General features: G+C 47.5%; 3 protein-coding genes across 3 annotated transcripts; all 3 read right to left on the bottom strand.

The window, feature by feature from the left end:
• Positions 1–39,943: 39,943 nt before the first annotated feature.
• On the bottom strand, positions 39,944–40,876 carry LOC131590686 (olfactory receptor 14J1-like). The gene has a single exon (XM_058860950.1). The coding sequence runs from the start codon at positions 40,874–40,876 to the stop codon at positions 39,944–39,946; it is 933 nt and encodes a 310-aa protein (XP_058716933.1).
• A 6,120-nt stretch (positions 40,877–46,996) lies between these two features.
• On the bottom strand, positions 46,997–55,618 carry LOC131590685 (olfactory receptor 14J1-like). Its single transcript, XM_058860949.1, has 2 exons — positions 55,099–55,618; positions 46,997–47,040 (listed from the first exon to the last, which is right to left on the bottom strand). The coding sequence occupies exons 1-2, from the start codon at positions 55,616–55,618 to the stop codon at positions 46,997–46,999; spliced, it is 564 nt and encodes a 187-aa protein (XP_058716932.1).
• A 24,963-nt stretch (positions 55,619–80,581) lies between these two features.
• LOC131590719 (olfactory receptor 14J1-like) lies at positions 80,582–81,514 on the bottom strand. Its single transcript, XM_058860990.1, has one exon. The coding sequence runs from the start codon at positions 81,512–81,514 to the stop codon at positions 80,582–80,584; it is 933 nt and encodes a 310-aa protein (XP_058716973.1).
• Between the last annotated feature and the right edge of the window lie 61,616 nt (positions 81,515–143,130).

Here is a 143,130-nt window from a genome sequence, read left to right as displayed (position 1 = left end):
GTGGGGTTGATCCCCAAGAGGGATTTGTACAGAGTGTTACAATTTTGAAAGAAATTTGACTGAGATTGCATTACAGGAAGGTGTGCAAACAGGACAATTTGAAAAAGGATCTGATAGATGGTGGGAGATTTTTGCTTTTGGAATAAATCCAGAAAACTATTGTTATCATCCTAATACCCCTTTGCCGTATATTATTGAAATAACCACAATACGCTGTCATAAGACACAGGTCAGGTGTGATATTCCAGGGGTAAAAAATAAAAATTGGGAGCAATTCTTAAAACGGCAGTCTCGAGAGAAAGGGCCCTTCCCTGAAAGTTATCCCTGCTGCCGAGAAGATGGAACACCCCGTGGTTCGAAGCAACTGAATCGACGGGCGAGGCAGAGGGGTAAAAGAAAAGGGAAGCAAGATCTCACATGGGATCCAGCCAAGATGCTGGCTGAACTGCCACAATCCTTTTAAAGTCCTTAAAGGACTACCTCTGATCAGGTTGTTATGGTGGTTTACCATGATAAAGGGAAATGAAGGGTTTTTGATTGACATGGATGAGAGACAAAATATGTGGGTAATGTGGGCTAATCAAACTGGACAGGATAATTTTTGCCTTTCAATGGCCACCCCTTCAGATCCTTTTCGAACTTGTTTAGTGGGCGCACCTTTAGGCGATTCACTCAATGCCACAATGTTTAAAAAATGGACAAAGAATTGGAAAACGCCCGAAGAAGCAAACAAAACATTATGTGAAATCCCATCAGGTAGATTCATGATCAATATCTGTTTGACATATGTTTAATCCCAGCAAATCCCATTGGTGCTCAAAATTAGTACATTGCTACAGGTTTAAATGTTACTGGGTCAGAACCACAAGAGTTAAGACTGTTAGGTTCAGCCCCTAGCAATTACTGTTTAAATTTTGTCAATTGGGCTAGGAACAATCATGCAAAAAAGTCTCATGGACCAAATGGTACAAATATTTCTCCACAAAATTTGCTATATTTGCAAAATAATGATGCATACTGTGGCAATTGGTCTCACAAAGTAAATTCTAGCAGTTCACCTCTACAATTACCACCTGGTATTTTTCTAATTTGTGGAGATCGTGCATGGCAAGGACTGCCAGCAAACATTTATGGAGGGCCTTGCTATTTTGGGAAATTGACATTGTTTGCACCCACTATACAGCAACTATTAGGAGCCAATAGAACCAGGTTACAAACAAAGAGAAGTGTGTTCCAACTGGGGCCAGAATGCAAAGATCAGGTTGAACTTTGGGAACGTCCTACAGTGATTGTGTCATCTATTTTTACACCTGGAGTATCTAGTGCTCAAGCTTTAACACAGTTACAACTGTAGGAGTCTAGAAATGCAGGGACATTTCTCTGTCTATGTAATCCTTTAAAAAATATATCAATTATATATAATACTGATAAAAAGGCTTCCAAATATCCCTGAGTAAGCCAGAGTTTGTAAGAAATTAAATAGAAGGTAGAAAAATGTTTCTTTTGATACAGAGGTGAAAGTATAAGTTTTAAGAGGGTTCTACACGTGGAGTAAAGATGGAAGATAAAGGGTGTAGTTTTTAATCCTTCTTCTTCCTTCTTCTCCATGCTTCTGCAGTTTATAAAAGCACAAAATATAATTGGTTTAGAGTTAGTCGCACTTTTAATTACGTGAGTAGATATAGAAAACTTATTTGTTGAGATATAATAACAATATACGTGTCTGTAGCTAATAGGATAAAAGTTAGTATAAAGGTAAAAAGACCGCGTGGTTTGGGGCCATTTTGTATCATTAGAACAAGATGAGCCAGGCTGTAGGGATTTAAGCTTGTGCAGTTAGTCTGGATAGACCTGCCAAGTTTTGTAAGGATCCTTCAATAAACACGAGAAATCAGAGTCTAATGAGCCCAGGAGTTTTCTTCGAATAATAAGGACTGAGATAAGTAGAACTCCCCACGAGGGAGGATCCCAGAAAAATTCAGCCCAAAGAAGGAAGAGAGACTAGAGAAAAGTTGTATCCACAGAGAATTGAGCCCAAAGGAGGCAAAGGGAGAGAGGTAACAACAACGACTGGCGTCCTGGACAGGAAAACAGTTTAATATTACATCAAAGGTTTTGTCTGATTTGCTTTTGGATATGAACAGTGTTAGGCATGCTGTATTAAAGAATAGACCTGCTATTGATTTTTTGCTATTAGCACAGGGCCATGGCTGTGAAGACTTTGATGGAATGTACTGCATGAATCTTTCTGACCATTCAGTGTCTATTCATGCTCGTCTTCAACAACTACAGAAAAATATGAAAAAATTAACCATGGAAACAAATCCATTAGAGGAATGGTTTCAATCCCTAGGTCTCACAGGATGGTTAAAACATTTGGCACAGATAGCAATTGTTGTTATATTGATCATTGTGATTGTGTTACTGTTTATTCCTTGCATACTGCAATGCTTGCAAAACATGGTAAAGAAGGCTACTTCTACAGTTTTGTTAGTACAAAAAGAACACAGGGGAATTATAGAGGAATGGCTAGCTAGCAAAGGTCATGTTCCCATGCAGCAGTTAGCTGAGAAAGAATTAGACAATGGAGTACAGTTGGTGTGAGATGTTGCAAAGTCAGGAAGACCTTGATGATAACTGTTAACTGAGAACAGGACGCTGTGATCAGAAGAATGTGAATTCAGCATAGATGAGCGATCACAGGAATGTGGAATTAGGTGGAGTTGACCTTAAATAAAAATATCCAATAATGAGCTTGCTTTTGCACTATGTATGAGTCTAATTATTGATGCTATATAAGTGGTTTCAGAGTTACCAATAAATGAGACTTGCTGATCGTTCATATTGAGTGCTGCATTTCTCCCGCCAAACTCATCATTTAGGTCCAAGTTTCAAACTGCAAAATTTTTACACTCAAGTCACAGTCATGAAGAACATGTATTTCAATTTCCTATTCCTTTAACTGCAGTGTAAAATATCTTAATATTGGAAAACATCGATAAAATCTCTAAAGGAAGGCAGCTAATGGATCCTTTTCACTAGCACATGTACAAACTTAGGAACTAAAATCAAAGCTGAGTTCTCTTTTTCAAAAGATCAGTTACCTCTTTCTTACTCCAGTGTTATAGAAGATTTTTCACTACACATTTGGGGGTAATTTTTATCTTTCATATTTTTTTCGTATTTTTTTGTTTGCATTTGTTGTTTTTGTTGTTTTTTTTTACAGAAAACATGTCCTAGAAAAGGCATGTCCTTTGCTCCTGGTTCCCGTGTGGAGCAGCTCCCTTCCCGCTGGCTGAGCTGCTCAGGCAGAGCCCGGCAGCTCCTGGCCCTGCAGGGCTGAGGCTTTTCCCCGTTGCTGGGCACAGACTGATGGAGCAGCACTGCTGAACACGGGGACACGCAGAGGGACCAGAGCAGCTGCCTTTGCCCACCTGAAGCACCAAGGCCAAACTCTGAGCAGGCACGGCTGGAAGAGACTCGCAGGCTCCCTGTTGGCTCTGCTGCCCCACTTGTGCCCGGCCCAGCTCTGTGTGAGGCAGAGGGAGAACAAGGGGCAGCTCCCTCCCAGCCCCAGCCCAGGGACCCCTCCAGCCCCGGGCCTTGGGGCACTGTCAGCACCCGCTGCTCCAGCCACGGCTTCTGCTGGCACTGACAGCAACAACCAAACTGGGGCTGGTCCCGAGGGAGCAGCAGCAGTGCCTGGATCTGATCCCTCAGTCTGGGGCAGCCCCCTGGGGGAACAGAGGGCACAGCAAGAGGGACAAAACCAGTCAAGGTCAGAGACTGGGAAGAACCAGAGCTGGGAGCAGGAACAGCTGCTTCACTGAATCCTGGAGAAAGCTCTTGGCTGGTTCAAAGCACTGAAAGGTGTGAAGGGCAGAGAGGAGGCCACACCAAACAATGCTCCTGTTTTCACATTTCCCCTCTCCGTGTCCCAGAAGGAATTGAATGAACTTATTCTTCTCTCCCAGTTGTCTCCTTCAGCTTGAGCAGCTCAGCACCAGGAGCTGAAGGAGCTGAAGCCTCAGGCCACAAGAGCTGAGCAAGAGGGGGCTTTTGGACTAAAGTAATGCTGCTAAGTAATGGAACCAGCTGAATGCAGCAGATAGAATCCTGGTATTATAGAATCCATTCTGCTGGAAAACACCTCTGAGCTCATCCAGTCCAGCCAGTCACCCAGCAGTGTCAAGCCCCGCACTAAACCTCGTTTCTCAAGTGCCAAGGTCTGCACAACAGGCTCTGAGTGAGGCCTGAACAACAGGCCCTGAGCCAAAGGTGATCTCTGGATGAACCTTCCAGCCAAAGGTTATCTGTCCATCTGCTCATTACTGAAATATGCATGGTCATGAACACTGTGATAGATGCATTCACTCATCAATGAAACATGGATTGACCTTTCTGTGATCAGAAGCCAGACAAGGCTATGAAATCCGACATCTGGCCTTGTTTGGGGTGTATGATCAGAGTCAACTCCCTTGGTTCCTCCTTGAGCCCTGGCCAGGCTTTGGTAGGGACCCAAGAGGAGGATGAAACCAGATGTTCCCACACCAGAAGTGCTGTCAGTTTGTTTATTCAGCACTATCAAAGCTGGGCCCTCTCTCACAGCAGGGGTTGAGCCTCACCTGTGGCTGGAGGCCCCTGCAGGAATTCCCAGGTCTGGAGTGGCTCTCCAGCCCTTGGCTGTGACAGCTTCCCCAGCTGATGTGTGGATCTGGGGATGGCAAAGTCTGAGGGGAACTGGTGCTGGATCTTTGTTAATCCCTGCAGGCAATCTTTGGCAGTGATGATTGGATTCATTGCTGAGCTACTCCTTTTGTGATCCTTAGCTGCTTGGAGCTGCAGTAAGTGACACTGATTCCTTCAGGTGGTGTTTGTGCCTTTGGTGCTGACTCTGCCCGCTGGTGAAACAAAATTGGCAAAGTCTAGCCAGATCACAACAAAATGTCACTTTTAAAAGGTAAATGTAAGGAATCAGTCCCATCTGTAATTCCCGGAAGGGAAGCCCTCCCCAGAGTTCGCTGGCTCTGGAGTGGGGCTGAGGTCGGAGCACCGTGCAAGCAGTAGGGCAGTCGGTTAAAAGAGGCTGAACCGCTGGATGTCTTAAAATGCATCCAAACATTGCATATGGAAAAAGGAAAAGAACTTATGGGTTTGGGAAGACGAGGATGGATTTTGTTAACGGCACCAACAGAAGGAACAATTGTTTTCGGAATGCTCCCACGTGGAGTGACAGAAGAAGGTTTTAGTCTTTAGCTCAGGTTTGTTTGTCCAAGTAAAATAATAATAACAATATAACAATAACAATAACAAAAACAATAACAATAACAATATCAATAACAATAACAACAACAACAATAACAATACAATAATATATATTTATATATATATATATATAAAACTAAAAATTGATCATGTGAAATAATGCTGACAATTCCAATTTGTTAACTTTGGCTGTTCACTGTAACACTAAAATACCCTACAAAAAAGGAGTAGCAAAGACCCAAATGTCAATGGTAAACTTTGTGAATTCTATACAAGGAATAAAGGAGGAAGGGATAAAACTGGCTATTTTTATAGGGTTTGGCAATGCTGTGATGTGGAATGCTTTGTCTGTTCCTGGGAAAAACACAGTGATTAAGACTGCTGGGTTTTTCATGTACCAGACTATCTACAAGCTGCAGGATTGGTTGAACAATTGGTAAAAGAGCAGTTGATAAAATGAGGAGATGGGAACCTGTCCCGGTGGAGAACCCATCTCCCAGATGGGCTCCATGCCCTTAACAATGGGCCCACTGGGAAATGGAAACCCCTGGGTGTGCACGGCTGCACCCAATTTGCAAACACAACCATGCACAGTGAGACTTGGACTGCCTGGGAAATTGTTCTGGGTGTGATGGCCCCCGCCAGGGCCACCCCAGAGGCTGCAGGGCTGGACCTTCATGCACTGGAATTCATTAGGATCAATCAGAAGCAAATGAGAGTTTACAATACAGGAATAAGAATTCAGATTCCTCCAGGACACTTTGGTTTGGTAACTGCTCACTGGAGCTTGGCCTTACAAAGTGTTCATGTCATGGGAGGAGGAATTGATGCAGATTATCAAGGAGAAATTGAAGTCAGTCTGTTAAACAACAGTGAACAAGATTTGATTGTTCAACCCCATGACAATGTAGAAGAAATATTGATATCGCAATTTTAAAAATAATTGTGAAGAAAGGACATCCACCTCAAATCACCTCCATTCGTGGAGATAAAAGGTTTGGATCCAGCAGTCCTAATAAAGGACCATGAGTGTGGGTCCAGAGGCCAAATGGCCCTCCCGAGCCAGCTAAAGGAACAGCTCTGAGCAAAGACAACACTGTTTGAATCCTGAGACCTGGGCAGGAACAATGGCAATATGTCCCTGCAGCCAAGTGTTCTCTGCCAGAACAAGTCGATGGGATGGGATATTGTTTTACAGATGCTGCCAGACCAAATCTCCCTGTTTGCCCCAACGGCCCCTTTGGAAACTGCTCAGATCCACGGGGCTCCATGTGAAGGCTGATGGGACCCTGAGGGACTTCCACACCAATTCCAGCCAGGAGCCTGGCTGTCCCTCAGGGACTGGGACCCGGCACCTCTCCAGCTGAAGGGGAAAGGACCCCAGCAAGCCTTGTTAGCCACAGACAGCGCGGTAAAGCTGAACAGCAAAGGACCTTGGGGACATTATTCTGGAATTCAAAAGGTGCCAGCTCCATGGACAACAGAATTATTGTTCCTAACGTGAATGAGGGTGAGGAAAAAGAATGAGTAAGCTTGTGATGGTAAAGCACAGAAATCCTTTCACATTGTGGCCTCCAACTAGAACAGGGCTTGGTTTCTCCTGAAGGGAAATCTCAGTCAATCCTGTAAAACTGATAATTGCATTCCTGTGTTCCACAGCACAGTTTTCTGTGAGTGTCCCTGCACTGGATTTGTTACGAATCAGAGCCCATTGACAGAGTTCTGGCCACCCCACAGGGTGAGCCCTCCGAGGGAACCCCATTCCTCCCAACCTGAGCTGAGAACATACCCAGCAATTAGTTACATTGAGTATTTTGGCTACTTTGATCTTTAAATTTACAAAATAATTTTGATGACTAATGCCTTGATTAAACTTCAGAGGTGTTTCTGGCAAACAAAGATCCTGGCTGACTCTCAAGATACAACTTACAGGTGTTGGGGGTTAAGTGTCCTTTATTTTTTATTTAGTTCTGGCTTGCCTGTGGAATTTTTACTCATGACTGGCAGGGAAAACTCAACTGCGGGTACTTGGCGGGTGCTTGAGGAAAGACAAAGAGTTTGGCTGGGCCCAGGGGTGAAGGGGGCAGGAAAAGGGGAGGGTGGGGACAGTTTGGTGGCTTCTTCAGCTTCGGAGAAGAACACTTTGGGTGCAGAGCTGTTGTGGTGAGGAGAAGGGAATTTCGCCATCACCCAGATGGAGCTGCTGCTTCTTTTCCTCCTTCCCTCTTCATTGGTGGCCTCACACCCCCTGTCCTGCCGGGACGTGTGGCAGTGCCAGCCACCACCGTGGAGCTGCTGATCCACCTCAGCCACTGGCCCGGGCTCTCAGCTCATCCCTGCTGTTCCAGCTGAGTGTTCCTCAGAGCCCTGCAGGAGCACTGGCACTGACTGCCAACCCGAGGGGGTTTGTGAAACAAAGCCTCTCCTCCATCCTTTCCCGTCTCAGCCCAGAAAGCTGTCACGGGGTCCCTGGTTCTGCTTCCTTGCTAACGCTGTAGTTATTGTTGTTTGTTTGCCTGGTTATAAATATTAGTAAAGAACTGTTATTCCTATCCCCAGATCTCTGCCTGAGACCCCCTTGATTTCAGGATTATCATAATTCAGAGGGAAGGGGTCTACATTTTTCATTCCAAGGGAGGCTCCTGCCCTCCCTGGCAGACACCTGTCTCTCAACACCGAGACATTTCCATGAGTAAATTTTACAAAGTTTCCAATTAAATTCTTACTGATAAATTTGGCCCCATTTCATTTCTAACAAGCTGTTCCTAAAGATCCCATCAGGCTGTCTTAGACACTTTGGGCAAGGGATTCCTTCCAAGCTGGGCCACTTGGGGGGGGATGGGGGCGGCCCCAGGGCGGAGGGCAGGGTGTGCAAGGGCCCTTTGTGACACGCTGCAGCACGGTCACCGTGGGATGGGGACAACGGGAGCAGATGTCAAAGGGCCCTTTGTGACACGTGCTGACATAGGAGCTGGCGGTGACAGGGCCACGCCACAGTGCTCGGTGCACGCGACGGGACAGGACGCGCCAGAGCGGTGCTGTGAGGAGCCCCCGCACAGCGCACTCCTTTGTGTCTGACCCGGAGCCTTTCTGAGCGCTTATTCCTGCAGCTGACCTCAGGACCACACCACAGCACTTGGGGACTTGGAGCTTGTCCCAGGCATCTCCAATCCCTGCAGTCACTGCCCCTGAGGCCACACCACAACCAGGAGACTCCTCTCCTTGTGGTAGGAGCCCTCAAGAGCCGAGTGCAGGACTTGCTGTCCTGTAGTCTTGGCAGGACACCCTTGAGTCTTGCAGGTGCCTTCCAGGCACAACTGCAGGACTTGCTGCCTCGGAACTTCTCCCAGGCATCTCTCCTGCAGGTAGCCAGAAATCCAGGCACTGCCATGGAGCGGCGACCCCCGAGAGTGCCCAAGTTGGCCTGGGTTGAAGAGGAGGAGGAGGAGGAAGAAATCCCTCAAACTGCCCCAGCAGTGGAAACTGAAGAGGTGCAGCCGTTCCAGCCACTGGAGGAGGGTGAGTGGCAGAGCTGGCCAACAGGGTTCTGACTGTGGCCGACTTGGCCCCATCCCAACCCCTCCCATCCCGTCCCCTGGAAAAGGCCACAGAAAGGATGGAAGAGAGGCCAGGGCTGCCTCTCCCCACAGTGACCGTGCTGCATCCCCTGGGGCATCCCGGGACTGTCCCTGCCTGGGGAAAGCAGGGCTGGGCTGTGTTCTCCGGCCTCTCCCGCAGCCCCTCAGCTCTGGCTGCTCTTTGCCAGATGCAGCCATGGACGGGACACAAGAGCAGGACACCGCCCATGGCCGCTTCCGCAGAGCAGCGCAGGTACCTGCAGCCATCCCCACCTGGGCTGGGCCTGCTGGCACTGCTCAGCCCAGCACCGCACTTGGAGCACTCCGTGCAACTTCCCTGCCTTCCTGCCCTTCTCCTACAGCTTCTTTACCAATTCGTCACGAGAATTGGCAAGGAAGAGCCCAGACCCATGGACACTGAGGTCAAAGCATCCTCAGAGGTCCTGGAAGAACAGAGCAGCGCTGCCCAGCTGGATTCGCTTGTAGAGACGGCTCTTTTCAGTCCAGAGCAAGTAAGCAGCCTGTGGCCAGCCTTTGATCCTCCAGCAATTGCTTGGCTTTCCCAAGCCACGCCTGCTGCTCACTTGAAGCTTTTGAGGCCATGGCAGCGTGGTGGAAGAGAAGCACTTGTCTGGGGAAGAAGCTGGGCACATTGCTGACTCCCTCTGCTAGCATTCCAAGGCTCCCTGTGCCTTCTCCAGGTGCCCGCCGTGGTGAGGTACATCCACCAGTGGCTCATGGCCAATGAGTCTGCTGAGCACAGGATGGACTGGGCCCTGATGCAAGTGGCCGAGGCAGAGCCCGATGATGTGGCCATCACTCTCCTGCGGGTGGCCCCAACGTGTGACAGGTATGGGGCCCACCTGCCCCGAGGCCTCAGGGCTCCCCAGCCCATCACCCTGGACAGCCCGGCCCAGGGCTGTGAGCAACACAGAGTTCCAGGGCCCTCTGGCTGCTCCCTTTGCCAGCCCTGCTACAAAGTCGGCCCCCGAGCCTGCTGCCGTGCTGCCAGCCTGCCCCTCAGGGGCCTGTCCCCACAGGGCTGGGCTGCCTGGCTGCTGCTGCCGCTGAGGGGCACTGGGCACAGGCAGAGCTGGCGGCCAGCTCAGCTCCCCGCTGCTGCCCAGCCCACGGTGCTGTGTCTGACCCCGCAGAGCTGCTATGGCCATGTGGACGACCATCTTGCTCTCGCCCTGGATTTCTGAGGAAGTGACACCGCTCCTCATCAATGTGGTGGGGAGCTGGCCGCAGAAAAACCTGGGCACCTCTGATGGGGACAAGACGGCTGTCTTTTCCCTGGCTGTGAGTTTCTGCAGCTGGCCTTTGCTCACCGCAAGGCCGGCCGCCTCTCCAGCAGCTCTCTTGCCTCCTTCCCCCACTGCATCTCCCTGCTTCAGGCACTGGGCACAAACCTGGCCTAGGGGCAGCTTCAGGGCCACCAGGCCCGCTGCTCCCCCTGCATCTCCCCCGGCCTCTCCCTGCCCCGCTCAGGCCCTGCCACACGGACGCCCCAGCACTGAGCGCTGTCTCGGGCTGCTTTGTCCTCTGCAGGCAACTCTGGTGATGTGGAAGATCCTCCAGGGGCCCTGTTGCCCACAGATCCTGACAGTCTATTTCCCCCGCCTCTTTGTGCATCTCCTCTTCCAAATGCACTTCAGTACTTTGTATATGACAGAGGACGTCCGGACCTTCTGGAAGGAATGCCAGGAGCAACACGGCCTCTCCACCAGCCCCAACAGGTGCTCCATGCCAGCCCTCCTGTCCCTGCCACTTCTCCAGCCTCGGAGCCAGTGCTCCCAGCGTCACCTGGGCTTTGCTGTGCACACAGGTTTGCAGTGCGGACCCTGAAGGCCCTGCTCTGCAGTCTCCACTTTGAGCATGTGGTGGTGGCAATGGAACGCAAGCGTGGCTGGGACACGCTGCTCTGTGCGGACACCCACCGCTATGCCGTGGGTCTGCTGGCCAGGTGAGCCCCCTTTCTCCCCACTGCCTCTGACATTTGTGCCCCCTGCCCGGGATGCCCCCCACAGTCCCCATGGCCATGGGCCTGAGGGCCTCGTCACCGAGGGATGGGCAAGGAGACTGGAAAAGGCTGTGAGAGGAGGGTGTCCAAGAGCAGCCACATCTCAAGGGCCCACATCCCCTCACAGGGTGCTGGGGCAATATGACAACCGTGTCAGTCAGTCCTGGGAGAGGTTTTTCTCCCCCTTGCTGAGGCTCTTTGTGCCGTTTTCTGCCTTCCAGGGAAATGCGCCGTGCAGCTGTCCACTTGTGTAAAGGCATCTCAAGCTACCTGCTTGAGCTGCTCAGCAAACCGATGCCACACTGGGATGTCCCTGCCATGGCATTCCTTGTGGAGGTGAGCTTGATGGCCAGCACTACCTCGCTCAGCTCCCTGCCAGCCCTGTCCCCTTGCATAGCCACAGCTGCCTGGCACGGCACCCGCGCCCTGTGCTGCTGCCTGGGCCCAGCCCTGCGCACTTCCAGGCTCCTGCCGGCCGGCTCCCCTCTCACTGCCCTGTGCCTTTCAGCTCCTAGATTGCCTGGACTTGAGTGAATGCGGTGACAGCCTAATGGAGATCTTGTACAAGTACCTGTGGTTCAATAGCAGGAAGATGCATCACCAGGTTCTCAGGGCTCTCCTCCTGCTAAGGGACCATCCCTCCATGGTGAGAAGGGGGCAGCAGCTGAAGCCGTGTGGGCAGCATGAGGCTGGGCAATGCTGTCACTTGGCCTTGGCTGGCCTTTGCCTTGGGCGCTGAGGCAGCTCCTCCCAGCTCTCCTGCCTCCTGCTTCAGCTGCCCGAGTGCTTTGGGACAGGCCTTTGGCCTCTGGGCCCTGCCCCAGCTGCCCGGGCTTTCACACCCTTGTGTTCTGCACAGGCCGAAAGAATTCAGACCCTGACAGGAAGACTAGTGCACCTCCTGTGGGACATTGATAATGACGTGGTCAGGATGAGCATTGTTCTCCTCGGCTACATTTTCTTGGATATAGACACCCCAATATCCTGGCGCAGGGCCCTGCAGCTGGCTGAGCCGCTCCTGAAACTCCTGGACAATGTAAGGCTCTGTGCCCCAGCCACGGCCACTGGCCACTGCCCGGACACTTTGTGCCCTCTGCATTTGAAGGGCTGTGCCAATGTGGGCCAGAAGAAGCCAATGATGAGGTCATTTTTCCTTCCTTTCCTTCATACAGCCTGATAGCCAGGTGCAGCTGCTCTCCATGTCTCTCCTTCAAAGAATAACGTCTTTGGCAGAAGAAGAAGGAAGAAAGCCCCTAAAGAAAAAAGTGTATCAGAGCCTGCTCCCACTCTTTTTCCACTGCCAAGATGAGAATCGGCATGTGGCAGAGGTGAGGACTCCTGGGCTGCTGCTGCACCTTGGCAGGGGGCTCAGCTGCCTCCTGCCCTGACGCAGGCTTGCAGGCTGCAGCCTCCTCCAGGCCTTGGCACTGGGACACTCCTGTGCCCTGGCTTGTGGGGCCATTTGCGGCTCTCTGCTGCTCCCCAGGCCTCTCGGACAACGCTCCTTTGCGCGGCTGAATTCCTGAAGAGGCCAGACCTGGAAAAAGCTGTGAGGAAGGAGAAACTGTGGAAGTTTGCCAAGCTCCTGGTAAGGACGGCCTGGAAGTGCCAGCCTCAGGCTAGAGAAGCCCCCTGGCCCCGGTGCTCAGTGTGTGGGGCTGGCAGCTGTGCCCCTGCCCACTGCTGCACCCGGGGGCCGCACGGCTTCTTCTCCAGCCCCCTGTGGCCCCGAGCCGGGTGCCGATGGAGCCCCGGCCCAGCGGGGCTGCGGGCCGGGCCGGCACCGCGGCTCCCCGGGCAGCAGCCGGCCCTCTGCCCCCTCCAGAGCCCGGCGCCCTGGAGCGGCTGCTGGCCGGGCCTCAGGGCTGGCCGGACACGGGAGGCCGGGGCTGGCCGCGGGCAGCAGCGCCCGGCCGAGGGGCAGAGCCCGCGCCAACCCTTCCCTCCTGCCGCTCTCTCCAGCTGGCAGACAACAGGATCCCCTTGGCCGAGCACCTGCGCCGGGCCCTGCAGTACCTGCAGGACCCACAGGAGACCCTGCGAGCGGTGGCCATCAGGGTCATCGGTGAGTCACGAGCCCCGGCTCCCTCCCCGCCCCGCCGCAGCTCGGCCCCAGCCCCGGCTGCTGCCCCGGCAGCGGCACCCGGGCCCGGCGCCCTGGAGCCCCAGCTGCCCTCGGGGCTGCTGATACCGGCCTCTGGCAGCCGTGCCCTTGGGCTGGCTCAAGATGCAGCAAGGGCCCGGGCTGAGCCCTGCCGGGGCAGGAGGCCGTGTGGCCACAGGGCTGGCAGTGCCGCTGGCAGGGAGCTGTGCTGCTGGGACCCTGACAGGCTCTGTGTTCTCAGGGATGGCCGGGGAGCAGCTGAGGGGGCAGCAGGCAGAGCTCCAGGATTTGTGCAGAGGTGAGGCAGGGCAGCGGGCTGACAGCGGTGGCTGTCGGGGGCAGCTGCAAGGCCTGGCCTGGCTGTGGAGGGCTCTGCTCCCTGTGCCGATGAGGGACGGCGTGGGCAGAGCACAGCGAGATTTCAGGGCCACGTGGGGCATTTGTGGCCAGCAGCTTCGGGCTGATCCCCTTTGTCCCTGCCCCCTCCTGGCCAAGGCAAGAGCCGGCTGGCATGGCCCTGGCAGGGGGCTCTCACTGGGCCCCCACAGCTCTGGGGTCTGACCATGGCTCTGTTCGTCTCTCTTCCAGCCCTCGAACACCTGACGGAGGACAGAAGTAGTGCCGTGTCAGACCTGGCACTTGAAACGTTGTATGTCCTCCGGGCCATCCAGAGTGCCCGATATTCCATCTTCCAGAGGATGCAAAACCAAATCGTCACTGCATGGAGGGCACGGCCACGTCTGTCGGGCTTGGGCTGGCTGCGCTGCTGGAGATGTGCTCAGAGCTGACCTGAGACGCTCTGTCTTCTGGGGCTACCTGGGCCACCTGGAATTTTTTTGTGTCATATGGATTGTTCTTTTCTTTTTTCATCTTCTTTTTAGTCTGTAAATAATATAGGATATTATGGGATAATAAATAATATAGGATATGTTGTAATACACAAGAATCTCAAGGCCTTTCTTTTGCTGCCCAGGGTGTGTTGGGCACAGGGGAAGAGAGGGAAAAGGGTGCTTGTGTTCAGCAACCTGCCGGGGCGTGCAGTGGTGCAGGTGAAATGGCCAGAAGCCCCTTGGCCTTTGGTGGCTGTGCTGAAGCCACAAGCCCTGTGCCAGGCAGGAAGCGCCATGTGTGTCCTGCTGCCCGTGTGTTGCTGCCGTGATGGCTGAGGAGCTGCTGGAGCTGCTGTGGGGCTGCGGCGCTGCTGCCGGGCCAGGCTGGGGGAGCCCCTGAGGGCACGGGGTGCTGGGAGGCCGTGAAGGGATGAGGGGCTGCGGAGGCCCAGATGGGACAAGGCAGTGGGAAGGCACGAGGGGCATGTGTGAGGGAGTGGGTGGCAGGAGGCTCCAAAGGGACAGAAGGCCCTGGAGGAGCTGGGGTGGTGGGAAGCCCTGAGGAATTGGGTGTCAGAGGCCATAAGCAGCCCCCGGGCAGCCGCCTGGTTCCTGACACCCGGCTGCTCCGGTGCTTCCCCAAAATGTCCCCCAGGCCTGCAGCAGAAGGCCTGGAGGCTGGGACACCACCGCAGCGGGAGGGTGGGGACAGCCCGAGGTGGCCAGGCTGGGCTGGCTGGGGACATGGAGGGCAGGGGGGTGCTGCCTAGCCACGGCCACTGGGTGCCTCCAGGAAGGGGCAGTGGGCAGAGGCAGGGCTGGCGGCCAGCCCGGGCCCTCGCGGCTGCCCAGGCCACGCTGCTGTGATTGAGACCCCCCTGACACAGAGCTCAGGGCCCACAGAGCTGCTGCCACCATGGGGAGGGTGGCGATGTCTCCTCCAGCAGGGCTGCCCAGTGGCTGCTGCCCAAGCGGCTCTGGAGCCCACAGAAACAGCAGCAGAGTGTGCACAGGAACAGCAGCAGCCCCAACGTCGGCACCTGCGCACTGAGGCGTCCGCAGCAGCCGGGTGCCAAAGAGGGGGAGGCTGTGGGCACAATTGCCTTTGCTTTGGCAAAAGGCTTCAGCAGAGTTGGCCACAATGGCTTTCTCTTCACTTGCAGCCTCACAGCAACGCTTGCCAGCTTCAGCTGCAGCCTGTGCCCGTGACTGACTTGGATGGCCGTGCTTGAGGGCGAGCTCGCCTTCCACACTCAGGGGTCCCAAGGCAGCAGCATTGGCACCATCGTGAAAGAGAGACAGATAGAGAGAGAGAGAGACAGAGACAGAGAGAGAGAGAGAAAGAGAGAGAGAGTCGGATGGGGCAGGAGCCCTGTGCTGCAGCTGCCCTCCCTCTCTTCTGTTCAGGCACCTTAAAGACACATGAAACAAATCATGCACTTGCTTGGAACAAAGGAAGAAGCAGCATGCGCTGAAAAAAAGCAGGGACTTACATGGATCAGTTTTGCTCTCCACTTGGGCAATCCCAGAATCCCTGAGTACTTTGTGTTGCAAAGTACCATCAACATCATCCAGTCTCCAACCACCCTGCCATGGGCACAGGTGGTGTGCAGGCACAGCCGTCACTAGAATTGGAAGAACACTTTTCCATGTTGACCTTTTCCTCTCCTGGATTTCAAGCAAAGATGAAAAAATCATCTGGTGAATGACAGGTGAATAGTGTAGCTCCCAGAACTAGGAGTAGGAGTCTCCAGTGGCCCATGGTGTGTCCATTCAACCATTGTTAGATGGTCCAGTTGGAGCTCAGCCCGGTGCAGCGCGGGCACAGGCACCAGGCTGGTCCATTTCAGCATCCCAAAGTCTTTGTGGCTCCCTGTGCACCCATTGTCTCCTGAATCCATTCTTGAATTCCCAGTTACTGCTGTGCAGGACATGAGAACACAGGAACAGCTTGTTTGGCTCATTCTTGCCTTTGCTGCTCCTGCCTAAAGGAATCATCAGGACTATATGCTGATGGAATGGTATCGTCAAACAGCAGGGACTTGGTCTGTAGTGTCTAAAACTAAAACCTTGTCTGACTGTTCAGACACTCTAAAATTTAGGGTGAGAACGACAGTATGGAAGAATCTTAGAAACTTGACTTGTGATTTAATGTCAATGTGGAAACTACAAAAATATTCAAACTTGTTTTCACTGGCAACCCCTTTGAAATGGCATCAGCAGACCTCCAGGGAACAGGGTATGACAGTGGGGACAGTACTTGGCGGTTCATGGCTTCAGGTGTGGGAGATAAATATTTTTCCTGGGTACAGCCTGAAGTTCAAGTTTTCCCAGGGTTTGGATTGACTGGTCATTGCAGGTAACTTTAATCAGTGCAGAAGGATGTATAAGCACAATTTCTGGAGAATGTGCACTAGGGAGGAAATAGGGAGAAAACCTTGAACACAGCCAGCAGAGTCTGAAAAAATTATAAAAGTTAAAATTAGAAATAGATGTAGCTCTGTGACTGTTCAGGCAGGACTCTTTTATCTGGAGGTGATTGTAAAACATTTTTAAATTTTAAAAAATTCAGGAACTCCGAAAGAAAGGCTTGGCAAGCCTGGGAAAAGTTGGTCCTGGAAATGTTAGGCCTTGTGCTTGCTAAAGATCATGTGAAATTGCACCTGTGTAATCAATATATGATAAATGATAGAATTGTTAGATGTGATTAGATGTAATTATTGTTTAAAGAACATGAGGAACAATGTTAGGGGGTTTGAGGGGGGAACACGAGAAATTCATGCTTGGGTAAAAACAATGCATACAATAGAACAGTGTAAGTTTAATAATTAATATGTAAGTTGTATAACGATAGAGTATAAAACATGTTCAGCTCAAAAGCAAGATGGGTCAGATTTGGGTCTGTGTACCCCTGACACCCAGAGCTCTTCAATAAAGCACCTTCATATAATCATTCTGTGATGATGTGTGTTCCTGAACTCTAACATTTTGGTGACCCAGATGGGACCTTGTGAGTGCTGCTGAGCGAGCTCGCGACCCGATCCTGCTCCAGCCGGCACCGAGGGATTCTCGGGGAGCCCATCAGCCGCGACCGTCTGCGCTGCTCACAGCGTCCCCAGGAGAAGAGGTAAGGTGCTTTTACTTTGGTTTGGGTGTTTGCCAATAAGAGGCAGCAAAAGCTGCCCTTGGCTGGGCTAAAGGAATTCCTGTTGGTATTGCCTAGGCGCCGTCCGTCAGACGACTGCGAAAGTGCTGCAGGTTCGGCACTTGTGGTGTATTGTAGTTGTGACATGGAGAAGCTTAAAGGGGTTTTGGGCAGCAATGCTCTCATAGCAGGTACTTCTCCTTTGGGGTGCTTATTAGCACATTGGAAACAAGGTCACTTTGGGGAAGAATTACATAAGGCTAAGTTGATCGATTATTGTAATACATGGTGGCCAGGATATGTCCTGGATAGTGGAGAAAAGTGGCCAAAGAATGGATCTTTGCAATATAATACTATTTTATAGTTGATGTTGTTTTGTAAGTGAGAGGGAAAATGGGATGAAAGTTCTGTATGTTGACTTGTTTTTCTATCTGCCAGGATAAGCCAGAATGTCAGGCTGAGTGTGGATTGATGGTGGTTAAAGCATTTGCAAATGATAAGTGTGAGGTTTGTGTAAAAGGGAAATGTTTAAAACACCTGGCACTAAAAGAAAGTTTGTGTCAGGGGAATGATATGGATGTTGATTTACAGGTGGCTTTAACAGAACCAAAAGAACCTGACTCTGTTTTGTCTGCCCCCACTTCACCCAATCTTATTCCACCTAACCCTGTTACCTAATCTATAACCTTATTCTAGCCCACTTAACCCTACCTCACCCTTCCCTCTTTACCCTCCTCTCCCGCCTACACCAGATCCTTCTTCCCCAGGAGATGATCAAAATTTAACCGTAATACAAGGAAATGTGAAAAATGCTGGGGGGGAAAATAGCAGTAGTGGGTGGAATGATAATAAATCATTATTATATAGTAACAGTGGTATCTCACCGGACACGATCCAAGCTTGCCTCGGTCCTGTATAAAACGGAAAAGGACTTGGACAGACAAAAGCAGACTGTGATTGCCCTCTTGAGACAAGGAGTAGGAGTAGAGGGGCCGGTGTTTGTAAAGGTACCTTTGTCTCCTGCGGATTTGGTAATTTGGAAACAATCAGCTGGAACTTATAGAGAGAATCCTGACCAAGTGGCAAGGGTGGTAAAAATGGTTATGAAAACTCAGAATCCGGGTTGGGATGATATACAAGTAATATTAGATACTTTAATGGATTCTACTGAAAAAGAGATGGTGCTTAGAGCAGCCAAGGAGAGAGCGAGAGAAGATCTCAGAACTGGGGTGGTGACGGGGACTTTAGATGAGAACTTTCCGACTGAGGATCCAGGGTGGGACCCTAATGTATTTAGGGATATGCAGAGGCTGAAGAGATATCAAGAATGGGTTCAGATAGGGGTTCAGAATGCTGTGCCTAAGACTATGAATTGGTGTAAATTGTGTGAGATAAGGCAGGAAAAGAAAGAATCCCCCACTGCGCTTTTGGAAAGGCTCAAAGAATCAGCGAGAAAATATACAGATCTGCAAATAGAAACAGAACCAACAAAAGTTCAGCTTGCTCTTCTTTTCCTTGGGCAGTGGCAAGATGATATCAGGAGAAAATGACAGAAGTTAGAAGGAGAGGAATAAAGGAGTTTGGATAAATTACTTGAAGTGGCCTGGAAGGTATACAATAGCAGGGAAAGGGAAGCTAGTAAGAAGCAGCAGCAAAATCTCTTGGCAGTGATACAAGGAAGAGAGAATCCAGGACGCAGCAGGGGTGGTCGTGGATTGGGGAGGGGCGGACTCGGCAGAGGACGAGGGGGATCGGTTTTGCCAAGATCAGGGTTAAACCAATGTGCATATTGCAAGCAGGAGGGGCATTGGAAAAAAGAATGGCCAAACAACCCGAAGAACCGGTTTAGCCAGGGCAATCAGTTCCAGCAGGAAGATGTTGCCAAGGCTCTGGTACTGGGAGAGTACAGCAGCTGACTAGAATCGGAACAAAAGTCAGTACAGGAACCTTTAGTAACTCTACAATTGGGAGATAAAGAAGTAAAATTCCTGGTGGATATAGGAGCTAAAATATTCTGTATTAAATTACCTGAAACAGCAAACTGGGGACAAAACAACAATAGTTGGGGCCACAGGGAAGGAGGAGAATCGGCCATTCCTGCAACCCCTGGATTTGTGTTTTGGAAACAAAGTTTTGACACATGAATTTTGATATATGCCTGAGTGTCCAATTCCACTTTTAGGATGAGATTTATTAGCAAAACTTGATGCAGTGATAACTTTTGAGAATGAAAAACTTTTAATGAAAATACCCAAATCAAAGACAGGACAAATTTTAATGAGAAAAGAAAAACCAGTCCCTGCTGTCCCTCGGGAAGTAGAGGACGCAGTGATTCCCTCAGTATGGGAAAGAGACATACCAGGAAAATCTAAATTGGCACAACCAGTACATGTAGAATTAAAAGAAGGAGCAAAAGCTGTACAGGTTAAACAGTATCCTATAAAGGCAGAAGCATGGCAAGGAATAGTAAAGATTATTTAAAAGTTTCTGAAGCACCAAATTTTAGAAGAATGTGAATCAGAATTTAATGCACCAATATATCCAGTGAAGAAACCAAATGGTGAGTACAGACTAGTACTTTGAGAGCGATAAATGGAATAACTAAAGATATTTACCCAGAGGTAGCTAATCCTTGCACATTGATAACATCTATAAAAGAGAAATAGAAATGGTTTACTGTACTTGGTTTAAAAGACGCATTTTTCGGCATACCCCTTTGACAAAAAAAGTAGGTGTTGTGGTTTTGAACCAGTAATTAACAAACAAGGGGGAAAAAAGAATTATTATTTTTTTGCTGTGAGATATGGATTAAAATAAGAGCAAACCAGGCATAAAACTTAAAAGGAATAAAGAGAAGTTTATTGACAAACTACAAGAACAAGAACACCAGAATAAACTTTTAGAAAAACTTTTTCATTTTTTACTGCTTACTATTCTTTTGTTCACATGACAACAGAGACAAAAACTTTATAATCTTGATGGTTTAAACAGTTCTAATTTTTTCTATAGTCTTTTTCTCAGTTTCTGTAGAGAAACAGAAGTTCCTTTCTGTTAATTTATGGAGTTTTTCACAAGAAAACTATTTTGTTATAGTTTCTCGTTTCTCTGATATCAGCTGTTCAGAGCTGCTATTATCAGAGCCCACCCCTCCTATTCCACATCACTCTGAAATGTGTTATAGGTCATTAGTTTGGGGATAGCATTTTAAGGATAAGTTATTTAAAGGCAAAAGGTATTCTTTATCTGTTTTTGTGAGCTTCACTAGAAAACAGTTTTTTCATTGCCTCACAAGGCTTCAAATCTCTCAGCACTTCACTATACCATAATTACTCTACTTTTTCTCAAATTTACACTTTGAACACTCTATTCTTCCCCATACTTTATCATGAATTAAAGGAGTTCTTTTTAGGACTTCATTGTCCATCCTCATAGTTTTAACAGAAAGATATTTCAGCTTAATTAAAGCGTCTTCTTAATTCTCTACTTTTCTTGAAGTTTCTTTTCTTTCTTGCCACTAGTAGTTTATGAAGTCTCTTTTCATGTTGATCACTCTCCTTTTCTCTTTCTGGATGAAAAGATTAATCCGCAAGTCTCATCTGGATAAGAAAAAGTTAAAATCTTGCCTAAGCTTTTGTAAATGGTTCGGTGATCTCTGCTGAACAGGAGCTGGAGCCGTTTATGATGAAAAGTTCCTCATAGCTGCTTTTGAAGAGTGTGGTCTCTGTCTCTGCTTGCAGCAGGCTCAGAGCTCTTCTCCTTCTTTACTCGGCAGTTTTCTAGTGAATGTAGTTACAGCAAAACCTGCAGCTGAGCCAGAGATCGGGCCGGGCCCGGCCCAGCCCGACCTGGCTCGGGGCAAGCCTCATCTCCCGGCTGGGAGACGAGAGACGCGGCGGGCCCGGCCCGGCCCCCGCCCGGCCGCATGGCCTGGGCAGGGAACCGGAGGCCAGCCGGAGCTCCGCCACCTTTCACCGTCAAGAAACAAAAGACCCACCACAGACTTCTGAGTGTACACTTTAAGGTGGGGTTCACAAGTTGATTCTACTTTTCAATGGCTAAAACTGCTGTCAGTTCTCAGCAATGACCGATAATTGGTCAAGAGAAAAGACTCCCAAGAGCCCCCAGCAACTTTAACTTCCTTAAAGGTAAACTAACCTCATGACAGTAGGAAACTGTTTGCCTTTGAATGGGAATATCCAGAAATGGAAGGAAAACTCAGCTCACCTGAACACGACTCCCACAAGGATACAAGAACAGTCCAACCCTATTTGGAAGCCAGCTGGGGAAGGAGCTGGAGATTTGGACTTAGAACGGGCAAGTACTGAGAAAACAATACCTGCTGTTACAGTATGTTGATGATATACTGATAGCTACAGAAGAGAAAACAACCTGCATAAAGGTAACAATTGAAATTTTAAATCAACTGGGAATGGGAGGATATAAGGAGTCTAAAGAAAAGGCACAAATTGCCTGGCAGACTGTGATTTACCTGGGATGTGAAATCTCACAAGGGCAGTGTAAGCTGGGTACTAATTGTATTCAAGCTATTTGTGCTATTGCAGAACCCCAGAACCTGCATGAGCTGCGAGTCTTCCTTGGGATGACAGGGTGGTGCTGCCTGTGGATCATGGACTATGGACTAATTGCAAAAGCCCTGGATGAGGCCCAGAAGACGCAGCCGTTTACCTGGGGCAGAGCACAGAAGGAGGCCTTCCTCAAACTGAAGGAGGCATTGACAACTGCTCCGGCGTTAGGATTGCCAGATTTGTCCAAAGATTTCCAGCTGTTGGTGCATGAAAGACTCCACCTAGCACTGGGAGTGCTGACCCAAGGTTTGGGAAGCTGGGAAAGGCCGGTAGGCTGCTTTTCCAAACAGCTTGACAAGGTGAGTGCTGGATGGCCTTCATGCCTGCGGGCAGTTGCAGCCAGCGTGATGCTGACACAAGAAGCCAGGAAACTCACGATGGGGAGACACACAGATGTCTATGTGCCACACATGGTGAGCACTGTTTTAGAACAAAAGAGGGGCCATTGGCTATCTGCAAGCAGGATGATGAAATTCCAGGTAATCCTGACTGGGCAGGATGATGTCACACTAAAGACAACTGACCTCTTGAATCCAGCTCTGTTCCTAGGTACCACAACTGAAGAAGGCCCATTAGAGCATGACTGTGTAGAAGGAATAGAGGACACCTATTTGGCAAGAGAACACCTGAAAGACATCCCACTGGAGCAAGCAGAGTGAGAGCTATTCACAGATGGAAGCAGCTTGGTGGAGAACGGGACCAGATACGCTGGATATGCGGTAACAACAGTCAGTACAATGGTGGAGGCAAAAGCATTATCAGCAAATCCATCTGCCCAGAGGCCAGAACTGGTTGCCTTAAGCAGAGCACTAGAATTGAGTAAAGGGAAAAGGGTAAACATCTGGACTGGCTCAAAGTATGCTTTGGAGTAGTGCATGTCCACAGAGTACTGTGGAAAGAAAGAAGACTACTGTCTTCTCAAGGTACGCCCATTAAACATCAAGATGCAGTCCTGCAATTGAGAAAAGTAATACAAAAACCTGAACAAGTAGCAATTATGCACTGCAAATGACACCAATCAGGAAACTCCAAAATTTGTGAAGAAAATCGAAAAGCAGACTGGACAGCTCGACAGATTGCTGGAAAAGTGCAAAGAACAATGGCATTGATATCTTTAAAAGTTAATGTATCTCAATTTAATTTGCCTCCAAACCCAAAATATTCCATAGAAGATGAGAAATTGGGACATTTGCTAAATGCACAAAAGAATTCAGAAGAGTGGTATGTAACTCCACAAAGACAAATAGTGTTAACCCCCTTGATAATGAGAGAAGTTCTATAAATTAAAAATAAGAAATGTCATTGGGGTGCAGAGGCATTGGTAAAATGGATGAAACAAAAATTAATCTGGGTATGGGTGCTAACAATGGCAAAATCAGTAATGTCAGAATGTGAAATCTTCTTAAAAACAACTCAGTGGCAAGACAGAGGCATAGCTAGGGAAGATTAGGATAGGAACAGGATCAGGATGACACTTGGCATGAACCCTCTAGTAGAGTGAAATTTAGGTGGGCCCTGGAGTCTTTGCTCGGTCCTATAGCAAACTATCAGAATAAAGAAATGTTGTACAAACTTACAGGTCAGGTAGATAAATTAGCAAGAGTGACCTGGGTAAGATTTAAAGAACAAAACATACAATTACAATTTACTACTCCTGAAAGAGCATGGAGTGTGTGGGTTTTTAAAGGGATGGATTGATCATTGCTGTGTCCACATCCCAAATGTAACTGCAGATGTAGAATATGACATCAATCAGTTGCAACAAATAGAGCACAAAGCACAGGAAGAGCAAAAGGATTTGACTACAAGTTGGTTTGGCAAAATCTTCAAAGGGTTAGGGTGGAATGTGAGTTCATGGATTAAATCTATCATTGAGAGTGTGATAATCTTACTAATTGTATTCTTAGCAATTTGGTTAGTTTACAACATCTTCAAGGGAGAAATACTGAAGAAAAAGTCCTGGAACCAGAAAATAATAAAGGCACTGACACGAGATCCACCCCCACCATCTTCTGGTTCTCCAGTTCCTGACAGCATCCAGGACAGCGTTTACATCAATCAAGGATTCGAAGAACATCGAGTGTAAACTCAGAAACAAAGGACTGTATCCAGTGAAAACATTTGCACTTATAGTGAAGTGAAAATGCTTTCAAAGGGGGGAATGATAGTAAAAGGTTTTAAAACCAGAAAATTTGGGGACTTAGAAAGAAAGTTGGGTTTGGAAATCCCAGGAAAAGTAGGCCCTGGAAATGTTAGGCCTTGTGCTTGCTAAAGATCATGTGAAACTACACCTGTGTAATCAATGTATGAGAAATGATAGAATTGTTAGATGTGATTAGATATAATTATTGTTTAAAGAACATGAGGAACAATGTTAGGGGGTTGAGGGGGGATCACGAGAAATCCATGCTTGGGTAAAAACAATGCCTACAATAGAACAATGTAAGTTTAATAATTAATATGTAAGTTGTATAATGATAGAGTATAAAACATGTTCAGCTCAAAAGCAAGATGGGTCAGATTTGGGTCTGTGTACCCCTGACACCCAGAGCTCTTCCATAAAGCACCTTCATATAATCATTCTGTGATGATGTGTGTTCCTGAACGCTAACAATTTCATCAGATTTTACTGGAATTTTGTGGGATTTTGAGGTGACTTGAAGAATTTTGAGGAATTTTTCTTAGATTTTTTGGGAATTGTTGGAGATTTTGTTGGATTTTTCTTGAATTTGGGTTTTGAGAAGATTTAGAGAATTTTGTGGGCTCTTTTTGGGATTCTGTCGGGCTTTTCAAGAATTTTGTGGGATTTTTCTTGAGTTTTGTAAGATTTTTTTTGGATTTTATGAGATTTTGAACAGACTTGAAGAATTTTGAGGATGATTTTTCTTAGATTTTGTGGAAATTGGCGGAGATTTTCTGGGATTTTTCAGGAATTTGGTAGGGTTTTGAGAAGATTTAGGAAATTTTCTGAAATTTTTCTGGAATTTTGTGGGCCTTTTCAATAATTTTGTGGGATTTTTCTTGAATTTTGTAGACATTTGTGGAGATTTTGTGAGATGGTACTGGAATTTGGTAGGGTTTTAAAAAAATTTTGTGAATTTTGAGGGATTATTCTGGAATTTTGTGGGATTTGTGGACATTTTGTGAGATGTTGCTGTTATTTGGCAGAATTTTGAGAAGATTTAGGGAATTTTGTGTGGCTTTTCAAGAATTTTGTGGGATTTAAAGGAGACTTGAAGAATTTTGAGGGATTTTTCTTAGATTTTGTGGAAATTGGTGGAGATTTCTTTAGATGTCTCTGGAAATTTTTAATGTTTTGAGATTATTTAGGGAATTTTGTGGCATTTTTCTGGAATTTTGTGGGGCTTTTCCAGAATTCTGTGGGATATTGACAAGATTTTGTGGGATGTTTCTGGAGTTTTGTGAGATTTTTATGGGATTTTGAAAGGAGTTTAAGAATTTTGAGGATGATTTTGTTAGATTTTGTGGGAATTGGTGGAGATTTTGTGAGATGTTGCCAGAATTTGGTTGGGTTTTGAGAAGATTTAGGGAATTTTTTGGCATTTTTCTGGAATTTTTTGGAATTTCTCTAGAATTTTCTGGTATATTGAGGAGATTTTGTGGGATTTTTGTGGGATTTTGTGGGATTTGGAGGAGACTTGAAGAATTTTGAGGGATTTTTCTTGAATTTTGTGGCCATTTGTGGAGATTTTGTGGGATGTTTTTGGAATTTCGTTGAGTTTTGTGAAAATTTAGGGAATTTTGTGCGATTTTCCTGGAATTTTGGGAGGCTTTTCCAGAATTTTGTGGGATTTGAAGGAGACTTGAAGAATTTTGAGGGATTTTTCTTAGATGTTATAGTAGTGAGGTCTGGCGTTCTGAAGATCTCGGGATGTAACGGAAAGTTAGTGAACGCCCTCTCCGTAATATGGTAATGACCCCTGCAATTAGCCAATAGCACCTGGCTGTGATGAAAGCAGATGGGAGTAACACAGTGACCCCAGGTTATAAAATGTCAAATTCTCCTGCAATAAACGCCATTTCTTCGCCCTCCATCCCATTGATGTCTTGTGGGTAAAATGGTCCGAGTGGCCTGGGTGTGGTCACCTTGCTGGCTCCTGAACCAGGGTGTCTGCCTTGCTTGAAAGGCTACATGATTTTGTGGAAATTGGTGGAGATTTTGTGAGTTGTTGAAGGAATTTGGTAGAATTTTGAGAAGATTTAGGGAAGTTTGTGGCATTTTTCTGGAATTCTGTGGGGCTTTTCCAGAATTTTCTGGGATATTGAGGAGATGTTGTGGAATTATTCTGGAATTTTGTAGGATTTTGTGGGATTTGGAGGAGACTTGAAGAATTTTGAGGGACTTTTCTGGAATTTTGTGGAAACTGGTGGAGATTTTGTGGCATGTTGCAGGAATTTGGTTGGGTTTGAGAATATTTAGGGAATTTTGTGGGATTTTTCTGGAATTTTTTGGAAATTTGTGGAGATTTTGTGAGATCATTCTGGAATTTTGTGGGATATTGAAAAGATTTATGGAAATATGTGGGATTTTTCTGAAATTTTGAGGAAATTTCTGGACATTTTGTGGGATGTTTCTGGAATTTGGTAGGGCTTTGACAAGATTTAAGGAATTCTGTGGGATTTTTCTGGAATTTTGTGGAATTTCTCTACAATTTTGTGGGATATTGAGGAGATTTTGTGAGATGTTTCTTGAATTTTGTGGGATTTTTGTGGCATTTGGAGGAGACTTGAAGAATTTTTAAGATGATTTTTCTTAGATTTTGTGGGAATTGGTGGAGATTTTCTGAGATGTTACAGGAATTTGGTTGGTTTTTGAGAAGATTTAGGGAATTTTGTGGCATTTTTCTGGAATTTTGTGCGGCTTTTCCAGAATTTTGTGGAATATTGAGGAGATTTTGTGGGATGTTTGTGGATTTTTTGTGGGATTTTTGTGGGATTTTGAGGCGACTTGAAGAATTTTGAGGGATTTTTCTTAGATTTTGTGGTAATTGGTAGAAATTCTGTCGGATGTTTCTGGAATTTGGTAGGGTTATGAAAGGATTTAGGGAATTTGGTGGCATTTTCCTGGAATATTGAGGATTTCTCCTGAATTTTGTGGGATTTTGAGGCGACTTGAAGAATTTTGAGAAATTTCTCTTAGATTTCGTGGAAATTGGTGGAGATTTTGTGAGATGTTGCAGGAATTTCGTAGGGTTTTCTGAAGATTTATGAAATTTTGTGGGATTTTTTTTGAATTTTGTGGAATTGCTATAGAATTTGGTTGGGATTTGGAGGAGATTTTGTGGGATTTTTGTGGGATTTTGAGGAGACTTGGAGAATTTTGTGGGATTTTTCTTAGAGTTTGTGGGAATTAGATATTTTGTCAGTGTTATGGGGTGACTTTACCTTTAAGCTTTGGGAGCTGGGAGGAAGTTGAAGCTGCTGGTGACTGATGGGAGTCTTTTCTCCTGACCAATTCTCGGTCATTTCTAAGAATTGACAGCAGTTTTGACCATTGAAAAGTGAGATCAGCTTGTGAACACCACCTTGAGATGTAAAGCCAGGGCTCTCTTGTTCTCTTTGGTTTCTGGCTTCTGACGAGGTAACAGGCTCTGTCTCGGCCTCCTCCCCCCCTCCAGGCCGGACAAGGCCGCAGAGGGCGGGGGGGGAGAAACGGAGCCGGCCGGCCTGGCTTGGTTTGCAGTTTCTGCTGCTGGACTGAAACCTGACACCATGAACATCTGCAGCTTTCCCAGACTTTAACTCTTTTACTACCTGGATAAAACATACAGATTACTCCTTTTTCCCAGAGAGACAGAGAGACAGAGACAATCAACATGAAGGAGACATCATAAAACCATCAGAGACAGTGAAGAAAAGAGTTAAGTTTTAGATGGGGAAGAGAGAATAAGGAGATGCTTTATAAGCTGAAAAATTTTTCTGTTAAAGCTATGGAGATGGACAATAGTGTTCTGAAAAAACTCCTTTAATTCATGACAGAGTATATTGGGAGGAATGGAGTGTTCAAAGTGTGGATTTTGAGCAAAAGGTGGAGTAATTGTGATACATTGAGGTGCTGGGACAGAAGCGAGGGAGAATAATAGTTGAAGATTTGGGGCCGTTGTAGAGGCAAAGAGAAAACTTCTGTTTCCAGGGAGGCTCACAGAGACAGATGAAGAAGAGAACTTTTGCCTTTAAATAACTCATCCTTTAAAAATGACATTATGGAGGCTAGCTTTGGAGCAAGCTGTAGGCCCATAGCCTGCCAGCCCTGCCTGAGAAGCTAGCCTGGGAAATTCATGGGAGGATTCAAAACAATCCTCAAAGACAGAAAACAGCCTGCAGGTGCTGTTTTCTGATTCCTGTGTTTTCCTTGCAGGAGAAGGTCAGGGGGTGGTAAACCCCACTGACCAATGATGGTAATGTAGTACTTTACTAACCAATAAGAGTTTCCTTTCTGTACTTTCGACGAACTAGTCTATATAACATGACTGTAACAATAAACTAGAGATTCTCTTCTGTTCTGACTCCTTTGAGAGTCCGTGTCATTCTTCCTGCCGTTCCCAATTAGAATGACATGACACCCCTAGACTCATTGACCCATACACACCTCAGAGTGATGTGAAATGGGAGGAGTGGACTGATGACAGATTTCTGGTCAGCTGGCATCAGAGAAATAGAAAACTATAACAGAAATAGTTTTCTCGTGAAAAACTCCATAGATTAGCAGAAGAAGACTTCTGTTTCTCTACAAAGACTGATGAAAAGACTCCAGCAGGAATTGGGACTGCTTTAAACACCAATTTTCCAAAGTTTTTTGTCTCTATGTTGTCATGTGAACAAGAGAATGGTTGGGTAGTGGGAGATAAAAGGGTTATATCTCACAGCAAGAAATAAGTGAGTTTTCTAGTAATTTTTTAGTTACTGCTTTAAAACCACGACATAACTTTGGTGCGCCGCCCGGGAAAATGAAATTAGCAAATCTAAACCACTACACTTACTCCTGTGTGCCCGTGAGTAACCTTCCACGTGGATGGAGGAGATTGTGTACAGGACAATTGATTCCTGGATTGCCATTTGGCTTCACTGTCACTCAGCTGAACATGGTCCTTATCTAAGAAGGACTTCCAAGAAGTGGGTAGGAATTTTGGCTGTGAGAGGAGCAGAAAGCACATTTTCTACACCAAATTGCCAGCTGATGCAGTCTCCCTGCCAAAATAGTGATTGCCATTCATCTTCCTGGGAAGAATGTGAAGACCCATTCAAAGATGCCAGGTTCAGCTGGCCTTTGGCTTTGTGTGCCTCATTTCACATCTCCAATTTCAAGGGCCACTAAAAGAGGCTCATATTTGCCTTGCTACCCAGAAGTGCTGTAGGTATTTCCAGGAGAAAAAGAAAAAAATCGCTGTCCTGTGGTGTGGTAGAAATCGCAGCACAATTGTGACTCTGTGAGCAAAGCCAGCCAGTGCTTTTTGGCACTGTAAGAGCTGAGAGTGTGGCAGAGCGGTTTTGAGATTCTTTTTAGAGTCCTGAAAACATTGTTCCCAAAACAATCTTTCTTTCTTGTCGTCTGTCCTAAACCGTGGAACAGAGAAAATGGAAAGGAGCAGCCGTTTGTTTAAATTGGCTTTTTTATTTTGAAGTCTTCAAATAGTGTCAGCTTGATGCATGATACTTTAGAAATTGGATGAGTAGCACCTATTTCATCCCAGCAGAGAGGTGGGATTGAAGACTCCCAACAAGAGAAGTACTGGATGTGTAAGAGCCCAGTTTTCCACCCCTCACCCCCTGGTATCTCGCTGGACTATTTGAAGCAGCCTCAGCCAGATACATTAAAATACTGCTCCCAACAACAACAGAATGCAAATGTTCCACCAAATGGGGAAAAATAAGCAAAGTGGGTGGGCGGCAGCCCTTTCTGAAGAGCTCGTGTTGATTTTGCAAAGTCAGATGCAAACAAGTTTTGCCATATTTCTTTCCTAGAAAAATGTAGATATTTGATAGAAATCTATCTCTGAGGCTGCTAAGTTTGGTATGATTTTCGATGTGGGAGGAATAGACCAGGTTGCAGAGAAGCTGTGATTGTCTGACCCTTGGAAGGGTTCAAGGCCAGGTTGGATGGGGCTTGGAGCAAGCTGGTCTAGGGGAAGGTGTCCTGAGGGTGCTGAGAGTTGGAACAAGAGGAGCTTTAAGGTCCCTTCCAAGGCAACACATCCTGGGAGTCCATGAAGAGAAACTTGGACTTTTCCTGAGATGCTGCCTTTGCAAGGGCAAGTCCCAAACACCCCAGGTAGTTTGAAATGCCCTGAGCAGAACCCAGCTGTGCTTTCTCATAGGTTGCCGCGGCGGTGGAGGTGGCAGGGGTGCCGCGACTCCCGGAAAAGCGGTCCGCGGTTGGGCTGCCCGGGGCACAGACACGTTCTCTGCCCGGCGAGTGATTTCAGCTCAGCTCAGCTCAGCGGCAGCGTGCAGGCGACACGGAGGGAGAGAGCAGAGCGCTGTGTGGCGTTCCGCAGAGAACTGGCCTTTATTACAGCCGGGCCCTCGGCGAAGGGAGCCAGTGACAGCAGCTCTCTGGAACAGGGGATAAACTGGGGTATTTATAGGGGAGGAGAGGGGCTGGGGGAACCTGGGATACAGGTATTGGGGTGGGATGGCAGGGGAGAACAGCAATGGAGTGTAACAGTTTAACATAACTAACTCAAAGATTGCTGGGAGTGATACTTTTCTCTCTCTTAGAAAAATGTATCTTGACTCCAAGGGAGGGCCAGGATCTCTGAATTAGCCGGTTTCCTGGCCCCCACAACTCCCCCTTCTTTACTTCTTAAAAAGGCATCTCCCAGAGATTTGGCTAATAACTTCTTAAAACATGAAAACATACATAGGAAAATAATAATAATTAGGAAAACCCAAAAAATGTTTTTGAGGAGGGAGGCAACCCATCCTTTGAGTCCCCAGCTCCCAAAAAGGTCTTCAAACCACTGGGGCTCCTGTTCAGTCTGGAGTTCCTGGACCGCGTGCTGGGGTCTCTGGATGCGGGCGTGGATGCCTTCACTGGGGCAGGCAGGATGACAGAGGGTTGGTGGCGCTGCCCATGGACAAGCACACGTGGTCTTGTTTGAGCGTCTTTGCCAGGGTGATCCACACGTTCTCCTGGGGCTGTGCTACTGGCCAGGCATCCACAGCTGATGTTTTCAGGAGCATCCAGATGGTCAGGAACGTCAGGAACTCAAGGATGGTTTTGCTCTCCATTTTCTATAACAAAGTATAAAAGATTAGCTCTGACATTTTGGGGGGGGGACTATTTTCTTTTTCCCCTTCCTCTCCTGTCTCCCCCCTCTTTCTAAAATAAATAACTATAAGCGAGGTACGGGTATTGGGGATGAGGTGGTTGGTTGCTGGTGGGGTTATTTTGTGCATAGGGGACACATGAGCAGACACCAGCAGCAGCACTGAGGTGCATTTTGGTGTAAAATGGCAATTTGGGTTAGGTAATGAGGGTAAGAAGGGGAAGTTTAATAATTAATATGTAAATTATACAACAAGAGAGAATAAAAAGATGTTCAGCTGAAAACCAAGATGGGTCAGATTTGGGTCTGTGGACCCCTGACACCCAGATCCCTTAATAAAGCACCTGCAAATAATCATTCTGTGGTTATGAGTGTTCCTGAACGCCAACAATTTCATCAGATTTTAGGGAATTTTGAGGGATTTTTCTGGAATTTTGTAGATTTTTGTAGAATTTTGTGGGATTTTGTGGGATTTGGAGGAGTCTTGAAGAATTTTGTGGGATATTTCTGGAATTTGGTGGAAATTGCAGGAGATTTTGTGAGATGTTTCTGGAATTTGGTAGGGTTTTGAGGAGATTTATCAAATTTTGTGGATTTCTCTGGAATTTTGTGGGATTTTTCTGCAATTTTGTGGGATGTTTCTTGAATGTTGTGGGATTTTTTTGGAATGTTGTAGAATTTTCTGCATTTTTGTGAGATTTTGAATAGACTTAAAGAATTTTGAGGGATGTTTCTTATATTTTGTGGAATTTTGTGGAGATTTTGTGAGATGTTTCTAGAATTTGGTAGGGTTTTGAGAAGATTTAGGGAATTTTGTGGGATTTTTCTGGAATTTTGTGGGGCTTTACCAGAACTTTGTGGGTTTTTTTGAAATGTGTGGGATATTTAAGAGATTTGGGAAATTTTGTGGGATTTTTCTTGAATTTTGTGGACAATTGTTGAGATTTTGTGGGATGTTTCTGGGATTTGGTTGGATTTTGAAAAGATTTAAGGAATTTTGTGGGATTCTTCTGGAATGTTGTGAAATGATTTTCGTGAATTTTGTGGATTTTGCTGGAATTTCATGGGATTTTGCTGGAATTTTGTGGGATTTTGAGGAGATTTGAAGGATTTTGAGGGATTTTTCTTAGATTTTGTGGAAATATGTGGCAATTTTGTGGGATCTTTCTGGAATTTGGTTGGTTTTTGAGAAGATTTAGGGAATTTTGTGGAATTTTTCTGCAAATTTGTGGGATTTTTTTAGGGATGTTGTGGAGTTTTCTGAAATTCTGAAGAGACTTGAAGAATTTTGAGGAATTTTTCTTAGATTTTATGGAAATTTGTGGGGATTTTTTGAGATTTTTCTTTCAATTTGTGGGGCATTTAAAGACTTTTGTGGGATGTTTCTGGAATTTTTGTGGCTTTTCAAGAATTTTGTGGGATTTTTCTGGAATTTTGTGGAGATTGGAGGAGAATTTGTGGAATGTTTCCAGAATTTGGTACGGTTTTGAGAATATTTCAGGAATTTTGAGGGATTTTTTAGAATTTTGTGGATTTTTTTAATAATTTTGTGGGATTTTGAGGAGATTTAAGGAATTTTGAGGGATTTTTGTGGGATTTTGTGGGATTTTGAAGAGATTTTATCGGATTTTTTTGAGGTTTATGGGATTTTGTGTATGTTTTGTGGGATTTTGTGGGATTCCCCTGGAATTTAGTAGGAATTTGAGAAAATTTAAAGAATTTTGAGGAATTTTTGTGGAATTTTTTGGGATTCATCTGGAATTTTGTAGGAATTTGAGGAGATGTAAATAATTTTGTGGGATTTTTATTGGATTTTGTGGGATTTTGAGGGATTTTTATGAAAATTCAATAACTTCATGCGATTTTTGTGGAATTTTGTGGGAATTTTGTGGATTTTTTTTAATGGATTTTTTTTAATTTTGTGGGATTATTAAAAATTTAAATAGTTTTGTGGTATTTTTGTGGCATTTTGTTGGTTTTTTCAAGAGATTTAGGGTATTTTTTGGAATTTTTGTAAAATTTTATGGGATTTTGAGGAAATTCTGGGAATTTTGAGGGATTTCTTTAGAATTTTGTGGGATTTTGAGGATTTTTTGTGGGATTTTTGTAAAATTTTGTGCGATTTGTGTGGAATTTGTTGGGATTTTAAGGAGATTTTAAACTTTTTTGAAGCATTGTGGAATTTTGTGGGATTTTGAGGAGGTTTATGCAATTCCATGGAATTTCGTGGGATGTTTCTGGAAATTTGTGGGATGTTTCTTGAATTTTATGGGGTTTTGAGGAGATTTAAATAATTTTGTGGGATTCTTGTGGAATTTTGTAGGATCTTGTGGAGGATTATGGAAGTTTGTAGAAATTTTGTCGACTTCCATGGAAATTTTGTGGAATTTTGTGAGATTCATCTGGAATGTTTCAGGAATTTGAGAAAATTTAAATAATTTTGTGGGATTTTTGTGGGATTTTGTTGGATTTTGAAGAGATTTGGGGAAATACGTGGAATTTTTGTGGGACGTTTCTGGAATTTTGTGGGATGTTTCTGGGATTTTGTGGATTTTGAGGAGATTTACATAGTTTCGTGAGTCTTTGTGGAGATCTATGGAATTTTGTGGAAATTTTGTTTGATTTTTGTCGAATTTTGTGGGATGTTTCTGGAATTTTGTGGATTTTTACTGGAATTTTTTGGGGATTTTTAGGAGATTTAAATAAATTTGTGGGATTTTGTGGAGATTTATGTTGCTATATTGTTGTGGTATTAAAGCAGTAACTAAAAAAATTACTAGATAACTTACTTATTTCTTGCTGTGAGATATGGATAAGAACAAGAGCAAAACAGGCTTAAAACTTAAAAGAAATAAAGTTTATTAAGAAAACTACAAAAATAAGAACACCAGAATAAACCTCCAGAAAACCACTTTATCCCCCACTACCCAACCATTCTCTTGTTCACATGACAATATAGAGACAAAAAAACTTGGAACTTTGGTGCATAAACAGTCCCCAGTTCCTGAAAGAATCTTTTCATCAGTCTTTGTAGAGAAACAGAAGTCTTCTTCTGCTAATCTATGGAGTTTTTCACAAGAAAACTATTTCTGTTATAGTTTTCTATTTCTCTGATGCCAGCTGTCCAGAAATCTGTCATCAGTTCACTTCTCCCATTTCAATCACTCTGAGGTGTGTATGGGCCATGAGTCTAGAGATGTCATTTTTTAAGGATGAGTTATTCAAAGGCAAAAGTTCTCTTCTTCATCTCTGTGAGCTTCCCTGGAAACCGAAGTTTTCTCTTTGCCTCTCCAACGGCCTCAAATCTTCAACTATTACTTCTCCTCTCTGTTCCAGCAACTCGCTGTATCACAATTACTCCACCTCTTGCTCAACATCCACCCTTTGAACAGTCCATTCATCCCAATATACTCTGTCATGAATTAAAGGAGTTTTTTCAGAAAACTATTGTCCATCTCCATAACTTTAACAGAAAAATATTTCAGCTTAATTAAAGCATCTCCTTATTCTCTACCTCTTCTGAAACTTAATTCTTTTCTTTACTGTCTCTGATAGTTTATAAAGTCTCTTTACATGTTGATTACTCCCTTTTTCTCTCTCTGGGTAAAAGGATTGATCTGCAAGTCTCATCTGGGTAATGAAAAGGTTAAAATCTTGCCCAGGCTTTGTAGATGGTTCTGTGATCTCTGCCGGAGCAGCGGCTGGAGTTGTCTGCGATGGAAGATTCTTCATGGCTGCTCTGGAGAGTGTGGTCACTGTCTCAGCCCGCCGCAGGTCAAGAGCTTTTTCTTTCTTTCCTCGGCAGTCTCTGGGGTGAATTCAGTCCCAGCAAAAACTGCAGCCGAGGCAGGGACCGGCCTGGCCCGGCCAGAGCCCGGGGCAAGCCCCGCAGGCCCCATCTCCCGGCCGGGAGCCGCGGCAGGCCCAGCCCAGCCCCTGCCCGGGCCGCATGGGCTGGGCAGGGGACGGGAAGCCAGCTAAAGCTCAGTTACCTTTCACAGCCAGGACACCAAGAGACAAAGAAATTCCCAGCCTTAGGGCTTAAGGTGCTGTTCACAGGTTGATCTCACTTTTCACTGGTTAAAACTGCTGTCAATTCTTAGAAATGGCCAGCTGTTGGCTAGGAGACAAACTCCCATCAGCCTCCAGCAGTTTTAACTTCCTTAGGTGTTTCTCTTTGTTTTCTTCAATGCCAATCTATCACAACACCATAGGGCAGCCTGGGCTGGAGAGGGCACAGGGATGGGCAGCAGCTGAAAGGCCCTGCCAGAGGCAACTTTTGCAGCCCTTTGGCCATGGCTGCTGGACCTGGGCCTGAGGCCAGCAGGGGACAAGTGACCCTGGCAGCCCTGGGGCCTCATTGCCTCCTTGTCCCTGCTCAGCAGCCTGGCAGGGGCCGCCCCATGGTGCTGCCCTTGGCATTGCACATCCCCACATGCCAGTGGCCCGGGAAGAGCCCTGAGCAATGAGGGAGGGACAGCATCTGCCTTGCCAGGGGCTGGGGCTCAGCCCTTGGCCCTTGGCATTCCTGAAACACATCCAGCTTTGCTCAGCACCACAGACACCTTTCCCCTGCTTGTCCCCAGCTGCCATCAGGGCCTCCAGTGTTCTGCTCTGCCTGCAACCTGGGGACGCTTTCTCACTCGTGTCTCTCATTTCAACTACAAGAAACTTCAGTGTTTCCATCTGACTTGGAGCTCTTGAGAAGTTTCTGGAGCACACTCGGAGGGACTGAGTGTGATGCAAAGAGCCCCAAAGGCCCGAGAGGGTGATGAAAGTGCTGGTGCTGTGTCTGTGCTGCTGAGCTGGGCCGGGCTCCTGGCCCAGAGGCAGCTCCTGGCAAGGGCAGCGCTGCAGAGAGACAGCTCTGGCCAGGAGCAGCTCCTGAGCACAGCCCAGCAGGGCTGGGGCCCTGCCAGGGCAGCTCAGGGACACGAGCAGGCCCAGACAGAGCTCCCAGGGGCTCAGCACTGGCAGGGGCTGTGCGATGTCCCAGAGGGGGCTGTGTCACAGCGGCACCTCTGGGGCTGTGTCCCGGAGCCCCAGAGCAGCTGGGATGTCAGAAAGGGGCTGTGTGACAGCTCAGAGTGGGTTGTGTGAGGTCACAGATGGGGCTGGGACATCCCAGAGTTTGTTGTGTGAGGTCACTGAGCAGCTACAGCATCATAGAGGGGATTCTGTGACATCACAGAGCAGTCTGGGACATCACAGAGAGGACTGGGACATTAGACATTAGATATATGACATCACAGAGCAGGCTGTGACACCATGGCATGGCTGTATGACATCACAGACCTGGCTGTGAGATCAAAGTGTGTTCTGTGACATCACAGGGTGTCTGTATGACATCACAAAGAGGGCTGAGTGACATCACTGATGGGGTTGTGACAGCACAGAGCTGGCTGTGACATCCCAGAGGAGGGTGTCAGGCCATAGAGCACACTCTGCCATCATACAGGGTGGCTCTGTGACATCAGAGAGTGGTTTGTGACATCAGATTATGGCTGTGTAACATCATAGAGCAGGCTGTAACATCACAGTAGACTGTGACAATATCTGCTGTCTTTGTGACATCACAGTCTTCTGTGACATCACAGCACAGCTGTATGACATCACAGGATGACATACCAGAGTTGGCTCTGTGACATCACAAGGGCTGCCCAGAGTGGGCTGTGACATCACAGGTTGCTGTGTGACATCACAGGTATCTGAGTGACATCACAGGAGCAGTGTGACATCACAGGTGTCTGTGTGACATCACAGGTGTCTGTGTGACATCCCAGGGGACAATGTGAGGTCACTGGGGAGGTCACACCACCCCAGCCCCCCTCACAGTTCCCCCCAGAGAAGTCCAACGCTGCTCCTGCACAGCGGGGTCCCCTGTCCCCCCGGGTTCCCCCACCCCCGGTGCCGCAGCCTCCCCCAGAGGATGTTCCATCAGATCGACCCCAGAGCCTGACACAGGGACGGGGCTGGGGCTGTGGGGGTGGGACAGGGGGACAGGGACCCCCCGGCAGCATCCCTGTGTCCCCCAGGGCCAGAGCCTGGGCCAGGGCTCCTTCACCCTGTCACCAACGAGGGCTTGAGAGCAATTGAAAAATCCCCAGCAAGGGAGCAGCAAAAACCAGATTTAATATTAAGTGACAGCAGCACAAAGTTCCTTGGCAAGAGTCACTCTGCTCCTGACTGGACACTTCAGGCACAGCAAGGAAACAAAGGAACAACAAAACCAAACAAAATTCAGGCAATCCAACCAGAAATGAACCCAGAACTGTCCCTGTGTGTGTGTGTGTGTGTGTGTGTGTGTGTGGGTGACAAGAGGACAGTGAGGGCAAGGATAAAAGGAATACGGCCTAAAAGCTTAACAGAGCTCAAACTTAACAGGACTTAACCTATACCTTAACCTTAATTGATACCTTCAACTTCACAATTTAACAAAAGATCAGCACTTTACAGTATTTATACTAACTTATAACCTATGACTTCACGATTTAGCACCGGAAAAACACTTAACGTTATTAAACATAACTTATAACTTCTATTAAATGTAACAACAGAACAAGAGGACCATTCTTAGCAGCATTTAACTTAGTTTATACCTCGTGACTTACCCTCACTCACAGGCCTGACTGACTCAGATCTCCAGGGCACTCCAGCCCCTCTGAGAGCTGCATTTCTGCCACATTTGCCAGGGCACAGCGCTGGTGTGTGCACACAGACACAAAGAGGCAGTGCAAGGCAGCTGTGAGAAATTCCCCTGCAGGGCAGGGAAATGCTCCCTGTGGATGCTTTGGCATCTCCCCAGCGGGCGAGGGGCTGAGCCTGGAGGAGTGCGGGGATCGGCCCAGGCTCCGTCGTTGTTCGGGGATGCCCTGAGTGCAGCAAACGGGAGAGTTCCCGGCTCGCAGAGGCCCCACTCCGAGGGAGGTGGCTGGGCCAGGAGAGCTGCAAGGGGCTCCTTTTGGAGCGCTGTTTGTAGGGCCCCAAGAGAGGGGCTTCAGGCACAGCAATGTTTCATCCTGGCCGCACTTGGCATCAACAGCTTTCTTTGCAAGGCTGAGAACAGGGATGTTGTGCCACGGAGGGAACAGAAACAGTTCCCAGGGCTGCTCCTGAAGCAAGCAGGAGCTGGTTGGCAGCAGCAGTGCCTGGGAGCAGACAGTGTTTCTGATGAGCTGCACAGGAGCTGAGCCCAGGGGCTGTTGGCCAAGGCCCAGGCCCAGGCCCAAGGAGCATTTCTCAGCTGGCAGGGCGGCCTGAGAAGGGGAGGGGGGAATGCACCAGCACAGGGCCCATGGAACCAAGGGACCATTGTGACACTGTGGGGCACCATGGAATCATGGAGACCACTGTGACATTGCTGGGACTCATGGAACCATGGAGAGACCATTAATTCACTTCACAGCCTCAAGGAACCAAGGGGCCATTGTGACACTGTGAGGCCACATGGAACCAGTGAGTCCTGCACGCTCACCCAGGCTGAGATGGACACTGCTGGTTTCTCTGGCAGGCTCTCTGAGCCCAGCCCAGCTCCCTCCAAGCTGTCCCAGCTGCCCTGAGCTCTCGGCAGCAGCCAGGGCCTCTCCCCAGCACAGCCCAGCCGGCTCTGGCCCCACAGCTCTGCTCAGGGCAGGCTGCTCTGGGCACTGCCCCACGGCCTCAGCCCCTCTGCAGGGCACAGCAGCAGCTGCAGCTCAGAGAGGCCTCAGCCCCAGCCATGGGGGAAGGTGCTTGGCCAAGGGAAAAGGAGGCTCCCTGGGTGCCCTGCTCTCCTCTCCCTGAGGTGCTGAGAGCTCTTCAGCCCCTCTTGCCATCCCATCTGCCCAGGCCAGCACCACAGCCCCGGCCTTGGGGCCCTCAAGAGCTGCTCCTGCTCCAGGCCCAGGGCCCATCCCAAAGCTGGGATAGCCAGAAATCTGTGCCCAATTCTGTTCATTCCTGTTGTGATGATGAGGGATCCTCAGCCACTTGGAGGTTGTTGATCAATTTTACTATTCCAGAGGCCACCTCTTTCTTGGGCTCATGGAATCAAGAGGCCCCTGTGACACTGCAGGGCCTTGTGGAACCATGCAGAGCATTGCAACAGAGCAGGACCTCGTGTCATGGTGGGGCCATTGGGACACTGCAGGGCTCCATGGAACCAAGGGGCCAGTGTTACACCTCAGGGACTCATGGAATGAAGGAAACATGTTTGACACCATGGTGCCCTTGGGACCAAGAGGCCCAGTGGTGACAGTGTGGAACCAAGGAGAGCATTGCTGCACTGTGAGACCTCATGGAACCAAGGATCCACTGGGACACTGCGGGGCCTTGGGGGACCAAGGCACCATTGTGACACTGCGGGGCCCAAGGATCCAAGGGATTTTGTGACACCAAAGGGTCCCATGGAACCAAAGGGACATTGTGACCCTGGGAGGCCTCATGGAATCATGGAGACCATTGTGACACTCCAGGGCCCCATGGAACCGTGGTGACACCAAGTTGGCTGGGAGTGTTGATGTGCTGCAGGGTAGGAGGGCTCTGCACAGGGACCTGGACAGGCTGGATCCAGCGCCCAAACCCAACAAGGTGAGGTTTAACAAGTCCAAGTGCCAGGTCCTGCACTTTGGCCACAACAACCCCTGCAGTGCTCCAGGCTGGGGACAGAGTGGCTGGACAGCAGCCAGGCAGAAAGGGACCTGGGGTACTGATGGACAGCACGCTGGACATAAGCCAGCAGTGTGCCCAGGTGGCCAAGGAGGTCAATGGCCCCTGGCCTGGATCAGGAATGGTGTAGCCAGCAGGAGCAGAGCTTCAGTGCCACCCCTGACTTGTCCCCAGCTCTGCACACAGACACTGCTGCTGCAGCTCCAGAGAAGGGAACAAAAGGGAGATCTCTGGAGAAAACTTTGCTGGGAGACCCTTTAGTTCCTTTAAAGCCACCAAGAGCGCAGCCCCTCATTGACACAGTGTGTGGGCACAGGGAAGGTGGAGAGAAACAAAATGAGAAATGGCACAAACAATGACATTTCTTTGTGGACAAGATTAAAAAGGGAAAAGAAAGAAAACCTCCAAAATGAACCGAACAAGAACTATCAAAGATGACTTTTATTACAAGTGATTTGCAGAAACTGGCCAGCAGTTTAATGTTTTTGAAATTTTCTGGTCATCAGGGTCCACACTGCAGCCTTGAGCTCCTGGTTCCTCAGGCTGTAGATGAGGGGGTTCAGGGCTGGGGCCACCACTGAGTACAGAACTGACAGTGCCAGATCCAGGGATGGGGAGGAGATGGAGGGGGGCTTCAGGTAGGCAAATGTGCCAGTGCTGAGGAACAGAGACACCACAGCCAGGTGAGGGAGGCAGGTGGAAAAGGCTTTGTGCCATCCCTGCTCAGAGGGGATCCTCAGCACAGCCCTGAAGATCTGCACATAGGAGAAAACAATGAACACAAAACAGCCAAGTGCTAAACAGACACTAACTGCAAGAAGCCAAATTTCCCTGAGGTTTGAGTGTGAACAGGAGAGCTTGAGGATGTGTGGGATTTCACAGAAGAACTGGCCCAGGGCATTGCCCTGGCACAGGGGCAGGGAAAATGTATTGGCTGTGTGCAGCAGTGAATAGAGAAAGCCACTGGCCCAGGCAGCTGCTGCCATGTGGGCACAAGCTCTGCTGCCCAGGAGGGTCTCGTAGTGCAGGGGTTTGCAGATGGACACGTAGCGGTCATAACACATGATGGTCAGGAGGAAATATTCTGATCCAAAGAAGAACATAAAGAAAAAGAGCTGTGCAGCACATCCTGCATAGGAGATGTCTCTGGTGTCCCAGAGGGAATTGTGCATGGCTTTGGGCACAGTGGTGCAGATGGAGCCCAGGTCACTGAGGGCCAGGTTGAGCAGGAAGAAGAACATGGGGCTGTGCAGGTGGTGGCTGCAGGCTATGGCACTGATGATGAGGATGTTGCCCAGGAGGGCAGCCAGGGAGATGCCCAGGAAGAGGCAGAAGTGCAGGAGCTGCAGCTGCCGCGTGTCTGCCAATGCCAGCAGCAGGAAGTGGCTGATGGAGCTGCTGTTGGACATTTGCTGTGGCTGCACATGGGAACCTGTTCATGAAGAAAAAGAACAGTGACAAGTCAGGAGAGGCTGGGACTCACCTTTGTTCCTGCTCTGGGAAAACCTTCACCCAGGTCCCTGCCTGAGCTCCAGCTGTGCTGGGTGTGCCAGGAGCAGCCAGGCCTGTGCCTGGGGGCTCTCCAGGAGCCACCCCTGCCCTGCTGCCCTGGGTTTGTGGCCATGTGGCAGAGGGACAAGGCTGGAAATTCAGGATATGTCAGGGGAATCACTCCTAATGCAGAAGGGCTTGGTAGCATCTGCACACACAATTCTAAAGTAAGGCAGGAGATGGTTTTAGGAATTTTTCTCCTGCCCACACATCATTCCTGGTTCTCTGAGGTCAGAAATCCCCAGCTTTTCTGCTGCACTCAGAGTTTGCCATTGAGAGATGTGAGAGGCAAAGGATTCCCTGTGGCTTAGGGAAGGGGAGGGGCTGGATGGGCTTGTTCCCAACTGCCCTGGGTTTGTACCTTTGGCTGGAATCAGAGCACAATCACACTCCTGTGTCACCCTGGTATAAACCAGACCCTGCCCAGAGCAGAGGGATCCCTGAATGTCTCACCCTCTCTAAAGGTCTCTGGGCAAGGTCTCAGCACCCTCCTCTGCCAAGGACACTCACGGCTCCCTTGGCAAAGCCAACAGCATTTCCTCAGCTGTGGCATCTCTGCCCTTCCCCGTGGGACATTCAGGGAACTCCAAGAGGCTCTGGCACAGATTTGCAGCCAGGAGGGCAGCTCAGAGCTTGGAAGGACACAGCAAGGAGATCCCCAGGTGTGCCCATGATGGGATCTCAGGGAGGGGGCTCAGCTCATTCCCCTTTCCCATGGACTGCTTTGCCCACAGCCCCACAGGTCACAGGGAAGCTGGGACACCCCATTCCCATGGACACACCTGCCTGGCAGCAATCCCAAGGGCAGGGCCTGACTCAGCTGCTGCAGATGCCAGAGGCTCCCTGAGAGCCCCAGGTAACAATGACAATAGCAGAGCAGTGCATTCAGGCCATTTAGGAGGCTCCCAGCAGAGAGACTGAGCACCCAAAGTTACAATTCTGGCATCTCTGTAAATGTTCCAACATTACTTTGCTGATCCTGGTGTGTCCCTTTCAACTCAGAATGTTCTGTGATTCTGGGATTACAATTCCTCTTCTGCTTCTCTCATCACTCTGTTGTCTATAATCAAAAGAGAAAAAAAAAAAAAAACCAAAAACCTTTTGCAACAGTGATAGAACAGTAAAGTAAAGTAAAAACCAGCTTTATTGGAAGCTTCCAGGTGTCCCAGTGGGGATGTGGCACACCCAGCCCCTTATTTCAACAATTTATGAAGGTTGATTAATTAGGGTATTTAACAGAAACATTCAATAGGAGATTCATTGCCCCAGTTACACACCCCTGATTCAACCCACTGGAGTAGGTCCAAGGGTTTCTTTGCCCCACTTTTTGTTATGACTGCTCACATTCTGGTTAAAAACCAAAATGTTCTTCTTGTAGCTCCTCTTTCTGATTATAAGACTATATAGTATTTCAGAAATCTATTTAGAGGGTCAGTTTATTGTTCTAAAATCTAAGAGAAAGGTTAGGAAATGTACTAGAGCTAAATCAGGATAATAGTTATAGAAGTATATAATAGTAGTTCAACAGAGTTACTTAAGGATCATGATTTTATAACTATATAATAATAGTTGACAGATCTAAAATATATTAAAAATATATAAAAAGTAAAAATCCTTTTGTCATCATTGCAACTTTCCCACCCTGCTTAAAGAAAGAAATTGAAAACAGTCTCAGGAAATCTCCTGATCTTTACAGCAATCCCAGTCTCACCTTCCTTTGGGAAGTGTCCTCCGGAGCTGTGTCCAGGCAGGTCTGGAGCTGGGAGCAGCCCTGCCCCACACAGCCCCTCTCAGCAGCAGCCCCTGCCCTGCTCAGGGTGGCTCCTTCCCCCCACAGCTTCTCCCCAGCGCTGGGAGCAGCTCCCCGGGCCGGCTGAGAGCTGTCCCTGGCAGGCAGCAGAGTCCCTGCCCCAGCACAGCGCCCTGGGCTGCAGGACCCTGCTCTGCAGGACAGCCCTGGGCACCCCTGGCTGCTCTACACAAGGGACAGGCAGAGAATGTACTCACAGAGTCTGTAGGCACTGGCATGTTCCAGCTTTAGGAGATACCTGCAGGAGCTGCAGCTGCATTGTCCTGCAGCCAGAGGCTTCCTGTGTCAGGGGCTGGCAGTGATTCTGCCCCAGGCACTTCTCAGCACCTTCCCAGCCCTGACTGATTGAAGCTCTCTGTGCCTCTGGGCTGTGCCCAGGGTGGCTGCAGGCAGTGCCCCAGCCCTGCTGGGCTGGCAGAAGAGCTGCTCAGCAAGAGAAATGTGCTTTTGAAGCTCTTCTTGGTTTCCAGGAGCTGCCTCTGTGCCAGGAGCCTGGCCCAGCTGAGCAGCACAGACACAGCAGCAGGACTTTAATGAGCCTCTTGGGGCTTTGTGCTGAGGCCCTGAACATCAGTCCCTGAGAGGGAGGGGAAGAAACCTCTCAAGAACTCCAAGTCAGAATGGAAATCCAAAGTTTCTTTTACTTTTAATGGGTCCCACTGAGAGACATGACTGAGAAAGTGTCCCCAGGCCCCAGGCAGAGCAGAGAACTGCAGGCACTGATGACAGGTGGGGACAAAGAGAAGCCAAGTCTTGGTGCCCTGGGCCACAGCAGCCTCTGTGCCACCAAGGGCTGTGAGGAGACACCTTGTCCTGAGGCCCTGGGGCCTCCTGGCACAGCCCCAGCAAGGCTGGCCACTGTCACCCCCTTGGCCTGCCCTCAGCATCCCCCCTAGCCCACATGCCAGTGGCCTCAGGGATCTGCTGGAAGGAGTCCCTGGGGAGCCTTGCTCAGGAATGGCCCTGGGGGCCTCCTTCATGCTCCCAGCAACTGCAGCTTCTTCAAAGGACTTTGGCTTTTGTCTTGGAGTCTTTGAGAGTTTGTGCAATCCTGGCCTCCAATGATCTGCTGTAATTAGTCCCTTGAGAGGCTTTGTCAGTAACAACACTCAGTGGGGCTCATTAATGCTTCAAGGCACTTCAGGTTCTTAAGTACTTTCCTTTTTCCTTCCCACACTGAGTCTCTGAGAAGTTTGTGCCATCATGGCCCCAATTATCTGCTTTAATGAGTCCCTTGGGAGCTTTGCATTGACACTCAGTGGGGCTCATCAATACTTTGAGCTACTCAGGGCTTTTTCAGCTACTTTGGATTTTCCTTTCCACACTGAGTCTCTGAGAGGTTTCTGTGCAATCCTGGCCTCCAGTTCTCTCCTCCAAGGAGTCCATGAGGAGCCTGTGTTGGGGATGGACCTCAGTGGCACCCATTAATGCTTGGTGAAACTTTGGGTGTTTCCTCTGACTTTGGCTCCTGGAAAGGTTTGTGCAATAATCTCCTCTCAGGCCCTGAGGTTCCAGGGCTCATCTCCAAATGCACCACGGGGCTCATTAGGATCAAGCAAGTCCCAACAAACCATGGCTGTGCCTTGATTTCCCTCTGGTCTGGTGCAATTCTTAGGAAAATTCCCTGCAGTAGTTATGGAGAAATACTTCAAAGAGCTTCTAAGAAATATGTATTCCTATTTTAAAGGGTGTCTTTTATTCCTGTTCTCTTTAGAGCACAGGTGATTGCAGCATTCAGTGATCAATATTGATCCAGGGTCTCTCCTAAGGAGGTCTGGCCAGGTCAGAGAAGCTGTGCTTTGAGGTCTGACCCAGTGTGGACAACCTTGCTCCACCTTCCCCAGCCCCATCCTGTCTCTCCTCACTCCCCTGGGACCTGCTTTGCTCAGAGAACTGGCTGCACTCAGGCAAAGAGGGGTTTTCTTCTTTTATTTTAGCCATCTAAAACTGCTGAGTTTCCCCATGGCAAACAGACACCCTCCTCAGGTGTGTGCCAGCCCAAGGTGCCACCAAGGAGGTTCCCCTTCTCCAAGGCAGAACCAGGCAAGGAATGTTTCAGACACACAGGGAGTTCTGCAATAAACACAAACCCAGAGTTGGCTGAAGGCAGAATTCGAGCAGCTGCTGAAGGACAGACAAGCTTTGAACTCCTTGCAGCTGAAAGCACCAAGTGGGTGGTTGGGAGGTGTGTGAGTGAGCCAAGAGTGAGGGAAGGGAAATGCAGAGAGCCCTGGAAGTGCTTCTGTGCAGCCAGGCTGTGGGGAAGGGCACTGCAGAGCTGCCCTGGGCCAGCTGTGAGGGTGGATTATCATCCCAACCTGCCCTGGGCCATTGCAAGGGGCTGTTGCCATGGACACTGCACTGACCCCACTGTGCCAGCCCTTTGCTCAGGGCTGCTGTCACTGCCCAGAGCCAGAGGGGATCCCTTGCTGGGGGCTTGTGCCACGGCCACCTGCCCTGTGCCGCGCTGGCTGCTCAGGCGTCGTGGAACCAGCAGCAAACGCCACTGCCAGGGCCAAAGGTCAGCTCAGCCAGACACAAAGGGTCAGTGCTGCCACCTGTTTCCATGGCAACCCTCCCTGGGACACCACACCTGGGTCACCTGTCCTGGCAATTGCCATGGAAACCCGGCTCATTGGAAATGCAACGGTGGACAAAGGTTTTAGTGGGGCCTGACACAACAGGACAAAGGGTGGTTGTTGCAGTGTGTTTCTTGTTCATGGTCTGTTCTGTTATTGCCCAAGTTGAAGGTTTGGTCCAAATGAGACCCTCACACATCACTTGGTCAATTTACCCTGAGTCGCCTGTAAATTCTACCTTAGACCCACTGCATGCTTGGAATTCCACTTCAGAAATCCCCTCAATTTCGAAGTTTGATTAATCCATGTGACCCAGTTTCACCCCATACCTCCCTCATTGGATGATGATTTTGTGAACCCTGCCTTTTACCCTCCCCAGGATATCTCTGATTAGCTGATGCTTTGTACCCTCCCTTTGAACCGCCTCCCTATTTCAGCATTTTCTGTCTTTGGCCCCCAAGATTCCCCAAAGCAATAAATCCTCTGTTATCCCATGCAAAAGACCTCCCTCTTGTCCTTGTCTCCTCAGAGCACAGACTGACAGCCAAAAGCCACAGAGCGAGTGCTCCAGTCACACCTGGGGTCATCCTGCTCCTGGGCTGTGACCCACTCCTGGTGCGGCCCAGAGTGACAGAGCCAGATCAGCTCCAGCCCAATGTGTTACAGAGTGACTCTTGCCAAGGAACTTTGTGCTGCTGTCACTTCATATTAAATCTGGTTTTTGCTGCTCCCTTGCTGGGGATTTTTCAAGCGCTCTCAAGCCCTCGTTGGTGACAGGGTGAAGGAGCCCTGGCCCAGGCTCTGGCCCTGGGGGACACAGGGATGCTGCCGGGGGGTCCCTGTCCCCCTGTCCCACCCCCACGGCCCCAGCCCCGTCCCTGTGTCAGGCTCTGGGGTCGATCTGATGGAACATCCTCTGGGGGAGGCTGCGGCACCGGGGGTGGGGGAACCTGGGGGGACAGGGGACCCCGCTGTGCAGGAGCAGCGTTGGACTTCTCTGGGGGGAACTGTGAGGGGGGCTGGGGTGGAGTGACCTCCCCAGTGACCTCACATTGTCCCCTGTGATGTCACACAGACACCTGGGATGTCACACAGACACCTGGGATGTCATACAGACACCTGTGATGTCACACAGACACCTGGGATGTCACACAGACACCTGTGGTGTCACACAGACACCTGTGGTGTCACACAGACACCTGGGATGTCACACAGACACCTGTGATGTCACAGCCTACTCTGGGCAGCCCTTGTGATGTCACAGAGCCAACTCTGGTATGTCATCCTGTGATGTCATACAGCTGTGCTGTGATGCCCCAGTGAAGGCATCCACGCCCGCATCCAGAGACCCCAACACGCGGTCCAGGAACTCCAGACTGAAAAGGAGCCCCAGTGGTTTGAAGACCTTTTTGGGAGCTGGGGACTCAAAGGATGGGTTGCCTCCCTCCTCAAAAACATTTTTTGAGTTTTCCTAATTATTATTATTTTCCTATGTATGTTTTTATGCTTTAAGAAGTTATTAGCCAAATCTCTGGGAGATGCCTTTTTAAGAAGTAAAGAAGGGGGAGTTGTGGGGGCCAGGAAACCGGCTAATTCAGAGATCCTGGCCCTCCCTTGGAGGCAAGGCACTTTGCTGTAAGGGAGAGAAAAGTATCAGTCCCAGCAATCTTTGAGTTAGTTATGTTAAACTGTTACACTCCATTGCTGTTCTCCCCTGCCACCCCACCCCAATACCTGTATCCCAGTTTCCCCCAGCCCCTCTCCTCCCCTATAAATACCCCAGTTTCTCCCCTGTTCCAGAGAGCTGCTGTCACTGGCTCCCTTGGCCGAGGGCCCGGCTGTAATAAAGGCCAGTTCTCTGCGGAACGCCACACAGCGCTCTGCTCTCTCCCTCCGTGTCGCCTGCACGCTGCCGCTGAGCTGAGCTGAGCTGAAATCACTCGCCGGGCAGAGGACGTGTCTGTGCCCCGGGCAGCCCAACCGCGGACCGCTTTTCCGGGAGTCGCGGCACCCCTGCCACCTCCACCGCCGCGGCAACCTATGAGAAAGCACAGCTGGGTTCTGCTCAGGGCATTTCAAACTACCTGGGGTGTTTGGGACTTGCCCTTGCAAAGGCAGCATCTCAGGAAAAGTCCAAGTTTCTCTTCATGGACTCCCAGGATGTGTTGCCTTGGAAAGGACCTTAAAGCTCCTCTTGTTCCAACTCTCAGCACCCTCAGGACACCTTCCCCTAGACCAGCTTGCTCCAAGCCCCATCCAACCTGGCCTTCAACCCTTCCAAGGGTCAGACAATCACAGCTTCTCTGCAACCTGGTCTATTCCTCCCAGATGTAAAATCATACCAAACTTAGCAGCCTCAGAGATAGATTTCTATCAAATATCTACATTTTTCTAGGAAAGAAATATGGCAAAACTTGTCAGCATCTGACTTTGCAAAATCAACACGAGCTCTTCAGAAAGGGCTGCCGCCCACTTTTCTTATTTTTGCCCATTTGGTGGAACATTTGCTTTCTGTTGTTCTTCGGAGCAGTATTTTAATGTATCTGACTGAGGCTGCTTAAACTAGTCCAGGGAGATACCAGGGTATGAGGAGTGGAAAACTGGGCTCTTACACATCCAGTACTTCTGCTGTTGGAAGTCTTCAATCCCACCTCTCTGCTGGGATGAAATAGGTGCAACGCATCCAATTTCTAAAGTATCGCGCATCAAGCTGACACTATTTGAAGACTTCAAAATAAAAAAGCCAATTGAAACAAACCTCTGCTCCTTTCCATTTTCTTTGTTCCACAGTTTAGGGCAGAAGACAGGAGAGAAATATTGTTTTGGGAACAATGTTTTCAGGACTCTAATAAGAATATCAAAACCGCTCTGCCACACTCTCAGCTGCTGCAGCCCCAAAAAGCACTGGCTGTCTTTGCTCACAGAGTCACAATTGTGCTGCGATTTCTACCACACCACAGGACAGCGATGTTTTCCTTTTTCTCCTGGAAATAGCAACAGCACTTCTGAGTAGCAAGGCAAACGTGAGCCTCTTTCAGTGGCCCTTAAAATTGGACATGTGAAATGAGGTACACAAAGCCACAGGCCAGCTGAACCTGGGATCTCTGAATGGGTCTTCACATTCTTCCCGGGAAGATGAATGGCAATCACTATTTTGGCAGGGAAAGTGCATCAGCTGGCAATTTGGTGCAGAAAATGTGCTTTCTGCTCCTCTCACAGCCAAAACTCCTACCCATTTCTTGTAGGTCCTTCTTTGATAAGGACCATGTTCAACTGAGCGACAGTGAAGCCAAATGGCAATCCAGGAATCAATTGTCCTGTACACAATCTCCTCCATCCACGTGGAAGGTTTCTCAGGGGCACACAGGAGTAAGAAAGAAAGCCAAATGCATCATTGGACATAAAGTCAGACATGTTGAGGGATGAACAAATCTTGCAGAGCTATGGAAACCTGCCCTGAAAACCCAGTTCAGGGAGAGCCTGAGCTGTTTTGTGCTTCTAGGCCTGAAGATGCTCAGGATCTTTCCCAGATGCTCAGCAGGCAGCAGGATTGTGCCTGAATCTGGCTCTGGAAATGCCAGTGCCTCAACTGAGAGCTGTGGCAATGATTTCCATTGCATGGAGAGGGGCCACAGTCCTGCAAGAGTCTTTCAGCAGAGCAAACAGCAGCCTGGAGGGTGGACAGTGCTGGATCTGTACCACTGCATGCTCATCCTTCACCGTAATGCAGAGCTGCCCCCAAAGCTGCCATGGATCACTTCTTAGATTTCTCTCGTTGGATATATTTTGGAGAAGTTGTTCTAGGTGGCTTTGGATGGAGATCCTGTAGGAAGCAGCCATTCGCCTGCTGTGATATCCTTACAACTAATCCTAACTTCTCATTGCCTTTGGTTTTATTTGGGGTTTTTTATCCATTTGTTTGATTGGTTTCTTTGGGTTTGCTTGTTTGTGTTTTTGCCTGTTTTGGTTTGAGTTTTTTTCCTTTTTTATAAATGACTGGTGAAATTGGCACACCCAAACTCCAGAAAATGTAAACCAGGCTTGACTTTCCAGAAATTGCTTTTGGCTGGCTTTAGCTGCATTCCCCAGGATCAAGATCACCAGTAGATATTTGCAGGTCTTTCTCTGCATCATCAGCTTGCCCTGACTTTGCTCAGTGTTTCAAAAATGGAGAAGACAATGGATATTTTGCCAAACCTGCTTTCAAACAACAAAACTTGTGGCAGCATGACAGAAAAGAAGAAAAAGAAAATCTTCGCCAGTTAGAACAGAGCCAGAGTCCCACCATTTTCCCCTCCACTTTTATTGATTTTCTACATTTAGAGGCAAACCTTCCATCTCCAAAAGCTTCCATCTCTCACTTCCTGATGCTCTTTGCTACCCTTTAGCCTTGACCCCCACGGATCTGAGTGCTGTCCATGTGGGGCTGGGGATGCTCAGCCTGGAAAGAGAAGGTGCTGGGGAGGCCTCCCTGCAGCTCTAGGAAAGATGGGCACAGAGAGGAGAAGCCTTTCAACTGCAGGAGTGAGATTGAAGTTGGATCTAATGAAGCTGCTCTTTTCCACTCAGGCTGCTGGGGCACTGGCCCAGGCTGTGCACAGAGGCTGGGGATGCTCCATCCTTGGCAACATCCAAGGCCAGCTGGGAGCAGGGCTCTGAGCAACCTGTTCTGGGGGAAGATTGCTCAGCTTGGAACAAGATGGTCTTTAGGGTCCCTTCCAAGCCCAAGCAGCCAGGGATTCCATCATTCTAGGATCTCCATTGTCCACTTCAGCCTGGGCCTGGACTCCTGGCAGTGATGTCACAGTGCACGCTCCAGCTAGAACTTCCAGCATCCAGCAACGGCCACAACACAACCCTTGGCTCCTTGTGTCAGCACGCTCTTCACCCTGCTCCAAGCCTACCCCTGTCACCTTGTTGTCACCTGCTCCCTCATACCCCCAGCAGTCCCTAAAGCTCCCCATTGTGTGCATTTTGCTCTCCATCCCTGCAGGATGTCTGCATTTGCTCCAAAGAAGGTATGGTACTATTCCACGGAGGTGGAAACCCCACAGCTGCCTGGGTGGGCTGGAGCTGTGTGGGATAGTGTGGGAAAGGGACCCCACTCGGAGATTTTGCTACCTCTGCAGGCTGTCACAGACACAGAGGAGGAGATGGAGGTTGATACACAAATTAATAGTGAAGAGGACATGGATGTGGATGGAGAGAACAACGGAGAGGAAGAGATGGAAGTGGATGTGGATGTGACAGAGGAAGAAATGGAGGTGGATATGGAAGACCACATTGAGGAGATGGATATAGACATGGAGGACGAGGAGGAGGACATGGTGTTGGGATGAAGACCGATGCCAGCAGCAGAACAGGCAGGTGCTCCCCACAGGCAGAGTGGGTCCCCTGCTGCCAGGCTGGGGCTGGGCTGGGCACTCCCTGCTCAGGGACACGCTAGCCCATGCACTGGATTCTGGTGGCCATCCCTGGCCTGGCCTGGCCTTGCTTTGGGCCACACAAGCCCTGTTCCAGTGCCTGGGCCCCAGCCAGGCTCACTTCTGGCAGCAGAGTCCCCCTGTGCCAGTGTCCCAGCCCGGGAGCACATGGAACACCCCTCCATGCCTGACTGCACTGACCGTGCTACTTGTTTTTCTTCCAGGACCGAGGCACATCCCAGAGACGACACCCTTCTGTATATACGTTTTAGAGTTTTTGTCTTCACGATAGATGTTTTAGGGTTTGTTAAAGTTTTCTGTAAATACGTTTCATATAGTTCTATTAGATAAGTTCTTAGGTAAATAGGTTCTATAGTTTGTTGTTGTTGTTGTTGTTACCAATATTCGTACAATGTAAATATGTTGTGTAGTTCATTCTTGTTCCTTTTCTTCTACAAATAAACATTCTTTGTTTTTCAGACCCCAGTTCTCTTTGCATTTTCTTCAGGCACATTTGCAAAGTTGTGGATTGTTTTGGGAACAATGTTTTCAGGACTCTAATAAGAATATCAAAACCACTCTGCCACACTCTCAGCTGCTGCAGCCCCAAAAAGCACTGGCTGGCTTTGCTCACAGAGTCACAATTGTGCTGGGATTTCTACCACACCACAGGACAGCGATTTTTTTCTTTTTCTCCTGGAAATACCTATAGCACTTCTGGGTAGCAAGGCAAACGTGAGCCTCTTTTAGTGGCCCTTGAAATTGGACATGTGAAATGAGGTACACAAAGCCAAAGGCCAGCTGAACCTGGCATCTCTGAATGGGTCTTCACATTCTTCCCAGGAAGATGAATGGGAATTACTATTTTTGCAGGGAAACTGCATCAGCTGGCAATTTGGGGCCGAAAATGTGCTTTCTGCTCCTCTCAGAGCCAAAACTCCTACCCATTTCTTGGAAGTCCTTCTTAGATAAGGACCATGTTCAACTGAGTGACAGTGAAGCCAAATGGCAATCCAGGAATCAATTGTCCTGTACACAATCTCCTCCATCCACGTGGAAGGTTACTCATGGGCACACAGGAGTAAGTGTAGTGGTTTAGATTTGCTAATTTCATTTTCCCGGGCGGCGCACCAAAGTTATGTCATGGTTTTAAAGCAGTAACTAAAAAATTACTAGAAAACTTACTTATTTCTTGCTGTGAGATATGGATTAGATCAAGAGCAAAACAGGCTTAAAACTTAAAAAGGAATAAAGAAAGTTTGTTAACACAACTACAAGAATAAGAACACCAGAATAAACTTCCAGAACAACCCTTTTATCCCCCACTACCCACCATTCTCTTGTTCACATGACAACATAGAGACAAAAACTTTGGAACTTTGGTGTTTAAAACAGTCCTAATTCTTGCTGGAGTGTTTTCATCACCCTTTGTAGAGAAACAGAAGTCTTCTTCTGTTAATTGATGGAGTTATTCACACATAAAACTATTTCTGTTATAGTTTTCTATTTCTCTGATGCCAGCTGCCCAGAAATCTGTCATCAGTTCACTCCTCCCATTTCACATCACTCTGAGGTGTGTATGGGTCAATGAGTCTAGGGATGTCATTTTTTAAGGATGAGTTATTCAAAGGCAAAAGTTCTCTTCATCTCACTCTGTGAGCTTCCCTGGAAACAGAAGTTTTCTCTTTGCCTCTACAATGGCCCCAAATCTTCAACTATTACTTCTCCCCATCTGTCCCAGCACCTTACTGTATCACAATTACTCCACTGTTTTCTCAAAATCCACACTTTGAACACTCCATTCCTCCCAATATACTCTGTCATGAATTAAAGGAGTATTTTCAGAACACTATTGTCCATCTCCATAGCTTTAACAAAAGAATATTTCAGCTTAAAAAGCATCTCCTTATTCTCTCTTTCCCATCTAAAACTTAACTCTTTTCTTCAATTTGTTTGATGGTTTTATGATGTCTTCTTCATGTTGATTGTCTCTGTCTCTCTGTCACTCTGGGAAAAAGGAGTAATCTGTATGTTTTATCCAGGTAGTAAAAGAGTTAAAGTCTGGGAAAGCTGCAGATGTTCATGGTGTCAGGTTTCAGTCCAGCAGCAGAAACTGCAAACCAAGCCAGGCCGGCCGGCTCCGTTTCTCCCCCCCCGCCCTCTGCGGCCTTGTCCGGCCTGGAGGGGGGGAGGAGGCCGAGACAGAGCCTGTTACCTCGTCAGAAGCCAGAAACCAAAGAGAACAAGAGAGCCCTGGCTTTACATCTCAAGGTGGTGTTCACAAGTTGATCTCAATTTTCAATGGTCAAAACTGCTGTCAATTCTTAGAAATGACCGATAATTGGTCAGGAGAAGAGACTCCCATCAGTCACCAGCAGCTTCAACTTCCTCCCAGCTCCCAAAGCTATCTTAAAAGTAAAGTCACCCCATGATACCAAAGAAGGCCAACAAGGCTGATGAGGGGTCTGGAGCACAAATCCTGTGAGGAGTGGCTGAGGGAGCTGGGGTTGTTTATCCTGGAGAAGAGGAGGCTCAGGAAAGATAAGGCGGTGTCAGGGTAGAAGTTGGACTTGATGATGTCCAAGGTGTTTTCCAACCTTGCTGATTTCATGATTACCTGAAACCACCCTTGGAGCAGGTGCAGGATGAGCCCTGGGCCTCCTTTTCAGAAGGTGCAGCAGCCCAGGTCCCTCAGCTTCTCCACACAGGCCCCAAAGCCCATCCTGTCAGTCCTGCAGAGCCTCTGCAGCTCCTCCTCATTGCCCAGAACAGGGAGCCCCACAGCCAGACACAGCAGCCCAGATGTGCCCCCCTGGCCTGTGCTGCCTCTGGCAAGGGAGCAGCACAAGGCACTGCAGGACCCTGCAGACAATTCCTGAAGCACTTGTAGGATGATCCTGCTCCCCAGGGGACATTCCCATGGTGCCAACTGGGGAACTGAAATGGGGAGTGGGGTCAGAGAGGAAAGGGCAAACAGAGATGGGCTGTTTGCAGGGGAGGGAACAGAGGTGGGCAATAGGAAGAAATCTGGATCAGGAACAGTAAAGAAAGCAAAGGAGAAGCAAAGGAAATGCTCAGGGCAGTTTGGGAGTGGCTGCCAGGCAGCCCTGGCTCTGAGCAACAACATCTGCAGTGGCACAGGAAACTCACAGCTCATGGGAACAAACTTTCTGTGTGACTTCAGAGGCCACAACAACCCTGAGTGGTTTCCCTCCTGTCCCCCAGCCCTTCCTGGCCCCAGGGGCTGATGGCATTTGTGCTCCCTCAGGTTCATCTCCCCACAGCAGCACCATGGGGGTGCTGACGCCTGCTCTGGGCAGTGCCAACAGGGGCTCCTGAGCCAGTGCTGCCATGGCTGTGCCTGCAAGGATGCGGCACCTCTCTGAGCTGGGGGAGAGGCCAGGGCTGCACAGGGGGGATGTTGTTGGCAGCTCCATGAGGACGCTCTGGGACGCTGCCCTGGGGTGTCCAGCGCAGTGGGGATGGATCAGCCCCTGCTCTGCTGCTCCTTCCCGTCTCCCCCAGGGACCTTGCAGAGCCCCAGCCATGCTGTTTGCCCCCAGCCTGCCCACGGCCACCCTGGGGCTGCTCACGGGGGTTTTCTGTGCTGAGCTTTGGCCTGGCCGTGTTCTTGAGAGAGCCTGGACAAGGAGCCTGGAGCCCCCAGGCCCTGCCCTGAGGCGTCAGCGCTGCCCCAGCAGTGCCCATGGCCTGTCCCTGCTGCAGCCCCGGCACTGCCACCCCCAGGGCTGTGCCCGGCCCCGAGAGCACTCAGACCCTGCAGCAACACCAGGGGCAGGAGGGCAGCGGGGCAGTGACACGGGAGCAGCACTGGCAACACCAAGTGCTGCTGCTCCTGGGCACAGCTGCTGTGCCAGCACTGATCTGCCCCAGCTCTGCACACAGACACTGCTGCTGCAGCTCCAGAGAAGAGAAAAAAAGGGAGATCTCTGGAGAAAACTTTGCTGGGAGACCCTTTAATTCCTTTAAAGCCACCAAGACTGCAGCCCCTCATTGACACAGTGTGTGGGCACAGGGAAAGTGGTGAGAAACAAAATGAGAAATGACACAAACAATAATATTTTGTTATGGGAAAGATTAAAAAAGTAAAACAAAGTAGAAGAACCTTCAAAATGAAATGAACAAGAAGTATCAAAGATGACTTTTATTACAAGTGATTTGCAGAAACTGGCCAGCAGTTTAATGTTTTTGAAATTTTCCGGTCATCAGTGTCCACACTGCAGCCTTGAGCTCCTGGTTCCTCAGGCTGTAGATGAGGGGGTTCAGGGCTGGGGCCACCACTGAGTACAGAATTGATACTGCCAGATCCAGGGATGGGGAGGAGATGGAGGGAGGCTTCAGGTGTGCAAATGAGGCAGTGCTGAGGAACAGGGAGACCACGGCCAGGTGAGGGAGGCAGGTGGAAAAGGCTTTGTGCCGTCCCTGCTCAGAGGGGATCCTCAGCACGGCCCTGAAGATCTGCACATAGGAGAAAACAATGAACACAAAACAGCCAAGTGCTAAACAGACACTAACAGCAAGAAGCCAAATTTCCCTGAGGTTTGAGTGTGAACAGGAGAGCTTGAGGATGTGTGGGATTTCACAGAAGAACTGGCCCAGGGCATTGCCCTGGCACAGGGGCAGGGAAAATGTATTGGCTGTGTGCAGCAGTGAATAGAGAAAGCCACTGGCCCAGGCAGCTGCTGCCATGTGGGCACAAGCTCTGCTGCCCAGGAGGGTCTCGTAGTGCAGGGGTTTGCAGATGGACACGTAGCGATCATAGCACATGATGGTCAGGAGGAAATATTCTGCTGAGATGAAGAACACAAAACAAAAAACCTGTGCAGCACATCCTGTGTAGGAGATGTCTCTGGTGTCCCAGAGGGAATTGTGCATGGCTTTGGGCACAGTGGTGCAGATGGAGCCCAGGTCACTGAGGGCCAGGTTGAGCAGGAAGAAGAACATGGGGCTGTGCAGGTGGTGGCTGCAGGCTATGGCGCTGATGATGAGGATGTTGACCAGGAGGGCAGCCAGGGAGATGCCCAGGAAGAGGCAGAAGTGCAGGAGCTGCAGCTGCCGCGTGTCTGCCAATGCCAGCAGCAGGAAGTGGCTGATGGAGCTGCTGTTGGACATTTGCTGTGGCTGCACATGGGAACCTGTTCATGAAGAAAAAGAACAGTGACAAGTCAGGAGAGGCTGGGACTCACCTTTGTTCCTGCTCTGGGAAAACCTTCACCCAGGTCCCTGCCTGAGCTCCAGCTGTGCTGGGTGTGCCAGGAGCAGCCAGGCCTGTGCCTGGGGGCTCTCCAGGAGCCACCCCTGCCCTGCTGCCCTGGGTTTGTGGCCATGTGGCAGAGGGACAAGGCTGGAAATTCAGGATATGCCAGGGGAATCACTCCTAATGCAGAAGAGCTTGGTAGCATCTGCACACACAATTATAAATACGGCAGGAGATGGTTTTAGGAATTTTTCTCCTGCCCACACATCATTTCTGGTTCTCTGAGGTCAGAAATCCCCAGCTTTTCTGCTGCACTCAGAGTTTGCCATTGAGAGATGTGAGAGGCAAAGGATTCCCTGTGGCTTAGGGAAAGTGAGGGGCTGCATGGGCTTGTTCCCAATTGCCCTGGGTTTGTACCTTTGCCTGGAATCAGAGCACAATCACACTCCTGTGTCACCCTGGGATAAACCAGACCCTTCCCGGGGCAGAGGGATCCCTGAATGTCTCACCCTCTCTAAAGGTCTCTGGGAAAGGTCTCAGCACCCTCCTCTGCCCAGGACACTCACGGCTCCCTTGGCAAAGCCAACAGCATTTCCTCAGCTGTGACATCTCTGCCCTTCCCCGTGGGACATTCAGGGAACTCCAAGAGGCTCTGGCACAGATTTGCAGCCAGAAGGGCAGCTCAGAGCTTGGAAGGACACAGCAAGGAGATCCCCAGGTGTGCCTATGATGGGATCTCAGGGAGGGGGCTCAGCTCATTCCCCTTTCCCATGGACTGCTTTGCCCACAGCCCCACAGGTCACAGGGAAGCTGGGACACCCCATTCCCATGGACACACCTGCCTGGCAGCAATCCCAAGGGCAGGGCCTGACTCAGCTGCTGCAGATGCCAGAGGCTCCCTGAGAGCCCCAGGTAACAATGACAATAGCAGAGCAGTGCATTCAGGCCATTTAGGAAGCTCCCAGCAGAGAGACTGAGCACCCAAAGTTACAATTCTGGCATCTCTGTAAATGTTCCAACATTACTTTGCTGATCCTGGTGTGTCCCTTTCAACTCAGAATGTTCTGTGACTCTGGGATTACAATTCCTCTTCTGCTTCTCTCATCACCCTGTTGTCTATAATCAAAAGAGAAAAAAAAAAAAAAACAACCTTATGCAACAGTGTTAGAACAGTAAAATAAAAACCAGCTTTATTGGAAGCTTCCAGGTGTCCCAGTGGGGATGTGGCACACCTGGCCCCTAATTTCAACAATTTATGAAGGTTGATTAATTAGGGTATTTAACAGAAACATTCAATAGGAGATTCATTGCCCCAGTTACACACCCCTGAGTCAACCCACTGGAGTAGGTCCAAGGGTTTCTTTGCCCCACTTTTTGTTATGACTGCTCACATTCTGGTTAAAAACCAAAATGTTCTTCTAGTAGCTCCTCTTTCTGATGATAAAACTATATAGTATTTCAGAAATCTATTTAGAAAGTCAGTTTATTGTTCTAAAATCTAAGAGAAAGGTTAGGAAATGTACTAGAGCTAAATCAGGATAATAGTTATAGAAGTATATAATAGTAGTTTAATAGAGTTACTTAAGGATCATGATTTTATAACTATATAATAATAGTTGACAGATCTAAAAATATATTAAAATATATATAAAAAGTAAAAATCCTTTTGTCATCATTGCAACTTTCCCACCCTGCTTAAAGAAAGAAATTGAAAACAGTCTCAGGAAATCTCCTGATCTTTACAGCAATCCCAGTCTCACCTTCCTTTGGGAAGTGTCCTCCGGAGCTGTGTCCAGGCAGGTCTGGAGCTGGGAGCAGCCCTGCCCCACACAGCCCCTCTCAGCAGCAGCCCCTGCCCTGCTCAGGGTGGCTCCTTCCCCCCACAGCTTCTCCCCAGCGCTGGGAGCAGCTCCCCGGGCCGGCTGAGAGCTGTCCCTGGCAGGCAGCAGAGTCCCTGCCCCAGCACAGCGCCCTGGGCTGCAGGACCCTGCTCTGCAGGACAGCCCTGGGCACCCCTGGCTGCTCTACACAAGGGACAGGCAGAGAATGTACTCACAGAGTCTGGAGGCACTGGCATGTTCCAGCTTTAGGAGATGCCTGCAGGAGCTGCAGCTGCATTGTCCTGCAGCCAGAGGCTTCCTGTGTCAAGGGCTGGCAGTGATTCTGCCCCAGGCACTTCTCAGCACCTTCCCAGCCCTGACTGATTGAAGCTCTCTGTGCCTCTGGGCTGTGCCCGGGGTGGCTGCAGGCAGTGCCCCAGCCCTGCTGGGCTGGCAGAAGAGCTGCTCAGCAAGAGAAATGTGCTTTTGAAGCTCTTCTTGGTTTCCAGGATTGCCCTCTGTGCCAGGAGCCTGGCCCAGCTCAGCAGCACAGACACAGCAGCAGGACTTTAATGAGCCTCTTGGGGCTTTGTGCTGAGGACCTGAGCATCAGTCCCTGAGAGGGAGGGGAAGAAACCTCTCAAGAACTCCAAGTCAGAATGGAAATCCAAAGTTTCTTTTACTTTTAATGGGTCCCACTGAGAGACGTGACTGAGAAAGTGTCCCCAGGCCCCAGGCAGAGCAGAGAACTGCAGGCACTGATGACAGGTGAGGACAAAGAGAAGCCAAGTCTTGGTGCCCTGGGCCACAGCAGCCTCTGTGCCACCAAGGGCTGTGAGGAGACACCTTGTCCTGAGGCCCTGGGGCCTCCTGGCACAGCCCCAGCAAGGCTGGCCACTGTCACCCCCTTGGCCTGCCCTCAGCATCCCCCCTAGCCCACATGCCAGTGGCCTCAGGGATCTGCTGGAAGGAGTCCCTGGGGAGCCTTGCTCAGGAATGGCCCTGGGGGGCTCCTTCATGCTCCCAGCAACTGCAGCTTCTTCAAAGGACTTTGGCTTTTGTCTTGGAGTCTTTGAGAGTTTGTGCAATCCTGGCCTCCAATTATCTGCTGTAATTAGTCCCTTGAGAGGCTTTGTCAGTAACAACACTCAGTGGGGCTCATTAATGCTTCAAGGTACTTCAGGTTCTTAAGGTACTTTCCTTTTTCCTTCCCACACTGAGTCTCTGAGAAGTTTGTGCCATCATGGCCCCAATTATCTGCTTTAATGTGTCCCTGGGGAGCTTTGCATTGACACTCAGTGGGGCTCATCAATACTTTGAGATACTCAGGGCTTTTTCAGCTACTTTGGATTTTCCTTTCCACACTGAGTCTCTGAGAGGTTTCTGTGCAATCCTGGCCTCCAGTTCTCTCCTCCAAGGAGTCCATGAGGAGCCTGTGTTGGGGATGGACCTCAGTGGCACCCATTAATGCTTGGAGAAACTTTGGCTGTTTTCCTCTGACTTTGGCTCCTGGAAAGGTTTGTGCAATAATCTCCTCTCAGGCCCTGAGGTTCCAGAGCTCATCTCCAAATGCACCATGGGGCTCATTAGGATCAAGCAAGTCCTAAAAAACCATGGCTGTGCCTTGATTTCCCTCTGGTCTGGTACAGTTCTTAGGAAAATTCCCTGCAATAGTTATGGAGAAGTACTTCAAAGAGCTTCTAAGAAATATGTATTCCTATTTTAAAGTGTGTCTTTTATTCCTGTTCTCTTTAGAGCAGAGGTGACTGCAGCATTCAGTGATCAATATTGATCCAGGGTCTCTCCTAAGGAGGTCTGGCCAGGTCAGAGAAGCTGTGCCTTGAGGTCTGACCCAGTGTGGACAACCTTGCTCCACCTTTCCCAGCCCCATCCTGTCTCTCCTCACTCACCTGGGACCTGCTTTGCTCACACAACTGGCTGCACTCAGGCAAAGAGGGGTTTTCTTCTTTTATTTTAGCAACCTAAAACTGCTGAGTTTCCCCATGGCAAACAGACACCCTCCTCAAGTGTGTGCCAGCCCAAGGTGCCACCAAGGAGGTTCCCCTTCCCCAAGGCAGAACCAGGCAAGGAATGTTTCAGACACACAGGGAGTTCTGCAATAAACACAAACCCAGAGTTGGCTGAAGGCAGAATTAGAGCAGCTGCTGAAGGACAGACAAGCTTTGAACTCCCTGCAGCTGAAAGCACCAAGTGGGTGGTTGGGAGGTGTGTGAGTGAGCCAAGAGTGAGGGAAGGGAAATGCAGAGAGCCCTGGAAGTGCTTCTGTGCAGCCTGGCTGTGGGGAAGGGCACTGCAGTGCTGCCCTGGGCCAGCTGTGAGGGTGGATTATCATCCCAACCTGCCCTGGGCCATTGCAAGGGGCTGTTGCTATGGACACTGCACTGACCCCACTGTGCCAGCCCTTTGCTCAGGGCTGCTGTCACTGCCCAGAGCCAGAGGGGATCCCTTGCTGGGGGCTTGTGCCACGGCCACCTGCCCTGTGCCGCGCTGGCTGCTCAGGCGTCGTGGAACCAGCAGCAAACGCCACTGCCAGGGCCAAAGGTCAGCTCAGCCAGACAGAAAGGGTCAGTGCTGCCACCTGTTTCCATGGCAACCCTCCCGGGACACCACACCTGGGTCACCTGTCCTGGCAATTGCCATGGAAACCCGGCTCATTGGAAATGCAACGGTGGACAAAGGTTTTAGTGGGGCCTGCCACAACAGGACAAAGGGTGGTTGTTGCAGTGTGTTTCTTGTTCATGGTCTGTTCTGTTATTGCCCCAGTTGAAGGTTTGGTCCAAATGAGACCCTCCCACAGCACTTGGTCAATTTACCCTGAGTCGCCTGTAAATTCTACCTTAGACCCACTGCACGCTTGGAATTCCACTTCAGAAATCTCCTCAATTTCGATGTTTGATTAATCCATGTGACCCAATTTCCCCCTTTACCTCCTTCATTGGATGATGATTTTGTGAACCCTGCCTTTTACCCTCCCTAGGATATCTCTGATTAGCTGATGCTTTGTACCCTCCCTTTGAACCACCTCCCTATTTCAGCATTTTCTGTCTTTTGCCCCCAAGATTCCCCAGAGCAATAAATCCTCTGTTATCCCATCCAAAAGACCTCCCTCTCATCCTTGTCTCCTCAGAGCACAGACTGACAGCCCAAAGCCACAGAGCGAGTGCTCCAGTCACACCTGGGGTCATCCTGCTCCTGGGCTGTGACCCACTCCTGGTGCGGCCCAGAGTGACAGAGCCAGATCAGCTCCAGCCCAATGTGTCACAGAGTGACTCTTGCCAAGGAACTTTGTGCTGCTGTCACTTCATATTAAATCTGGTTTTTGCTGCTCCCTTGCTGGGGATTTTTCAAGCGCTCTCAAGCCCTCGTTGGTGACAGGGTGAAGGAGCCCTGGCCCAGGCTCTGGCCCTGGGGGACACAGGGATGCTGCCGGGGGGTCCCTGTCCCCCTGTCCCACCCCCACGGCCCCAGCCCCGTCCCTGTGTCAGGCTCTGGGGTGGATCTGATGGAACATCGTCTGGGGGAGGCTGCGGCACCAGGGGTGGGGGAACCTGGGGGAACAGGGGACCCCGCTGTGCAGGAGCAGCGTTGGACTTCTCTGGGGGGAACTGTGAGGGGGGCTGGGGTGGAGTGACCTCCCCAGTGACCGCACATTGTCCCCTGGGATGTCACACTGCCCCCTGTGATGTCACACTGCCCCCTGTTATGTCACAGAGCCTCCTGTGATGTCACAGCCTACTCTGGGCATCTCTTGTGATGTCACAGAGCCAACTCTGGTATGTCATCCTGTGATGTCATACAGCTGTGCTGTGATGCCCCAGTGAAGGCATCCACGCCCGCATCCAGAGACCCCAACACGCGGTCCAGGAACTCCAGACTGAAAAGGAGCCCCAGTGGTTTGAAGACCTTTTTGGGAGCTAGGGACTCAAAGGATGGGTTGCCTCCCTCCTCAAAAACATTTTTTGAGTTTTCCTAATTATTATTATTTTCCTACATATGTTTTCATGTTTTAAGAAGTTACTAGCCAAGTCTCTGGGAGATGCCTTTTTAAGAAGTAAAGAAGGGGGAGTTGTGGGGGCCAGGAAACCGGCTAATTCAGAGATCCTGGCCCTCCCTTGAAGGCAAAACCATTTTTTCTAAGAGAAAAGTATCAGTCCCAGCAATCTTTGAGTTAGTTATGTTAAACTGTTACACTCCATTGCTGTTCTCCCCTGCCACCCCACCCCAATACCTGTATCCCAGTTTCCCCCAGCCCCTCTCCTCCCCTATAAATACCCCAGTTTATCCCCTGTTCCACAGAGCTGCTGTCACTGGCTCCCTTGGCCGAGGGCCCGGCTGTAATAAAGGCCAGTTCTCTGCGGAACGCCACACAGCGCTCTGCTCTCTCCCTCCATGTCGCCTGCACGCTGCCGCTGAGCTGAGCTGAGCTGAAATCACTCGCCGGGCAGAGGACGTGTCTGTGCCCCGGGCAGCCCAACCGCGGACCGCTTTTCCGGGAGTCGCGGCACCCCTGCCACCTCCACCGCCGCGGCAACCTATGAGAAAGCACAGCTGGGTTCTGCTCAGGGCATTTCAAACTACCTGGGCTGTTTGGGACTTGCCCTTGCAAAGGCAGCATCTCAGGAAAAGTCCAAGTTTCTCTTCATGGACTCCCAGGATGTGTTGCCTTGGAAGGGACCTTAAAGCTCCTCTTGTTCCAACTCTCAGCACCCTCAGGACACCTTCCCCTAGACCAGCTTGCTCCAAGCCCCATCCAACCTGACCTTGAACCCTTCCAAGGGTGAGACAATCACAGCTTCTCTGCAACCTGTTCTATTCCTCCCAGATGTAAAATCATACCAAATTTAGCAGCCCCAGAGATAGATTTCTATCAAATATCTACATTTTTCTAGGAAAGAAATATGGCAAAACTTGTTTGCATCTGACTTTGCAAAATCAACACGAGCTCTTCAGAAAGGGTTGCCGCCTACTTTTCTTATTTTTCCCCATTTGGTGGAACATTTGCATTCTGTTGTTGTTCAGAGCAGTATTCTAATGTATCTATTAATTGTAGATATTAAATATAGATATTAAATATAGGCTGAGGCTGCTTCAAATAGTCCAGCGAGATACCAGGGTGTGAGGGGTGGAAAACTGGGCTCTTACACATCCAGTACTTCTGCTGTTGGAAGTCTTCAATCCCACCTCTCTGCTGGGATGAAATAGGTGCTACTCATCCAATTTCAAAAGCATCGTGCATCAAGCTGATACTATTTGAAGACTTCAAAATAAAAAAGCCAATTTAAACAAACCACTACTCCTTTCCATTTTCTCTGTTCCACAGTTTAGGACAGAAGAAAGGAGAGAAAGATTGTTTTGGGAACAATGTTTACAGGACTCTAAAAAGAATATCAAAACCGCTCTGCCACACTCTCAGCTGCTGCAGCCCCAAAAAGCACTGGCTGGCTTTGCTCACAGACTCACAAATGTGGTGGCATTTCTAGCACACCACAGGACAGCGATGTTTTTCCTTTTCTCCTGGAAATACCTACAGCATTCTGGCTAGCAAGGCAAACATGAGCCTCTTTTAGTGGCCCTTGAAATTGGAGATGTGAAATGAGGTACACAAAGCCACAGGCCAGCTGAACCTGGGATCTCTGAATGGGTCTTCACATTCTTCCCAGGAAGATGAACGGCAATCACTATTTTGGCAGGGAAACTGCATCAGCTGGCAATTTGGTGTAGAAAATGTGCTTTCTGCTCCTCTCACAGCCAAAACTCCTACCCATTTCTTGCAAGTCCTTCTTAGATAAGGACCATGTTCAACTGAGTGACAGTGAAGCCAAATGGCAATCCAGGAATCAATTGTCCTGTACACAATCTCCTCCATCCACGTGGAAGGTTTCTCAGGGGCACACAGGAGGAAGGAAGAAACCCAAATGCATCATTTGACATAAAGTCAGACGTGTTGAGGGATGAAGAAATCTTGCAGAGCTATGGAAAGCTTTCCTGAAAACCCAGTTCAGGAAGAGCCTGAGCTGGTTTGTGCTTCTAGGCCTGAAGATGCTCAGGATCTTTCCCAGATGCTCAGCAGGCAGCAGGATTGTGCCTGAATCTGGCTCTGGAAATGCCAGTGCCTCAACTGAGAGCTGTGGCAATGATTTCCATTGCATGGAGAGGGGCCACAGTCCTGCAAGAGTCTTTCAGCAGAGAAACAGCAGCCTGGAGGGTGGGCAATGCTGCATCTGTACCACTGCATGCTCATCCTTCACCGTAATGCAGAGCTGCCCCCAAAACTGCCATGGATCACTTTTTAGATTTCTCCTGTTGGATATATTTGGGAGAAGTTGTTCTAGGTGGCTTTGGATGGTGATCCTGTAGGAAGCAGCCATTCACCTGCTGTGATATCCTTACAACTAATCCTAACTTCTCATTGCCTTTGGTTTGATTTGGGGTTTTTTATCCATTTGTTTGATTGGTTCCTTTGGGTTTGTTTGTTTGTGGTTTTGTATCTTTTGGTTTGAGATTTTTTCCTTTTTTATAAATGACTGGTGAAGTTGGCACAGCCAAACTCCAGAAAACGTAAACCAGGCTTCACTTTCCAGAAATGACTTTTGGCTGGCTTTAGCTGCATTCCCCAGGATCAGAATCCCCAGGAGATATTTGCAGGTTTTGCTCTGCATCTTCAGCTTGCCCAGACATTGCTCAGTGTTTCACCAATGGAGAAGACAATGGATATTTTGCCAAACCTCCTTTCAAACAACCAAAGTTGTGGCAGCACGACAGAAAAGAAGAAAAAGAAAATCTTCGCCAGTTAGAACAGAGCCAGTCCCACCATTTTCCCCTCTACTTTTATTGATTTTCTACATTTAGAGGCAAAGCTTCCATCTCCAAAAGCTTCCATCTCTCCCTTCCTGATGCTGTTTGCTACCCTTTAGCCTTGACCCCCACAGATCTGAGTGCTGTCCATGTGGGGCTGGGGATGCTCAGCCTGGAAAGAGAAGGTGCTGGCGAGGCCTCCCTGCAGCTCTAGGAAAGATGGGCACAGAGAGGAGAAGGTTTTCAACTGCAGGAGTGAGATTGAAGTTGGATCTAATGAAGCTGCTCTTTTCCACTCAGGCTGCTGGGGCACTGGCCCAGGCTGTGCACAGAGGCTGGGGATGCTCCATCCTTGGCAACATCCAAGGCCAGCTGGGAGCAGGGCTCTGAGCAACCTGTTCTGGGGGAAGATTGCTCAGCTTGGAACAAGATGGTCTTTAGGGTCCCTTCCAAGCCCAAGCAGCCAGGGATTCCATCATTCTATGGTCTCCGTTGTCCACTTCAGCCTGGGCCTGGACTCCTGGCAGTGATGTCACAGTGCACGCTCCAGCTAGAACTTCCAGCATCCAGCAACGGCCACAACACAACCCTTGGCTCCTTGTGTCAGCACGCTCTTCACCCTGCTCCAAGCCTTCCCCTGTCACCTTGTTGTCACCAGCTCCCTGATACCGTCCTCAGTCCTGAAAGCTCCCCATTCCTTGGATTTTGCTGCCCTCCCCTGCAGGATGTCTGCATTTGTTCCAAAGAAGGTATGGTACTATTCCACGGAGGTGGACACCCCGCAGCTGCCTGGGTGGGCTGGAGCTGTGTGGGACAGTGTGGGAAAGGGACCCCACTCGGAGATTTTGCTACCTCTGCAGGCTGTCCCAGACACAGAGGAGGAGATGGAGGTTGATTCACAGATTAATAGTGAAGAGGACATGGATGTGGATGGAGAGAACACCGGAGAGGAAGAGATGGAAGTGGATGTGGATGTTACAGAGGAAGAAATGGTGGTGGATATGGAAGACCACATTGAGGAGATGGATATTGACATGGAGGACGAGGAGGAGGACATGGTGTTGGGATGAAGACCGATGCCAGCAGCAGAACAGGCAGGTGCTCCCCACAGGCAGAGTGGGTCCCCTGCTGCCAGGCTGGGGCTGGGCTGGGCACTCCCTGCTCAGGGACACGCTAGCCCATGCACTGGATTCTGGTGGCCATCCCTGGCCTGGCCTGGCCTTGCTTTGGGCCACACAAGCCCTGTTCCAGTGCCTGGGCCACAGCCCCCAGCCCCAGCCAGGCTCACTTCTGGCAGCAGAGTCCCACTGTGCCAGTGTCCCAGCCTGGCAGCACATGGAACACCCCTCCATGCCTGACTGCACTGACCGTGCTACTTGTTTTTCTTCCAGGACCGAGGCACATCCCAGAGACGACACCCTTCTGTATATACGTTTTAGAGTTTTTGTCTTCACGATAGATGTTTTAGGGTTTGTTAAAGTTTTCTGTAAATATGTTCCATGTAGTTTTGTTAGATATGTTCTTAGGTAAATAGGTTCTATAGTTTGATGTTGTTGTTGTTACCAATATTCTTACAATGTAAATATGTTGTGTAGTTCATTCTTGTTCCTTTTCTTCTACAAATAAACATTCTTTGTTTTTCACACCCCAGTTCTCTTTGCATTTGCTTTGGGCACATTTGCAAAGTTGTGCTCTCCACTCGCTCCAGGTTCCCAGGGCTGGATGTCCCCAAGGGAGCTGGCACAGCCACCCCAGCAGTGGCTCCCTGTGCACAGGGGGTCCCACTGACAGAGCTCACCCTCTCCTTGCAGTTTCTCTGGACACACTTGGGAGCTGGAGGAGCAAATCCCAGTGGGCCCTGTCCCATGGCATCCCACATGGGAGCAGGGCTCAGCCTCATCCATGGCTCTTCCCTGGCTAGCCCCACGGCTAAGGAGGCTGCACTAGGCTGCGGGCAGCCTGCTTCCTGGGCACCCTGAGGGGCTGGAGCCAGCCTGGAGGGAGCCTCAGCACAGGGGCCTCTGGCCTACATGCACCAACATTTCCTTTGGAAACCCCCTCTGTCACCACACTCTGCTACAAGCACAACATCAATTGTTCCTCCTACTTCAAGGGGAGACCTTAATTGGCACAAATTTGTCCCTTGGACTTTCTAGCACAGCAAATGGCAGAGCTTGGAATCCCTCTTCTGCACTCCCTGCTCACGCACCAAAACACTGGAACCTGCCAGAACATCTTGAATTAGCACCAACCTGCAGAGAGCTACAGGGGGACAACCTACCCCCAACCACACAGGGACATTGATGGGCTGGGGCAGAGCTGAAACTAAAGTATTTTAATGCCAAGAGACAGGATTTTTTATTGCTGAATTCATTCTCCCACCACAAGAATGAAAGCTTTCAGTCTCCTCACCTGCCACGCATGTCTATTGCCAAGGTTTGCTTCGGGGTTACCACTGATTTTTATTCATCTCTTCACAACTCTGATGCTCTTCCTGCCTAACATGCAGAGATGATATTTCAGAGCCAGATGAGCTCAGCACAGCTTGTGCAACACGCAGGATTTCCAGACCCAGAGATTCAGGCCATGCAAACTGATACTTTTTCGTCTGTGTGCAAAGATCACTGGAAGGATGTCAGTGATGTACCACACACTTCTCAGAGCTGTCCCTTCTATCCAGCTCTCCCCAGTCACTTCACACACTTCACTCCAAGCAGGTTCTGATAGAGTTCAGTAGCACATGGGATTTCATCCTGGCTTTTCTTCATTTTCTCCTGAGCTGTCTCCAGACACAGTGTGTGGGCACTGCAGCAGCATTAACGGGGCACCTCCCTGACACTGAGATTCATGTCACAACTTTTCATCAAAAGCAGCAAAGAAATGATTCCCACTGGGTCCCACACGGCTCCCTGGCAACTTTGTGCTGCTGCAGCTCCAGCACCAGCCCTGGAGCACTGGAATTTCAGGAGGAGACACACCGAAGGAATCAACCATTCTCAGAGAAGAAACATCTGTTTGCATGGCCCAAATGCCCACAACACTGCAGACTCTGGTGACCCACACTCTGCATTTGCACTTCAGCCTCTGTGCCTCACTTTTCCTCTCACTGAAGTCCCCCCAGTTTCCCTCATGCTCAGATTCCCAAGAGAATTCAAAGCAGCATTAGGAGCAGGGAGAGATGATGGGAGCTGTCCCAAGGCTCGACCAAATTTCTCAGGCCTGACAATTCTAGCCAAGGACAGAGGAAAAACCTGCAGGAAAGAGGTGTGAAATCAAAGCAGGAATCAAATTTAGGTAGAATGAGAGAAGCTGAAGAGGTTTTCAGTGTTTGCAACAAGATTAGCAGCTGCAGGCACAGGAGGGATGCAACATTTCCTCCACTCTAACAACTCTGTGATGCAAATTGCAGCTCAAATCCTTCTCCTCAGCTCTGGGACTTGTTCAGCCCCCAACATGGTGCTGAATTTTTCAAGCAAAGTGGAAGCTGGTCAGAGAGGTGGCTTGCAAATCAAAATCACAGCGGACAGCTTGGAAGCAGCAGCCAGAGCAAAGAGAGGCAGAGCCTGGCCCTGGGGTGCAGCACAGCCACACAACACATGCCTGAAACTCTAAGAAATGAAAGAATTTGCCACGGGAGACACAGAAGGTACTTGATGGAATCCTGCCTCCTTCACGACGCATCAGCACGCAGGAGAGCACTAGGATGAAGATGACAGCACCTTCTGCTGCTGCTTCCATCTCCTGAGTCAAATCTCCCCAATATCTCTCACTATTGGCCATTCCCAAAGCCTCAGATTCTCTCAGTCCTTGCAGGATTTCAGTGCTGAGGAGCATGGAGGGAGATAAAGGCACTTGCAGAGACCAGAGATGCATTTTCTGCCTGAGGTGCATTCCACTGCCCAGCTTAGTTCCTCTAAAACCATTCCAATCAGCCCCTTGGACAGCACCAAGCCAGCAGCAGAACATCAGTGCCTGAAAATGCTTGGAAATGCCATTCTTTGAGATTTCTCTCCAGCTCTCCCATTTCATGGTGCCATTGCAGGGCTTTATCCCATCACTCAGCACTTGCAGCAAGTCTTGGCAACCAGCTTCAAACGGATTTGTAGTGCTGAGCAAATACGAGGCAATTTGACTTTGTCTCCAGTGAATGAAATTTCACCTCAATCAGACGAACTCTGTGTTCTGTCATTGGCCAGGCACTAACTACTGCCAGCTCCCCCCAAGCCTGGATGTCAAACTGCCTTCCTATTGGAAAGTTAAATTGAGTTGGTTTTATGTACAAGATTATTCTGTCTCCAAATCATTTGGAGCCATAGAATTGCATTTCCAAGGACTAAACTCAGAGCAGCCACAAAGAGCACAAGAGGCAGGAAAAGAAAGAAAAATAGAGATTTCTAAGGAGATAGAAATTGAATGCTGAGTTTTTTCCCATTACAAGAAGTTCCATCAATTATCACCTGCCACCTCCTTGCCTTCACTTGTGTGACCACCACTGAATACACTCCCAGACAAGAAAATGTTGGCCCTACTGAAAACTGGGGCTAGAAGTAGAAAATGGCTCAGCTGACTTCAAAGACAACATCATGAAAAGAGCTGCCTTATAATAGCAAGATATGATGGGCAGCAGGAATGGCTGAAGCCAGCAGAGAGAAGTCCATGAACTATTGGTGCTACAAAGATTTCTGACAAAACCCCCAAGAAGCCAAAAACAGTGTTTGGTCTGGCCCAGCTGATAGGAGCCCTGTGCATTTAATTCAGTCATTGGCAGCACATGGAGATTGGCTTTAAGCTCCTTTGGTCCACTACTATTTTCTTTTCTTTTCTTTTCTTTTCTTTTCTTTTCTTTTCTTTTCTTTTCTTTTCTTTTCTTTTCTTTTCTTTTCTTTTCTTTTCTTTTCTTTTCTTTTCTTTTCTTTTCTTTTCTTTTCTTTTCTCTTCTTTTCTTTTCTTTTCTTTTCTTTTCTTTTCTCTTCTCTTCTCTTCTCTTCTCTTCTCTTCTCTTCTCTTTTCTTTTCTTTTCTTTTCTTTTCTTTTCTTTTCTTTTCTTTTCTTTTCTTTTCTTTTCTTTTCTTTTCTTTTCTTTTCTTTTCTTTTCTTTTCTTTTCTTTTCTTTTCTTTTCTTTTCTTTTCTTTTCTTTTCTTTTCTTTGTTTTTATCTTTTTCCACCCAGAAAATGTAATTGCTTCTCCTCTTTGGGAAGAAATTACTGCTTTGAATGGTTCAAGGCAAAGAGGTTCTTCCCATACCCACTTGCAATCGGTCACCAAGAGAAATATTTTCTCAAAAGATCTCTTAAAACTTTTGGAGTTACTTTCAACATAAATATCTGTGTGATTTTGCTCCAAATGATAAAAGAATTGAATTTGACTCCCTCAGCTTAAAAAGAAGTCTTTCTTCCCAGTTCTTAACCAAGAGGAACAAAACACTTGGTTGCAGCAAACTGAAGGGAGGAAGAAGCTCCTTTCCCCCTGAGCTGCACAACAGGAGACAATTTTGTTGCCAAGAGGTGACAAAACCCAGCCAATTTCCAGATCTTTCAGTTGAAGGGAAAAGCTCCAAGGATCATAGCTGGGGCAGACACAGAGTGGGAGGAGCAGGGGATCTGCTGGGGGGTTTTGGCCTGGGGCATAGATTAAAGAAATCTTCAAATGAAACCCGTCAGAGCTCAAGACTTCATCCCGCAGAGGAGAAATTGGATTTGACCCAAATGCCATTCAAATCCAAAATACATTGAGGCATCTCCCCAAGCTCTGCTGAGCCATCAGGTACAACCCAAAGCACCCTGTGGGACCAGAGCAGCAGCTCCCTGGCATGGGGACAGGGATGCTCCCTTGGCAAGCCGCCAGCATCACCCATGGGATTTGCAAGATCTGTTTCTAAAGACCCCAACATCCAAAAAACTCCACATTCAAAGCCTTTCCTTTGGGGTTTCACTTCTCCATCTGTCTCTTGTCACTAGACAGCTGCTTCACTTCAGCACCCTTCTGGATGGGGTCAAATTTTCTCCAAATTTCCAGCCTAAACAGGAAGTTACTTCCATTCATTCTTCAGCAAGTACTGGCAGCTTGTACCTGCTTTGCTCTTCCTCTCCTGCTGTGTATTTGTGCACATCAAGTGCCAAGAGCATTTCCTTGTTTCAATGATGTCATTTTGCCTTATTATTTCCTTCCCATAGAGTTGCACAGATTTGGTGCTGGCTCAACACTCAGAACATTGACAGCACAAAGTCGAGTTTTCACACCAACTTCTCCAACCTTGGCACCTGTTGCAGTCCGCAACCTCAGGATCTCGGCCAGGGAAACCGCAGGGTTCTGGGGACCAGCATGGAACACCAGTGAGACGAGCCTTTGTTCATGAAACCATTTCTTCAGCATGGGAACAAACTCAGATCCAGAACAGAGAGCCTCAAACAGAGGCAGGGCAGGGGTTTTTGAGGGACAGAACTCATGAGCGTCTCCACCCTTGAGGCTGGAGTTCAGGGTCAGGGACCACTAGAAACACAGCAAGGGAGAAACCCCCCAGGGATTCAAACCCAATCTGAACCCCTGGGCCGTCCTTCACAAAGGGTTTGGGATGGGACAATGGAATTCGTTGCCTCCCCTGAGGCACATCACAACATCTGCTCCTTTTTTTTTTTTCCCCTTCAAATTTTAATTTGGAGCTTAAAAATGTTTCCAAAACTTACAGCATAAAATCTCACCTCCTCCACAGAGCACCCGCTTTGCTCTGTGGGACACTAAAAACTCAATAACAAAACACGTTAAGCAAACAAACAAACAGAAAAAAACAAAATTAAAAACAATCACTTAAATTAAACAGTGATGGTACTTAATCCAAACGTAACGGTTTTTTAGTTCAGTCTCTTCCAGTTCTGGAGTTTCTTTCAGGAAGGGCGCAGCTCTTAGATCTCCTCTCACGAGGGGCAGAGTTCTTAGATCTCCAGCTTCGGCTCTGGTCTCGTAGGTGTGGGCGTTGCCACTTGAGATGTTCTTGGTGAAACGCTGGCTTTCAGAGCTCGGTTCCAGTTTTGATTTCCCCAGAGGGGGTGTTGCCCACCATGGAAAAGGCACAGCCCCCAGGGGTGGAGCAGCCAAAGAAAGGGCTGGGAGCGAAGCAGGAGTTACTGGGGGAAGGGAAGGTTGGGGGCCAGAAAAGAAGGAGCAAGGCGGGAAAAAAGGAATCCCAGACTCCGTGGGCAGTGCCATCTTGGGAAGAGGGCAGGGTCCAAGATGGACTTTCCCGGCCAGGGAACGGGAATATGGAAAGACAGGGGGTGAAGGAGGACACGGAACGGCGGGCAGACGGCAGCAGACCCGCAGCACTCTGGATGTTCCCCGTCCCTTGCCTGCCTTCAGGAAAACAGGGGATGGGATGGCAGAAAGACACCGGGGTGACGGGGAGTCGGCAGCAACCCCGAGCCATCTTGGCATTTTTCACCCTTTGTCCTGCCCTTAGGAACAGAGGAGAGGGGAAGATACAGGGAGGTATACACCAAAAAAAATGAGGGACTTCACAGAAGCCAAAAAACAGTCCACAGGAAGGGCCATACCGTCCATAATCGTCCATAATCGTCCATAATGTTAATCTCGTCCATAAAGGTCCTTCCCATGTATATAAAAAAACCCAAAACCCTCCATAATACGTCTCGTTGGGTGATGTTAGATGTTTGTCCCAGTGTCTGGTCTCTCGGCTCCCCCACCTCCATAAGCCCTTTTCCCCCATGACCCTGAGGCACTCCCAACTTGGCCCTCCTGCCAGGTATTCTCGACTCCTCCTTTCTAAGGCGGGAGTCTCTCCGGCTCTCGAGCCATCAGCCGGGGATTTACGGAGTGTCCATGGAGCCGCTCCTGCTGTTCTCCTGGTGCCTTGCTGGATGCCGTGCATTCTCCACCATTTGTTGTAGTCCGCAACTGCAGGATCAGGTCCAGGGATGATATTTTCTGGAAACCGGCATGTACTACAACGAGAAGCGCCTCTGTTCATGAAACCATTTCTTCAGCATGGGAACAACTCAGATCCAGAACAGAGAGCCCCCAACAAAGGCAGGGCAGGGGTTTTTGAGGGACAGAACTCTTGAGGGTCTCCAGCCTTGAGGTTGGAGTTCAGGGTCAGGGACCACTAGAAACACAACAAGGGAGAAACCCCCCAGGGACTCAAACCCAATCAGAACCCCTGGGCCACCCTTCACAAGGGGTTTGGGGTGGGACAACTTCATCCAGGGCTCCCACGCCCATCTCCCAAAGCAGGAGGTCAAAATTCACTAGCTTGGCTTACAGCCATGCCTCTCCGGTAACAATGCTTATCTGAAACTAACTCTTTGCCTCCCTGAAGCACCTCACAACAGTTTATGCTGTCTCTTTCCATGCTGATCACTCTCTCTCTCTTCCCCTATCTCTGGAAAAAAGGATGAATTTGCAAGACTCACCTGAGCAGTGAGCAGGTTCAACTCTTGCCCAGGCCTTGTGGATGGTCCCGGGATCTCTGCCGGAGCAGCAGCTGGAGCTGTCTGCGCTGGAAGATTTGTTTCCCATGGCTGCTGTGGGGAGTGTGGCCATTATCTGAGCACGCTGCAAGCTCCTATCTTTCCCTGCATATCTTTAGTGGGCAGCCTGTGGTGAAACTGAGCAGCGGCACAAAGTGCAGGCCAGGCAGGGAGCGGCCTGGCCCGGCAGCCCCGCTGTGCAAGGCCCAGCCAAGCCTCTGAGAAGGGGCTCCTGTCACTTGCCAGTCTCCATCCTCCCCGGGAAGCGCAGAGCTGCGGCCAGCCCCGCTCCCCTCCCGTGGCCTTGGCTGGCCTGGGGGGAAGGAGGCTGAAGGGGAGCCCCGGTACCTCTTGAAAAGGCGGAAAGCAAAGAGAGCAAGGAATTGCCGGCCTTAGGTCTTCAAGTGCTGTTCCCAGCTTGATGTCACTTTTCAATGGGCAAAACTGCTGGCACTTCTCAGCAATGGCCTCTTATGGGCCAGCAGAAAAACTCCTCTCAGCCTCCAGCAGCTTGAACTTCCTGAGGTGTTTATCTTTCTTTTCTGAAATGTCAATCCATCAGACGGGGGATTTTGAGAAAATGGAGGAAATTTTGTGGGATTTTTCTGGAAGTTTCTGGAATTTCTCTGGATTTTTTGGGGGATTTTGTGGATTTTTTTCTGGAATTTTGTGGGATATTGCAGAGATTTAGGGAATTTTGTGGAAGTTTTGTGGAATTTTCTGGGATTTTGAGGTGATTTAGGGAATTTTGTTGGGGATTTTTTTTAAATTTTGTGAATTTTTTCTGGAATTTTGTGGGATTTTGAGAAAATTTAAAGTATTTTGTGGGATTTTTTCTGGATTTGTGTAGATTTTATGAAAATTTGAAGAATTCTGTGGAATTTTTGTACAATTACGTGGGATTTTTGTGGAATTCCTGGAATTTTCGTGTCATTTTATCAGATTTTACTGCAATTTTGTAGAATTTTTCTTGAATTCTGTGAGATTTTTGTGTAATTTTATCAGATTTTACTGGAGTTCTGTGGATTTTTTGTGGAATTTTAACATTTTTAGTGGAATTTTGTTGGATTTTGAAGAGACCTAAGGAATTCTGTGAGATTATGCTGGATTTTTGTGGACTTTTGTGGGATTTTTGTGGAAATTTTTCTGGAATTTTGTGGAATTTTGAGAAAATTTAAATATTTTTATTTAATTCTTGTGGAATTTTGTAGGTTTTGTTTAAATTTTGTGCAATTTGGAGAAAATTTAGGGAATTTCAAGGAATTTTGAGGCAATTTCGGGAACCATGAGATTTTTCTGAAATTTTGTGTAATTTTGTAAAGTTTTGGGGAATTTAGTGGGATTTTTCTGGAACTTTGAAGGATTTTTCTGGAATTTTGTGGATTTTTTCTGGAATTTTGTAGATTTTTTCTGGAATTTTGTGGGTTATTTCTGGCCATCTGTGAAAACTGGAGGAGATTTTGTGGTATAGTTCTGGAATTTGGTGAGATTTTGAGTAGATTTAGGGAATTTTGTGGAATTTTTCAGGATTTTTTTGGTAATTTAAGGTAATTTAGAGAATTTAGGTAAGGTTTTTTGTAAAATTTTGTGGATTCTTTGAGAATTTTTTTAAAGTTTTAAGGTATTTTGAGGAATTTTCTCAAATTTTGTGGAATTTTGAGGAGATTTCAAGAATTTTGAAGGATTTTTGTTGGATGTTGTGGGAATTTGAGGAGCTTTAGGGATTTTTGTTGGGTTTTTTGTGGAATTTTGTGCATTTTTTCTAAAATTTTGTGGGATTTAAAAAAAAATAAAGAATTATGGGATTTTTCATTAATTTTTGTGGAAATCATCTTGAATTCAGTGGATTTTTTTCTGCAATTTAATGGATTTTTTCTATAATTTGTGTGATTTTAAAAAAATTTAGGGAATTTTTCTGCCATTTTTTGAGATTTTTGTGGGAATTTTGTCAGATTTTACCGGAATGCTGTGGGATTTTTTTATTAATGGAGAAGACAATGGATATTTTGCCAAATCTCCTTTCACACAACAAAACTTGTGGCAGCACGACAGAAAAGAAGAAAAGAAAATCTTCGCCAGTTAGAACAGAGCCAGAGTCCCACCATTTTCCCCTCCACTTTTATTGATTTTCTACATTTAGAGGCAAACCTTCCATCTCCAAAAGCTTCCATCTCTCCCTTCCTGATGCTCTTTGCTACCCTTTAGCCTTGACCCCCACGGATCTGAGTGCTGTCCATGTGGGGCTGGGGATGCTCAGCCTGGAAAGAGAAGGTGCTGGGGAGGCCTCCCTGCAGCTCTAGGAAAGATGGGCACCGAGAGGAGAAGGCTTTCAACTGCAGGAGTGAGACTGAAGTTGCATCTAATGAAGCTGCTCTTTTCCACTCAGGCTGCTGGGGCACTGGCCCAGGCTGTGCACAGAGCCTGGGGATGCTCCATCCTTGGCAACATCCAAGGCCAGCTGGGAGCAGGGCTCTGAGCAACCTGTTCTGGGGGAAGATTGCTCAGCTTGGAACAAGATGGTCTTTAGGGTCCCTTCCAAGCCCAGCCACCCAGGGATTCCATCATTCTAGGATCTCCCTTGTCCACTTCAGCCTGGGCCTGGACTCCTGGCAGTGATGTCACAGTGCACGCTCCAGCTAGAACTTCCAGCATCCAGCAACGGCCACAACACAACCCTTGGCTCCTTGCTCCTGTGTGCTACGCTCTTCACCCTGCTGCAAGGCCACCCCTGTCACCTTGCTTATCATCTGCTCCCTGTGATACCCCCATCAGTCCTGAAAGCTCCCCATTGCCTGGAGTTCTCTATCCATCCCTGCAGGATGTCTGCATTTGTTCCAAAGAAGGTATGGTACTATTCCACGGAGGTGGACACCCCGCAGCTGTCTGGGTGGGCTGGAGCTGTGTGGGACAGTGTGGGAAAGGGACCCCACTCTGAGATTTTGCTGCCTCTGCAGGCTGTCACAGACACAGAGGAGGAGATGGAGGTCGATCCACAGATAGATGCAGAAGAAGACATGGAAGTGGATGGAGAGGAGACCCGAGAGGAAGAGATGGAGGTGGACATGAAAGACTCCATTGAAGAGATGGATGTTGATGAAAAAGATGAGGAGGAGGACATGGTCTTGGGATGAAGACCGATGCCAGCAGCAGAACAGGCAGGTGCTCCCCACGGGCAGAGTGGGTCCCCTGCTGCCAGGCTGGGGCTGGGCTGGGCACTCCCTGCTCAGGGACACGCTAGCCCATGCACTGGATTCTGGTGGCCATCCCTGGCCTGGCCTGGCCTTGCTTTGGGCCACACAAGCCCTGTTCCAGTGCCTGGGCCACAGCCCCCAGCCCCAGCCAGGCTCACTTCTGGCAGCAGAGTCCCCCTGTGCCAGTGTCCCAGCCTGGCAGCACATGGAACACCCCTCCATGCCTGACTGCACTGACCGTGCTACTTGTTTTTCTTCCAGGACTGAGGCACATCCCGGACAGAGATGCCACCCTGCTGTATATACGTTTTACAGTTGTTGTCTTCAGATCCACGTTTTAGAGTTTGCTTAAGTCTTCTGTAAATACGTCCCATGTAGTTTTGTTAGATATGTTCTTAGGTAAATAGGTTCTATAGTTTGTTGTTGTTGTTACCAATATTCTTACAATGTAAATATGTTGTGTAGTTCATTCTTGTTCCTTTTCTTCTACAAATAAACATTCTTTGTTTTTCACACCCCAGTTCTCTTTGCATTTTCTTCGGGCACATTTGCAAAGTTGTGGATTGTTTTGGGAACAATGTTTTCAGGACTCTAATAAGAATATCAAAACCGCTCTGCCACGCTCTCAGCTGCTGCAGCCCCAAAAAGCACTGGCTGTCTTTGCTCACAAAGTCACAATTGTGCTGGGAGTTCTACCACACCACAGGACAGTGATTTTTTTCTTTTTCTCCTGGAAATACTTACAGCACTTCTGGGTAGCAAGGCAAACATGAGCCTCTTTCAGTGACCCTTGAAATTGGACATGTGAAATGAGGTACACAAAGCCACAGCTGAACCTGGGATCTCTGAATGGGTCTTCACATTCTTCCCAGGAAGATGAATGGCAATCACTATTTTGGCAGGGAAACTGCATCAGCTGGCAATTTGGTGCAGAAAATGTGCTTTCTGCTCCTCTCACAGCCAAAACTCCTACCCATTTCTTGTAGGTCCTTCTTAGATAAGAACCATGTTCAGCTGAGTGACAGTGAAGCCAAATGGCAATCCAGGAATCAATTGTCCTGTACACAATCTCCTCCATCCACGTGGAAGGTTTCTCACGGGCACACAGGAGTAAGTGCAGTGGTTTAGATTTGCTAATTTCATTTTCCCAGACGGCGCACCAAAGTTATGTCGTGGTTTTAAAGCAGTAACTAAAAAATTACTAGAAAACTCACTTATTTCTTGCTGTGAGATATGGATTAGAGCAAGAGCAAAACAGGCTTAAAATTTAAAAGGAATAAAGAAAGTTTGTTAACAAAACTACAAGAATAAGAACACCAGAATAAACTTCCAGAACAACCCTTTTATCCCCCACTACCCACCATTCCCTTGTTCACATGACAACATAGAGACAAAAACTTTGGAACTTTGGTGTTTAAAACAGTCCTAATTCTTGCTAGAGTCTTTTCATCAGTCTTTGTAGAGAAACAGAAGTCTTCTTCTGTTAACCTATGGAGTTTTTTACGAGAAAACTATTTCTGTTATAGTTTTCTATTTCTCTGATGCCAACTGCCCGGAAAAATCTGTCATCAGTTCACTCCTCCCATTTCACATCACTCTGAGGTGTGTATGGGCCATGAGTCTAGGGATGTCATTTTTTAAGGATGAGTTATTCAAAGGCAAAAGTTCTCTTCATCTGTCTCTGTGAGCCTCCCTGGAAACAGAAGTTTTCTCTTTGCCTCTCAAGGCCTCAAATCTTCAACTATTATTTCTCCCTCCTCTCTTCCAGCACCTCACTGTATCACAATTACTCCACCTTTTGCTCAAAATCCACACTTTGAACACTCTATTCCTTCCAATATACTCTGTCATGAATTAAAGGAGTTTTTTCAGAACACTGTTGTCCATCTCCATAGCTTTAACAGAAAAATATTTCAGCTTATAAAGCATCTCCTTATTTTCTCTTTCCCATCTAAAACTTAACTCTTTTCCTCACTGTCTTTGATGGTTTTATGATGTCTTTTTAATGTTGATTGTCTCTCTCTCTGTCTCTCTGGGAAAAAGGAGTAATCTGTATGTTTTATCCAGGTAGTAAAAGAGTTAAAGACTGGGAAAGCTGCAGATGTTCATGGTGTCAGGTTTCAGTCCAGCAGCAGAAACTGCAAACCAAGCCAGGCCGGCCGGCTCCGTTTCTCCCCCCCCGCCCTCTGCGGCCTTGTCCGGCCTGGAGGGGGGGAGGAGGCCGAGACAGAGCCTGTTACCTCGTCAGAAGCCAGAAACCAAAGAGAACAAGAGAGCCCTGGCTTTACATCTCAAGGTGGTGTTCACAAGCTGATCTCACTTTTCAATGGTCAAAACTGCTGTCAATTCTTAGAAATGACCGAGAATTGGTCAGGAGAAAAGACTCCCATCAGTCACCATCAGCTTCAACTTCCTCCCAGCTCCCAAAGCTATCTTAAAAGTAAAGTCACCCCATGACACCAAAGAAGGCCAACAAGGCTGATGAGGGATCTGGAGCACAAATCCTGTGAGGAGTGGCTGAGGGAGCTGGGGTTGTTTATCCTGGAGAAGAGGAGGCTCAGGAAAGATAAGGCGGTGTCAGGGTAGAAGTTGGAATTGATGATGCCCAAGGTGTTTTCCAACCTTGCTGATTTCATGATTACCTGAAATCACCCTTGGAGCAGGTGCAGGATGAGCCCTGGCCATCCTTTTCAGAAGGTGCAGCAGCCCAGGTCCCTCAGCTTCTCCACACAGGCCCCAAAGCCCATCCTGTCAGTCCTGCAGAGCCTCTGCAGCTCCTCCTCATTGCCCAGAACAGGGAGCCCCACAGCCAGACACAGCAGCCCAGATGTGCCCCCCTGGCCTGTGCTGCCTCTGGCAAGGGAGCAGCACAAGGCACTGCAGGACCCTGCAGACAATTCCTGAAGCACTTGTAGGATGATCCTGCTCCCCAGGGGACGTTCCCATGGTGCCAACTGGGGAACTGAAATGGGGAGTGGGGTCAGAGAGGAAAGGGCAAACAGAGATGGGCTGTTTGCAGGGGAGGGAACAGAGGTGGGCAATAGGAAGAAATCTGGATCAGGAAGAGTAAAGAAAGCAAAGGAGAAGCAAAGGAAATGCTCAGGGCAGTTTGGGGGTGGCTGCCAGGCAGCCCTGGCTCTGAGCAACAACGTCTGCAGTGGCACAGGAAACTCACAGCTCATGGGAACAAACTTTCTGTGTGACTTCAGAGGCCACAACAGCCCTGAGTGGTTTCCCTCCTGTCCCCCAGCCCTTCCTGGCCCCAGGGGCTGATGGCATTTGTGCTCCCTCAGGTTCATCTCCCCACAGCAGCACCATGGGGGTGCTGACGCCTGCTCTGGGCAGTGCAAACAGGGGCTCCTGAGCCAGTGCTGCCGTGGCTGTGCCTGCAAGGATGCGGCACCTCTCTGAGCTGGGGGAGAGGCCAGGGCTGCACAGGGGGGATGTTGTTGGCAGCTCCATGAAGACGCTCTGGGACGCTGCCCTGGGGTGTCCAGCGCAGTGGGGATGGATCAGCCCCTGCTCTGCTGCTCCTTCCCGTCTCCCCCAGGGACCTTGCAGAGCCCCAGCCATGCTGTTTGCCCCCAGCCTGCCCACGGCCACCCTGGGGCTGCTCACGGGGGTTTTCTGTGCTGAGCTTTGGCCTGGCCGTGTTCTTGAGAGAGCCTGGACAAGGAGCCTGGAGCCCCCAGGCCCTGCCCTGAGGCGTCAGCGCTGCCCCAGCAGTGCCCATGGCCTGTCCCTGCTGCAGCCCCGGCACTGCCACCCCCAGGGCTGTGCCCGGCCCCGAGAGCACTCAGACCCTGCAGCAACACCAGGGGCAGGAGGGCAGCGGGGCAGAGACACGGGAGCAGCACTGGCAACACCAAGTGCTGCTGCTCCTGGGCACAGCTGCTGTGCCAGCACTGATCTGCCCCAGCTCTGCACACAGACACTGCTGCTGCAGCTCCAGAGAAGAGAACAAAAGGGGGATCTCTGGAGAAAACTTTGCTGGGAGACCCTTTAATTCCTTTAAAGCCACCAAGAGTGCAGCCCCTCATGGACACAGTCTGTGGCCACAGGGAAGCTATAGAGAAACAAAATGAGAAGTGGCACAAACAATGACAATTTTTTTGCGGAAAATATGGAAAACAGAAAGAAAGGGAAAAAAACCCACAACCAAACTAACAAGAAGTATCAAAGATGACTTTTATTACAAGTGATTTGCATAAATTGGCCAGCAGTTTAATGTTTTTGAAACCATACAGTCATCAGTCTCCACACTGCAGCCTTGAGCTCCTGGTTCCTCAGGCTGTAGATGAGGGGGTTCAGGGCTGGAGCCACCACTGAGTACAGAACTGACACCGCCAGATCCAGGGATGGGGAGGAGATGGAGGGAGGCTTCAGGTGTGCAAATGTGCCAGTGCTGACAAACAGGGAGACCACGGCCAGGTGAGGGAGGCAGGTGGAAAAGGCTTTGTGCCGTCCATGCTCAGAGGGGATCCTCAGCACGGCCCTGAAGATCTGCACATAGGAGAAAACAATGAACACAAAACAGCCAAGTAGCAAACACGCACTAACAGCAATGAGCCCAAGTTCTCTAGTATAGGAATTTGAGCAGGAGAGCTTGAGGATGTGTGGGATTTCACAGAAGAACTGGTCCAGGGCATTGCCCTGGCACAGGGGCAGGGAAAATATATTGGCTGTGTGCAGCAGGGCATTGAGAAAGCCACTGGCCCAGGCAGCTGCTGCCATGTGGGCACAAGCTCTGCTGCCCAGGAGGGTCTCGTAGTGCAGGGGTTTGCAGATGGACACGTAGCGATCATAGCACATGATGGTCAGGAGGGAATATTCTGCTGAGATGAAGAACACAAAACAAAAAACCTGTGCAGCACATCCTGTGTAGGAGATGTCTCTGGTGTCCCAGAGGGAATTGTGCATGGCTTTGGGCACAGTGGTGCAGATGGAGCCCAGGTCACTGAGGGCCAGGTTGAGCAGGAAGAAGAACATGGGGCTGTGCAGGTGGTGGCTGCAGGCTATGGCACTGATGATGAGGATGTTGCCCAGGAGGGCAGCCAGGGAGATGCCCAGGAAGAGGCAGAAGTGCAGGAGCTGCAGCTGCCGCGTGTCTGCCAATGCCAGCAGCAGGAAGTGGCTGATGGAGCTGCTGTTGGACATTTGCTGTGGCTGCACATGGGGACCTGTTCATGAAGAAAAAGAACAGTGACAAGTCAGGAGAGGCTGGGACTCACCTTTGTTCCTGCTCTGGGAAAACCTTCACCCAGGTCCCTGCCTGAGCTCCAGCTGTGCTGGGTGTGCCAGGAGCAGCCAGGCCTGTGCCTGGGGGCTCTCCAGGAGCCATCCCTGCCCTGCTGCCCTGGGTTTGTGGCCATGTGGCAGAGGGACAAGGCTGGATAGTCAGGATTTGACAGGGGAATCACTCCTAATGCAGAAGAGCTTGGTAGCATCTGCACACACAATTCTAAAGTACTGCAGGAGATGGTTTTAGGAATTTTTCTCCTGCCCACACATCATTCCTGGTTCTCTGGGGTCAGAAATCCCCAGAATTCTTCTGCACTCAGAGTTTACCACTGAGAGATGTGAGAGGCAAAGGATTCCCTGTGGCTTAGGGAAGGTGAGGGGCTGGATGGGCTTGTTCCCAACTGCTCTGGGTTTGCATCTTTGGCTGGAATCAGAGCACAATCACACTCCTGTGTCACCCTGGCATAAACCAGACCCTGCCCAGAGCAGAGGGATCCCTGAATGTCTCACCCTCTCTAAAGGTCTCTGGGAAAGGTCTCAGCACCCTCCTCTGCCAAGGACACTCACGGGTCCCTTGGCAAAGCCAACAGCATTTCCTCAGCTGTGACATCTCTGCCCTTCCCCGTGGGACATTCAGGGAACTCCAAGAGGCTCTGGCACAGATTTGCAGCCAGGAGGGCAGCTCAGAGCTTGGAAGGACACAGCAAGGAGATCCCCAGGTGTGCCCGTGATGGGATCTCAGGGAGGGGGCTCAGCTCATTCCCCTTTCCCATGGACTGCTTTGCCCACAGCCCCACAGGTCACAGGGAAGCTGGGACACCCCATTCTCATGGACACACCTGCCTGGCAGCAATCCCAAGGGCAGGGCCTGACTCAGCTGCTGCAGATGCCAGAGGCTCCCTGAGAGCCCCAGGTAACAATGACAATAGCAGAGCAGTGCATTCAGGCCATTTAGGAGGCTCCCAGCAGAGAGACTGAGCACCCAAAGTTACAATTCTGGCATCTCTGTAAATGTTCCAACATTACTTTGCTGATCCTGGTGTGTCCCTTTCAACTCAGAATGTTCTGTGATTCTGGGATTACAATTCCTCTTCTGCTTCTCTCATCACCCTGTTGTCTATAATCAAAAGAGAAAAAAAAAACCAAAAACCTTTTGCAACAGAGTTAGAACAGTAAAGTAAAAACCAGCTTTACTGGAAGCTTCCGGGTGTCCCAGTGGGGATGTGGCACACCCGGCCCCTTATTTCAACAATTTATGAAGGTTGATTAATTAGGGTATTTAACAGAAACATTCAATAGGAGATCCATTGCCCCAATTACACACCCCTCACTCAACCCACTGGAGTAGGTCCAAGGGTTTCTTTGCCCCACTTTTTGTTATGACTGCTCACATTCTGGTTAAAAACCAAAATGTTCTTCTTGTAGCTCCTCTTTCTGATGATAATACTATACAGTATTTCAGAAATCTATTTAGAGGGTCAGTTTATTGTTCTAAAATCTAAGAGAAAGGTTAGGAAATGTACTAGAGTTAAATCAAGATAATAGTTATAGAAGTATATAATAGTAGTTTAATAGACTTACTTAAGGATCATGATTTTATAACTATACAGTAATAGTTGACAGATCTAAAAATATATTAAAAATATATAAAAAGTAAAAATCCTTTTGTCATCATTGCAACTTTCCCACCCTGCTTAAAGAAAGAAATTGAAAACAGTCTTAGGAAATCTCCTGATCTTTACAGCAATCCCAGTCTCACCTTCCTTTGGGAAGTGTCCTCCGGAGCTGTGTCCAGGCAGGTCTGGAGCTGGGAGCAGCCCTGCCCCACACAGCCCCTCTCAGCAGCAGCCCCTGCCCTGCTCAGGGTGGCTCCTTCCCCCCACAGCTTCTCCCCAGCGCTGGGAGCAGCTCCCCGGGCCGGCTGAGAGCTGTCCCTGGCAGGCAGCAGAGTCCCTGCCCCAGCACAGCGCCCTGGGCTGCAGGACCCTGCTCTGCAGGACAGCCCTGGGCACCCCTGGCTGCTCTACACAAGGGACAGGCAGAGAATGTACTCACAGAGTCTGGAGGCACTGGCATGTTCCAGCTTTAGGAGATGCCTGCAGGAGCTGCAGCTGCATTGTCCTGCAGCCAGAGGCTTCCTGTGTCAAGGGCTGGCAGTGATTCTGCCCCAGGCACTTCTCAGCACCTTCCCAGCCCTGACTGATTGAAGCTCTCTGTGCCTCTGGGCTGTGCCCGGGGTGGCTGCAGGCAGTGCCCCAGCCCTGCTGGGCTGGCAGAAGAGCTGCTCAGCAAGAGAAATGTGCTTTTGAAGCTCTTCTTGGTTTCCAGGATTGCCCTCTGTGCCAGGAGCCTGGCCCAGCTCAGCAGCACAGACACAGCAGCAGGACTTTAATGAGCCTCTTGGGGCTTTGTGCTGAGGACCTGAACATCAGTCCCTGAGAGGGAGGGGAAGAAACCTCTCAAGAACTCCAAGTCAGAATGGAAATCCAAAGTTTCTTTTACTTTTAATGGGTCCCACTGAGGGACATGACTGAGAAAGTGTCCCCAGGCCCCAGGCAGAGCAGAGAACTGCAGGCACTGATGAGAGGTGGGGACAAAGAGAAGCCAAGTCTTGGTGCCCTGGGCCACAGCAGCCTCTGTGCCACCAAGGGCTGTGAGGAGACACCTTGTCCTGAGGCCCTGGGGCCTCCTGGCACAGCCCCAGCAAGGCTGGCCACTGTCACCCCCTTGGCCTGCCCTCAGCATCCCCCCTAGCCCACATGCCAGTGGCCTCAGGGATCTGCTGGAAGGAGTCCCTGGGGAGCCTTGCTCAGGAATGGCCCTGGGGGGCTCCTTCATGCTCCCAGCAACTGCAGCTTCTTCAAAGGACTTTGGCTTTTGTCTTGGAGTCTTTGAGAGTTTGTGCAATCCTGGCCTCCAATGATCTGCTGTAATTAGTCCCTTGAGAGGCTTTGTCAGTAACAACACTCAGTGGGGCTCATTAATGCTTCAAGGTACTTCAGGTTCTTAAGGTACTTTCCTTTTTCCTTCCCACACTGAGTCTCTGAGAAGTTTGTGCAATCATGGCCCCAATTATCTGCTTTAATGAGTCCCTTGGGAGCTTTCCATTGACACTCAGTGGGGCTCATCAATACTTTGAGATACTCAGGCCTTTTTCTGCTGCTTTGGATTTTCCTTTCCACACTGTGTCTCTGAGAGGTTTCTGTGCAATCCTGGCCTCCAGTTCTCTCCTTCAAGGAGTCCATGAAGAGCCTGTGTTGGGGATGGACCTCAGTGGCACCCATTAATGCTTTGAGAAACTTTGGGTGTCTTCCTCTGACTTGGACTCCTGGAAAGGTTTGTGCAATAATCTCCTCTCAGGCCCTGAGGTTCCAGGGCTCAGCTCCAAATGCACCACGGGGCTCATTAGGATCAAGCAAGTCCCAACAATCCATGGCTGTGCCTTGATTTCCCTCTGGTCTGGTACAGTTCATTAGGAAAGTTTCCTACAATAGTTATGGAGAAATAGTTCAAAGAGCTTCTAGGAAATATGTATTCCTATTTTAAAGGGTGTCTTTTATTCCTGTTCTCTTTAGAGCAGAGGTGATTGCAGCATTCAGTGATGGATATTGATCCAGGGTCTCTCCTAAGGAGGTCTGGCCAGGTCAGAGAAGCTGTGCCTTGAGGTCTGACCCAGTGTGGACAACCTTGCTCCACCTTCCCCAGTCCCATCCTGTCTCTCCTCACTCACCTGGGACCTGCTTTGCTCAGAGAACTGGCTGCACTCAGGCAAAGAGGGGTTTTCCTTCTTTGATTTTAGCAATCTGAAACTGCTGAGTTTCCCCATGGAAAACAGAAACCCTCCTCAAGTGTGTGCCAGCCCAAGGTGCCACCAAGGAGGTTCCCCTTCCCCAAGGCAGAACCATGCAAGGAATGTTTCAGACACACAGGGAGTTCTGCAATAAACACAAACCCAGAGTTGGCTGAAGGCAGAATTCGAGCAGCTGCTGAAGGACAGACAAGCTTTGAACTCCTTGCAGCTGAAAGCACCAAGTGGGTGGTTGGGAGGTGTGTGAGTGAGCCAAGAGTGAGGGAAGGGAAATGCAGAGAGCCCTGGAAGTGCTTCTGTGCAGCCAGGCTGTGGGGAAGGGCACTGCAGAGCTGCCCTGGGCCAGCTGTGAGGGTGGATTATCATCCCAACCTGCCCTGGGCCATTGCAAGGGGCTGTTGCCATGGACACTGCACTGACCCCACTGTGCCAGCCCTTTGCTCAGGGCTGCTGTCACTGCCCAGAGCCAGAGGGGATCCCTTGCTGGGGGCTTGTGCCACGGCCACCTGCCCTGTGCCGCGCTGGCTGCTCAGGCGTCGTGGAACCAGCAGCAAACGCCACTGCCAGGGCCAAAGGTCAGCTCAGCCAGACAGAAAGGGTCAGTGCTGCCACCTGTTTCCATGGCAGCCCTCCCTGGGACACCACACCTGGGTCACCTGTCCTGGCAATTGCCATGGAAACCCGGCTCATTGGAAATGCAACAGTGGACAAAGGTTTTAGTGGGGCCTGCCACAACAGGACAAAGGGTGGTTGTTGCAGTGTGTTTCTTGTTCATGGTCTGTTCTGTTATTGCCCAAGTTGAAGGTTTGGTCCAAATGAGACCCTCCCACATCACCTGGTCAATTTACCCTGAGTCGCCTGTAAATTCTACCTTAGACCCACTGCATGCTTGGAATTCCACTTCTGAAATCCCCTAAATTTCAACATTTGATTAATCCATGTGACCCAACTTTCCCCCTTTACCTCCTTCATTGGATGATGATTTTGTGAACCCTCCCTTTTACCCTCCCCAGGATATCTCTGATTAGCTGATGCTTTGTACCCTCCCTTTGAAACACCTCCCTATTTCAGCATTTTCTGTCTTTTGCCCCCAAGATTCCCCAGAGCAATAAATCCTCTGTTATCCCATGCAAAAGACCTCCCTCTCATCCTTGTCTCCTCAGAGCACAGACTGACAGCCAAAAGCCACAGAGCGAGTGCTCCAGTCACACCTGGGATCATCCTGCTCCTGGGCTGTGACCCACTCCTGGTGCGGCCCAGAGTGACAGAGCCAGATCAGCTCCAGCCCAATGTGTTACAGAGTGACTCTTGCCAAGGAACTTTGTGCTGCTGTCACTTCATATTAAATCTGGTTTTTGCTGCTCCCTTGCCGGGGATTTTTCAAGCGCTCTCAAGCCCTCGTTGGTGACAGGGTGAAGGAGCCCTGGCCCAGGCTCCGGCCCTGGGGGACACAGGGATGCTGCCGGGGGGTCCCTGTCCCCCTGTCCCACCCCCACGGCCCCAGCCCCGTCCCTGTGTCAGGCTCTGGGGTCGATCTGATGGAACATCGTCTGGGGGAGGCTGCGGCACCGGGGGTGGGGGAACCCGGGGGGACAGGGGACCCCGCTGTGCAGGAGCAGCGTTGGACTTCTCTGGGGGGAACTGTGAGGGGGGCTGGGGTGGTGTGACCTCCCCAGTGACCTCACATTGTCCCCTGTGATGTCACACAGACACCTGTGATGTCACACAGACACCTGTGATGTCACACTGCCCCCTGTGATGTCACACTGCCCCCTATGATGTCACAGTCCACTCTGGGCAGCCCTTGTGATGTCACAGAGAGAACTCTGGTATGTCATCCTGTGATGTCATACAGCTGTGGTGGGATGTCACAGAAGACTGTAATGTCACAAAGACAACAGATATTGTCACAGTCTACTGTGATGTCACAGCCTGCTCTATGATGTTACACAGCCACATTCTGATGTCACAAACCACTCTCTGATGTCACAGAGCCACCCTCTATGATGGCAGAGTGTGCTCTATGGCCTCACACCCTCCTCTGTGATGTCACAGCCAGCTCTGTGATGTCACAACCCCATCAGTGATGTCACCCAGCCCTCTTTGTGATGTCATACAGACACCCTGTGATGTCACAGAACACACTTTGACCTCACAGCCAGGTCTGTGATGTCATACAGCCATGCCATGATGTCACAGCCTGCTCTGTGATGTCATATATCTAATGTCTAATGTCACAGTCCTCTCTGTGATGTCCCAGCCTGCTCTGTGATGTCACAGAATCCCCTCTATGATGCTGTAGCTGCTCAGTGACCTCACACAACAAACTCTGTGATGTCCCAGCCCCATCTGTGGCCTCACACAACCCACTCTGAGCTGTCACACAGCCCCTTTCTGACATCCCAGCTGCTCTGGGGCTCCAGGACACAGCCCCAGAGGTGCCACTGTGACACAGCCCCCTCTGGGACATCGCACAGCCCCTGCCAGTGCTGAGCCCCTGGGAGCTCTGTCTGGGCCTGCTCGTGTCCCTGAGCTGCCCTGGCAGGGCCCCAGCCCTGCTGGGCTGTGCTCAGGAGCTGCTCCTGGCCAGAGCTGTCTCTCTGCAGCGCTGCCCTTGCCAGGAGCTGCCTCTGGGCCAGGAGCCCGGCCCAGCTCAGCAGCACAGACACAGCACCAGCACTTTCATCACCCTCTCGGGCCTTTGGGGCTCTTTGCATCACACTCAGTCCCTCCGAGTGTGCTCCAGAAACTTCTCCAGAGCTCCAAGTCAGATGGAAACACTGAAGTTTCTTGTAGTTGAAATGAAAGACACGGCTGAGAAAGCGTCCCCAGGTTCCAGGCAGAGCAGAACACTGGAGGCCCTGATGGCAGCTGGGGACAAGCAAGGGAAAGGTGTCTGTGGTGCTGAGCAAAGCTGGATGTGTTTCAGGAATGCCAAGGGCCAAGGGCTGAGCCCCAGCCCCTGGCAAGGCAGATGCTGTCCCTCCCTCATTGCTCAGGGCTCTTCCCGGGCCACTGGCATGTGGGGATGTGCAATGCCAAGGGCAGCACCATGGGGCGGCCCCTGCCAGGCTGCTGAGCAGGGACAAGGAGGCAATGAGGCCCCAGGGCTGCCAGGGTCACTTGTCCCCTGCTGGCCTCAGGCCCAGGGCCAGCAGCCATGGCCAAAGGGCTGCACAAGTTGCCTCTGGCAGGGCCTTTCAGCTGCTGCCCATCCCTGTGCCCTCTCCAGCCCAGGCTGTCCTACGGTGTCCATGCCCTGTGCCTCTGTCCCTGCAGGCTGTCGTCATCCCCTGCCTGCTCCACCTCGTTGGGCCCTTCCTTTGCTGACATCCCAGATCCCACAAAAATATCCACAAATGTCCACAAAATTAAAGAAAAATCCCACAAAATTCCCTACATCTCCTCAATATCCCAGAAAATACAAGAACCATCTCACAAAATGATTACCAATTTCCACAAAAACCAAGAAAAATCCCTCAAAATTCTTCAAGTCTTTTCCAAATCCCACAAAATTCTCGAATATCACCACAAAATTCCAGAAAAATCCCACAAATTTCCCTAGATCTTCTCAAAACCCAACTAAATTCCTGCAACATCTCACAAAATCTCCAACATTTCCCACAAAATCTAAGAATAATTCCTCAAAACTCTTCAAGTCTCCTCCGAATCCCACAAAATCCCACAAAAATCCCACAAAATAAAAGAAAAATCCATCAAAATCTCCTCAATATCACACAAAATTTTAGAGAAGCCCAAAAAAATTCCAGAAAAATCCCACAAAATTCCCTAAATTTTCTCAAAACTCTACCAAATTCCAGCAACATCCACAAAATGTCCACCAATGTCCACAAAATTTCACAAAAATTCCACAAAATTCCAGTAAAATCTGATGAAATTGTTAGCGTTCAGGAACACACATAATCACAGAATGATTATATGAAGGTGCTTTATTGAAGAGCTCTGGGTGTCAGGGGTACACAGACCCAAATCTGACCCATCTTGGTTTTCAGCTGAACATGTTTTATACTCTATCATTATACAACTTACATATTAATTATTAAACTTACATTGTTCTATTGTATGCATTGTTTTTACCCAAGCATGGATTTCTCGTGTTCCCCCCTCAACCCCCTAACATTGTTCCTCATGTTCTTTAAACAATAATTATATCTAATCACATCTAACAATTCTATCATTTATCATATATTGATTACACAGGTGCAGTTTGACCTGATCTTTAGCAAGCACAAGGCCTAACATTTCCCAGGACCTACTTTTCCCAGGGCTTGCCAAACCCAACTTTCTTTCTGAGTCCCCAAATTTTCTATGATTTTAAAACCTTTTACTATCATTCCCCCTTTTGAAAGCATTTTCACTTCACTATAAGTGCAAATGTTTTCACTTGATACAGTCCTTTGTTTCTGAGTTTACACTCGATGTTCTTCGAATCCTTGATTGATGTAAACACTGTCCTGGATGCTGTCAGGAACTGGAGAACCAGAAGATGGTGGGGGTGGATCTCGTCTCAGTGCCTTTATTATTTTCTGGTTCCAGGACGTTTTCTTCTGTATTTCTCCCTTGAAGACGCTGTAAACTAACCAAATTGCTAAGAATACAATTAGTAAGATTATCACACTCTCAATGGTAGATTTAATCCATGAACTCACATTCCACCCTAACCCTTTGAAGATTTTGCCTAACCAACTTGTAGTCAAATCCTTTTGCTCTTCCTGTGCTTTGTGCTCTATTTGTTGCAACTGATTGAGGTCATATTCTACATCTGCAGTCACATTTGGGATGTGGACACAGCAATGATCAATCCATCCCTTTAAAAACCCACACACTCCATGCTCTTTCAGGAGTAGTAAATTGTAATTGTATGTTTAGTTCTTTAAATCTTACCCAGGTCACTCTTGCTAATTTATCTACCTGACCTGTAAGTTTGTACAACATTTCTTTTTTCTGATAGTTTGCTATAGGACCGAGCAAAGACTCCAGGGCCCACCCAAATTTCTCATCACTAGAGGGTTCTTTCCAAGTGTCGTCTTGATTCTGTTCCTATCCTAATCTTCCCTAGCTATGCCTCTGTCTTGCCTCTGAGTTAATTTTGCCGTTTTTAGCATCCGTACCAAAATTAATTTTTGCTTTAGCAGTTTTACCAATGCCTCTGCACCCCAATGACATTTGTTACGTTTAATTTATAGAACTTCTCTCATTATCAAGGGCTTTAACACTATTTGTCTTTGTGCAGTTACATACCACTCTTCTGAATTCTTTTGTGCATTTAGCAAATGTCCCAATTTCTCATCTTCTATGGAATATTTTGGTTTTGGAGGCGAATTAAATTGAGATACATTAACTTTTAAAGATATCAATGCCATTGTTCTTTGCACTTTTTGAGCAATCTGTCGAGCTGTCCAGTCTGCTTTTCAATTTTTTTTACAAATTTTGGAGTTTCTTGATTGGTGAGCTTTGCAGTGCATAATTGCTACTTGTTCAGGTTTTTGTCTTGCTTTTCTCAATTGCAGGACTGCATCTTGATGTTTAATGTGTGTACATTGAGAAGACAGCAGTCTTCTTTCTTTCCACAGTACTCTGTGGACATGCACTACTCCAAAGCACACTTTGAGCCAGCCCAGATGTTTACCCTTTTCCCTGTACTCAATTCTAGTGCTCTGCTTAAGGCAACCAGTTCTGGCCTCTGGGCAGATGGATTTGCTGATAATGCTTTTGCCTCCACCATTGTACTGACTGTTGTTACCGCATATCCAGCGTATCTGGTCCCGTTCTCCACCAAGCTGCTTCCATCTGTCAATAGCTCTCACTCTGCTTGCTCTAGTGGGATGTCTTTCAGGTCTTCTCTTGCCAAATAGGTGTCCTCTATTCCTTCTACACAGTCATGCTCTAATGGGCCTTCTTCAATTGTGGTACCTAGGAACAGAGCTGGATTCAAGAGGTCAGTTGTCTTTAGTGTGACATCACCCTGCTCAGTCAGGATTACCTGGAATTTCATCATCCTGCTTGGAGATAGCCAATGGCCCCTCTTTTGTTCTAAAACAGTGCTCACCATGTGTGGCACATAGACATCTATGTGTCTCCCCATCGTGAGTTTCCTGGCTTCTTGTGTCAGCATCACGGTGGCTGCAACTGCCCGCAGGCATGAAGGCCATCCAGCACTCACCTTGTCAAGCTGTTTGGAAAAGCAGCCTACCGGCCTTTCCCAGCTTCCCAAACCTTGGGTCAGCACTCCCAGTGCTAGGTGGAGTCTTTCATGCACAAACAGCTGGAAATCTTTGGACAAATCTGGCAATCCTAACGCCGGAGCAGTTGTCAATGCCTCCTTCAGTTTGAGGAAGGCCTCCTTCTGTGCTCTGCCCCAGGTAAACGGCTGCGTCTTCTGGGCCTCATCCAGGGCTTTTGCAATTAGTCCATAGTCCATGATCCACAGGCAGCACCACCCTGTCATCCCAAGGAAGACTCGCAGCTCATGCAGGTTCTGGGGTTCTGCAATAGCACAAATAGCTTGAATACAATTAGTACCCAGCTTACACTGCCCTTGTGAGATTTCACATCCCAGGCAAATCACAGTCTGCCAGGCAATTTGTGCCTTTTCTTTAGACTCCTCATATCCTCCCATGTGGAGACTTTTGTGGCAGAATGGTTAGCCGAGAAAGGCCATGACTGTACAAACTTGCTAGAGATAAAACATAACTAGTGTAGAGACAGTTTCAAGGCCGGACTGCCCTTGAGATGTGGGGAGGAGAACAAGAATGTGGTAAACAGAACGAAAAAGAAGGAACAGGGACGGTTTGGTAATCGCAAGAATGCAGAGGCAGATAGCTATGTTTTGCAGTGTTGTAGATAGCAGAATAACCAATGATGAGCTATACTTTTGCAATATGTATGAGCTAATTAAATCATGTATTTAAACACGAGTATAAGGATCAATAAACGAGATTTGCTTGACGACCACCTGGTGTCTGCGTCTCCCTTCTCCGACAAATGGTGACCCCGACGTCGACCCCCTGCTGAAAAGAAAGCGGGGGAGAGAACGCGCCACGGTCGGTGAAGTAGTGTTGGGGCCCGATGCGCCGGGGTCGGTGCTAAACGACGAAGGGAGAGCACCCTCAAGGATCACATCGGTGGTCTTGAGCCATACGTGCTGCCGGAGCCGGAGAGGTGCAACAGCGCTGACGACAAAAATGGACAGGCAAGCAGCATATGATTTATTTTTGGGGTTATTAGATAAGCTGGGGGTTAGAGACATAAATCCTAGAAAAGACGTACCGGGATTGCTAGCATGGGGTCACGCAAAGGGTTGTTTTTCTAACCCGCACACGGTACATGAATTGAGTGAGTGGCGTAAGTTAAGAGATGTGTTGTGTGAAGCAGTCTTAAAAGAAGATAAAACAGCAAAAAAGTTAGGAAAAATTTGGCGAGTTGTGTATAATACTCTATTGAAACATCAGGCAGAAAAAAGAGCGGCTCAGCAAGCAGTAGAAGCCTATAAAAGGAATGCACGGTATGGAGATCATGAACCTCTAGCGCCAGGTGTCTCTCAAGTAATTATACCTGTTTCTAGCAGTTTGGGCACAGATGATTGTGCTTGGCCTTCGGCACCCCCTCTCACTGAGTCCACAGAGGACGCTGAAGTGCCTGCCGTAGCCACCTCTGATATTAAAGACCCTTCAGCCCAATCTGTTAAGCCTGGAATGCGTAGTTCACAATCTCCGCCAGAGCCAGATCCTGTCCCTGGGGCAGAGAGTGACCTGTGGGAGGAAATGGCTAGACAGAGGAGAGAAGCCTGGAACGCATTGGCTAAGCATGGGCTAGAGAGTGGGGATGAAGTCACCGTGGAGGCGGCAAGGACGTGGGCTCTGCCTGTAGTTTACACCCCGGGGGTAAACCAACAAGGACAAGCTGTTCAGTTAGGGACCTATACACCTCTTGATTGGAAGTTATTAGCGCAGCTGCGACAGACAGTGAGTCAATTTGGATTTAAGAGTGAACCAGCTAAACAAATGATAGACTACATATTTGATACGCATTTGCTAACTGTCAATGACTGTAGAAGCATTGTGAAACTGATGTTTACTCAACACCAGCAGCTGCTGTTTAACGCACACTGGCAAGCTTTAGTTCAAGAGTCGGTTGCAGTTCAAAGAGGACCAGGTGATCCGTTACAGGGAATTACAGTGGAAGAGATGATGGGATTAGGAAATTATAAAAGAACCGAGGCTCAGATGATTTCCGGACCAGACAAAGTTAGGGAAGCTATGCGTCTGGTTAGAGTTGCTATCAGTCAGGTGAAAGATAGCTCAGGAATTCCCATGTATATGGGAATCAAGCAAGGGAGAGAGGAGTCTTTTGGAGACTTTGTTGATAAGGTTGCTGTGGCTATAGAGCGAGCAGGGGTCCCTGAGTATATGCGAGGGGCTTTGCTTAAACAGTGTGCCTTGCAGAATAGTAATGAGACTACTAAAAGAGTTCTGTTGACCCTGGGGGCTAATTGGACGATTGAGGAAGCCTTAGAAAGAATGGCATTACAGCCTACAGGGCAACAAGCATTCCTGGTGAATGCCATTAAAGCATTAACAGAGGGGTTACAAAAACAGGCAGAAAGTACACAGACACAGGTGTTAGCTGCTCTTGCCCCGCTCCGTGCTCAAGCAGCAGCACCCGCGGCGGCGACCCAGAAGCCCCCTTTCATGAAATGCTACCGCTGTGGAGGAGGAGGGCACATGAGACGACAATGCCGCGCGACTGGGGTCTGGTGCCAAAATTGTCAAAGCAATACGCATAACTCTTCTGCCTGCCGCCGACGTTCGGGAAACTCGCGGCGGAGCGCGAATGGCGGCCGCGCCCAGACACAAGTTGCTGCCGCGACAACAGCGCCACCTCGTGTCTACAACCAGCCACTGCCGGGAGCTTGGGACTTAACTTGGCAGCAGCAATAAAAACAACGCTGATGACAACACACCCTGTTCGAATTCCTACGGGAGTTTACGGCCCAATAAAGATTAAGGGACAAGTATATGGAGGACTTTTATTGGGGCGCTCTTTGATTTCTGTGATGGGCCTATTTGTTTTACCTGGAGTCATAGATGCGGACTACACCGGAGAGATACAAATTATGGCATATACGCTCTACCCTCCAATTACTGTTGAAGCCGGTCAACGCATTGCCCAATTTATACCACTGCCACAGACAACCAAAGGCATTCAAACATTGATGCAAGGCCCTCGGAATAATCAAGGATTTGGATCATCAGGGATAGCCATGCTCACAATGGACTTAAACAGCAGACCAAAAAAGAAAATAACATTGAAATATGCTGAACAATCAGTAGAACTTTGGGGCTTGTTGGACACGGGAGCAGACACCAGCATAGTATCTCCGGAGTATTGGCCTGGCAGTTGGCCATCCAAACAAACCATGGATACAGTGACCGGAGTCGGGGGATACACGCTAGCTAAAAGAACGCCCCCTATACAAGTGATCATAAATGGGCAAACATTAGTGGCTGTGTTGTCGGTCGTCCCTTTACCTCCAACAGTGCAGTGTTTAATAGGAAGGGACATTTTAGTTCAGCTTAGAGTTGTTCTGTCTAATGAGCACCCTTTGGAGTAATTGCCATTGCTTGGACTTTCCCTATTCCACTTACCTGGACAACAGACAAACCAGTGGTGGTTAAGCAATGGCCTCTAAAAAGGGAAAGTTTGTTGCAAGCACATCAACTAGTCAGAGAACAATTTCAACAAGGTCATCTAAAGTTGTCTACTAGCCCATGGAATACTCCTATATTTGTGATTAAGAAGAAATCTGGAAAGTATCGTCTTTTGCATGACTTGAGAGCAGTAAATGATCAAATGGAAGCTATGGGAGCATTGCAACCAGGTCTCCCGAATCCAGCGATGCTCCCACAACACTGGGCCCTTCTGGTCATCGATTTAAAGGACTGTTTTTTCACTATCGCCCTCCACCCACAAGATACAAAGCGATTTGCCTTTACCTTGCCTGCAATTAACAGAGGGGAACCTGATAAGCGATTTGAATGGACAGTATTGCCTCAGGGCATGCGTAACTCCCCTACCTTGTGTCAACTATATGTCGATGCAGCCCTACAGCCTCTGAGACAAAAGTGGCCTGAGACCATAATTTATCATTACATGGATGATATTCTTTTTGCTCAAAAGCCCAAATTCACTTCTGATCAATTGAGAGAGATCCAAACTACATTGGCAAAAGCATCTCTTGTGGTTGCTCAAGACAAAATACAACAGACCGCACCTTGGAAGTACCTGGGATGGACTATTACCAATCAAATTGTGCGTCCACAAAAACTGCAGCTCTCAACAAAAATTGTCACTTTAAATGACGCGCAACGCCTACTTGGCGATCTTCAATGGTTGAAACCCATAGTTGGCATCCCAAACACCTTACTAAACTGCCTTCGCCCACTGTTGAAGGGAACAGATCCCAGTTTGCCTGTCACGATTTCCCCTCAACAGAACCAAGCAATCAAAGATATTCTCCAGTGTATAGAAGTCGGTTTTGTTTCCCGTCGCGATATGGATTTGCCCATTGACCTTACTATATGGAATACCTCAGAACATCTTCTCGGCGCTCTTACACAATTGCAGAAAAAAGCGGGGGAAATGAGGGTCCTGGAATGGCTATCCCCACCACTACAAGCAAAAAGGACAATAAGTACGAAAATTGAACAGATGGCCACCCTGTTATGTAAAGGCCGTACCAGGATAATAGAAATTACTGGAACTGAACCTACAACAATTTACATACCTATAAAAAATGAAGACCTAGACTGGTACCTGCATAATTCGGAGGAGTTACAGACAGCGTTGCTGGGATCAGGAGCATCTGTTTGTACAGGGCCTTTAATACCACGACATTTCCAATGGTTAAAAGATTGGGACTGGGTTGCAAAACCGTTGCGGTCAGACCAGCCTATACCAGAAGCCGTTACGGTCTTCACAGATGCCGGGAAAAAGTCAAGGAAAGCAGCCATAACCTGGAAGGAAGGGTCCCAATGGAAACATCACATGATTGAAGCGGCTCCAGAAGACAGTCTGCAAACATTAGAACTTCTTGCCGTTGTGTGGGCATTAAGTAAACTACAAGGGCCTTTAAATGTAGTCACAGATTCTTACTATGTAGCAGGGGTAGGACAAAGAATAGAAGATGCAGCAGTCAAGGAAGTCCAGAACAAAAGACTATATGAATTGTTGTTGCAACTAAAACGGGCTGTGAGGGCTAGAACAGAACCCTATTGTGTTATTCACATTCGAAGCCACAAGTGGGATGTAGGATTAGGAGAAGGAAATGCAAGGGCAGATAGATTAGTAATGAATGTAGTTGATGACAAAATAACAGAAGCCAAGGAGTCGCATGCTCGATTCCACCAGAATGCAAAAGGATTGGTGCGAGAATATAGAATAGCAATCCAAGAGGCAAAAGCTATAGTAAGAGCTTGTCCAGTTTGCAGTCATCACAATAGTGGTACAGGGTTGGGTTGTGGTGTAAACCCTAGAGGGTTGAAGAGTAATGACATTTGGCAGATGGATATCACGCACGTTTCTGAATTTGGCAGAATGAAATATGTGCATGTCACCATAGATACATATAGCAAATATATCTGGGCCACAGCTCAATCGGGGGAAAAGGCAAGTCAGGTGATTAGGCATTTAACCAGCTGTCTTGCAGTAATGGGACTGCCAAGAGAAATAAAGACTGATAATGGACCTGCATATATTAGTCAGAAGGTCAGTCGATTTATGAGATTGTGGGGAATCAAACATGTTACAGGAATTCCTCACTCACCCACGGGGCAAGCCATAGTTGAAAGAGCAAATGGAACCTTGAAACAGTATCTAAGAAAGCAGGAGCAAATAACAGATTCGCAGGAAAAATTAGCCAAAACTCTTTTTGTTCTAAATCATTTATGTGTTTTTGGGGATGAAAGTGAACCACCAGCAGTTAAGCATGCAGAAAAGGAAGGACAGAAGGAGAAACAGAGTTTAAAAGCTGTCGTTCGATATAGAGACCCGAAAACAGGACTATGGAACGGTCCTGCGGAGGTCTTGTATTGGGGCAGAGGTTATGTTTGTGTTTCCACCCCCTCAGGAACACTGTGGATTCCAGCTAGATGGGTGAAACCCTGGATTGATGCAGCCAATGGCCAGTAACCTCCTTGAGCAGCTCTCCATATCCGTGAACACAGCCCTCGAGCAACTACGAGGATTGACTGGACTCGAATTAAATTGGGAGACACCGCAGGACTGGGTATCAATCGTTACCGAGCTCCGTGGATACCGTAAACAAATTACCATACCAGATATTGAGTGTGAAAGCTGCCCTGGGCCGTGTTCTGTGTGGGTCAGGTTGTTATGTGGGGGATGTGGTAAGATTGTGTGGATTGTAAAAGGGTTATTGAGATCACCTTGGTGTAGGAAATGTTACCATCAGTGGCTAAGCGTTAGGGAAGAGAATGCAGTAAGGTCCTTCATCGCGTATAGGAGGACACAAGGGTTAGACCCCACGCAGGAAGAACTTGAGTGGGTAGAAAGGGCTTTTCAGATTCAGCAACATGCAGTTAAGATTGAGAAACAAAACTACTCCAGCGTTATGGGAGTTCAGTGTGTGGGTAACATTTTTATCCCACCATGGTGGCAAGTGGAAGATAACAACTGGGGTGAAGTACTGGCTACTAGGGCTATGGTTGAGCAGTCAGCTCATAACTACCACAGCAATCCTGAACATCAACCCGAGAGCTAATATGTGGATTGCGTGGGCCAATGCAACAGGAGTTAATTCCTTTTGCTTATCCATGGCTACCCCAAGTGATCCATTTAGAACATGTCTCATTGGACTACCCTTAATGGATTTTGAAGAATTTGATGCTTGGACTAAATTCAAAATAGAAAGAAATCATACGGTAGCATGCATAGCGGCCTTTTTATCAACTAGAGTCCCAAGGGTACAACCATTTCTTAATAGCCAGTGTAACCAAACAATTTGCCCCCCTTGTCAAAGAGGATCATTTATGCCAACAACATTTGCACAACAAATGGCCAATATTACGATGAAGTTAAATAGAACAGGAATAGAACCTCAAGAACTGCAGCTGTTGGGATCTAAGGCAGGAAACTATTGTATCGAGTTCGGGCATCCCGGAGAATACCCATGGGAAGACCCGCTTAGCAGGCCCAGTAATGACAGTACTATTGTGTCTCCTTTTGACCATAGATATCAGAAAGGCACTTATTGTGGGTCTAAATTTATTGCAAGTATTAATGCTATCAACCGAGGACCAAAACAATTACCACCTGGAATCTTTTTAATCTGTGGGGATCGGGCATGGGCAGGTATACCATCAAAACCTTGGGGAGGCCCCTGTTATCTTGGAAAACTTACGATGTTTGCCCCCGATTTTCAACAACTTTTGCATGCTAATGGTACTTGGAATCAGAAGCGAATCAGGGAGCGGCGATCAACTAAGCTGCTGGGAGAAGGTTGTCAGGATGAGGTACAGCTATGGGACAAGCCCGCAAATACCATTGCTTCTATACTTCTCCCCGGAGCTGCAGCAGCACAGGCATTAAATCAGTTGGGAAAACTTGCCTGTTGGACCGAGAAACAAATAAATGTAACCACAAATATATTATCTCAGTTAGCTGTAGATGTTAGTAGTGTTAGGCATGCGGTATTGCAAAATCGCGCTGCTATAGATTTTCTATTATTAGCTCAAGGACATGGGTGTCAGGATTTTGAAGGGATGTGCTGTATGAATTTGTCAGATCATTCTGAATCTATTCACAAGCAGTTACAACAATTGAAAGACAATATGAAGAAAATCACCGTTGAGTCAGCCCCAGTGGGTGAATGGTTGGACTCCTGGGGTATGAGAGGATGGGTGAAAAATGTACTTATGATGTTGGTTGGACCAGTTTTGCTTGTTGTTATAATTTTGCTTTTTGGACCATGTATTTTACAATGTATTCAGAACCGCTTAATTGCATTAACTACGGCCTTGTTAGAAAAACACGCTAACCTCGTAATCCAAAAAGAAAGCGGGGGAAGTGTGGAGACTTTTGTGGCAGAATGGTTAGGCGAGAAAGGCCATGACTGTACAAACTTGCTAGAGATAAAACATAACTAGTGTAGAGACAGTTTCAAGGCCGGACTGCCCTTGAGATGTGGGGAGGAGAACAAGAATGTGGTAAACAGAACGAAAAAGAAGGAACAGGGATGGTTTGGTAATCGCAAGAATGCAGAGGCAGATAGCTATGTTTTGCAGTGTTGTAGATAGCAGAATAACCAATGATGAGCTATACTTTTGCAATATGTATGAGCTAATTAAATCATGTATTTAAACACGAGTATAAGGATCAATAAACGAGATTTGCTTGACGACCACCTGGTGTCTGCGTCTCCCTTCTCCGACACTCCCATTCCCAGTTGATTTAAAATTTCAATTGTTACCTTTATGCAGGTTGTTTTCTCTTCTGTAGCTATCAGTATATCATCAACATACTGTAACAGCAGGTATTGTTTTCTCAGTACTTGCCCGTTCTAAGTCCAAATCTCCAGCTCCTTCCCCAGCTGGCTTCCAAATAGGGTTGGACTGTTCTTGTATCCTTGTGGGAGTCGTGTTCAGGTGAGCTGAGTTTTCCTTCCATTTCTGGATGTTCCCATTCAAAGGCAAACAATTTCCTACTGTCATGAGGTTAGTTTACCTTTAAGAATTTAAAGTTGCTGGGGGCTCTTGGGAGTCTTTTCTCTTGACCAATTATTGGTCATTGCTGAGAATTGAGAGCAGTTTTAGCCATTGAAAAGTAGAATCAACTTGTGAACCCCACCTTAAAGTGTACACTCAGAAGTCTGTGGTGGGTCTTTTGTTTCTTGACGGTGAAAGGTGGCGGAGCTCCGGCTGGCCTCCGGTTCCCTGCCCAGGCCATGCGGCCGGGCAGGGGCCGGGCCGGGCCCGCCGCGTCTCTCGTCTCCCGGCTGGGAGATGGGGCTTGCCCCGAGCCAGGTCGGGCTGGGCCGGGCCCGGCCCAATCTCTGGCTCAGCTGCAGGTTTTGCTGTAACTACATTCACTAGAAAACTGCCGAGTGAAGAAGGAGAAGAGCTCTAAGCCTGCTGCAAGCAAAGACAGAGACCACGCTCTTCAAAAGCAGCTATGAGGAACTTTTCATCGTAAACGGCTCCAGCTCCTGTTCAGCAGAGATCACTGATCCATTTACAAAAGCTTAGGCAAGATTTTAACTTTTTCTTATCCAGATGAGACTTGCGGATTAATCTTTTCATCCAGAAAGAGAAAAGGAGAGTGATCAACATGAAAAGAGACTTCATAAACTACTAGTGGCAAGAAAGAAAAGAAACTTCAAGAAAAGTAGAGAATTAAGAAGACGCTTTAATTAAGCTGAAATATCTTTCTGTTAAAACTATGAGGATGGACAATGAAGTCCTAAAAAGAACTCCTTTAATTCATGATAAAGTATGGGGAAGAATAGAGTGTTCAAAGTGTAAATTTGAGAAAAAGTAGAGTAATTATAGTATAGTGAAGTGCTGAGAGATTTGAAGCCTTGAGAGGCAATGAAAAAACTGTTTTCTAGTGAAGCTCACAAAAACAGATAAAGAATACCTTTTGCCTTTAAATAACTTATCCTTAAAATGCTATCCCCAAACTAATGACCTATAACATTTCAGAGTGATGTGGAATAGGAGGGGTGGGCTCTGATAATAACAGCTCTGAACAGCTGATATCAGAGGAACGAGAAACTATAACAAAAATAGTTTTCTTGTGAAAAACTCCATAAATTAACAGAAAGAAACTTCTGTTTCTCTACAGAAACTGAGAAAAAGACTATAGAAAAAATTAGAACTGTTTAAACCATCAAGATTATAAAGTTTTTGTCTCTGTTGTCATGTGAACAAAAGAATAGTAAGCAGTAAAAAATGAAAAAGTTTTTCTAAAAGTTTATTCTGGTGTTCTTGTTCTTGTAGTTTGTCAATAAACTTCTCTTTATTCCTTTTAAGTTTTATGCCTAGTTTGCTCTTATTTTAATCCATATCTCACAGCAAAAAAATAATAATTCTTTTTTCCCCCTTGTTTGTTAATTACTGGTTCAAAACCACGACACCTACTTTTTTTGTCAAAGGGGTATGCCGAAAAATGCGTCTTTTAAACCAAGTACAGTAAACCATTTCTATTTCTCTTTTATAGATGTTATCAATGTGCAAGGATTAGCTACCACTGGGTAAATATCTTTAGTTATTCCATTTATCGCTCTCAAAGTACTAGTCTGTACTCACCATTTGGTTTCTTCACTGGATATATTGGTGCATTAAATTCTGATTCACATTCTTCTAAAATTTGGTGCTTCAAAAACTTTTAAATAATCTTTACTATTCCTTGCCATGCTTCTGCCTTTATAGGATACTGTTTAACCTGTACAGCTTTTGCTCCTTCTTTTAATTCTACATGTACTGGTTGTGCCAATTTAGATTTTCCTGGTATGTCTGTTTCCCATACAGAGGGAATCACTGCGTCCGCTACTTCCCGAGGGATAGCATATACTGCTTTTTCTTTTATCATTAAAATTTGTCCTGTCTTTGATTTGGGTATTTTCATTAAAAGTTTTTCATTCTCAAAAGTTATCACTGCATCAAGTTTTGCTAATAAATCTCATCCTAAAAGTGGAATTGGACACTCAGGCATATATAAAAATTCATGTGTCAAAACTTTGTTTCCAAAACACAAATCCAGGGGTTGCAGGAATGGCCGATTCTCCTCCTTCCCTGTGGCCCCAACTATTGTTGTTGTTTTGTCCCCAGTTTGCTGTTTCAGGTAATTTAATACAGAATATTTTAGCTCCTATATCCACCAGGAATTTTACTTCTTTATCTCCCAATTGTAGAGTTACTAAAGGTTCCTATACTGACTTTTGTTCCGATTCTAGTCAGCTGCTGTACTCTCCCAGTACCAGAGCCTTGGCAACATCTTCCTGCTGGAACTGATTGCCCTGCTTAAACCGGTTCTTCGGGTTGTTTGGGCATTCTTTTTTCCAATGCCCCTCCTGCTTGCAATATGCACATTGGTTTAACCCTGATCTTGGCAAAACCGATCCCCCTCGTCCTCTGCCGAGTCCGCCCCTCCCCAATCCACGACCACCCCTGCTGCGTCCTGGATTCTCTCTTCCTTGTATCACTGCCAAGAGATTTTGCTGCTGCTTCTTACTAGCTTCCCTTTCCCTGCTATTGTATACCTTCCAAGCCACCTCAAGTAATTTATCCAAATTCCTTAATTCCTCTCCTTCTAACTTCTGTCATTTTCTCCTGATATCATCTTGCCACTGCCCAAGGAAAAGAAGAGCAAGCTGAACTTTTGCTGGTTCTGTTTCTATTTGCAGATCTGTATATTTTCTTGCTGCTTCTTTGAGCCTTTCCAAAAGCGCAGTGGGGGATTCTTTCTTTTCCTGCCTTATCTCACACAATTTACACCAATTCATAGTCTTAGGCACAGCATTCTGAACCCCTATCTGAACCCATTCTTGATATCTCTTCAGCCTCTGCATATCCCTAAATACATTAGGGTCCCACCCTGGATCCTCAGTCGGAAAGTTCTCATCTAAAGTCCCCGTCACCACCCCAGTTCTGAGATCTTCTCTCGCTCTCTCCTTGGCTGCTCTAAGCACCATCTCTTTTTCAGCAGGATCCATTAAAGTATCTAATATTACTTGTATATCATCCCAACCCGGATTCTGAGTTTTCATAACCATTTTTACCACCCTTGCCACTTGGTCAGGATTCTCTCTATAAGTTCCAGCTGATTGTTTCCAAATTACCAAATCCGCAGGAGACAAAGGTACCTTTACAAACACCGGCCCCTCTACTCCTAATCCTTGTCTCAAGGGGGCAATCACAGTCTGCTTTTGTCTGTCCAAGTCTTTTTCCGTTTTATACAGGACCGGGGCAAGCTTGGACCGTGTCCGGTGAGATACCGCTGTTACTATATAATAATGATTTATTATCATTCCACCCACTACTGCTATTTTCCCCCCCAGCATTTATCACATTTCCTTGTATTACGGTTAAATTTTGATCATCTCCTGGGGAAGAAGGATCTGGTGTAGGCGGGAGAGGAGGGTAAAGAGGGAAGGGTGAGGTAGGGTTAAGTGGGCTAGAATAAGGTTATAGATTAGGTAACAGGGTTAGGTGGAATAAGATTGGGTGAAGTGGGGGCAGACAAAACAGAGTCAGGTTCTTTTGGTTCTGTTAAAGCCACCTGTAAATCAACATCCATATCATTCCCCCGACACAAACTTTCTTTTAGTGCCAGGTGTTTTAAACATTTCCCTTTTACACAAACCTCACACTTATCATTTGCAAATGCTTTAACCACCATCAATCCACACTCAGCCTGACATTCTGGCTTATCCTGGCAGATAGAAAAACAAGTCAACATACAGAACTTTCATCCCATTTTCCCTCTCACTTACAAAACAACATCAACTATAAAATAGTATTATATTGCAAAGATCCATTCTTTGGCCACTTTTCTCCACTATCCAGGACATATCCTGGCCACCATGTATTACAATAATCGATCAACTTAGCCTTATGTAATTCTTCCCCAAAGTGACCTTGTTTCCAATGTGCTAATAAGCACCCCAAAGGAGAAGTACCTGCTATGAGAGCATTGCTGCCCAAAACCCCTTTAAGCTTCTCCATGTCACAACTACAATACACCACAAATGCCGAACCTGCAGCGCTTTCGCAGTCGTCTGACGGACGGCACCTGGGCAATACCAACAGGAATTCCTTTAGCCCAACCAAGCGCAGCTTTTGCTGCCTCTTATTGGCAGGCACCCAAACCAAAGTAAAAGCACCTTACCTCTTCTCCTGGGGACGCTGTGAGCAGCGCAGACGGTCGCGGCCGATGGGCTCCCCGAGAATCCCTCGGTGCCGGCTGGAGCAGGATCGGGTCGCGAGCTCGCTCAGCAGCACTCACAAGGTCCCATCTGGGTCACCAAAATGTTAGAGTTCAGGAACACACATCATCACAGAATGATTTTATGAAGGTGCTTTATGGAAGAGCTCTGGGTGTCAGGGGTACACAGACCCAAATCTGACCCATCTTGGTTTTGAGCTGAACATGATTTATACTCTATCATTATACAACTTACATATTAATTATTAAACGTGCATTGTTCTATTGTAGGCATTGTTTTTACCCAAGCATGAATTTCTCGTGTTCCCCCCTCAAACACCCTAACATTGTTGCTCATGTTCTTTAAACAATAATTATATCTAATCGTATCTAACAATTCTATCATTTCTCATATATTGATTACACAGGTGCAGTTTCACATGATCTTTAGCAAGCACAAGGCCTAACATTTCCAGGACCAACTTTTCCCAGGCTTGCCAAGCCTTTCTTTTGGAGTTCCCGAATTTTTTAAGATTTAAAAATGTTTTACAATCACCTCCAGATAAAAGAGTCCTGCCTGAACAGTCACAGAGCTACATCTATTTCTAATTTTAACTTTTATAATTTTTTCATACCCTGCTGGCTGTGTTCAAGGTTTTCTCCCTATTTCCTCCCTAGTGCACATTCTCCAGAAATTGTGCTTTTACATCCTTTTGCACTGATTAAAGTTACCTGCAATGACCAGTCAATCCAAACCCTGGGAAAACTTGAACTTCAGGCTGTACCCAGGAAAAATATTTATCTCCCACACCTGAAGCCATGAGCTGCCAAGTACTGTCCCCACTGTCATACCCTGTCCCATGGAGGTCTGCTGATGCCATTTCAAAAAGGTTGCCAGTGAAAACAAGTTTGAATATTTTTGTAGTTTCCACTTTGACATTACATCACAAGTCAAGTTTCTAAGATTCTTCCATACTGTCGTTCTCACCCTAAATTTTAGCGTGTCTGAACAGTCAGACAAGGTTTTAGTTTTAGACACTACAGACAAAGTCCCTGCTGTTTGACGATACCATTCCATCAGCATATAGTCCTGATGATTCCTTTAGGCAGGAGCAGCAAAGGCAAGAATGAGCCAAACAAGCTGTTCCTGTGTTCTCATGCCCTGCACAGCAGTAACTGGGAATTCAAGAATGGATTCAGGAGGCAATGGGTGCACAGGGAGCCACAAAGACTTTGGGATGCTGAAATGGACCAGCCTGGTGCCTGTGCCCGGGCTGCACCGCGCTGAGCTCCAACTGGACCATCTAACAATGGTTGAATGGACACACCATGGGCCACTGGAGACTCCTGCTCCTAGTTCTGGGAGCTACACTATTCACCTGTCATTCACCAGATGATTTTTTCATCTTTGCTTGAAATCCAGGAGAGGAAAAGGTCAACATGGAAAAGTGTTCTCCCAATTCTAGTGACGGCTGTGCCTGCACACCACCTGTGCCCATGGCAGGGTGGTTGGAGACTGGATGATGTTGATGATACTTTGCAACACCAAGTGCTCAGGGATTCTGGGATTGCCCAAGTGGAGGGCAAAACTGATCCGTGTAAGTCCCTGCTTTTTTTCAGCGCATGCTGCTTCTTCCTTTGTTCCAAGCAAGTCCAGGATTTTGTTTCATGTGTCTTTAAGGTGCCTGGACAGAAGAGAGGGAGGGCAGCTGCAGCACAGGGCTCCTGCCCCATCCGACTCTCTCTCTCTCTCTCTCTCTCTCTCTCTGTCTCTCTTTGACGATGGTGCCAATGCTGCTGCCTTGGGACCCCTGAGTGTGGAAGGCGAGCTCGCCCTCAAGCACGGCCATCCAAGTCAGTCACGGGCACAGGCTGCAGCTGAAGCTGGCAAGCGTTGCTGTGAGGCTGCAAGTGAAGAGAAAGCCATTGTGGCCAACTCTGCTGAAGCCTTTTGCCAAAGCAAAGGCAATTGTGCCCACAGCCTCCCCCTGTTTGGCACCCGGCTGCTGCGGACGCCTCAGTGCGCAGGTGCCGACGTTGGGGCTGCTGCTGTTCCTGTGCACACTCTGCTGCTGTTTCTGTGGGCTCCAGAGCCGCTTGGGCAGCAGCGACTGGGCAGCCCTGCTGGAGGAGACATCGCCACCCTCCCCATGGTGGCAGCAGCTCTGTGGGCCCCGAGCTCTGTGTCAGGAGAGCCTCGGTCACAGCAGAGTGGCCTGGGCAGCCGCAAGGGCCCGGGCTGGCCGCCAGCCCTGCCTCTGCCCACTGCCCCTTCCTGGAGGCACCCAGTGGCCGTGGCTAGGCAGCACCCCCCTGCCCTCCATGTCCCCAGCCAGCCCAGCCTGGCCACCTCGGGCTGTCCCCACCCTCCCGCTGCGGTGGTGTCCCAGCCTCCAGGCCTTCTGCTGCAGGCCTGGGGGACATTTTGGGGAAGCACCGGAGCAGCCGGGTGTCAGGAACCAGGCGGCTGCCCGGGGGCTGCTTATGGCCTCTGACACCCAATTCCTCAGGGCTTCCCACCAGCCCGGCTCCTCCAGGGCCTTCTGTCCCCTTGGAACCTCCTGCCACCCACTCCCTCACACATGCCCCTCGTGCCTTCCCACTGCCTTGTCCCGTCTGGGCCTCCGCAGCCCCTCATCCCTTCACGGCCTCCCAGCACCCCGTGCCCTCAGGGGCTCCCCCAGCCTGGCCCGGCAGCAGCGCCGCAGCCCCACAGCAGCTCCAGCAGCTCCTCAGCCATCACGGCAGCAACACACGGGCAGCAGGACACACATGGCGCTTCCTGCCTGGCACAGGGCTTGTGGCTTCAGCACAGCCACCAAAGGCCAAGGGGCTTCTGCCCATTTCCCCTGTACCACTGCACGCCCCGGCAGGTTGCTGAACACAAGCACCCTTTTCTCTCTCTTCCCCTATGCCCTGCACACCCTGGGCAGCAAAAGAAAGGCCTTGGGATTCTTGTGTATTACAACATATCCTATATTATTTATTATCCCATAATATCCTATATTATTTGCAGACTAAATAGAAGAGAAAAAAGGAAAAGAACAATTCTTATATAACATAAAAATCCCATGTCGCCCAGGTAGCCCCAGTAGACAGAGCCTCTCAGGTCAGCTCTGACCACATCTCCAGCAGTGCAGCCAGCCCAGGCCCGACAGACGAGGCCGTGTCCTCCATGCCCTGAGGATTTGAGCTTGCATCCTCTGCAGGATGGAATATCGGGCACTCTGGATGGCCCGGAGGACATACAATGTTTCAAGTGCCAGGTCTGACACGGCACAGCTTCTGTCCTCCGTCAGGTGTTCGAGGGCTGGAAGAGAGACGAACAGAGCCACGGTCAGACCCCAGAGCTGTGGGGGCCCAGCGAGAGCCCCCTGCCAGGGCCATGCCAGCCGGCTCTTGCCTTGGCCAGGAGGGAGCAGGGACAAAGGGGATCAGCCCGAAGCTGCTGGCCACAAATGCCCCACGTGGCCCTGAAATCTCGCTGTGCTCTGCCCACGCCGTCCCTCATCAGCACAGGGAGCAGAGCCCTCCACAGCCAGGCCAGGCCTTGCAGCTGCCCCCGACAGCCACCGCTGTCAGCCCGCTGCCCTGCCTCACCTCTGCACAAATCCTGGAGCTCCGCCTGCTGCCCCCTCAGCTGCTCCCCGGCCATCCCTGAGAACACAGAGCCTGTCAGGGTCCCAGCAGCACAGCTCCCTGCCAGCGGCGCTGCCAGCCCTGTGGCCACACGGCCTCCTGCCCCGGCAGGGCTCAGCCCGGGCCCTTGCCACATCCTGACTCAGCCCAAGGGCACGGCTGCCAGAGGCCGGCAGCAGCAGCCCCGAGGGCAGCCGGGGCTCCAGGGCGCCGGGCCCGGGTGCCGCTGCCGGGGCAGCAGCCGGGGCTGGGGCCGAGCTGCGGCGGGGCGGGGAGGGAGCCGGGGCTCGTGACTCACCGATGACCCTGATGGCCACCGCTCGCAGGGTCTCCTGTGGGTCCTGCAGGTACTGCAGGGCCCGGCGCAGGTGCTCGGCCAAGGGGATCCTGTTGTCTGCCAGCTGGAGAGAGCGGCAGGAGGGAAGGGTTGGCGCGGGCTCTGCCCCTCGGCCGTGCACTGCTGCCCGCGGCCAGCCCCGGCCTCCCGTGCCCGGCCAGCCCTGAGGCCCGGCCAGCAGCCGCTCCAGGGCGCCGGGCTCTGGAGGGGGCAGAGGGCCGGCTGCTGCCCGGGGAGCCGCGGTGCCGGCCCGGCCCGCAGCCCCGCTGGGCCGGGGCTCCATCGGCACCCGGCTCGGGGCCACAGGGGGCTGGAGAAGAAGCCGTGCAGCCCCCGGGTGCAGCAGTGGGCAGGGGCACAGCTGCCAGCCCCACAGACTGAGCACCGGGGCCAGGGGGCTTCTCTAGCCTGAGGCTGGCACTTCCAGGATGTCCTTACCAGGAGCTTGGCAAACTTCCACAGTTTCTCCTTCCTCACAGCTTTTTCCAGGTCTGGCCTCTTCAGGAATTCAGCCGCGCAAAGGAGCGTTGTCCGAGAGGCCTGGGGAGCAGCAGAGAGCCGCAAATGGCCCCACAGGCCAGGGCACAGGAGTGTCCCAGTGCCAAGGCCTGGAGGAGGCTGCAGCCTGCAAGCCTGCGTCAGGGCAGGAGGCAGCTGAGCCCCCTGCCAAGGTGCAGCAGCAGCCCAGGAGTCCTCACCTCTGCCACATGCCGATTCTCATCTTGGCAGTGGAAAAAGAGTGGGAGCAGGCTCTGGTACACTTTTTTCTTCAGGGGCTTTCTTCCTTCTTCTTCTGCCAAAGACGTTATTCTTTGAAGGAGAGACATGGAGAGCAGCTGCACCTGGCTATCGGGCTGTATGAAAGAAAGGAAGGAAAAATGACCTCATCATTGGCTTCTTCTGGCCCACATTGGCACAGCCCTTCAAATGCAGAGGGCACAAAGTGTCCGGGCAGTGGCCAGCGGCCGTGGCTGGGGCACAGAGCCTTACATTGTCCAGGAGTTTCAGGAGCGGCTCAGCCAGCTGCAGGGCCCTGCGCCAGGATATTGGGGTGTCTATATCCAAGAAAATGTAGCCGAGGAGAACAATGCTCATCCTGACCACGTCATTATCAATGTCCCACAGGAGGTGCACTAGTCTTCCTGTCAGGCTCTGAATTCTTTCGGCCTGTGCAGAACACAAGGGTGTGAAAGGCCGGGCAGCTGGGGCAGGGCCCAGAGGCCAAAGGCCTGTCCCAAAGCACTCGGGCAGCTGAAGCAGGAGGCAGGAGAGCTGGGAGGAGCTGCCTCAGCGCCCAAGGCAAAGGCCAGCCAAGGCCAAGTGACAGCATTGCCCAGCCTCATGCTGCCCACACGGCTTCAGCTGCTGCCCCCTTCTCACCATGGAAGGATGGTCCCTTAGCAGGAGGAGAGCCCTGAGAACCTGGTGATGCATCTTCCTGCTATTGAACCACAGGTACTTGTACAAGATCTCCATTAGGCTGTCACCGCATTCACTCAAGTCCAGGCAATCTAGGAGCTGAAAGGCACAGGGCAGTGAGAGGGGAGGCGGCCGGCAGGAGCCTGGAAGTGCGCAGGGCTGGGCCCAGGCAGCAGCACAGGGTGCGGGTGCCGTGCCAGGCAGCTGTGGCTATGCCAGGGGACAGGGCTGGCCGGGAGCTGAGCGAGGTAGTGCTGGCCATCAAGCTCACCTCCACAAGGAATGCCATGGCAGGGACATCCCAGTGTGGCATCGGTTTGCTGAGCAGCTCAAGCAGGTAGCTTGAGATGCCTTTACACAAGTGGACAGCTGCACGGCGCATTTCCCTGGAAGGCAGAAAACGGCACAAAGAGCCTCAGCAAGGGGGAGAAAAACCTCTGCCAGGACTGACTGACACGGTTGTCATATTGCCCCAGCACCCTGTGAGGGGATGTGGGCCCTTGAGATGTGGCTGCTCTTGGACACCCTCCTCTCACAGCCTTTTCCAGTCTCCTTGCCCATCCCTCGGTGACGAGGCCCTCAGGCCCATGGCCACGGGGACTGTGGGGGGCATCCCGGGCCGGGGGCACAAATGTCAGAGGCAGTGGGGAGAAGGGGGGCTCACCTGGCCAGCAGACCCACGGCATAGCGGTGGGTGTCAGCACAGAGCAGCGTGTCCCAGCCACGCTTGCGTTCCATTGCCACCACCACATGCTCAAAGTGGAGACTGCAGAGCAGGGCCTTCAGGGTCCGCACTGCAAACCTGTGTGCACAGCAAAGCCCAGGTGACGCTGGGAGCACTGGCTCCGAGGCTGGAGAAGTGGCAGGGACAGGAGGACTGGCATGGAGCACCTGTTGGGGCTGGTGGAGAGGCCGTGTTGCTCCTGGCATTCCTTCCAGAAGGTCCGGACGTCCTCTGTCATATACAAAGTACTGAAGTGCATTTGGAAGAGGAGATGCACAAAGAGGCGGGGGAAATAGACTGTCAGGATCTGTGGGCAACAGGGCCCCTGGAGGATCTTCCACATCACCAGAGTTGCCTGCAGAGGACAAAGCAGCCCAAGACAGCGCTCAGTGCCGGGGCGTCCGTGTGGCAGGGCCTGAGCATGGCAGGGAGAGGCCGGGGGAGACGCAGGGGGAGCAGCGGGCCTGGTGGCCCTGAAGCTGCCCCTAGGCCAGGTTTGTGCCCAGTGCCTGAAGCAGGGAGATGCAGTGGGGGAAGGAGGCAAGAGAGCTGCTGGAGAGATGGCCGGCCTTGCGGTGAGCAAAGGCCAGCTGCAGAAACTCACAGCCAGGGAAAAGACAGCCGTCTTGTCCCCATCAGAGTTGCCCAGGTTTTTCTGCGGCCAGCTCCCCACCACATTGATGAGGAGCGGTGTCACTTCCTCAGAAATCCAGGGCGAGAGCAAGATGGTCGTCCACATGGCCATAGCAGCTCTGCGGGGTCAGACACAGCACCGTGGGCTGGGCAGCAGCGGGGAGCTGAGCTGGCCGCCGGCTCTGCCTGTGCCCACTGCCCCTCAGCGGCAGCAGCAGCCAGGCAGCCCAGCCCTGTGGGGACAGGCCCCTGAGGGGCAGGCTGGCAGCACGGCAGCAGGCTCGGGGGCCGACTTTGTAGCAGGGCTGGCAAAGGGAGCAGCCAGAGGGCCCTGGAACTCTGTGTTGCTCACAGCCCTGGGCCGGGCTGTCCAGGGTGATGGGCTGGGGAGCCCTGAGGCCTCGGGGCAGGTGGGCCCCATACCTGTCACACGTTGGGGCCACCCGCAGGAGAGTGATGGCCACATCATCGGGCTCTGCCTCGGCCACTTGCATCAGGGCCCAGTCCATCCTGTGCTCAGCAGACTCATTGGCCATGAGCCACTGGTGGATGTACCTCACCACGGCGGGCACCTGGAGAAGGCACAGGGAGCCTTGGAATGCTAGCAGAGGGAGTCAGCAATGTGCCCAGCTTCTTCCCCAGACAAGTGCTTCTCTTCCACCACGCTGCCATGGCCTCAAAAGCTTCAAGTGAGCAGCAGGCGTGGCTTGGGAAAGCCAAGCAATTGCTGGAGGATCAAAGGCTGGCCACAGGCTGCTTACTTGCTCTGGACTGAAAAGAGCCGTCTCTACAAGCGAATCCAGCTGGGCAGCGCTGCTCTGTTCTTCCAGGACCTCTGAGGATGCTTTGACCTCAGTGTCCATGGGTCTGGGCTCTTCCTTGCCAATTCTCGTGACGAATTGGTAAAGAAGCTGTAGAAGGGCAGGAAGGCAGGGAAGTTGCATGGAGTGCTCCAAGTGCGGTGCTGGGCTGAGCAGTGCCAGCAGGCCCAGCCCAGGTGGGGATGGCTGCAGGTACCTGCGCTGCTCTGCGGAAGCGGCCACGGGCGGTGTCCTGCTCTTGTGTCCCGTCCATGGCTGCATCTGGCAAAGAGCAGCCAGAGCTGAGGGGCTGCAGGAGAGGCCGGAGAACACAGCCCAGCCCTGCTTTCCCCAGGCAGGGACAGTCCCGGGATGCCCCAGGGGATGCAGCACGGTCACTGCGGGGAGAGGCAGCCCTGGCCTCTCTTCCATCCTTTCTGTGGCCTTTTTCAGGGATAGGGACGGGACAGGACGGGACGGGACGGGATGGGGCCAAGCCAGCCACAGTCAGAACCCTGTTGGCCAGCTCTGCCACTCACCCTCCTCCAGTGGCTGGAACGGCTGCACCTCTTCAGTCTCCACAGCTGGGGCACTTTGAGGGCTTTCTTCTTCCTCCTCCTCCTCTTCAACCCAGGCCAACTTGGGCACTCTCGGGGGTCGCCGCTCCATGGCAGTGCCTGGATTTCTGGCTACCTGCAGGAGAGATGCCTGGGAGAAGCTCTGAGCTGGGAGAAGCTGCAGTCGTGCCTGGAAGGCACCTGCAAGACTCAAGTCCTGCCAAGACTACAGGACAGCAAGTTCTGCAGTCGGCTCTTGAGGGCTCCTACCAAAAAGACAGGAGTCTCCTGGTTGTGGTCTGGCCTCAGGGGCAGTGAGTGCAGGGATTGGAGATGCCTGGGACAAGCTCCAAGTCCCCAAGTGCTGTGGTGTGGTCCTGAGGTCAGCTGCAGGAATAAACGCTCAGAAAGGCTCCGGGTCAGACACAAAGGAGTGCGCTGTGCGGGGGCTCCTCACAGCACCGCTCTGGCGCGTCCTGTCCCGTCGCGTGCACCGAGCACTGTGGCGTGGCCCTGTCACCGCCAGCTCCTATGTCAGCACGTGTCACAAAGGGCCCTTTGACATCTGCTCCCGTTGCCACCATCCCACGGTGACCGTGCTGCAGCGTGTCACAAAGGGCCCTTGCACACACTGCCCTCCGCCCTGGGGCCGCCCCCATCCCCCCCCAAGTGGCCCAGCTTGGATGGAATCCCTTGCCCAAAGTGTCTAAGACAGCCTGATGGGATCTTTAGGAACAGCTTGTTAGAAATGAAATGGAGCCAAATTTATCAGTAAGAATTTTATTGAAAACTTTGTAAAATTTACTCATGGAAATGTCTCTGTGTTGAGAGACAGGTGTCTGCCAGGGAGGGCAGGAGCCTCCCTTGGAATGAAAAATGTAGACCCCTTCCCTCTGAATTATGATAATCCTGAAATCAAGGGGCTCTCAGGCAGAGATTTGGGATTAGGAATAACAGTTCTTTACTAATATTTATAACCAGGCAAACAAACAACAACAACTACAGCGTTAGCAAGGAAACAGAACCAGGGACCCCGTGACAGCTTTCTGGGCTGAGACAGGAAAGGATGGAGGAGAGGCTTTGTTTCACAAACCCCCTCGGGTTGGCAGTCAGTGCCAGTGCTCCTGCAGGGCTCTGAGGAACACTCAGCTGGAACAGCAGGGATGAGCTGAGAGCCCGGGCCAGTGGCTGAGGTGGATTAGCAGCTCCACGGTGGTGGCTGGCACTGCCACACGTCCCGGCAGGACAGGGGGTGCGAGGCCACCAATGAAGAGGGAAGGAGGAGAAGAAGCAGCAGCTCCATCTGGGTGATGGCGAAATTCCCTTCTCCTCACCACAACAGCTCTGCACCCAAAGTGTTCTTCTCCGAAGCTGAAGAAGCCACCAAACTGTCCCCACCCTCCCCTTTTCCTGCCCCCTTCCCCCCCTGGGCCCAGCCAAACTCTTTGTCTTTCCTCAAGCACCCACCAAGTACCCGCAGTTAAGTTTTCCCTGCCAGTCAGGAGTAAAAATTCCACAGGCAAGCCAGAACTAAATAAAAAATAAAGGATACCTAACCCCCAACACCTGTAAGTTGTATCTTGAGAGTCAGCCAGGATCTTTGTTTGCCAGAAACACCTCTGAAGTTTAATCAAGGCACTAGTCATCAAAATTATTTTGTAAATTTGAAGATCAAAGTAGCCAAAATACTCAATGTAACTAATTGCTGGGTATGTTCTCAGCTCAGGTTGGGAGGAATGGGGTTCCCTCGGAGGGCTCACCCTGTGGGGTGGCCAGAACTCTGTCAATGGGCTCTGATTCATAACAAATCCAGTGCAGGGACACTCACAGAAAACTGTGCTGTGGAACACAGGAATGCAATTATCAGTTTTACAGGATTGACTGAGATTTCCCTTCAGGAGAAACCAAGCCCTGTTCTAGTTGGAGGCCACAATGTGAAAGGATTTCTGTGCTTCACCATCACAAGCTTACTCATTCTTTTTCTTCACCCTCATTCACGTTAGGAACAATAATTCTGTTGTCCATGGAGCTGGCACCTTTTGAATTCCAGAATAATGTCCCCAAGGTCCTTTGCTGTTCAGCTTTACCGCGCTGTCTGTGGCTAACAAGGCTTGCTGGGGTCCTTTCCCCTTCAGCTGGAGAGGTGCCAGGTCCCAGTCCCTGAGGGATAGCCAGGCTCCTGGCTGGAATTGGTGTGGAAGTCCCTCAGGGTCCCATCAGCCTTCACATGGAGCCCCGTGGATCTGAGCATTTTCCAAAGGGGCTGTTGGGGCAAACAGGGAGATTTGGTCTGGCAGCATCTGTAAAACAATATCCCATCCCATTGACTTGTTCTGGCAGAGAACACTTGGCTGCAGGGACATATTCCCATTGTTCCTGCCCAGGTCTCAGGATTCAAACAGTGTTGTCTTTGCCCAGAGCTGTTCCTTTAGCTGGCTCGGGAGGGCCATTTGGCCTCTGGACCCACACTCATGGTCCTTTATTAGGACTGCTGGATCCAAACCTTTTATCTCCACGAATGGAGGTGATTTGAGGTGGATGTCCTTTCTTCACAATTATTTTTAAAATTGTGATATCAATATTTCTTCTACCTTGTCATGGGGTTGAACAATCAAATCTTGTTCACTGTTGTTTAACAGACTGACTTCAATTTCTCCTTGATAATCTGCATCAATTCCTCCTCCCATGACATGAACACTTTGCAAGGCCAAGCTCCAGTGAGCAGTTACCAAACCAAAGTGTCCTGGAGGAATCTGAATTCTTATTCCTGTATTGTAAACTCTCATTTGCTTCTGATTGATCCTAATGAATTCCAGTGCATGAAGGTCCAGCCCTGCAGCCTCTGGGGTGGCCCTGGCGGGGGCCATCACACCCAGAACAATTTCCCAGGCAGTCCAAGTCTCACTGTGCATGGTTGTGTTTGCAAATTGGGTTCAGCCCTGCACACCCAGGGGTTTCCATTTCCCAGTGGGCCCATTGTTAAGGGCATGGAGCCCATCTGGGAGATGGGTTCTCCACCGGGACAGGTTCCCATCTCCTCATTTTATCAACTGCTCTTTTAACAGCCTCTTCAGCCATTGAACCAATCCTGCCATTTGTGGATAGTGTGGTACATGAAAAACCCAGCAGTCTTAATCACTGTGTTTTTCACAGGAACAGACAAAGCATTCCACATCACAGCATTGCCAAACCCTATAAAAATAGCCAGTTTTATCCCTTCCTCCTTTATTCCTTGTGTACAATTCACAAAGTTTACCATTGACATTTGGGTCTTTGCTAGTCCTTTATTGTAGGGTATTTTAGTGTTACAGTGAGCAGCCAAAGCTAACAAATTGGAATTGTCAGCATTATTTCACATTATCGATTTTTAGTTATATATATATATATCAATATATATTATGGTGTTATTCTTATTCTTATTGTTATTGTTATTATTATTTTACTTGGACAAACAAACTTGAGCTAAAGACTAAAACCTTCTTCTGTCACTCTACGTGGGAGCATTCCGAAAACAATTGTTCCTTCTGTTGGTGCCGTTAACAAAATCCATCCTTATCTTCCCAAACCCATAAGTTCTTTTCCTTTTTCCATATGCAATGTTTGGATGCATTTTAAGACATCCAGCGGTTCAGCCTCTTTTAACCGACTGCCCTACTGCTTGCACGGTGCTCCGACCTCAGCCCCACTCCAGAGCCAGCGAACTCTGGGGAGGGCTTCCCTTCCGGGAATTACAGATGGGACTGATTCCTTACATTTACCTTTTAAAAGTGACATTTTGTTGTGATCTGGCTAGACTTTGCCAATTTTGTTTCACCAGCGGGCAGAGTCAGCACCAAAGGCACAAACACCACCTGAAGGAATCAGTGTCACTTACTGCAGCTCCAAGCAGCTGAGGATCACAAAAGGAGTAGCTCAGCAATGAATCCAATCATCACTGCCAAAGATTGCCTGCAGGGATTAACAAAGATCCAGCACCAGTTCCCCTCAGACTTTGCCATCCCCAGATCCACACATCAGCTGGGGAAGCTGTCACAGCCAAGGGCTGGAGAGCCACTCCAGACCTGGGAATTCCTGCAGGTGCCTTTCAGCCACAGGTGAAGCTCAACCCCTGCTGTGAGAGAGGGCCCAGCTTTGATAGTGCTGAATAAACAAACTGACAGCACTTCTGGTGTGGGAACATCTGGTTTCATCCTCCTCTTGGGTCCCTACCAAAGCCTGGCCAGGGCTCAAGGAGGAACCAAGGGAGTTGACTCTGATCATACACCCCAAACAAGGCCAGATGTCGGATTTCATAGCCTTGTCTGGCTTCTACTCACAGAAAGGTCAATCCATGTTTCATTGATGAGTGAATGCATCTATCACAGTGTTCATAACCATGCATATTTCAGTAATGAGCAGATGGACAGATAACCTTTGGCTGGAAGGTTCATCCAGAGATCACCTTTGGCTCAGGGCCTGTTGTTCAGGCCTCACTCAGGGCCTGTTGTGCAGACCTTGGCACTTGAGAAACGAGGTTTAGTGCGGGGCTTGACACTGCTGGGTGACTGGCTGGACTGGATGAGCTCAGAGGTGTTTTCCAGCAGAATGGATTCTATAATACCAGGATTCTATCTGCTGCATTCAGCTGGTTCCATTACTTAGCAGCATTACATTAGTCCAAAAGCCCCCTCTTGCTCAGCTCCTGTGGCCTGAGGCTTCAGCTCCTTCAGCTCCTGGTGCTGAGCTGCTCAAGCTGAAGGAGACAACTGGGAGAGAAGAATAAGTTCATTCAATTCCTTCTGGGACACGGAGAGGGGAAATGTGAAAACAGGAGCATTGTTTGGTGTGGCCTCCTCTCTGCCCTTCACACCTTTCAGTGCTTTGAACCAGCCAAGAGCTTTCTCCAGGATTCAGTGAAGCAGCTGTTCCTGCTCCCAGCTCTGGCTCTTCCCAGTCTCTGACCTTGACTGGTTTTGTCCCTCTTGCTGTGCCCTCTGTTCCCCCAGGGGGCTGCCCCAGACTGAGGGATCAGATCCAGGCACTGCTGCTGCTCCCTCGGGACCAGCCCCAGTTTGGTTGTTGCCGTCAGTGCCAGCAGAAGCCGTGGCTGGAGCAGCGGGTGCTGACAGTGCCCCAAGGCCCGGGGCTGGAGGGGTCCCGGGGCTGGGGCTGGGAGGGAGCTGCCCCTTGTTCTCCCTCTGCCTCACACAGAGCTGGGCCGGGCACAAGTGGGGCAGCAGAGCCAACAGGGAGCCTGCGAGTCTCTTCCAGCCGTGCCTGCTCAGAGTTTGGCCTTGGTGCTTCAGGTGGGCAAAGGCAGCTGCTCTGCTCCCTCTGCGTGTCCCCGTGTTCAGCAGTGCTGCTCCATCAGTCTGTGCCCAGCAACGGGGAAAAGCCTCAGCCCTGCAGGGCCAGGAGCTGCCGGGCTCTGCCTGAGCAGCTCAGCCAGCGGGAAGGGAGCTGCTCCACACGGGAACCAGGAGCAAAGGACATGCCTTTTCTAGGACATGTTTTCTGTAAAAAAAAAACCAAAAACAACAAAAGCAAACAAAAAAAATACGAAAAAAATATGAAAGATAAAAATTACCCCCAAATGTGTAGTGAAAAATCTTCTATAACACTGGAGTAAGAAAGAGGTAACTGATCTTTTGAAAAAGAGAACTCAGCTTTGATTTTAGTTCCTAAGTTTGTACATGTGCTAGTGAAAAGGATCCATTAGCTGCCTTCCTTTAGAGATTTTATGGATGTTTTCCAATATTAAGATATTTTACACTGCAGTTAAAGGAATAGGAAATTGAAATACATGTTCTTCATGACTGTGTCTTGAGTGTAAAAATTTTGCAGTTTGAAACTTGGACCTAAATGATGAGTTTGGTGGGAGAAATGCAGCACTCAATATGAACGATCAGCAAGTCTCATTTATTGGTAACTCTGAAACCACTTATATAGCATCAATAATTAGGCTCATACATAGTGCAAAAGCAAGCTCATTATTGGATATTTTTATTTAAGGTCAACTCCACCTAATTCCACATTCCTGTGATCGCTCATCTATGCTGAATTCACATTCTTCTGATCACAGTGTCCTGTTCTCAGTTCACAGTTATCACTAAGGTCTTCCTGACTTTGCAACATCTCACACCAACTGTACTCCATTGTCTAATTCTTTCCCAGCTAACTGCTGCATGGGAACATGACCTTTGCTAGCTAGCCATTCCTCTATAATTCCCCTGTGTTCTTTTTGTACTAACAAAACTGTAGAAGTAGCCTTCTTTACCATGTTTTGCAAGCATTGCAGTATGCAAGGAATAAAGAGTAACACAATCACAATGATCAATATAACAACAATTGCTATCTGTGCCAAATGTTTTAACCATCCTGTGAGACCTAGGGATTGAAACCATTCCTCTAATGGATTTGTTTCCATGGTTAATTTTTTCATATTTTTCTGTAGTTGCTGAAGATGAGCATGAATAGACACTGAATGGTCAGAAAGATTCATGCAGCACATTCCATCAAAGTCTTCACAGCCATGGCCCTGTGCTAATAGCAAAAAATCAATAGCAGGTCTATTCTTTAATACAGCATGCCTAACACTGTTCATGTCCAAAAGCAAATCAGACAAAACCTTTGATGTAATATTAAACTGTTTTCCTGTCCAGGACGCCAGTCGTTGTTGTTACCTCTCTCCCTTTGCCTCCTTTGGGCTCAATTCTCTGTGGATACAACTTTTCTCTAGTCTCTCTTCCTTCTTTGGGCTGAATTTTTCTGGGATCCTCCCTCGTGGGGAGTTCTACTTATCTCAGTCCTTATTATTCGAAGAAAACTCCTGGGCTCATTAGACTCTGATTTCTCGTGTTTATTGAAGGATCCTTACAAAACTTGGCAGGTCTATCCAGACTAACTGCACAAGCTTAAATCACCACAGCCTGGCTCATCTTGTTCTAATGATACAAAATGGCCCCAAACCACGCGGTCTTTTTACCTTTATACCAACTTTTATCCTATTAGCCACAGACACGTATATTGTTATTATATCTCAACAAATAAGTTTTCTATATCTACTCACGTAATTAAAAGTGCGACTAACTCTAAACCAATTCTATTTTGTGCTTTTATAAACTGCAGAAGCATGGAGAAGAAGGAAGAAGAAGGATTAAAAACTACACCCTTTATCTTCCATCTTTACTCCACGTGTAGAACCCTCTTAAAACTTATACTTTCACCTCTGTGTCAAAAGAAACATTTTTCTACCTTCTATTTAATTTCTTACAAACTCTGGCTTACTCAGGGATATTTGGAAGCCTTTTTATCAGTATTATATATAATTGATATATTTTTTAAAGGATTACATAGACAGAGAAATGTCCCTGCATTTCTAGACTCCTACAGTTGTAACTGTGTTAAAGCTTGAGCACTAGATACTCCAGGTGTAAAAATAGATGACACAATCACTGTAGGACGTTCCCAAAGTTCAACCTGATCTTTGCATTCTGGCCCCAATTGGAACACACTTCTCTTTGTTTGTAACCTGGTTCTATTGGCTCCTAATAGTTGCTGTATAGTGGGTGCAGACAATGTCAATTTCCCAAAATAGCAAGGCCCTCCATAAATGTTTGCTGGCAGTCCTTGCCATGCACGATCTCCACAAATTAGAAAAATACCAGGAGGTAATTGTAGAGGTGAACTGCTAGAATTTACTTTGTGACACCAATTGCCACAGTATGCATCATTATTTTGCAAATATAGCAAATTTTGTGGAGAAATATTTGTACCATTTGGCCCATGAGACCTTTTTGCATGATTGTTCCTAGCCCAATTGACAAAATTTAAACAGTAATTGCTAGGGGCTGAACCTAACAGTCTTAACTCTTGTGGTTCTGACCCAGTAACATTTAAACCTGTAGTAATGTACCAAATTTGAGCACCAATGGGATTTGCTGGGATTAAACATATGTCAAACAGATATTGATCATGAATCTACCTGATGGAATTTCACATAATGTTTTGTTTGCTTCTTCGGGTGTTTTCCAATTCTTTGTCCATTTTTTAAACATTGTGGCATTGAGTGAATCGCCTAAAGGTGCGCCCACTAAACAAGTTCGAAAAGGATCTGAAGGGGTGGCCATTGAAAGGCAAAAATTATCCTGTCCAGTTTGATTAGCCCACATTACCCACATATTTTGTCTCTCATCCATGTCAATCAAAAACCCTTCATTTCCCTTTATCATGGTAAACCACCATAACAACCTGATCAGAGGTAGTCCTTTAAGGACTTTAAAAGGATTGTGGCAGTTCAGCCAGCATCTTGGCTGGATCCCATGTGAGATCTTGCTTCCCTTTTCTTTTACCCCTCTGCCTCGCCCGTCGATTCAGTTGCTTCGAACCACGGGGTGTTCCATCTTCTCGGCAGCAGGGATAACTTTCAGGGAAGGGCCCTTTCTCTTGAGACTGCCGTTTTAAGAATTGCTCCCAATTTTTATTTTTTACCCCTGGAATATCACACCTGACCTGTGTCTTATGACAGCGTATTGTGGTTATTTTAATAATATACGGCAAAGGGGTATTAGGATGATAACAATAGTTTTCTGGATTTATTCCAAAAGCAAAAATCTCCCACCATCTATCAGATCCTTTTTCAAATTGTCCTGTTTGCACACCTTACTGTAATGCAATCTCAGTCAAATTTCTTTCAAAATTGTAACACTCTGTACAAATCCCTCTTGGGGATCGACCCCACTTAGAATGTGTCCGCCACTTTTCTTTACACACTTTCCAAATGTAACATACAAAAGGATAACATTCACAATTTGGTACTGTACACAAGATTTGCATGTGAGAGTTCATCAGATCCCGTCTCTATGTTGATGGTAGAGAGCGAGAAGTATCTGCTGAATTTTCTGGATCAGCTGAAGGTAAATCACTGGGATCAGCAGGTTTAGTCCATCGGCTCAGCACCCAGACAGGCCCTGTGGGGGTAGACACACAAAGATAACCACGTCCCCAATAGAGTACCTTGCTAGGACCTCCTCACAGACCTGTTTTTGGATCCTTATAGACCAATCAGTTTGCCTTAGCATTTCTTTCTCTTAAACCCACATCCCATTTGTGACTACGAATATGGATAATAGCAAAGGCAGCAGTCCTCAACTTTACTGCTTCTTTGAAGCTGCAAAAACTGTTAATATAAACGAGGATTTTTTACTTCCTTAATGTCTGCATTTTCAATATGTTCACTTACTCCTGCAACATATAAAGAATCAGTTACCACATTAACAGGACCCTTAAACTTCACCAAAACCCAAACAACAGCGACTAATTCCAGAGTTTGTAATGTGTCCTCCTTTTGAGCTGGAATAATGTGATGATTCCATTGTCTTTCTGAATCTTGCCATGTAGCAGCAGCTGTACGAGATTTCTTTCCAGCATCAGTGAACACAGTTGATGCCTCTGGTAATGGCACAAATGATCGTTTGGGCTTCTCAATCCAATTCTGCTGGCCTATCCATCGTAGTGGTATTCGAGGCACTTCCTCAGTACTGACCACACTGCTGTTGTCAAGCAATGCTTCTTGCAGTGTGGAGCTGTGAATTAAATACCAATCTAAAATGTCTTTTTTATTGGTATCTGAATTACAGCTGGATCTGCACCCATAATTTGTCACAATCACTTCTACCTTTGTTTTATTAAATTTGCTAAAATTTCAGCTTTTTGAATTAAGGTATGTCTCTGTTGTAGTGGTGGTAACAACCACTCTAATACCCATATCTCCCCTGTTTTCTTTTGTTGCTGTGTCAGGGCACCGATGAGATGTAGAGGTCCAAACCATACAGTAAGATTAATGTCCAAGTCTGGATCTCGCCTACGAACAACACCTGTCTGGATACAGTCCATTATTTTATTGAGAGCTTCTTGTTGTTCACTGGTGACCTGTATGGGTGCTGTAGGATCAGTACCTTTTAACAAAGGTCGTAAAGATTGTAGAAGTTCATTAGGAATACTTACAACAGGTTTAAGCCATTGTAAATCTCCTAGCAATCGCTGAGCATCATGAACAGTATGAAGTGACATGTTTAATGACAGTTTCTGAGGGGCAACAGACTGCTCAGTTAAAGTCCACCCAAGATATTTCCATGGGGATGACAGCTGTATTTTCTCAGGTGCAACAATCAGTCCATTCTGAAGTAGGTGTGTTTGAATGTCTTTAACTTGTTTATCTGTAAAAGGTTGTGACTGAGCAAAAAGAATATCGTCCATATAATGATAAATAATAGTTGTAGGCCACCGAACACGTAGTGGCTGCAAAGTATCAACATCAAGCTGGCACAAGGTAGGAGAATTACACATACCCTGTGGTAAAACTGTCCATTCAAATCTCTTGTCTGGTTCTGCTCGATTTAATGAGGTCAAGGTAAAAGCAAATCTGCAAGTATCCTGTTCATGCAGTGAGATAGTGAAAAAACAGTCCTTTAAATCAATTATTAACAAGGGCCAATCTTTTGGTAACATTGCAGGATTGGGCAAACCAGGTTGTAGTGCCCCCATTGGCTCCATTTGTTCATTTACTGCACATAAGTCGTGCAGCAATGGATATTTTCCAGACTTCTTTTTTATAACAAAAATAGGAGTATTCCAAGGACTTGTTGACAACTTTAAATGTCCTTGTTGATATTGTTCCAGCACTAATTGATGAGCTTGTTGCAGACTTTCCCTTTTTAAAGGCCACTGTTCAACCCATACTGGTTCCTGAATTATCCATTTAAATGGGAGTGGGAAATTCCAAACAATGGCCTCTATTCTAAAGGGTGCTCATTGGTCAAAATAACAACAAGTTGTGACAAAATATCTCGCCCTATTAGACATTGAACTTTGTCTGGTAATGGAACAATTGACAAAGCACAAAGCAGAACTGATGACCTTCCCATCTAATTGAATCTGGATTTGTGGAGACTTTTTTGCCAAAGTTAAGCCTCCCACCCCTGTAACAGTAACCATACTCGGCAACAAAGGCCATTCCTGGGGCCAATATTGTGGAGCAACAATACTTGAGTCCGCCCCAGTATCCAACAGTCCTTCTAATTGGTGGGATTCTCCGTTATAATTGAGAACAACTGTTTGCTTGGGTCGAGTGTTTAAGTCCAGAGTAAGTAATGTAAGTCCTCCTGTGGAACCAAATCCACCTGTACCCTGTGATTGATTTTTCAATGGTGTCAACTGATGGGTATATTGCAGTAGTGGCACCAATTGTGCAATTCGCTGTCCTTTATCAATTCTGGCTGGTGGTGCCAGTGTATATGCCATGATATATATTTCACCAGAATAGTCCCCATCAATTACTCCAGGTGAAATAAACAGTCCCATTAGACTAGCAGATGAACGTCCCAACACTATTGCACCCATGGCTTTTCCATTTATTATCACTGGTCCAATAATTCCCGTGGGAATCTTGTAAGGCTGAGATGTCAATAAATCCACAGTCACTGAGGCTGCCAGGTCCAGGCTGAGGCTCCCTGCTGTGGCAGGCTGGAGGGAAGTTGCACTGATGTTCCGGCAGCTGCTATTTGTGTCGTGGTGTAGCGGCTTTTCGCGCTGAACTTCCCGTTTCCCGATCTCCGGCGGTAAACACTATCAGTGTGGGTATTGGACCAACACTGATTGCACCAAACAGATGGTACAGTACATTCCTTCCGAATATGTCCAAGGTTGCCACAGCGAAAACATTTGAGTCGGGAGGCTGGAATCTTGCCATTGTTGGTTGTAGCTGCTTGTAGGGGTGCAAGAGCGGCTAAAACCTGACTCTGAGTAGATGCAGCCTGCTTCTCTAACCCTTTCCCTAGTTCTCTAATTGCCTGGACTAACATTGCCGGTATATTAGACATCCTCTCTAATGCCTCTTCAATAGTCTAGTTAGTATTTAGGGAATTTAAAACTTACCTGGTTGCTGGATTACAATTCTGTAATGCACATTGTTTTAATAATGCTCCCCTCATATATTCAGGAACACCTGCCCTCTCTATAGCTGCAGCTGCTTTATCAATAAATGCTCCAAATGGCTCATCTCGCCCCTGTTTAATACCCATATAAGATGGAATACCTCCTGGCTCTTTAATCTGGTCAAATGCAGCTCGCATTAACCGCATTCCTTCTCTCACCTTGTCTGGCCCCAAAATACCTTGTGCTTCCACCCGACTATATGCTCCCAAGCCCATAAGTTCCTCTAAAGTTAGCCCATGCAGTGGATCACCTGCCTGTCTTTGCACATTTACACTTTCTTGACAATAAGCTTGCCAGTGCGCATTAAACAACAACTGCTGATGCTGACTAAGAATCAATTTCATAATACTCCTACAATCTGCAGGGAATAAAATCTGTGTACCCCACAAATAATCAATCATTTGTCTAACCAGCTCACTGGTCACTCCAAACTGACTGACTGTAGATCGCAACTGTGATAACCATTTCCAATCTAAAGCTGTCATTTGAGCGTGCATTCCACCCCCTTGTATCGGTGCAAAGGTTACGGGACATGCTACTTCCAATACAGCGTCTGCTGTTTTCTGATCTCCCTCTTGCAAAATATTCCATGCCAAGGCAGCCCATGTCTCCCTTCTTTCCAGTGCGACAGCCTCACCTAACTCACGCCCTAACTCAGGATTTCTCATAGGGGAGGGTGGTAACGGTGCCAAAGGCTCCGTTCCAGAATCAAGGTTAGTAGGTGAAGGTATTGAAGATGGCACAAAAGGATTAATAGCTGTGGCAGGGGTCAGTGACTGTGCAGGGGGAGTCAAAATTACTGTATTCGTGGCAGGTGGCAATGGACACTCATTAATTCCTTCTAATAATCTATTTTTTGACATAGCTGCAGATGCCTTTGTGGCAGCTGACTGTTCAGCCTGATACTGAAAGAGAGCATTATGAACTGTCCGCCACAGTTTCCCCAATTTTATAGCAGTTTTGTTATTATTAAAAACAGCTTCCCACAGTTTATCTCCAAATTTTCGCCACTCACTTAATTCATGGACTGTATGGGGATTCTGAAAACAACCCTGAGCATACCCATAAGCGAGAAGTCCAGGAAGCTCCTTGCGCAAATCAAAGTCTTTAACCTTTTGCTTTTCTAAAAAGCAGGTAAATAAATCATATGCCGCTTGCCTTTCCATCTTACCGTCAGCACGCGCTGTTGCAGCCCCTACAAGGTTTGGGCAGCACGTTACAGCCAGGACTCTCCTCTGAGGTCGCCTGGGGCGCGGCACCGTTGCTGTGTGATCAGGACTCTCCTGTGAGGTTGCCTGGAATGCAGCACAGCTGTTGCTTTTCACCATCCTTGCTGCAGAGGACCCGTCCCCTGTCGCCAAATCCCTTGGCCGACTCCTTTTTAAGGTCCCAAAGGTTCCAAAGACCCCAAAGGTTCCAAAGGTTGCAAGGGTTCCAAGGGTCCCTAGGGTCCCAAAGGTCCCAAAGGTCCCTGTTGTTCAGGCGCCATTTGATGAGTTTGGCGGGAGAAATGCAGCACTCAATATGAATGATCAGCAAGTCTCATTTATTGGTAACTCTAAAACCACTTATATAGCATCAATAATTAGGCTCATACATCGTGCACAAGCAAGCTCATTATTGGATATTTTTATTTAAGGTCAACTCCATCTAGTTCCACATTCCTGTGATCGCTCATCTATGCTGAATTCACATTCTTCTGATCACAGTGTCCTGTTCTCAGTTCACAGTTATCATCAAGGTCTTCCTGACTTTGCAACATCTCACACCAACTGTACTCCATTGTCTAATTCTTTCCCAGCTAACTGCTGCATGGGAACATGACCTTTGCTAGCTAGCCATTCCTCTATAGGACATATTGATCATTGCTGTGTCCACATCCCAAATGTGACTGCAGATGTAGAATATGACCTCAATCAGTTGCAACAAATAGAGCACAAAGCACAGGAAGAGCAAAAGGATTTGACTACAAGTTGGTTAGGCAAAATCTTCAAAGGGTTAGGGTGGAATGTGAGTTCATGGATTAAATCTATCATTGAGAGTGTGGTAATCTTACTAATTGTATTCTTAGCAATTTGGTTAGTTTACAGCATCTTCAAGGGAGAAATACAGAAGAAAATGTCCTGGAACCAGAAAATAATAAAGGCACTGAGACGAGATCCACCCCCACCATCTTCTGGTTCTCCAGTTCCTGACAGCATCCAGGACAGCGTTTACATCAATCAAGGATTCGAAGAACATCGAGTGTAAACTCAGAAACAAAGGACTGTATCCAGTGAAAACATTTGCACTTATAGTGAAGTGAAAATGCTTTCAAAGGGGGGAATGATAGTAAAAGGTTTTAAATCAGAAAATTTGGGGACTTAGAAAGAAAGTTAGGTTTGGAAAGCCCAGGAAAAGTAGGCCCTGGGAAATGTTAGGCCTTGTGCTTGCTAAAGATCATGTGAAACTGCACCTGTGTAATCAATATATGATAAATGATACAATTGTTAGATGTGATTGGATATAATTATTGTTTAAAGAACATGAGGAACAATGTTAGGGGGTTTGAGGGGGGATCACGAGAAATCCATGCTTGGGTAAAAACAATGCATACTATAGAACAGTGTAAGTTTAATAATTAATATGTAAGTTGTATAATGATAGAGTATAAAACATGTTCAGCTCAAAAGCAAGATGGGTCAGATTTGGGTCTGTGTACCCCTGACACCCAGAGCCCTTCAATAAAGCACCTTCATATAATCATTCTATGATGATGTATGTTCCTGAACGCTAACAATTTCATCAGATTTTACTGGAATTTTGTGGGATTTTGAGGTGACTTGAAGAATTTTGAGGAATTTTTTTTAGATTTTTTGGGAATTGTTGGAGATTTTGTTGGATTTTTCTTGAATTTGGGTTTTGAGAAGATTTAGGGAATTTTGTGGGCACTTTTTGGGATTCTGTGGGGATTTTCAAAAATTTTGTGGGATTTTTCTGGAATTTTGTGGACATTTCTGGATATTTTGTGTAATGTTGCTAAAATTTTATTGGGTTTTGAGAAGATTTGGGGAATTTTGTGGCATTTTTCTGGAATTTTGTGAGATTTTTGGGGGGATTTTGTGAGATTTTGTGGAGACTTGAAGAATTTTGAGGATGATTTTTCTTAGAATTTGTGAAAATTGTAGATTTTGTCAGAGCTTTCAGAAATTTGGTTGGGGTTTGAGAAAATTTTGGGAGTTGTGTGTGATTTTTCTTGAATTTTGTGGACGTTTGTGGAGATTTTGTGGGATGTTGCTGGAAATTGGTAGGGTTTTGAGAAGATTTAGGGAATTTTGTGGGATTTTTCTTGAATTTTGAGAATTTATCTACAATTTTGTGGGATTTGGAGGAGACTTGAAGAATTTTGTGGGATTTTTCTTTGATTTCGTGGAAAGTGGTGGAGATTTTGTGATATGTGGCAGGAATTTGGTTGGATTTTGAGAAGATTTAGGGAATTTTGTGGGATTTTTCTGGAATTTTGTGGACATTTGTATAGATTTTGTGGTATGTTTTTAGAAGTTGGTTGGGTTTTGAGAAGATTTAGGGAATTTTCTGGGATTTCCCTGGAATTTTGTGAGATTTCTCCAGAATTTTGTGGGATATGGAGGAGATGTTGTGGGATGTTTCTGCAATTTTGTGGGATATTGAAAATATTGAAGAATTTTGTGGGGTTTTTCCCGAATTTTGAGAAATTTTTCTTGAATTTTGTGGAAATTAGTGGAGATTTTCTGATATGTTTCTGGAATTTTGTGGGATGTTGAGGAGATTTAGGGAATTTTGGGGGAATTTTCTGGAATGTTGCGGAATTTCTCTAGAATTTTGTGGGATATTGAGGAGATTTTGTGGGATGTTCTTGGCATTTTGTGGGATTTTTGTGGGACTTTGTGGGATTTGGAGGAGACTTGAAGAATTTTTTGAGATTTTTCTTAGATTTTGTGGAAATTGGCGGAGATTTTGTGGAATTTTGCAGGAATTTGGTAGGGTTTTGAGAAGATTTAGGGAAATTTGTGGCATTTTTCTGGAATTTTGTGCGATTTTTGGGGGATTTTGTGAGATTTTGAAGAGACATGAAGAATTTTGAGGATGATTTTTCTTAGAATTTGTGAAAATTGAGCTTTCAGGAATTTGGTTGGGGTTTGAGAAAATTTTGGGAGTTGTGTGTGATTTTTCTTGAATTTTGTGGACATTTTTGGAGATTTTGTGGGATGTTGCTGGAAATTGGTTGGGTTTTGAGAAGACTTAGGGAATTTTGTGGGATTTTTCTTGAATTTTGTGGAAATTTGTGGAGATTTTGTGAGATCATTCTGGGATTTTGTGGGATATTGAAAAGATTTATGGAAATTTGTGGGATTTTTCTTTAATTTTGTGGCCATTTCTGGACATTTTGTGGGATGTTTCTGGAATTTGGTAGGGTTTTGAGAAGATTTAGGGAATTTTCTGGGATTTCCCTGGAATTTTGTGAGATTTTTCCAGAATTTTGTGGGATATTGAGGAGATGTTGTGGGATGTTTCTGAAATTTTGTGAGATATTGAAAAAATTGAAGAATTTTGTGGGATTTTCCAGAATTTTCTGGGGTATTCCAAGAATTTTGTGAAATTTTTCTTGAATTTTGTGGAAATTTGTGAAGATTTTCTGATATGTTTCTGGAATTTTGTGGGATATTGAGGAGATTTAGGAAATTTTTGGGGGAATTTTCTGGAATTTTGTGCATATTCTCTAGAATTTTGTGGAATATTGAGGAGATTTTGTGAGATGTTCTTGAGGTTTTGTGGGATTTTTGTGGGATTTTGTGGGATTTTGAGGAGACTTGAAGAATTTTGAGGGATTTTTCTTAGATTATGTGGAAATTGTTAGAGATTTTCTCAGATGTTGCAGGAATTTGGTAGGGTTTTGAGAAGATTTAGGGAATTTTGTGAAATTTTTCTTGAATTTTGTGGGGCTTTTCAAGAACTTGTGGGATATTGAGGAGATTTTGTGGGATGTTTCCAGAATTTTGTGGGATTTTTATGAGTATTTCTGTGTTTTTGAGGAGACTTGAAGAATTCTGAGATATCTTTCTTAGATTTTGTGGGAATTGGTGGAGATTTTGTCGGATGTTTCTGGAATTTGATTGGATTTTTAGAACATTTAGGGAATTTTTTAAGGCTTTTCCAGAATTTTGTGGGATTTGGAGGGGACTTGAAGAATTTTGTGGGATTTTTCTTAGATTTTGTGGAAATTGGTGGAGATTTTTTTCGATGCCTCTGGAAATTTTGAATGTTTTGAGACGATTTAGGGAATTTTGTGGCATTTTTCTGGAATGTTGTGTGGCTTTTCCACAATTTTGTGGGATACTGAGAAGAATTTGTGGGATATTTCTGGAGTTTTGTGAGATTTTTATGGGATTTTGAAAGGAGTTGAAGCATTTTGAGGATTATTTTCTTAGATTTTGTGGGAATTGGTGGAGATTTTATGAGATGTTGCAGGAATTTGGTTGGGTTTTGAGAAGATTTAGGGAATTTTGTGGCATTATTCCGAAATTTTTTGGAATTTCTCTAGAATTTTCTGGGATATTGAGGAGATTTTGTAAGATTTTGTGGGGTTTGGAGGAGACTAAGAATTTTGAGGGATTTTTCTTGAATTTTGTGGCCATTTGTGGAGATTTTGTGGGATGTTTTTGGAATTTCATTGGGTTTTGTGAAAATTTAGGGAATTTTGTGCAATTTTCATGGAATTTTGGTGGGCTTTTCCAGAATTTAGTGGGATTTGAAGGAGACTTGAAGAATTTTGAGGGATTTTTCTTAGATGTTGTAATAGTAAGGTCTGGCGTTCTGAAGATCTCGGGATGTAACGGAAAGTTAGTGAACGCCCTCTCCGTAATATGGTAATGACCCCTGCAATTAGCCAATAGCACCTGGCTGTGATGAAAGCAGATGGGAGTAACACAGTGACCCCAGGTTATAAAATGTCAAATTCTCCAGCAATAAACGCCATTTCTTCACCATCCATCACATTGATGTCTTGTGGGTAAAATGGTCCGAGTGGCCTGGGTGTGGTCACCTTGCTGGCTCCTGAACCAGGGTGTCTGCCTTGCTTGAAAGGCTACATGATTTTGTGGAAATCGGTGGAGATTTTGTGAGTTGTTGCAGGCATTTGGTAGAATTTTGAGAAGATTTAGGGAAGTTTGTAAAAATTTTTCTGGAATTTTGTGGGGCTTTTCCAGAATTTTGTGGGATATTGAGGAGATTTTGTGGAATGATTCCGGGATTTTGTGAAATTTTGTGGGATTTTGAAGAGACTTGAAGAATTTTTTGTGGGATTTTTCTTGAATTTTGTGGAAATTGGTGGAGATTTTGTGAGATCGTTCTGGAATTTTGGGGGATATTGAAAAGATGTATGGAAATTTGTGGGATTTTTCTGGAATTTTGTGGACATTTGTGAACATTTTGTGGGATGTTTCTGGAATTTGGTAGGGTTTTGACAAGATTTAAGGAATTTTGTGGGATTTTCCTGGAATTTTGTGGGATTTTTCTGGAATTTTTCTGGGATTTTGTGGAATTTCTCTACAATTTTGTGTGATATTGAGATATTGTGGGATTCTTGTGGGATTTTGAGGAGACTTGAAGAATTTTGAGGGATTTTTCTTAGATTTTGTGGGAATTGGTGGAAATTTTGTCATATGTTTCTGGAATCTGGTAGGGTTATGAAAGGATTTAGGGAATTTTGTAGGATTTTCCTGGAATTTTGTGGAATTTCACTGGAATTTTGCGGAATTTGGAGGAGACATGAAGAATTTTGGGGGATTTTTCTTAGATTTCATGGAAATTGGTGGAGATTTTGTGAGATGTTGCAGGAATTTGGTAGGGTTTTGAGAAGATTTAGGGAATTTTGTGGGATTTTTCTGGAATTTTGTGGAATTTCTCTGGAATTTTGTGGGATTTGGAGGAGATTTTGTGGGATATTTACAGAATTTTGTCAGATTTTTGTGGGATTTGTGGGATTTTGAGGAGACTTGAAGAATTTTGAGGGATTTTTCTTAGATTTTGTGGACATTTTGTGGGATTTTTCTGGAATTTTGTGGGGATTTTCAGGAATTTTGTGGGATTTTGAGGAGAGTTGAGGAATTTTTAGCGATTTTTACGGAATTTCGTAGGAATTGGTGGAGATTTTGTGAGATGTTTCTAGAATTTGATTAGTATTTGAGAAGATTTAGGAAGTTTTGTGGTTTTTTTCAAGAAATTTGTGAGTTTTTGAGGGATTTTCAGAATTTTGTGGGATTTTTCTGGAATTTCGTGGGATTTTGAGAAGATTTAGTGAATTTTGTGGGATTTGTCTAAAACTTTTTTAGATATTGGGAAAATTTTAAGAATTCAGTGTGATTTTTCTGGAATTTTGTGGGATTTTGCAGAGAGCTAAAGAATTTTGAGGGATTTTTCTTTGATTTTGTAGGAATTTGTGGAGATTTTGTGAGATGTGTCAGGAATTTGGTTTGACTTTTCAGAAGATTTAGGGAATTCTGTGAGATTTTTGTACAATTTTGTGGGGTTTTTAAAGAATTTATGAAATTTTTACTAAACTTGAAGAATTTTGAAGGATTTTTTTTTAATTTTGTGGACATTTCTGGACATTTTGTGGGATTTTTCTGGAATTTTGTAAGGCTTTTCAAGAATTTTGTGGGATTTTGAGAAGACTTGAATAATTCTAAGGGATTTTTCTTAGATTTTGTGGAAATTTGTAAAGATTTTGTAGGATATTTCTGGAATTTTGTGGAATTTCGAGAAGATTTAGGGAGTTTTGAGGGATGTTTCTGCTATTTTCGAGAATATTTTTTGAATTTTGTGGGATATCAAGGAGATTTTGTGAGATGTTTCTTTAATTTTGAAGGGTTTTGAGATTTAGGGGATTTTGTGGTATTTTTCTGGCATTTTTGTGGGGCTTTTCAAGAATTCTGAGGGATTTTGAAAAGAGTGTTAGAATTTTGAAGGATTTTTCTTAGATTTTGTGGAAATTTTTGTAGATTTTGTGGGATGCTTCTGGAATTTGGTGGGATTTTTCTGGAATTTTGTGAAATTTTCTGGAATTTTGTGGGATTTAGAGGAAATTTGAAGACTTTTGTGGTATTTTTTTAGATTTTGAGGGAATTGATGGAGATTTTGTGAGATGTTTCTGGAATTTTGTGAGATTTTAAGAAAATTTTAAGAATTCTGTGGTATGTTTCTGGAATTTTGTGGGATATTGAGAAAATTTAGAGAATTTTGTGGGATGTTTTTTGAATTTTGTGGTGATTTGTGTAGATTTTGTCTGATGTTTCTGGAATTTGATAGTTTTGTGAGAAGATTAGGGGATTTTGTGGGATTTTCCTAGAATTTGTGAGGCTTTTCAAGAATTTTGTGGGATTTTGAGGAGAACTGAAGAATTTTGAGGGATTTTTCTTAGATTTTTTGGGAGATGGTTTACATTTTGTGAAACGTCACTGGAGTTTGGTAGGGCTTTGAGAAGATTTAGGGAATTTTGTGGGATTTTCTTGGAATTTTGTGGGGCTTTTCAAGAATTTTGTGGGATTTTGAGGAGAGTTGAAGAATTTTGAAAGATTTTTCTTAAATTTTGTGGACATTTGTGTAGATTTTGTGGGATGTTTCTGGAATTCGGTAGAATTTTGAGAAGATTTAGGGAATTTTTGAGGGACATTTCTGGAATTTTTTAGTATTTTTATGAGATTTTGTGGGATTTTGAGGAGAGCTGAAGAATTTTCAGGGATTTTCCTTGAATTTTGTGAGCATTTGTTGAGTTTTTGTGAGATGTTTCTGGATTTTCATAGGGTTTTGAGAAAATGTAGGGAATTTTGTGGGATTTTTTTCTGGAATATTCTAAGACTTTTCAAGAATTATGTGGGATTTTGAGGAGATTTAGGGAATTTCGTTTGATTTTTCTGGAATTTCGTGGACATTTGTGTAGATTTTCTGGGATGTTTCTGGAATTCTGTGGGCTTTTCAAAAATTGTGTGGGATTTTGAGGAGACGAAGAATTTTGAGGGATTTTTCTGAAATTTTTTGGACATTTGAGGACATTTTGTGGGATGTTTCAGAAATTTTTGTCAGATAACGAAGAGATTTAGTGAATTTTGTGGGATTTTTCTTGAATTTTTTTGACATTTGAGAACGTTTTGTGGGATGTTTCTGGAATTTGGTTGAATTTTGAGAAGATTTAGGGAATTTTGTGAGATGTTTCTGGAATTTTGTGGACGTTTTTGGAGATTTTGTGGGATTTTGAGGTAAGCTGAAGAATGTGATGGATTTTTCTGGAATTTTGTGCACATTTGTGGAGATTTTGTGGGATGTTTCCGGATTTTAGTGGGGTTTTGAGAAAATTTTGGGAATTTAGTGTGATTTTTTCTGGTATATTCTAAGGCTTTTCAAGAATTTTGCAAGATTTTGAGGAGGTGTGGGAATTTTGTGGGATTTTTCGAGAATGTTGTTGGCATTTGTTTAGATTTTGCGGGATGTTTCTGGAATTTTGTAGGGTTTTGAGAAGATTTAGGAAATTTTTTGGGATTGTTTTGGAATTTTGTGGGATGTTTCAAGAATTTTAAGGGATTATTCTGGAATTTTATGGATATTTGATAGATTTTGTGGGATGTTTCTGGAATTTGGTAGGGTTTTGTGATAGATTGGCATTGTAGAAAACAAAGAGAAACACCTAAGGATGTTAAAATTGCTGGCAGCTGATGGGAGTTTGTCTCCTAGCCAACAGCTGGCCATTTCTAAGAATTGACAGCAGTTTTAACCAGTGAAAAGTGAGATCAACCTGTGAACAGCACCTTAAGCCCTAAGGCTGGGAATTTCTTTGTCTCTTGGTGTCCTGGCTGTGAAAGGTAACTGAGCTTTAGCTGGCTTCCCGTCCCCTGCCCAGCCCATGCGGCCCGGGCAGGGGCTGGGCTGGGCCTGCCGCGGCTCCCGGCCGGGAGATGGGGCCTGCGGGGCTTGCCCCGGGCTCTGGCCGGGCCAGGCCGGTCCCTGCCTCGGCTGCAGTTTTTGCTGGGACTGAATTCACCCCAGAGACTGCCGAGGAAAGAAAGAAAAAGCTCTTGACCTGCGGCAGGCTGAGACAGTGACCACACTCTCCAGAGCAGCCATGAAGAATCTTCCATCGCAGACAACTCCAGCCGCTGCTCCGGCAGAGATCACAGAACCATCTACAAAGCCTGGGCAAGATTTTAACCTTTTCATTACCCAGATGAGACTTGCAGATCAATCCTTTTACCCAGAGAGAGAAAAAGAGAGGAATCAACATGTAAAGAGACTTTATAAACTATCAGAGACTGTAAAGAAAAGAATTAAGCTTCAGAAATGGTAGAGAATAAGGAGATGCTTTAATTAAGCTGAAATATTTTTCTGTTAAAGTTATGGAGATGGAAAAAAATGTTCTGAAAAAACTCCTTTAATTCATGACAGAATATATTGGGAGGAATGGAGTGTTCAAAGTGTGGATTTTGAGCAAAAGAGAAAGTAATTGTGATACAGTGAGGTGCTGGAACAGAAGGGGAGAAGTAATAGTTGAAGATTTGTGGCCTTTTGAGAGGCAAAGATAAAACTTCTGTTTCCAGGGAAGCTCGCAGAGACAGATGAAGAGAACTTTTGCCTTTGAATAACTCATCCTTAAAATGACATCCTTAGACTCATGGCCCATACACACCTCAGAGTGTTGTGAAATGGGAGGAGTGAACTGATGACAGATTTCTGGACAGCTGGCATCAGAGAAATAGAAAACTATAACAGAAATAGTTTTCTTGTGAAAAACTCCATAGATTAGCAGAAGAAGACTTCTGTTTCTCTACAAAGACTGATGAAAAGATTCTTTCAGGAACTGGGGACTGTTTATGCACCAAAGTTCCAAGTTTCTTTGTCTCTATATTGTTATGTGAACAAGAGAATGGTTGGGTAGTGGGGGATAAAGTGGTTTTCTGGAGGTTTATTCTGGTGTTCTTATTTTTGTAGTTTTCTTAATAAACTTTATTTCTTTTAAGTTTTAAGCCTGTTTTGCTCTTGTTCTTATCCATATCTCACAGCAAGAAATAAGTAAGTTATCTAGTAATTTTTTTAGTTACTGCTTTAATACCACAACAATATAGCAACATAAATCTCCACAAAATCCCACAAATTTATTTAAATCTCCTAAAAATCCCAAAAAAATTCCACAAAAAATCCACAAAATTCCAGAAACATCCCACAAAATTCAACAAAAATCAAACAAAATTTCCACAAAATTCCATAAATCTCCACAAAGACTCACGAAACTATGTAAATCTCCTCAAAATCCACAAAATTCCAGAAACATCCCACAAAATCAAAAAAACTTCCCACAGAATTCTGGAAACATCCCACAAAATCCCAGAAACATCCCACAAAATCCCAGAAACGTCCCACAAAAATTCCACGTATTTCCCCAAATCTCTTCAAAATCCAACAAAATCCCACAAAAATCCCACAAAATTATTTAAATTTTCTCAAATTCCTGAAACATTCCAGATGAATCTCACAAAATTCCACAAAATTTCCATGGAAGTCGACAAAATTTCTACAAACTTCCATAATCCTCCACAAGATCCTACAAAATTCCACAAGAATCCCACAAAATTATTTAAATCTCCTCAAAATCCCACAAAATTCAAGAAACATCCCACAAATTTCCAGAAACATCCCACGAAATTCCATGGAATTGCATAAACCTCCTCAAAATCCCACAAAATTCCACAATGCTTCAAAAAAGTTTAAAATCTCCTTAAAATCCCAACAAATTCCACACAAATCGCACAAAATTTTACAAAAATCCCACAAAAAATCCTCAAAATCCCACAAAATTCTAAAGAAATCCCTCAAAATTCCCAGAATTTCCTCAAAATCCCACAAAATTTTACAAAAATTACACAAAATACCCTAAATCTCTTGAAAAAACCAACAAAATGCCACAAAAATACCACAAAACTATTTAAATTTTTAATAATCCCACAAAATTAAAAAAAAATCCATTAAAAAAAAAAAAATTTACAAAATTCCCACAAAATTCCACAAAAATCGCATGAAGTTATTTAATTTTCATAAAAATCCCTCAAAATCCCACAAAATCCAATAAAAATCCCACAAAATTATTTACATCTCCTCAAATTCCTACAAAATTCCAGATGAATCCCAAAAAATTCCACAAAAATTCCTCAAAATTCTTTAAATTTTCTCAAATTCCTACTAAATTCCAGGGGAATCCCGCAAAATCCCACAAAACATACACAAAATCCCATAAACCTCAAAAAAATCCGATAAAATCTCTTCAAAATCCCACAAAATCCCACAAAAATCCCTCAAAATTCTTTAAATCTCCTCAAAATCCCACAAAATTATAAAAAAAATCCACAAAATTCTAAAAAATCCCTCAAAATTCCTGAAATATTCTCAAAACCATACCAAATTCTGGAAACATTCCACAAATTCTCCTCCAATCTCCACAAAATTCCAGAAAAATCCCACAAAATTCTTGAAAAGCCACAAAAATTCCAGAAACACCCCACAAAAGTCTTTAAATGCCCCACAAATTAAAAGAAAAATCTCAAAAAATCCCCAAAAATTTCCATAAAATCTAAGAAAAATTCCTCAAAATTCTTCAAGTCTCTTCAGAATTTCAGAAAACTCCACAACATCCCTAAAAAAATCCCACAAATTTTCAGAAACATTCACAAAATTCTTTAAAATTTCTCAAGATCCCACAAATTTGCAGAAAAATTCCACAAAATTCCCTAAATCTTCTCAAAAACCAACCAAATTCCAGAAAGATCCCACAAAATCGCCACATATTTCCACAAAATCTAAGAAAAATCCCTCAAAATCCTTCAAATCTCCTCAAAATCCCACAAAATTCCAGCAAAATCCCATGAAATTCCAGCAAAATCCACAAAATTCACGAAAACAATTTCACAACATTCCAGAAGAATCCCACAAAATTCCTTAAATCTTTTCAAAATCCAACCAAATCCCAGAAACATCCCACAAAATCTCAACAATTGTCCACAAAATTCAAGAAAAATCCCACAAAATTTCCCAAATCTCTTAAATATCCCACACATTTCAAAAAAACCCACAAAGTTCTGGTAAAGCCCCACAAAATTCCAGAAAAATCCCACAAAATTCCCTAAATCTTCTCAAAACCCAACCAAATTCTAGAAACATCCCACAAAATCTCCACAGAATTCCACAAAATATAAGAAAAATCCCACAAAATTCTTCAAGTCTTTTCAAAATCCCACAAAATTGCAGAAAATTCCACAACATTCCAAAAAAATCCCACAACATTCAAGAAACATCCCACAAAATTGCAGAAAAATCCCACAAAATTCCAGAAAAATCCACAAAATTTGATAAATCTCCTCAAAACCCTACCAAATTCCAGAAACATCTCACAAAATCTCCTGCAATTTCCACCAAATTCCAGAAATATCCCACAAAATTCTTCAAGACTCCTCCCAATCCCACAAAATCCCACAAAATTCTACAAAAATCTACAAAATTCCAGAGAAATCCCTCAAAATTCCAGTAAAATCTGATGAAATTGTTAGCGTTCAGGAACACTCATAACCACAGAATGATTATTTGCAGGTGCTTTATTAAGGGATCTGGGTGTCAGGGGTTCACAGACCCAAATCTGACCCATCTTGGTTTTCAGCTGAACATCTTTTTATTCTCTCTTGTTGTATAATTTACATATTAATTATTAAACTTCCCCTTCTTACCCTCATTACCTAACCCAAATTGCCATTTTACACCAAAATGCACCTCAGTGCTGCTGCTGGTGTCTGCTCATGTGTCCCCTATGCACAAAATAACCCCACCAGCAACCAACCACCTCATCCCCAATACCCGTACCTCGCTTATAGTTATTTATTTTAGAAAGAGGGGGGAGACAGGAGAGGAAGGGGAAAAAGAAAATAGTCCCCCCCAAAATGTCAGAGCTAATCTTTTATACTTTGTTATAGAAAATGGAGAGCAAAACCATCCTTGAGTTCCTGACGTTCCTGACCATCTGGATGCTCCTGAAAACATCAGCTGTGGATGCCTGGCCAGTAGCACAGCCCCAGGAGAACGTGTGGATCACCCTGGCAAAGACGCTCAAACAAGACCACGTGTGGACTTTACTAATATATAAAATATATCAACAGTCAGACGTATTGAGGGATGAATAAATCTTGCAGAGCTATGGAAAGCTCCCCTGAAAAGCCAGTTCAGGGAGAGCCTGAGCTGTTTTGTGCTTCTAGGCCTGAAGATGCTCAGGATCTTTCCCAGATGCTCAGCAGGCAGCAGGATTGTGCCTGAATCTGGCTCTGGAAATGCCAGTGCCTCAACTGAGAGCTGTGGCAATGATTTCCATTGCATGGAGAGGGGCCACAGTCCTGCAAGAGTCTTTCAGCAGAGCAAACAGCAGCCTGGAGGGTGGGCAATGCTGCATCTGTACCACTGCATGCTCATCCTTCACCGTAATGCAGAGCTGCCCCCAAAGCTGCCATGGATCACTTTTTAGATTTCTCCTGTTGGATATATTTGGGAGAAGTTGTTCTAGGTGGCTTTGGATGGAGATCCTGTAGGAAGCAGCCATTCGCCTGCTGTGATATCCTTACAACTAATCCAAACTTCTCATTGCCTTTGGTTTGATTTGGGGTTTTTTATCTGTTTGTTTGATTGTTTGGTTTGGGTTTGTTTGTTTGTGGTTTTGTCTCTTTTGGTTTGAGATTTTTTCCTTTTTTATAAATGACTAGTGAAGTTGGCACAGCCAAACTCCAGAAAACGTAAACCAGGCTTGACTTTCCAGAAATGGCTTTTGGCTGGCTTTAGCTGCATTCCCCAGGATCAGGATCCCCAGGAGATATTTCCAGGTTTTGCTCTGCATCTTCAGCTTGCCCAGAGATTGCTCAGTGTTTCACCAATGGAGAAGACAATGGATATTTTGCCAAACCTCCTTTCACACAACCAAACTTGTGGCAGCATGACAGAAAAGAAGAAAAAGAAAATCTTCGCCAGTTAGAACAGAGCCAGAGTCCCACCATTTTCCCCTCCACTTTTCTTGATTTTCTACATTTAGAGGCAAAGCTTTGTTACCGCTGAAGATGAATAGATCACACGGACACAGGTCGAGGTGTGGTGAAAAGAAGAGCCGAGTTTATTTTCCCTCCCAGGATTTATAGGCTTTTGACCACGGCCAGGGATTGGATGGTCAGGATAACACTTTCTCACTGCACTGGCCATGAGAGATGCCCATCACAAGACGTGTAACAGAAAGAATGCACACATATCTATGTTTACAGTTACTGTCCTGGGAAAGTCTTTAGAAAACTATGTTAGCAAGCTCAGAGGCTGAGTTTTCAGAGCGACAAAGCTTCCATCTCTCACTTCCTGATGCTCTTTGCTACCCTTTAGCCTTGACCCCCACGGATCTGACTGCTGTCCATGTGGGGCTGGGGATGCTCAGCCTGGAAAGAGAAGGTGCTGGGGAGGCCTCCCTGCAGCTCTAGGAAAGATGGGCACAGAGAGGAGAAGCCTTTCAACTGCAGGAGTGAGATTGAAGTTGGATCTAATGAAGCTGCTCTTTTCCACTCAGGCTGCTGGGGCACTGGCCCAGGCTGTGCACAGAGGCTGGGGATGCTCCATCCTTGGCAACATCCAAGGCCAGCTGGGAGCAGGGCTCTGAGCAACCTGTTCTGGGGGAAGATTGCTCAGCTTGGAACAAGATGGTCTTCAGGGTCCCTTCCAAGCCCAAGCAGACAGGGATTCCATCATTCTAGCATCTCCCTTGTCCACTTCAGCCTGGGCCTGGACTCCTGGCAGTGATGTCACAGTGCACGCTCCAGCTAGAACTTCCAGCATCCAGCAACGGCCACAACACAACCCTTGGCTCCTTGCTCCTGTGTGCTACGCTCTTCACCCGGCTGCAAGGCCACCCCTGTCACCTTGCTTATCATCTGCTCCCTGTGATACCCCCATCAGTCCTGGAAGCTCCCCATTGCTTAGATTTTGATATCCATCCCTGCAGGATGTCTGCATTTGCTCCAAAGAAGGTATGGTACTATTCCACGGAGGTGGACACCCCGCAGCTGCCAGGGTGGGCTGGAGCTGTGTGGGATAGTGTGGGAAAGGGACCCCACTCTGAGATTTTGCTGCCTCTGCAGGCTGTCACAGACACAGAGGAGGAGATGGAGGTTGATACACAAATTAATAGTGAAGAGGACATGGAGGTGGATGGAGAGAACACCGGAGAGGAAGAGATGGAAGTGGATGTGGGTCAGACGGAAGAGGAAATGGAGGTGGACACGGAAGACGATATTGAGGAGATGGATATAGACATGGAGGACGAGGAGGAGGACATGGTGTTGGGATGAAGACCGATGCCAGCAGCAGAACAGGCAGGTGCTCCCCACAGGCAGAGTGGGTCCCCTGCTGCCAGGCTGGGGCTGGGCTGGGCACTCCCTGCTCAGGGACACGCTAGCCCATGCACTGGATTCTGGTGGCCATCCCTGGCCTGGCCTGGCCTTGCTTTGGGCCACACAAGCCCTGTTCCAGTGCCTGGGCCACAGCCCCCAGCCCCAGCCAGGCTCACTTCTGGCAGCAGAGTCCCCCTGTGCCAGTGTCCCAGCCCAGGAGCACATGGAACACCCCTCCATGCCTGACTGCACTGACCGTGCTACTTGTTTTTCTTCCAGGACCGAGGCACATCCCAGACACAGATGTCACCCTGCTGTATATACGTTTTGGAGTTGTTGAGTTCACATAGACGTTTTAGAGTTTGCTTAAGTGTTCTGTAAATACGTTCCATGTAGGTTTGTTAGATAAGTTCTTAGGTAAATAGGTTCTATAGTTTGTTGTTGTTGTTACCAATATTCTTACAATGTAAATATGTTGTGTAGTTCATTCTTGTTCCTTTTCTTCTGCAAATAAACATTCTTTGTTTTGCACACCCCAGTTCTCTTTGCATTTTCTTCGGGCACATTTGCAAAGTTGTGGATTGTTTTGGGAACAATGTTTTCAGGACTCTAAAAAGAATATCAAAACCACTCTGCCACACTCTCAGCTGCTGCAGCCCCAAAAAGCACTGGCTGTCTTTGCTCACAGAGTCACAATTGTGCTGGGATTTCTAGCACACCACAGGACAGCGAGTTTTTCCTTTTTCTCCTGGAAATACCTACAGCACTTCTGGGTAGCAAGGCAAACATGAGCCTCTTTTAGTGGCCCTTGAAATTGGACATGTGAAATGAGGTACCCAAAGCCACAGGCCAGCTGAACCTGGGATCTCTGAATGGGTCTTCACATTCTTCCCAGGAAGATGAATGGCAATCACTATTTTGGCAGGGAAACTGCATCAGCTGGCAATTTGGTGTAGAAAATGTGCTTTCTGCTCCTCTCACAGCCAAAACTCCTACCCATTTCTTGGAAGTCCTTCTTAGATAAGGACCATGTTCAGCTGAGTGACAGTGAAGCCAAATGGCAATCCAGGAATCAATTGTCCTGTACACAATCTCCTCCATCAACGTGGAAGGTTACTCACGGGCACACAGGAGTAAGTGTAGTGGTTTAGATTTGCTAATTTCATTTTCCCAGGCGGCGCACCAAAGTTATGTTGTGGTTTTAAAGCAGTAACTAAAAAATTACTCGAAAACTCACTTATATCTTGCTGTGAGATATGGATTAGAGCAAGAGCAAAACAGGCTTAAAACTTAAAAGGAATAAAGGAAGTTTGTTAACAAAACTACAAGAATAAGAACACCAGAATAAACTTCCAGAACAACCCTTTTATCCCCCACTACCCACCATTCTCTTGTTCACATGACAACATAGAGACAAAAACTTTGGAACTTTGGTGTTTAAAACAGTCCTAATTCTTGCTTGAGCCTTTTCATCACTCTTTGTAGAGAAACAGAATTCTTTTGTTAATTTATGAACTTTTTCATGGGAAAACTTTTTCTGTTATAGTTTTCTATTTCTCTGATGCCAGCTGTCCAGAAATCTGTCATCAGTTCACTTCTCCCATTTCACATCACTCTGAGGTGTGTATGGGTCAATGAGTCTAGGGATGTCATTTTTTAAGGATGAGTTATTCAAAAGCAAAACTTTACTTCTTTATCTTTCTCTGTGAGCTTCTCTGGAAACAGAAGTTTTCTCTTTGCCTCTACCATGGCCCCAAATCTTCAACTATTACTTCTCCCCCTCTGTTCCAGCACCTCACTGTATCACAATTATTCCACCTCTTGCTCAAAATCCACACTTTGAACACTCCATTCCTCCCAATATACTCTGTCATGAATTAAAGGAGTTTTTTCAGAACACTATTTTCCATCTCCATAACTTTAATAGAAAAATATTTCAGCTTATAAAGCATCTTCTTATTCTCTCTTCCCCATCTAAAACTTAACACTTTTCTTCACTGTCTCTGTTGGTTTTATGATGTCTTCTTCATGTTGATTGTCTCTGTCTCTCTGTCTCTCTGGGAAAAAGGAGTAATCTGTATGTTTTATCCAGGTAGTAAAAGAGTTAAAGTCTGGGAAAGCTGCAGATGTTCATGGTGCCAGGTTTCAGCCCAGCAGCAGAAACTGCAAACCAAGCCAGGCCGGCCGGCTCCGTTTCTCCCCCCCCGCCCTCTGCGGCCTTGTCCGGC

This window comes from Poecile atricapillus, chromosome 34, assembly GCF_030490865.1.
Source record: "Poecile atricapillus isolate bPoeAtr1 chromosome 34, bPoeAtr1.hap1, whole genome shotgun sequence".
NCBI lineage: Eukaryota > Metazoa > Chordata > Aves > Passeriformes > Paridae > Poecile > Poecile atricapillus.
The sequence above is the reverse complement of the archived record's forward strand: the minus strand, read 5'-3'. Positions and strand labels throughout refer to the sequence as shown.

Excerpts from the sequence above, each read along its gene's own strand:
- LOC131590686 (XM_058860950.1), bottom strand. The coding sequence starts at position 40,876 with ATGTCCAACAGCAGCTCCATCAGCCACTTCCTGCTGCTGGCATTGGCA.
- LOC131590685 (XM_058860949.1), bottom strand. The coding sequence starts at position 55,618 with ATGTGCTATGATCGCTACGTGTCCATCTGCAAACCCCTGCACTACGAG. Across the intron at positions 47,041-55,098 it reads CCTGAACCCCCTCATCTACA|CAAAGTGCCTTGCCTCCAAG; the intron begins GCCTGAGGAACC and ends TCTCCCTTACAG.
- LOC131590719 (XM_058860990.1), bottom strand. The coding sequence starts at position 81,514 with ATGTCCAACAGCAGCTCCATCAGCCACTTCCTGCTGCTGGCATTGGCA.